This window comes from Sapajus apella, unplaced genomic scaffold (genome assembly GCF_009761245.1).
Source record: "Sapajus apella isolate SASKATOON/1434 unplaced genomic scaffold, GSC_monkey_1.0 scaffold104, whole genome shotgun sequence".
NCBI classification, from domain to species: Eukaryota; Metazoa; Chordata; class Mammalia; order Primates; family Cebidae; genus Sapajus; species Sapajus apella.
This window is the reverse complement of record NW_022437044.1, coordinates 2,909,689-3,031,037: the sequence shown is the minus strand read 5'-3', so window position 1 is coordinate 3,031,037 and position 121,349 is coordinate 2,909,689. Positions and strand designations below refer to the sequence as shown.

Here is a 121,349-nt window from a genome sequence, read left to right as displayed (position 1 = left end):
GACGGAGTTTCGCTCTCGTTACCCAGGCTGGAGTGCAATGGCGCGATCTCGGCTCACCGCAACCTCCGCCTCCTGGGTTCAGGCAATTCTCCTGCCTCAGCCTCCTGAGTAGCTGGGATTACAGGCATGCGCCACCATGCCCAGCTGATTTTTTGTATTTTTAGTAGAGACGGGGTTTCACCATGTTGACCAGGATGGTCTCGATCTCTTGACCTCGTGATCCACCTGCCTCGGCCTCCCAAAGTGCTGGGATTACAGGCTTGAGCCACCGCGCCCGGCCTCTAAATAAACTTTCTAAGTTTACTGGAACCTGTCTCAGATATTGTGGGTTCACAGGATTCTGATGCCTTACAGTTATTCTAAAAAAAATGTTTTTGGGAAACCTCACCCTTTTACTACTAAAATAATTCTATGAATCAAAGTTGTTCGGTCCTCTGATAAGCCTCTGCCATGAAGGATGGAAGGTCTGCAGGCCCTGAATCTAGTGCTAAGCAATCCTCGTTTTTATCTTTTTTTTTTTTTTTTACTGATAACTATTTGTATGACTCACCTTCTCATGCTATTTCCATTTCCTCACACGTATTCTACTTTTTGCAGAATGAGACTTCTGTTTTACTAAAATGCCATTTTTGAAAGTCAACTTTCCTTTCCTTTTTGCCTTTCAAACACTTATCGCTTTCAAAAACTTTACTCTTATTAAAGCATTCTGATTCTTTAGCTTCGCGGACACTAGAACATATTGGTTCTCATGTTTTCAGATATTCCTCTTTTGATGGCTAACACACATACATGCACATTCATTTGTATACAGACATTCATATGTACACACACAACACACATACAAACACTCACAAGCATATATGACATGTAACTTGTGTCTCCATACAATACAATTTAAATGTTGTGGTTCACCTTTGCTACTGTTTTGGGACACCAGTATTCCTGGTGGCTGAATACTGTTCTGTTCTGCACTTATATTCAGATTAGAATTTATATTCCGGTCCTTTTAGGTCATGTGTATATTTCCCTTTATATTTTAACTTCCATTATAACTTTCTGAGCACCACATACAGTTGTCTTTATTTTCTAGTGTCCAATGATTTGTTATACATTGTAAAACTTGCTGCTTATCAGGGTAAACAGATACAATGAGGTCTCTGTCCTTTAGTCTCTGTTGTCATATTTCTAAATTTTGTTATGGCTATTCTTCACATAAGAGACTATTCCGTGGTGGGAACAGGACATAAATGCCCATTCTCAAAGATCTCATTATATATAATTCCCTTGTTTCTTTTCTAACTTTTTCTTCTTCCTGCTCTTCTCTGAGGATCGTCATAGATTTGTGAAGGAGGGGGAATTGCAGCGGAGAAGTGATTCTGCTTGATTATAGATTTTATCAAGTCTTCTTGGTTAATATTTGGAAAAGAAATTGAAACTTTGACATTTTAAAGACAGAAATATAAAAATGTAATGTCTTTACAAATCTGAATCTTCTGTGGCAGCTTCCCGAAAGCAATAGATATCACTATTTCAGATTTCTGAAAGGTGAAGTCTCATGGAATGAACAAGTATATGGAAACAAATTTTATCTACATAATACTATATATTATATAGATATAAACGTATATGTAATCAGAGTGTTGGTCACATAGTATTTGTTCAATAAATACTTTAATAAAAATTTTGGTGCAGTTGCAAAGCATATTTATTTTTAGAAAAACGTTTAACCTGGCAGTATTGTTCTTGCTCTTTCTATCAGAATCGTTGGAATAATCAATGTATTTAGATTGCTTGAATATTCTATGTATAGCTTAAAACTTGCAGTAAATACTCTTTCATTTTCATTAACAAAAGCATAGTGTTTGAAAAATTATTAGCTGAACATTTAGGCATTTTCATTGATATTCTATCATTTTCTAACATAGAATTTCAAAGAAAAAAAATCAAACTCCCCTCCTGTGGAGGAATAGCTAGTACAAAAATATAAAATATTCATTATTTTATTATTATAAAAAGTTGTCTTTGAATTATTCTAATTTTATATGGCTTTCAAGCTGAACCTTGTATATGAATAGTCTGACAGAACTTTTTAATCAAGAGTAATTTCAAAAACAAAATATGATTTCTAAATTGTAAAATTGAGTGCTAGACTCAAATATAGTAATCTTATTCTAGTCTCTTAGAATATTTTTTATTGAACTAATTGATATTCATCATTCTATAGATCAAATAAATATACTTTTCATGCATTTAAAATATTTTTTGAGTTTCTAACATGTGATAAGAAGTATTGTATTGATAGTAGATGCAGTAGTGGGCAAAGTAGTTATACTCCTCATGGAGTTTTCAGTTCAGTGAGAAAGATAAAATTTAATCAAACAATACTACAAATACATATTTAAAACTATGACAAATGAGTAATATATTTATTTTTATTTTTATTTTCTGAGACGGAGTCTCGCTCTGTCACCCAGGCTAGAGTGCAATGGCGCGATCTCAACTCACTGCAACCTCTGCCCCACCCGGGTTCAAGCAATTCTCCCGCCTCAGCCTCTTGAGTAGCTGGGATTATAGCCCACCACCACGCCCGGCTAATTTACTTTTTATTTTTTATTTTTAGTAGAGATGAGGTTTTGCCATGTTGGCCAGGCTGGTCTCAAATTCCTGACCCCATGATCCGCCGCTTTGGCCTCCCAAAGTGCTGAGATTACAGGCATGAGCCACTGCATCTGGCCAACTAGAACAATTTTTAAAGTAAAAGCCCCAAGTAAGTTATTCACATTGTTTATGACTTTTAAGAACATTTAGGTGATTATGAATATATAGTCCACAATGTCTCATAAAATGCAATTGTGTCTTCCTATTTTATAGCATCATAAATCTCACTGAATCCTCTCATTTATTTCCCCTAAAAATACCTCGTCTTGTCCATACCTGTCACATTTTGCTCCAGCCTGTTGCGTTAAACGCCTCCCTTTTTTTGTTGCTGCTGCCGCAACAAATCATATTATCCCACCATGCACATTCTCTTATGAGACAGTTTCTTCACCTTGGTCTATTTTTTTAACCTTTTGGATAAAAATGTGCTTGACTTAAAAATTTATCCAAATGGGCATCATATATCAGGTGAAATATTTTGTTATTGCTGATGAAGGAAAGGATTTGGGCATTTGCAAAAGACTATAAACTTCCAGCAATTAATACAATTTTGACATCACAGTTTACCCTTTGTTCCATAAGGAGAGCTCTGTTCTTAAATGTACAACAAAATGATAAATCCTAACCCCCTCCAATGCCATTTACTTCTTATTCTCCTTGGAGTGTATAAGAATCTAATTGGTCCCTCAAGAGGTGGTGTCATGGAGAACCTGGCTAAGTACAGTATATCATAGAAAGGATTGGTTAAAGTAGGTACTAAAAGCCTCTTACATGAAGCATCACTAACCATCATTATTCCTTGGTTCATTCCATGCACAGTTAGACCTATGTAATTCTTTGGATGGATATGTATCTGATGATATTAGGCTTACTTACAGTAACATTGATAGAGGATACTTGCTGCTTGGTGGCCATTAAAAGCAGTTATAAATGTATCACATGAATGCCAATTGCTGCCTATTGTGCTGTTCACTTTTTCTAGGTTGTAGAAGTCTCCAAATAAAATTTGTATTTGTGGCTTTGGCACAAAACTCAGTTTATACCTTGTGAAATCTTACACAACTATTAGCATCTCTATGTCTCCACACATGTCCATCTTTGTATCATTTCTGTGGTGCTATCTTCGGGTTAAAATCTTTCCTCATATGGCTAGCTTCCAAAATTATTGCTCATTAGTTGCCTTTTACTGCCCAGAGTTAATTATGATTTTAGCATCTTATTTAGACCTACCTAAGTAGAGTCAACACTTTTTAGAAAAAAAGGAAGTGAGAAAGACTTGGTGCCAACCCAAAGCTGTTGTTAAGAGGCATACAGTGAATTTAGGTCTTGGCCAACAAACTGTCCACTTCTCCATCTGCTTGCAAGGCATCCTTGGAAGAATAAAAGCAAAGTACCTACTGGGCTTCAGAGGGGCAGAATTTTTAAGAACAAGTGAAATTAATTACTATTTCAATATCCCAGAAAAGCAGATCAGATAAATATATACAAAAGAGGATTCGAAGAAAAAAAAAATTCTGGTTTTAAGAATAAAACACTTATTTCAAATTTGTTAATGCTAAGCCAGGGTTGTCATGCTGTGAGATATTAAGTTCCGAATAGAAATACAACAAAGGAAACTAAAGTATTGCATTCCAGAAGGATTTATATTGGGTTGAGTATCAATGTAGAATTGACAATAAAGAGTTATTTTTTATCCAATGTGGATGAAAAATAATATCTGGAGAGGTGGAATATGAATGTAGCATAAGCATACATCATTTTTTCCCCATCATTCTCTCTTCTTCTTATAGTGATTTCTTTGCTACATGGGAAAATGCAAACTTGCTATGTGATTAATGCTGTTTTTATACGCTCTTAAGGAAGAAAAAAAGAAATAGAATCTTGTCTTTAGTTTATCAGGTTAAGAGAAAATTTCCAGGTTGAAAAAAATAGAACAAAACTAACCTATGGAAAGTAATTAAATTTTGGTCCTTTTAATTCCCAAATAAGTCTTTTATATTTATCAGTATTTGCTAAATAAACAGACTTTTAAGTCACTAATGTTCAAGAACTACTTGGCTACTATTAGAATAACATTACAAATGTTGAACCACGTCTTTAAAAATATATTTATATTGATTATATACTAAGGCTGAGTAAAATTAGTCTTATACTTTGGGTTTGCAAATTTTATTATTAGGTCCACAGAGAGTTTTACTGTTTTGGGACTCCCTCGCAGATGCATGTATGATAGAGAGACTTTGTTTCTCATTTCACATTTGTGATAAAGAATTAAAACAGTTGTGCAAGTTTACCCTCTGCATCTAGGCAAATTTTTCATGAAACTGTCAATGTTGTCTACTACTTGCTTTAATTCATGAATATACATATTTTGTGGACATATTTCAGGAAAGATGGTATGAGTCAATCATATAAAGTTTTCTTGTTACAAGCTTACATCTCAAAGTTTCAAGCATTTCTTATTGTACAGAATAAAAAGCAAAACATAACTTATTACAAAATCTGAACTTTGTGTGGGTCAATATAAAATTTAAGGCATCATCTATTCTAAGTCTAGGTGTCTCCAAGGGATAAATCAGTGTTTCTGGCTGACCCATCATTCAGAAACCCCATATAATAAACATGGTTTCCAAGTCACGACTTCATGGGAAGAAAGATCTGGAGTGTCATGTACCTGGTCTTAAACCCGTGGTTCCCAGAAGTGACACATACCATTTATACTTTCAGCCTATTGACCATAACTAGTCACCTGACCCAGACTAGCAAATGTAGATAAGGACATAGATATTTCCTGAGTACTAGGACAGTACTCTTATAATGTAGCTTGTATGCGAATTACCAAATGATTTTGTTAAAATGCAGGTGTTGTTGCAGTAGATCTGAGGTGTCAACTAAAATCCCACATTTTAACAACATCTTACGTGATACTGATGCTTTTGGTTTAATCCACAATTCGAGTGGCAAGATTCCAGGTCACATATCTAGGAATTGAATTTTTGAGTCATGAAATGTGCATGTTCAGCTTAACACACAGTGTCAAATAATTTATGGAAGTGTTGGTACCAATTTATACACTTGAGAATGATTTATAGATTTCCCATTGGTTCACATCCTCATTTAAAATGTAATAACTTTGAACAGTTTCCCTTGGTAATTTCAGACATCTTCATTTTACCAATTTAAATGATATAAAATTGAATCTAATTGTAAAGTTAACTTTTATTTCCCTGACCACTAAAGTTTCGCTTCATTTCATATGCTGGTTTGCTGCTTGTGTTCTTTATTTAAAGTGAGAGTTTGTGTTGAGCTTAGGTTGTAGCTTCCTGAAATAGCCCCTGAGTTGAAGATTCACACAGTGGTATTTTATGAGGAAATGTTTCTGTGACACAATTATCAGTATAGCTGTGGGATCCAGAAGAGAGCATTGAACATTTGTGCCACCACAATCAATCACTCTGTTAAGGGCTTCTGCTGGAACAACATAGTTTCCCAGTTAATCTCTACTTCCCATTTAGATAAACTAAACCAAACTATTCAGACTGTGTTCCTTCTATTAAAAGTCTCAGGTATTGGCTTTTGGGAATGAAGGCATACCAACAAAAGTATGCACAAAAAATGACAAAGGGCTATGAGAGGATATTGGAATAATAATGTAAATTCTCTTCTCTCATTTTCTATTCAATTGTTTATCTTGGATTCCTTCATTTTGCAGATTGTGGATGTGATTCTTTCTCTAATCTTTGTGTTTCAGTGTCTTCTCAAAGATAGTAATTTGTGTTTTCACCTTTCATAGGTATTTTGATGAATTTCTTAATTTTATTGTAGTCAAATTTATTGACATTTAAAAATGATTATTACTTATTGTGTATTATATAAGTTGCACAATATATATCAAGCAAAATACATAAAAGTAAGCTGTTCTTATGGGAAATAATAATATTTGGGACTGGCTCAGTTGTGAAATGAAGAAACTAATATTCAAGTTTGAAAATTTTAAATTATAGAGCATAATACATTTTGTAAAATTGTTGCTTACAATATATCGTAATGCACATCTTGTCCCTAGTGAGTCTGTCGCACTATGGGAAGTGACTGAGAAGAATTGCAGTGCTTTGGCTAGTATATGCATTTTGCAAAGTATTATTAGAAATAAATGAGCTCGTATAAGATTTGGCTTATTTTCAAGTATACTGAGAGGACTAATAGACAGAATTCAGAGATCAAGGTCTCTATAGAAATAGGAACGTCGATTGCTTTGAGACCCTACATAGTAAAAGATATACGAAGATTTTAAGGGACAATGGAATAGTAAGTTTACTCAATTAAAAAAATTCATCTCTGCTGCAAAGATCAAATTAAGAATGTGAACTTTCCACATATTATTTCTAATAGATTTATATTTGTTAACAATAATGTGATAGAGGTGCATGCAGGCCAAGCAAAAAAATATATTGAACATGAAATTTATTTCAATAAAAAAATTGGTGGCCAGGTGCAGTGGATCACGCCTGTAATCCCAGCACTTTGGGAGACCGAGGCAAGTGGATTGCCTGAGCTCAGGAGTTCACAACCAGCCTAGGCAACACAGTGAAACCCCGTCTCTACTAAAAAGTACAAAAAATCAGCCGGGCGCGGCAGTGTGTGCCTGTAGTCCCAGCTACTCAGGAGGCTGAGGCAAGAGAATTGCTTGAACCCAGGAGGCGAAGGTTGCAGTGAGCTGAGATCTCGCAACTGCACTCCAGCCTGGGCGACAGAGCGAGACTTTGTGTAAAATATACATATATGTGTATATATATACGTATATATGTATAAAAATATATATATACATATATTTTTTGGATGAAGTTTCTGGTACATAAGAAGAAAGTAGACATAAACCCCACTGTATTTTAGAGATAGATATATTGACAAAGACACCATTAACCTGTTCTTAAAAAAATAAAATAAAATAAAAAACTTTGGCTATTCAAGAATTCAAGACAAAAGCAACACTTAGGCTCCTAAACGTGCAACAGAAAGAAATAGTCCATGAAAGCTACTCGACACATAATTCAAATATGGACATAAAAGATATATTGAAATCCTACTAAAAGAAAAATACATTATTTTAAAAAAGCCTATTTTGACCAAAATAAAAAATAGAACCATTTGTAATAAAACATATATTGAAATTAATAATTTGACAAACGTTTAAATAAATGCATACATAAGAAACCAAACTTAAAAGCTGAATAATTTATACAGTGTTCAGTATACAAACAAAAATAAATATTTACAGTAGTTTTACCCTTATCTGTGGGGGATACAGTCCAAGACCCCCAGTAAAAGCAAAAAACCACAGATAGTACTGAACACTATATATACTATGTTTTTAAATACATGAATACCTATGATAAAGTTCAATTTACAAATTTGTCACCATAAGAGAAAAATAAGAAAAGATAAAAAATATAATGGTTATAAAAATATACTAAATAAAAATAATGTGAATGTGGTCTCTCTTTACATATAATATATGTAATAATTTATATGTAATAAATAGGTTATATGCATATATATAATTGTACTGTGCTCACCTATTTTTGAACTGTGCTTGTCTGAGGGTAACTGAAACAACTCAGAAAGCTAAATCACAAATAGGGGAGGGATGACTGTAACAAGAACAATTAAGCAATAAGCACAAAATGAAAAATTCAACAAATGATGAACCTACATTACAGCAAGAGAGGACACACAACTTTGGCAAATTAGTGAGTTTTTAAATAGATAAAGCCTGAGCAAATTCTACTACTGATTGTATAAATACACAAATCCTCAGATTAAGGGAGTCTAAATGTCCTACACTGGAATACTGTAAAGAAATCTGTACTGATATTTCTTATAGTTTAACTAAAGAACCTTAGAAGAAAAAATATTAAAAGCAAAAGCATATGACCAAAAGAGGAATTTCTGACACTCCCTGTCCGTACCCAGAGACACTGAGCAGGTGGGAGAATCAGTAGATAAATCCCAATACAAAAATCAATCACCTAAGGAAGCACACCTTTTTTTGTCCAAAGTGGAGGAGAGGCCCAGTTTTATTAACTACCTGGAAAAGGTAGCTTCTGATTAGCCTGAGGTACCCCTGCCAGAGGAGAGACCCCGATGGCCCAGCGTGAATAAACTCCTTTCACCTTATCAGGCAGCACCAGCGGGGACAAATGGAAGCTCCAGAAGCACCGCAAAAAAACAGAAGACAAAACTGACACCACATAATCTTTGAAAATTAAGCTGTTACTGGAATCAAAGTCAAAAAAAGTAGGTTATGACATGCATACAAAACATAAGTTGAGTGACAGCCTGCTAAATTAACATTGCTTAATAGAACACAGTGCCTGTTTACATCATAAAAACAGGTCCAGTATATGATAAAAAAATAAAATACTGTCATACCAAGAATCAGGATAATCACAACTTGAATGAGAAAATAAAATTAACTTATGCCACATGTTGGAATTATCTAACAAGTAATTTAGAGTAGCCATCATTAAATTGTTTCAACAACATATTATAAATTCTCTGGAAGAAAAATTTTAAAAATAGAAAATCTCACCATAGTATTAAAAGTTATAAAATAAATTAAAATGTAAAGTATAAGATTAAGAAAATACAATAGCAAATATAATAAACTTGCTGAGTAAGCTCAATTACAGTGTACGAATGACAGCAAATAAAATTTGTGAACATGAGGACAGATGAATAAAATCTACAAAAATTTATCACTATCTAATACTCAAGACAAAGACATATAAACATGAGAAAGAGAAAGGAAAGTCAATGAAAGTGAAGTTTCCATATTTTACTCAAAAGAAGTAAAATCTTTATACCATTAGTCTGTGATAGAGAACATGTATTAGCCAGTAATACATAAAGTGATACAGTTAAAACAGCCATGTGTTAGTCTGTTCTCACATTGCTATAAAGAACTACCTTAGACTGGGAAATTTATTTGAAAAAGAGATTTACTTGGCTCACGGTTCCACAGGCCATACAGGAAGTATGACTGGGAGGACTCAGGAAACTCACAATCATAGCAGAAGGCGAAGGGGATTCTTGTTTTGTCTAAAGGCTTTTTCTGAAGCAGTGGAAGGCCACATTGCCTTAGCTCATGAAAGAAGAGAAGTATTAGGGAACAAATTGCCTAGAAATAGCTACCTTTTAATTAGGACAAGCTACATAATTTGTGGGTCGCAAGGCAAAATGAAAATTGAGAATGCCTTATTAAAATTATTGAGTTTTTTTATTTATTATACTTTAAGTTCTGGGATACATGTGCAGAAGGTGCAGGTTTGTTACATAGGTATACACGTGCCGTGGTAGTTTGCTTCACCCATCACATTAGGTATTTCTCTCATAATGCTGTCCCTCTCCAATCCCCCCACCCTCTGCTATCCCTCCTCTAGCCCCGCCTCCCCCCAACAGGCCCTGGTGTGTCATGTTCCCCTCCCTGTGTCCATGTGTTCTCATTGTTCAACACCCACTTATAAGTGAGAACATGCGGTATTTGGTTTTCTGTTCTTGTGTCAGTTTGCTGAGAATGATGGTTTCCAGATTCATCCATGTTCCAGCAAAGGACATGAGCTCATCCTTTTTTATGACTGCATAGTATTCTATGGTATATGTGTGCCATATTTTCTTTATCCAGTCTATCATTGATGGGCATTTGGGTTGGTTCCAAGTCTTTGCTATTGCGAACAGTGCTGCAATAAATATACGTGTGCATGTGTCTTTATAACAGAATGATTCATAATCCTTTGGGAATATACCCAGTAATGGGATTGCTGGGTCAAATGGTATTTCTATTTCTAGATCCTTGAGGAATTGCCACACTGTCTTCCACAATGATTGAACTAATTTACACTCCCACCAACAGTGTAAAAGCATTCCTATTTCTCCACCTCTTCTCCAGTGTCTGTTGTTTCCTGATTTTTTAATGATTACCATTCTAACTGGAGTGAGATGGTATCTCAATGTGACTTTGATTTGCATTTCTCCAATGACCAGTGATGATGAGCTTTTTTTCATGTTTGTTGGCTGCATAAATGTCTTCTTTTGAAAAGTGTCTGTTCATATACTTTGCCCACTTTTTGATGGGGTTGTTTCTTTCTTGTAAATTTCTTTAAGTTCTTTGTAGGTTCTGCAAATTAGCCCTTTGTCAGATCGGTAGATGACAAAAATTTTTTCCCATTCTGTTGGTTGCCAGTTCACTCTAATGATAGTTTTGTTGTTGTTGTTGTGCAGAAGCTATTAAGTTTAATTCCATCCCATTTGTCTATTTTGGCTTTTGTTGCCATTGCTTTTGGTGTTTTAGTCATGAAGTCTTTGCCCATGCCTATGTTCTGAATGGTATTGCCTAGGTTTTCTTCTAAGGTTTTTATGGTGTTAGGCCTCATGTTTAAATCTTTAATCCATCTGGAGTTAATTTTTGTATAAGGTGTAAGGAAGGGATCCAGTTTCAGCTTTCTGCATATGGCTAGCCAGTTTCCCAACACCATTTATTAAATAGTGAATTCTTTTCCCACTGCTTGTTTTTGTCAGGTTTGTCAAAGATCAGATGGTTGTAGATGTGTGGCATTATTTCTGAGACTTCTGTTCTGTTCCATTGGTTTATATCTCTGTATCAGTACCAGTACCATGCTGTTTTGATTACTATAGCCTTGTATTATAGTTTGAAGTGAGGTAGTGTGGTGCCTCCAGCTTTGTTATTTTTGCTTAGGATTGTCTTGGCTATGCAGGCTTTTTTGATCCCATATGAAGTTCAAGGTGATTTTTCCAATTATGTGTAGAAAGTCAATGGTAGCTTGATGGAGATAGCATTGAATCTATAAATTGAATTGAATCTATAAATTCAATGATATCCCCATCAAGCCTTATTAAAATTATTAAGTGTTTCAATATGGTGATAATATAGATCATTGTATCAACCACAGAATCCTTTTGAGCAGAGGACTTTGCACAACCATATAAATTGAATGCCTAGGAAACCAGCTTGCCTTTAAACAATGACCTAAAAGAATCATTTGTAAATACCAAACTACCACACATATTTTGTTTGCATAACTATGAGTCATGTATTTCAGACTGGTTTCTGGAGTTGTCTTCACTAGATTAAGTTTTGTCTTTGTCAGTGGTAGCTGATTTGATAATGTGCTCTTTACTGGCTTCCTTTCCTTCCTTGTTTATCTTCTCCATTCTTCTGTCACCATATTCTTCTATCATCCAAATAAACTATATACACTTTAATTCTTATCTCAATGTGTGTTTAAGAGGAAACCCAAAGAGAGTTCTTCCTAGAAAAAGGTCTAGGAAGCAGATCCTCACAATGGACTTTTTAATCAACCACTCATTGGCCATATGTAAACAGGGATCCTATTACTACTAATAATAAAGGTGATGACTCATGAGTGAATTGGGTTGGATTTCAGGTTGAAAGAGATTCACTGGCTTACATAGTATGTATAGCATTGACAAATATGATAGTGCTAGTAATTACATGTACTATGGGGTGAGTTGATCATTGTTGCCAGCCACAGATGTGCTGAGTGAAGAAAATGACTAGTGGTGGCTCACGCTTGTAATCCCAGCACTTTGGGAGCTTAAGGCAGGTGAATCACAAGGTCAGGAGTTCAAGACCAGCCTGGCCAAGATGGTGAAACCCTGTATCTACTAAAAATACAAAAATTAGCTGGACCTAGTGGTGGGCGCCTGTAATCCCAGCTACTTGGGAGGCTGAGACAGAGAATTGCTTGAACCCAGGAGACAGAGGTTGCAGTGAGCCAAGATCACACCACTGTCCTCCAGCCTGGGTGACAGAGCAAGACTTCATCTCAAAAAAAAAAAAAAAATGACTGGTTCAAGCCCATCAAATATTTACATAGGGCAAAATGTGAATACCAAAAAGTCTGTATGAACCTCTCCTGTATCTTTAGGGAAGTGAGTGTTGATAATCAGGTTATGACTTAATTGTAATAGAATTGCAACTGTCATTCACAATTTTATTCATAATTATGAATTTTATTATTCATAATCGTACTCAGAATAATGATTGTCTTAATTAAAAGCTGAATTATCCTAATATGCTAAGGCCTCAGCCTTCATATAAAAGAAGTGGGCCCCTAAAATCTAGGATGGGGAACATGGGTGGAGATACTTAAGACATTGAATCTTTAGACTCTGCTAAACTCTCTGGTTGTGGAGAAGTAGAGCACTCCACATTATAAAGGAATGGTAGTCTTCTAATGCCTAGAGATCATGAAGAGGCCTTACCTAAGGTGGATATGGCACTTGTTCTGCCTGTCTCCTCTCCTTTCTTCTAGAGCAGTAACTAGGGCCAAGCCACAGGTGGGAAAGTACTGTCCCAGCTTCAAAAAGAAAAGGTTTTAGTCACCATAACGCTAAGTGATACAGCTAATGTGTGCAAGAAGCAATTGTAGAACATGTCTAGAAATAGTGCTGGACTGGCATAGCAGAATAGTGGAATACAAGGCTAAAAAAGATATAAAATGTAGCCTTTCGACATGGAAAGAATCACCATGAATATTGGCAGAGTTTAATCATTATGTTTCTTACAATTTAGTAACCAGTATAAAGATTCTGGGAGCTACTAAGTATATTCATTCAGCAGTAGCAATAAGTAATTCACCCTAAAAGCAAGGAAATTTAGGCTACTGGGCTCATACATAGCCATATTAACTCCAATAAGGTATTTTTTATTCTGCAAGCACTGGATAAGGTAAGTGCAGAGAGAGGCTGATTGACCTTCACGTGACAATTCATCCTATCCACTTGGTGGTTCAATGCCTCATTAGTGGTGAATTATCTATGCCAGGTAACATAACATATCAGCATCTGCACATTTTGTGCCCCCTTCCATAGATCCATATATATTATCTTTTCTCTGACCTCTGTGTCCTCCATGCCCTAATCTTGCTCCTTCCAGAACTCTAGCCAACCAAGTAAGGCATTTGCAGATGCACAGGGCTCTCGACACATTCTTACACAGACCACCAAGAGGATTTTTCCTCAACAGTGTTTTTCCTGGTCTCATCTAGGTGAGGATGAAGTGCAACAGTGTGTCCATTTTCATCTGGGTCCAACATATCAAACTGACCCACCTGAAAACTAGGCCTGGGTCTCTTCTCTATCAGCAGATGATGAGAAATACACATAAGGTTATAGATGTGAGGTGAATTAGAAGTGTTGGAATAATCTCTTCATATAACTGTTCATATAAGTTGTGCCCTCTTCGTTTTCTTTAGCTTGATCATCCTATGTGAACAATTTCCATCATACAATAGGGTACTCATATTGAGATTAACCATAATTTATAATTGGTAGGTTTGACAATATTCTCCTTTGATAAAAAGTTTCAGTTCCGTTGTCAGTTGATATCTTATGATTAGGCACTCATCCTCTGCTAGAGCCTAGTAGCATAAAAGGAACTGCTTTTTGAATGGTGGATAGGTATCTGTTACAATGGCATGGGTTTTCTCCTGAACTCTTACAATCTGTGCTATAACTTATCTATGTGTGATCATAAAAGGATCCACATGGAATTCTTTTATGCTATTAATACTTCTAGCACCATGGAATTTTGGGGATCATAAACCAAAAAAAAAATAAAAGTCACTTTACCTCAGTCTTGACCTACTTTAGAGTCCTCTCTCCTGGGCCTGTCTTCAAACTGATAAATTTATGTTATCCATAAAATGTGTTTGAGCAATACTGCGAAGTACGGTATATGATAGGTCCCAGTGCCAAACGTAATCCCCAAACAATTCTGAACAGCGTAATCTAAAATGTTGAAATCCTAAAAGAGCAAAATTCCTAAAGTCTATAATCCCTAAAATCTGAAATTCCTAATGTCTAAAATCCCCAAAATCACAATCCTAAAATGATTAAATCTCTAAATGCTAAAATCCTGAAAGCTGAATTCTAGGGAAAGGATTAGCGTGTTTTCAGTTGTATGCAGAATAGTAGCATAATGTTAGTTGCATCATATGTGGCAGAGCTATAACCTTGTTATCATCTTTATTTAGAAAGTAAGCATGAGTTAAGAAGATCTGTATGGGTATCAAGTTAGCAAAGAGTGGACTTGTGGACTTAATTTTAGGTATCAACTTGGCTAGATGGAGGAATACTTAGAAACCTGGTAAAGAGTTATTTAGGGTGTGATTGTGTGTGTGAGAGTATTTTCAGAGATTACTATTTGAATCTGAGTGGTCTAGGTGAGGAATATCTTCCCTCAATGTTGATGGGCATCATCAAATCAGCTAGGGGCCCTGAGAGAACAAACACAGAAGGTGAACTGGTCTCTCTCTGAGAGCTAGGACATATGTATCATCCTCTGACTAGGAAATCAAAACTCTAAACTTGCTGATCTTTGAACTTCAGAACTTAACACCAGCAAGTCATCAGGTCCTGAGACTTTCAGTCTTGGACTGAGAGTTGCACCATTGGCATCCTTGGTTCCCTGGTTCTCGATGTGAAAACGTTGAAACTTTCTCAGTACATGAAAAGATGTCCTTTCAGTACAACTGCATTTGTGAAAGATAAAATTTCTGAGGATCTTGGTTATTTGGGTGACTGCATATACGGTGTGACCTATTGCATTTTTTAATTGATCTCATCAAAAGACTTAGATTGCCCATCACAGGATTTAATATGACTAAAGTTGTATAGGTGAGTGCATGCAATTATCAATCATACTGATATGTATTTATATATTTTGTTGTTTCACTTATTTATCTTTATTTTTTTATTTCCAACTTTTAAGTTCAAGGGCACGTGTGCAGGATGTGCAGGTTTGTTATATAGTTAAACATGTGCCATGGTGAGTAGCTGCATAGATCATCCTATGGCCTCTTTCTTTATGAATACAGTTCATTTGCTCATAATTCTTGCAGCCATGCATCTGTTGTTAGCATCCTTGAGTGTGTATGCTTGCAAAAGTATGTATGTTATTATTGCCTATTATATTGTGTAAATTGGCCAATAGAGTGTTTTGTATTTTTATATGTTTCTCAAACCCCTTTCAAAATATAAATAAATATCTTTTGAAGGATTTTTAAAACCATTATTTCAAGAATTATCTTTGTTTGGGATTTTAATATGCTTTTGAATCAAGTATTTGGATTTTAGACTAGAAATTTCAATTTTATGGGATTTCAGTATTCAGAATTATGGCATTCAGATTGTGTCTTTCAAAATTATAGCCCAAACCTGCTAACTCCAATTTAGAGATTTCCACAGTAGTAATAATAAGATGTTTAACTCTTTGTTTTTAGAAATGTTTAGCATGCATTCCCTCAATATTGTGGGTTCCTGAAGCTTTGTAGGGTTTATCTCACTGTTTTGTATCCATAATCCTTTCTAGAGCATCTATATTAGTCCATTTTCATGCTGCTAATAAATGCATCCCCAAGGCTGGGAAATTTATGATAGAAAGAGGTTTAATGGACTTACAGTTCCACATAGCTGGGGAGGCCTCACAATTATGGTGGAAGGCAAGGAGGAGCAAGTCACATCTTACGTGGAAGGAGGGAGGCAAAGAAAAAAGCTTGTGCAGGAAAACTCCCGTTTTTAAAACCATCAAATCTCGTGAGACATCAACATCCAAAGTACTTCCGATGTCCTGTTCACCAGATACAATTTGCATCATGATGTCATACTATAACAGATTATCACAATGTTCTTCAGACTACTATGATGATTAAGGCCTCTGTTATTTATCTCGTGACAGAAAGCAGGAGAAATAGAATAACTTTTAGGAAAGGTGTGGAGAGTTTACGTTTTTTTTTTCTATAAGCGCACATGCTGCCTTTGGTTTTCTTGAGGGATAAGAATTGAAAAAAAAAAAAAAAAACATTATCCAGATTTATATTTCGTACCAAGTGCCATGATCTGTATAATCTGTTTCGGTGAAGATACCAAATCTGGCACAATATCTGCCACTGGCATTCACTTCATTAAAATTTATCTTGTCCACTGTTATCTGTTATAATTCACCAGAATCTTACAGGAACTGAACCAGCGATCTGAATGGGAATGTAATGGGAAACACTACCTCTGCATATTTTTATTATTTGAGTGTAGAGCTGATCTCTGGAATTACTCCCAGAATTTATATTGGTAACGATTGCCTGGGAGATGGGGATAAGTTTTAGGTGCTTCCACCTGATCATTCTTAACACTGTGACTCTTCCTTTGCATATCACAGAAACAATGTGAGAGTTCTATCAACTTCTAAGTATTTCCATTCCAATTTTTCTCTTAGAGACTGAGAAAATAACTGAAGGGTACTTCTGTGGACTCATATGATCTCCTGTAAGTCAGAGTTGGGCCAGGATTTTACTCATCACTTTGTTGTAATAGGTGTCCCTCTTAATGGTAACACATGATAGTATTTTGGGTCTTTAAGTATCAGGATCAGGTCAAATTCTAATAGCCCTCCACAATCCTGGGAAATCTTCTTTCCCCAGTGTTCAACTGCTTGATAAATGACTTCAGGTACCTTTGAGGAAGTATTTGGTGAATATTTGCCATATATACTTTTAGAGGCCTTGCATGACTCTTCTGTAGGGCATTGTGGACTCTGAATTCAGTAGGCTCTGGGGGTGATACGTGTCTGCAATCTGTATACTGAGGCAAAGAATTTCTATTTCCTATTGCAACAGCTATATCAGCTCATACACATCAGCTTTTGACATATTTTGGTTATAAATAATCAATCTATGCTATTGTTGGCTCTCCATCCATCTCAATCCTATAAATGCCATCGTCTATTATCCAGAACCCTCAATCCCTATGGTTTATGATGCCTTGTTTGTTATTTAAGTTTTATTTCCCATTATAGTAAATATGTCCATATTCTCTTTGATTATTACGTGATGTCACCTTGTCTCTGATTTTCTATAATTCTCTCACCACCATTATCACTGATGATAATAAAGAAATTAAACAGAACACCTCACCATCAACTGTGGTTTATGGAGCATTATGAGCTCCTAAATGAGGCTTACAATGGGCTTTTGGATTGTAACAATGCTAGTCCCACCCCTTCACATTAGTGCACTCATTATTGATTTAGTGAAGAGTATCCTCTGGGCCATCCTAGTAACTACTGTCAACTGATATGTAACCATGGGTATCAAGTTATAAATACATTTTGACATGCTAAACTTTTTGAACTTTCCATCAACTTTCTCAATACTCTGTTAAGATATCTGGCATTATTACCTCACTGTCTGCGTGGATTTTTCTTTTTGCCAGCTTTGGCTTTTACATGACAGATAAATATTCTATTCAGGTTAAAGCAATGTAACTAATTCATTAATATATAAATAAATACCACAAATCCTTGTATTAGGGCTGGAATTTTGCATCAACTTTAGAATCTTAGAAATGTGGCAGATTAAGCCTGACACTTCTACTAGATAGGAATTTTGTCTTCTTGGGAAAGGGTGTGAAATGTGGAATGCAGCGTTTCTTAATTACAATGTTGATATCAGATTTTAAGGAGGCATTGTTTATTTTTTCTGTAATTGTGAATTCAACAAATGTTGTAACTGAGTGATAATTTACATGGTGACATAGTTATATATTTTAGGTATTTATTAAATATTAATGTATTCCACAGGAAAATTGTAACGTACCTTATAGGTAGCATGGTTAGATAGAGTTTACAGGTCTATATAAAATACACATTACACCTTCTGGAGAATAAGATTGTGACAATTGTTTTTATATCTATCTTATTATAGCACCATGATGTACACTATACACCTTTTCCTGGGTTTCTCACATGTATATGAAATGGGGTTCATGTTTTCAGAACTAATGAACTTAGATTTTAATCATCCATCAAAACTGATATGGATGAAAAATCAATCTTTCTTTCTTTCTTTCTCTCTCCTTCCTTCCTTTCTTTCTTCTTCTTCTTTTTTTTTTTTTTTTTTTTTTTTTTTTTTTGATGGGGTCTTACTCCAGTGCCCACTGGAAAGTGCAGTGATGTGATATCTGCTCACTGCAGCCTTGACTTCAGGGACTCAGGTGATCCTCCCACCTCAGCCTCCTGAGTACCTAGAAATATAGGACTGTGAAACCATGCCAAGCTAATTTTTAAATATTTTTTAATTTTTCATAAAGACAGGTTTTTCCCATGTTGCCTAGGCGGTCTCAAACACCTGGGCTCAAGCTGTCCACCCAACTTGGCCTCCCAAAGTGCTAGGATTACAGGCATGAGCCACCACACCCAGCCATAAAATACAGATTTCTGAACTTCATAGCAATTCAAACTTTATATAATGTTATGATGCCACCACAATCAGAATTAACAACTTCATTTTCAAAATATTTCTTTCATTTTGAGATGTTATTGGGATAATAGTCTCATGCCTTATGTGTTATAGATTTGTTATCACTCACCATCCTTAATGGGCAGCCAGAGGGTCTTTGTTATTAGTTTCATGATTTTGTTTTTATATATAATTTTTGTGGCATTTGTGTTATATTAAGACAGGATTCTTTTAACTTAGAAATTATTCCCTTATCTTTTGAAATTTTGAGACACTTTTCAGTTTGTAAGTAGTAAAATGACTTATAAGTTACTCAATATTGAATATGCTTTATTTTTCCATGACAAGGAACATTTATATTAGTAATTATTTTTGAAGATGCTAAATTTTGATGAAACAAAGCCAGTACTTTAACCTAAACATCTTCTTTTTTGATTTGCCATTTTATAAACTGAATTAGTGAGTTCATCATAGTTGCTCATCTTAAAGTTAGAAACATTCTTGATCTTATTTTTATATAATCAGAAAAGATTATTTTTATAAACTGTTCATTTTTCCCTTTATTTGCCCTCTTTATTGTTTAGATTGGATAATTTCTACTGATCTATCTACAAATTTACTAATTTCTTACTCTCTTATCCCTATTTTGCGTGTGAGTTCATGAGGTACATTTTTTATTTAAGTTACTGTATTTTTATGATTTCCATTTGGTTCTTTAAATATATTTCATGTCTTTGTTGATATTTTTATAGTAATCTTTGTTTCAAGATCATTGTAATTTCTCATTCAAAAATTTGAACAATTTTTCGACAGCATTTTTTTCCAGGTAGTTCTAACATCTGTGTCATCTTTTTATTGGTGTTTTTGAATTGTTTGGCCTTATTGATAGGCTGAGTAATTTTAAATTGTTACCTGGAGATTTTGAATATTATACTCTGAGACTTTAAGTCTTGTTTGCATCCTGTACAGGATGCTAACATTTTCTTTGAACAGGCAATTGAAATATATTTGGTTCAGGCTGCTAGATCTTATCCACCTTCTATGGGTTGTGGTTCAAATGTCAATTTTGTTTTCAAAACCATTGTATTGTTTATAAGATGTGTCACACATGTTCATTGCCTAGTTGTCAGTCTCAACCTCAAAAAAGGATCTATGTGTTAGTTCTCAAAACTGTGGCAAGAAAATTCAGATTTTATCTATTAGTCTTAGGCAAATCCAGGATTTTAAAAACAGCTTTGTGAGCCTGCTTTCCCAAACTCCACCATCTCCTTTGCACCATCTCCTTCAGCTTCTCTTGCTCTCCCTATTTTGGAATTCTGACAAAAAAATACCCACTTCTGATATTCTGTTGCATTCAGGCCATGTGGCAGGATGGCAGGGAGGTATCAAAAATAATGCAATAAGGTTTGGCCTAGCCATCTTGTAGCCACTGAATCCCTTCTTCCCCGTCAGTGTTTTCTTAGTGTTTTGGCTTCTGCACACATCCTTCGTCAACTATGGTAACCTCCCAAGGAGTACATGGAAACTAAGGGATGAGAATAACACAGGGTCTATTCTTGAGAATGATTCATGTGCTGAGGAGAATAATCTGAAGCCATTGGATGAAATGTTCTGTAAGTATCCATCAGGTCCTTTTGGTGTATAGTGCAAATTCAGTGCAATGTTTCTCTGTTGATTTCCCATCTGCATAATGTGTCCAATGCTAAAAGTGGGGTGTTGAAGTCTCCAGCTATTATTGTATTGGCATCTATCTTCTTTTTTAGCTCTAATTATATTTTGTTTATATATCTGGTGTTCCCAGACCAAACTGAGGGTCAGGCTGCAATTTCTTGCCGCCAAATAACAAAATGTAAATGACCTGGGAAGAGAAAGAGTTTTTATTTTCTACAACTGGCTACAGGGAGAAGGCTTAGAAATTATCACCAGGCCAACTCAAAATTACCAAGTTCTCCAGAGCTCATATACCTTCTAAGCTGTATGTCTACATGTAAGTGTGCGTTCATCTAAAGACATAAGTGATTAACTTCTTTTAACCTATAACTAAGGGCTGAGTCTTAAGGACCTTCTTCTGGAGGCTCAGTAAATTTACTTAATCTTAATGACTCTAGGTGCTGGTGTGATTACCGTTATCTTATCTACTCTAAATCATAAAGGTTTAGGGAGTTCCTTTAGACCCCAGAGGCCTGGGGAGTTTCTTCAGACCCCCAATACAATTTGTTTAATCCTAAAAGAGTCCTGTTAAGAATTTCTTCATTATTTTGTCATGCTTCAGGGCCCAGGAGAAGCCTAGACAAAACTCTTGGTGGGTTCTTTTTTTACAGTTCAGGGTTTGTATAAGGGCACTGGCTCAATCAACTTTAAATGTTTAGCCTAGTTTGGTTACTCAGTGCCGGGACAATTGTAATGGAGGCCTGCAATAGTGAAACTTGGCCTGCCACAATGGTGCTCCGTTGTTGAGTGAATATATATTTCTAATTGTTACATCCTCTTTCCGAATAGCCTTCTTTATCATATATAATACCTACTTATACTCTTGTTACAGTTTGTGTAAAGAATTGCATTTTGTCTGACATAAGTATAGCTACTATCGCTCTTTTTTGGTTTCTGTTGGCATGGAATATTTTTTTCCGTCTCTTTATTTTTAGTCTATGTGTGCCTTTATATTAAAGTGTGTTTCTTGTAGGAAACAGATGATTTGGCTTTTTTTTTTAAATTCATTTGTCCAGTCTATGTTTTTTATTGTTTAGTCATTTACATTCAATGTTTTTATTGATAAGTGTAGACTTACTCCTACCATGTTGTTATTTGTTTTTCTGGCTGTTTTCTGGTCTTTTATTCCTTCTTTCCTTCACTTCTGTCATCCTTTATTAAAGGTAATTTTCTCCCGCCATCTGTTTAATTTCTTCCATTTTAGTTTTTGTATATCCATTATATGTTTTTTTGATTTGAAGTTACCATAAGACTTGCAAATAATATCTCATAACTTATCATTTCACACTTCCGTCATTTAACATTGATTTCATAAACAAGCAATAAGAAGACTAATAAAAACTTGATACTTTAAATTCATCTCTCACACTTTTTTGTTTCTATTCTCATATTATTATACCGTTTATGCGTTTTAAATTTGTTTTAGTTATAATTTTTGATACGTTTATCTTTTATTCTTTCAACTGAAGTATATGAATAGCTGACACACCGCAATCATAGTGTTACAATATTCTGTGTTTTTCTGTGTACTTACTATTACCAGTGACCTTCAGATGACCAGCACCTTCAGATGATTTCTTACAGCTCATTAACATCCTTTCCTTCAGATTAAATAAGTCCCTTTAACATTTCTTGTGCGACAGGTTGGTATTGATGAAATCCCTCAGCTTTTGTTTATCTGGGAAATTATTTCTCCTTCATGTTTGATGGGTAGCTTCACTGGATATACTATTCTTAGATTTTCTTTCCCTTTAGCACCTCAGTATGTCATGCCACTCTCTCCTGGCCTATAAGGTCTCCCATGAAAAGTCTGCTGATAGACATATTGGAGCATCATTTTATGTTATTTATTTCTTTTCTCTTCCTGTTTTTAGAATCCTTTCTTTGCCCTTGACATTTGGATGTTTGATTATTAAACATCTGGAAGTAGTTTTATTTGAATTAAATCTGCTTTGTGTTCTGTAACCTCCTTGTGCTTTAATATTGATATGTTTCTCTAGGTTTGGAAAGTTCTCTTTTATTACCCTTCGAATAAACTTTCTACCTCTATTTCTCTCTCTACATCCTCTTTAAGGCCAATAATTCTGACATTCGCCCTTTTGAGGCTATTTTCCAGATCCCATGAACATTCTTTCTTCTTTTTGATTCTCTTTCCTTTTTGCTCCTCTGGGCAAGTATTTTTTAATAGTCTGTCTTTTAGCTCATTAATTCTTCCTTCTGTCTGATCAGTTCTCCTGTTAAGAGACCCTGATGCATTCTTCAATGTAATTGAATTTTATAGCTTCAAAATTTCTACTTTATTCTTTTAAGTTGTTTTATCTTTGTTAAATTTGTATGATAGGATTCTGAATCTTTTTTTTTTTTTTTTTTTTTTTTTGGAGAGGGGGTTTTTTTTTTTTTTCCCAGTCTGGGGTGCAATGGCGCCATCTCGGCTCACCGCAACCTCCGCCTCCTGGGTTCAGGCAATTCTCCTGCCTCAGCCTCCTGAGTAGCTGGGATTACAGGCACGCGCCACCATGCCCAGCTAATGTTTTGTAGTTTTAGTAGAGACGGGGTTTCACCATGTTGACCAGGATGGTCTCGATCTCTTGACCTCGTGATCCACCCGCCTCGGCCTCCCACAGTGCTGGGATTACAGGCTTGTGCCACCGCGCCCGGCCAGGATTCTGAATCTCTTATCTGTGTTATCTTGAATTTCACTGAGGTTCAACAAAACAACTATTTTGTACTTGTGACAAACCAAGACTGTATCAGAAAATATAATACACTTTCCTTCTACTAAACGTAATTGGAAAGATTCTAATTATTTCAATCAGTTGGCAATATTCTACACCATAATATTAAAAGAAAAAAATAGTAATAATTTTTTGTTTTGTTTTGTTGTCAGGGAGCTTTGAGAAACAATGTGAAAAACATAGCAAATCTGTGAAATGCTAAGTAGTTCCCACTTGACAAAGCTGAAGGTCACCAAGCTTGACAAAACATAAGAAAAGGTCTAATATATAAAGAGAAACTATCGTGGCCCAGAAAATACACTCAAAGTGTACTCAAGACACAAAATATTTTTTAATGTATTTTAAGGTCAAGTATGAAGCAAAATGTCATATTTTGAAGCACACCCTATAGATACTAACAGGATAAGTGTGGTACTTTGGAGTTTTTCTGTAAAGTTCATCATATTCGCATTTTTAAAAAAGATATTTAGTTTTCTAATTAAAATTCATTGTAGATTTTGTATATGCATTGAGGAACAAAAGAATAAATTGCAGGGTTCTGGATGTCAAAACATTTCTTAGTGTTTCTCAAGAGCTAGAAATCATGCTGCATACTCACCTATAGACATAGGCAGAGAGAAAATTTGACATTGGGGTTACAGTCTAAGAAATAAATGTCATCTTCCTGGATTTATAAAAGATATTGTAACCAGATTTGCAGCTTGGGCTCCAGGCTTACGTTTTTGGCTTCCTTTGATCAAAGTATTGAGCAGAGAGCCTTACCCCCAAGGTGAGTGTTCCAGCTTCAAACAAGGGTTCACAGGCTGAGAGAGTGAACAGCAATACAGTTTATTGAGCAAGTGAAAGTGAAAGCTTCCACAGCATGGAATGGTGGACATGGGCCCGACAGGGTTGCTGTTGATGGTTAGGGCTGCCTGGGCTCATATCCCCAAGTATTTCTGAGTTGCTGAGTGTTTGCCCCCTAGTCCTGTGTAGGGAGAGGACTAGTGACTATGAGTCACCTAATCTCTCCTCTGAGTTGCCGAGTGTTCACCTCCTAGTCCTGTGTGTGGAGGAGGCTTGTGCCCATGAGTTACCTAATCTCTTCATCTGGTGGTTGTTTTCTAGTTTCTATTGAACTTGTAAGCAGTATTGGAATGTGGTTGAACAGCTGACTGACAGTTTGAACAGTCTTCTGATATGGTTACAGTTCCCGTGTTGACCTTTTCCCATGCTAGGATTTCCAAAAGGTTTCCAATTGATCCAAAAGGTTTTATTTCCTTAATATTATTAAGTGTGTAATATAAATAGTAAAACTGCATCAGTAAAGAATGAGAAAATATCTATTTTCATCCTGGACACAAAGTAAGTTATAAATAAATGTTTGTTGAATTACTACATGACTCAATAAATAAATGTAGTTATGGGAAATATTAACATGAGACTCTTTTCTTTTTTTTTAATTTTTAATTTTTGTGGGAATAAACTAGGTATATATATTTTGGGGGTACAAGGGATGTTTAATATAGGCATGAAATGCATAATAATATAATAATATCATGGTGAATGTGGTAACTGTTCTGTAAAGCATGTATCCTTCATGTTACAAAAGATCCAATTTTACTTTCTTTCAAAATGTACAATTAAGTTATTGACTATAGTTACCCTGTTGTGCTATAAGATAGTCTGTCTTATTCATTCTTTTAAACTTTTTTTACCCATTTACCCTCTCCACTTTCTCCCAGACCCCCACAAGCTTTCTCAGCCTCTGTTAAACATCCTTTTACTCTCTATGTCAATGAATTCAATTATTTTGCTTTTTAGAATCCAAAACTAAGTGAGAACATGCAATGCTTGTCTTTCTATGCTGGGCTCATTTCACTTAACACAATGACTTTCAGTTAAATCCATGTTGTTGCAAATGACTGGATCTCATTTTTTTTTTTATGGCTTATTAGTACTTCATTTTGTATAAGCATCAAATTTTCTTTATCTGTTCATCCATTGGTGGACACTTAGATTGCTTCCAAATCTTGGCTACTTTGAATACATAGTGCTGTGACAAATATATAGGAGTGCAGATATCTCCTCAATATACTGATTTCCTTTCTTTTGAATATATACCCAGCAGTGGGATTGCTGGACCATATGGTAGTTTTATGTTTAGTGTTTGAGAAACATCCAAACTCTTCTCTGTAGTAGTTATACTAATTAACATTCTCACCCACAGTGTACAAGGGTTCCCTTTTCTCCACATGTTCACCAACATTTGTTCTGGATGAAAATCATTTAAACTGGGCAAGACCATATGTCATTGTAGTTTTGATCTGCATTTGTCTGATGATCAGTATTGTTAACCACCTTTTCATCTACCTGTTTGCCATTTGTATGTCTTTTTTTTTTTTGAGAAACATCAATTGAGATCTTTTGCCTATTTTTAATTGGATTATTCAAATTTTTCCTATAAAGATGTATGAGTTTCTTAAATATTTTGGTTGTTAGTCCCTTGTCAGCTGGTTACTTTGCAAATATTTTCTCCATTCTGTGGGTTATTGTATTAGTCCATTCTTGCATTGCTATAAAGAATTACCTGAGACAGGATAATTTATAAAGAAGAGAAGTATAATTGACTCACAGTTCCACAGGCTCTACAAGAAGCATGGTTGGGGAGCCCTCAGGAACATTACAATCATGATGGAAGGTGAAAGGGAGGCAGGCACATCTTACATGACCAGAGAGGGAGAAAGAGAGAGGAGGGGGAGGTGATACATACTTTTAAACAATCAGATCTTATGAGAACTCACTTACCAACATGAGAGCAGCAAGTGGGACATCCTCTTTCACGATCCAAGCACCTCATACTAGGCCCCTCTTCCAACACTGAGAATTACATTTCAACATGAGATTTGGGTGGGAACACAAATCCAAACCATATTCTTTGTCTCTTCACTTTTTTGATATTTTTCTTTGCTGTGCAGAAGCTTTTTATCTTGATTGATCCCACTTGTTCATATTTTCTTTGCTTGCCTACATTTGTGGGGTATTACTTAATACATCTTTGGCTAATCCAATGTCCTGGAGAGTTTTCCCAAAATATTATTTTAGTGGTTTCATAGTTTCACGTCTTAGATTTAAGTCTTTAATCCATTTTGATTTGATTTTTATATATGGCAAGGAATGGGGTCTAGTTTCATGCATCTGCATATGGATATCCAGTTTTCCCAGCACCATTTCTTGAACAGACTGTCCTTTCGAATGCAAGTTCTCTGCATCTTTGTCAAAAATGAATTCACTGTAGATTTATATTTGTTTCTGGGTTCTCTATTACATTCCATTCGTTTGTGTGTCTGCTTTCAGGCCAGAACTCTGCTGTTTTGGGTACAATATCTCTATAGTATAATTTGAAGTCAGGTAAAGTGATTTTTTTCAGTTTTGATCTTTTATATATCTTTTGATCTCAGTATAGCTGTGGTTGTTTTATAATTTGTGGTTTTATTTAATTTTAGAATTTTGTTTTCTGTTTCGGTGAAGAATGTCATTGATATTTTTATAAGGATTACATTGAATCTGTAGAGTGCCTTGGGTAGTATGAACATTTTAAGCAATACTGATTCTTCTAATCTATGATCATGAAACACCTTTCTATCAGCAGAAAACAATCCAAAGAAGAAACCAAATGTAATTACATTAGCTATAAATAAAATTAAATACCTAGAAAATTATTCTAACAAGAGAAGTAAACTATCTCTACAATAAAAACTATAATAAACTGATGAAGGAAATTGAAGGGATTATTCTGCCAGTTATTTAGAACTTATGTGCCAGACCCTTTGTCAAAATGTTATACTTGCTTGGCTTTAAAAAACAAGAAAAAAACAAACTATAAAGGGCTAATGCCATCCATTAGTATGTAGCATAAATCAGACACAAATAAGACAAAAAAAAAAAAACAAAAAACTATAAAGGGCTATTGCTCTCAGTATGTAGCATAAATTAGACCCTATCATTGGTAACTCTACCAGGCTTTTATCATATACTTTAAATTGTTCAGTGGATATTTACACTCAAGTCCATATTCTTAATTTCAATCTAAAAAAATTTAAGTAGTTATCTTCCATTCAAAAACTATGTCCTCATCGGTCTCAGGCAATTTAATCTATGATAATATAATTTTGTCAAGTACAAGGCTCACAAATTAAAGATGTATTTAAATTTTTTTCTCCTTTTACCTTATCTTCCACACATGGATAATCAATCACCATGGTCTGTTGTTTCTTCTTTCAAAACATTTTTTTCTTATTTTTATGTCTACATTGCAGTACTACTACCACAACTATATTTTAAACTGTATGTTAAATCAACAGATCTCAAACGATCTCTAATATAATATCTACCTCTCCTTGATAAAAGACTTTTTGTTTGAGGTGGAATTTGTGGGAGGAAATTTGATCAGTGAGAAGAAAAATGTACTTGTATTTTAAAATTATCTTATATTTGGATATTTTAAACATTTTCTTCTAAACTGCAGGTTGTCTCCAACAAACTTGTAAAATTTTACAGCTATAAGAAACCCTAAACATTATCTACCTAATTTTACAAATGAGAAAACAATTATATAGCAGTTAAGTGACTTGTGTGGGGTCTTTCGATTTGGACAAAATTATCTAAATTGCATCTAATTGTCTTTCCTCTCCATATATGTCTCATTGTTAGATTTCATTTGCAATCCATTTGTGATGTGTGTAAGAGTGTGTGTGTGTGTGTGTGTGTGTGTGTGTGTGTGTATGTCTTAACATTTTGGTTCCTCAAATACCTCAAAACTGACCATTCATCATGGCCTCAGAAACTTTAGTTCTGGGTCAAGTTTATGCTTTAGACTACCTGGTTTATTCTGTTCATTATATATTCTTCCCTCTGAATTAAACCTTCCCAGATAAAGGCAGATTTCTATAATTTCTACTTAATATCTCAAGCCCATAATTGTATTTTAGAAAACATTTAATATACTCAAACATATCTTTTGAACATTTGAATTTTAGCTGAAGAACACATGGATTTCTAATGGTTTGAAAAATAAATTATCAAAGTTTTCTAAGCCATAAATCTTAAACATTAAAATGTAAAATTTTTAGACATTCACCTTTGCCAGTACCCCTTTTCTAATATTCATAAATTCCTTCCATGCATCTACAAGTTCTCAGAACTAGTAAGTAGTTACTCTACAATAACCTCTCTTATTTCTGGCACCCTAGGATCAAGATACGTGGTCTTATGCATTTGAATACATCAAGAATATTCAAATTACTTTTTTAGTAGTATTTTCTGTAGACTACTGTACCAGCATATTTTATAAATCAGATTAGCAGCTTCCCACGGTAGCTATAAGTTATAGGAGAAGAAATATAAAAATTCTTTAATAATTCTGTCTTTATATCTCAGCTTGCTGTGTTGCTATAGTTGCTTTATTTTTTTCAGCATATAGTCTTTCCTCTTTCATACATGACTATTAGTACTGAAAAAACTTATTATTTTATTTAAAGAAATCGTTCTACTTTTATCTACCTCTACTAAATGCAATTCATGGACATTTTACTGGTCTCATCTTAAAATTCATCCTTAGGAAGCCATAAAGCATGATTAAAAAAGAGAGAAAGAAAACATGCAGTTTCTCAGTAGTGTTTGTTGGAAGATGTAAAACTTAAGAGTGGGGTTTCTTGGGTTGAGATTTTCCTACTGAATCGAAAAAAAAAAAAAAAAAAAGAAGCAGTACAATGAATTTCTGACCATTGGTCTTTGATATTTCACATGCCATTATTTAATTCATCAAAAATGACTTAACTTTCTATTTTCTGAGGCCTTTATTATACCTTTTCCATTAAGTTGGTTAACTATTTTTAAAAAGTCCTTCATTTAGAGAAAAACCTATTTTTCTTTGGCTTTAAAGTAGTGAATTAAAAAATTGAGATCAATGTCCATATTAATTTATTATATCCTAATGTCTATCATGTCAATTTATACATTTTTGTAGTCATAAAAAATCAGGGTAAACTAACCTTCATTTATTTATACTTTAAGAATTATTATTTATTTTTTCAAATATTTTAATAAGTTTAAATATTTATTTTATCCAGTGGCCACCTATGATCCATTATTTTATTGATATGTTACATATTGATCTGGGAATATACTTCAGCTTTATTCATTGTGATTTACTTATTTATATTAAAAAGCTGATTTTTTTTTCTGATGGTTTCTGCAGTGTACATTTCTAGATTCTTAATAGAAATATATCAAACTGCTCTTACTGAGAGCATTCTGGGACCCAATACACTTGTAAAATTCATATCAAATTTGGTATTTTCAACTTACATTAATCTTTAATTTTCCATTTTAATACATAAAAATTGGTAATGTTTTTTTACTTTGAAAAAATAGCACAGAAGAAATTAAAGCCAAAATGAGCAAGAAGTTTTTCATATGTCCAATTAACACCACAGGAGGGGGATGACAAGTTAATTGCCACTATGTCTTATATTTCAATTATATCAAAGTAATGAGATGCTTTTAAAACTAATAGAAGGATCAACATGTTAAAAAATAAGTTCCTTCAAAATATTCCTTGACTTATACTCCAAGTAAAGTAAAATCCAGCTTTTATGGAGAAGAAGACAAAAAGTTACAACTAATTTTATGGAAGGTGATATTAACTAAAGCAGGAAAGGACTGCATTGTTGAGAGAATGTGCTGCATTGATATTTTCAGAGGAAAATACTGACATAAAAGGGCAAAAGCTAAAGCTGTATGCAAAAGCTAAGTCCTTGATTGTATTTTGGATTTTACTTAGTATCAAAAAGTTATGTTTTGCATAAACTTTTAAAGCATGAAAGCAACATATAGAGAGACTTACCTTGTGGAGCTTAAATTATTTTGCATTACACGGATTTTATAGCGGTATCGCAACCTTATTTTGAACATCTTAAGATTGCCTTATAATATACAGCATTTAGTCATATGGGAGAATGTGAGTAAATCCTAGGGCCCATAAATTTTCTCACACTATGCACTTCTAGTGCATTTTAATATGATCTCTCTAATTAATTACTAAATATGACACACCAAATTTTATTGTCTTCAGCAGCGTTTTTAGGATGACTGCCTACTAAATATGAACCTTAAGTGGAGACATCTGCACCTTGATACTGCATTTTCTTTGCTTCAATTAACTTTAGTGCTTACTCTATTTCTGTTTCCATTAACTGTGTAACATCTGTTAAACAAGTCTTATTAATAATACAGGGAATTTTTTCTAAAACATCAATACATATTTTTGAAATATATAGTGTTAATCCCAGCACTTTTGGAGGCCGAGGAGGTTGTATCACTTGAGGCCAGATGTTGGAGGCTAGCCTGGCCAACCTGGCAAAACCCCATCTCTACTAAAAATACAAAAAATAATAATAGCCGGATGTGGTGGTGCATGCCTGTAATCCCAGCTACTCAGGGGGCTGAGGGAGAAGAATCACTTGAAACTGGGAGGCAAAGGTTACAGTGAGCCAATATGGTGCCACTGGCCCTCCCGCTTGGGCGACAGAGTGAGCCTCCAGCTCAGGGGAAAAGCAAAAAGAATTTATCTAATTCTATAAGAGCAATGTGTTACCCTGTTTCTTAGCCTACATTATAGATATGAGTGTTCATGTGATCCAGTTCTAGAAGTCTGCCAGTTACCTTTGGAAAAACTTTGTATTTCTCAATTATTTCTTTAAAAATGTTACTCTTTTTTATTCTCCAACTCTTCTGTATTGAATGCTGATGCAATAGCTAGAACTACAGCAGCCATCTTGAGATCAATGAAGGAAACCACAGAAACACCAATAGACACATAATAAATGCCAACAGCAAGTACTTCCTGTATTACATATTTTTGTCTGTGAAAAAAGTAAACCAATGTTGACTATTTAAGGAACAGCAGTTGTTAATATTGATTTGATTATTATTTACAACAAAAGACAACTCAAATATATATTTTTTCTAAACATGATGTATTAGCCAGTCTTTGGTGCGGTAATAAATATTCTCACAAATCTCATGAATTGTAGTAAACATATTTATCAGCACTGAGTCTTCAGATTAGCTATGATTCTATTTAGTTCTCCTGATGTGGACTAGGTTTAGATTCAGGCTGAACAGAATGTTAAGGTTTGCATGATGTGGTTTTCTATCTTAGGACTGAGAATGAATTAATATCTGTTATATAAAATGTTTTACTCTGCAGGCATCTGTCAGAATCTCATGAGAAGTGCCAATAATTAGCATTTATTGGACATCTGTATATCACATTTGTTCATATGGCATTGTACAAACAAGTCACATCCCTAAGCCTAACATTAGTGGGGCCTGAAAATATATTCATTCCACAGTAAGAGGTAAAAAATGAGAGTGAAGATATTTTTAAGAGTATGCCATTTACAACAAAAAATTTAGATAATTATTATTACAATTAATAATTCCTATCCTATGTAATTATTCATTTATCTTTATTTTTGTAACTATCACATCTAATATTCCAAAAGTATCAAAGTGTAATGCTTTATAAGATATTTTACAGAAAAATTCTCAGTAAGCATGGTGCTATATCAAGAAATAATTTTAATCAACACAAGGAAATTAATGGCTGTAGTTGAAGACTAGTCAGTTAATCAACAAATATCACTATGCATATGAATAAGTATGTACAGATTTTTTGTGTATTTCCAAAAAATTGGAAGAGATTGAGGTTGCCAATTTAAATATCCAATTTGGGGGGGGAAAAGAAACTAAAGTGAGTCACCACTTCTCACCATAAAAAAATAGATATAGATTATATCAAGAAATTTTTGATACAAATTTAGAAGCTAAAGACATGCAGAGTTCTTTCATTATTGATACTCCTGCTTATTACTAAATAAGTAAGATTATTGTAAATCCCTAAACACATAGGTTTATTATCCAAAATTTAAATGTATCCAAATAGCTTTATGTATTTCTCTCTTTGTATTTCTCTCTCCTCTGCTGATATATAGAGATACACATATATAAATATAGACATTTATATTTTTACATTTACATATTTGTAATATGTTTTTATCTATATTTATACATAGGTATAACTATAGATAAATCACAGTAAATGTAAATATTCTAACTTTGAGTACTGGCTTTACTCTTTAAACTTACATTTCATACAATTTGAAAGAAGTATGAAGATTTAGCTAATCATTTTCTAAAATTATTGAAAAACCAAAGAAACATAATTATATTTAAATATTTAAAAATCATCAACGTGTAGACACTGATCAATCATAAAAGAGAAAATGGTTGGTAATATAACATAGCTGTGAACGTCAGATGTGCGTTTAACCTCATGATTATTAAAGCACCATTTTCCCTCACTTTGTTACCATACACTAGTAGAATAGATACTTTAGAAATAGGAGTGATGCAAGAACTGAAAATTTGTTCAATTTCACATTTATATCAAGTATTTAAGAAGAATAATTAGGCTAGGAACTATAAATGGATTATAACGAGTACCTTGTTTTTGTTAATTGGTGCAAAGGATATTCATAATCAGATATTAGAAAGCCTGAGTAAGGAAATTTAGTTAAGTTTTTAAAGTTTTAAAATTTTCATCTCAAGGTTTTAAAATGTTGGCAGTAAAAATAATTTGGGAAGCAGCAGAAAATTATTTTACCTTCAAAAATGTAAAGATATACATAGGAACATGCAAGTATTACAAGAAGATTATAGTTAATCATGTCATAATCTTCCTCCCGAAAAAAATTTTCCACAGGCTTGTAGAAAGTAGACTTAAGGCTCATATACAACCAAGGCTACTGTATCTGACAAAACTGTGCTTCAAAAATTAAAGAGAAATAAAGAATACCCCAGAAGTGTTTATAAACGCTGAGGAAGTACATTACTACCAGATCTGCATTACAAGAATTGCTGAAGAGAGTTTGTCAAGATGAAAGAACACAAAAGAACAAAAGCATAAGAAAGTGAAGCTCACTGGTAATAATAAATATATACACAGATGCAGAATATTATTATAACAGCACTACACAAATCACCTTTTATTCTAATATAGAAGATACAGGAGAAAAATATCAAAAATAACTATAATGCTAAGTATAGTTTAGTGGATCCACAATAGAAGAAGATGTAATTTGTGATGTTCATAACATAACTAAGAGTAGGGTTTTTGTATACAATTCAGGTTAAGTTGTTATCAGCTTAAAAAATTTTATATCTATGAGATGTTTTATGTAAGCCAAGTGGTAACTGTTATAAACTGAATGTTTGTGCCTCCCCCCAAATTCACGTTGAAGACCCAATGTGATGGTATTTGGAAGTGGTGCTTTTGGGAGGTAATGAGATCAAGAATATGTAGCCTTTGTGAATAGGATTAGTGTTCTTATGAGAGAGATGAGAGACAAAGAGAGAGGCAATTTTACTCTTACTCATGTGGATATATCAAAGAAGCCATCTATAAACCAGAATGAGGGCCCACAGCAAGAACCAACCATGGTGACACCCAATCTCAGATATTTAGCCCTAGAACTGAGATAAGTAAATATTTGTTGCTTAATCTTCCCGGTCTATGATAGTTTAATATACAGCTAAGAGAATAATATCAAAGAAAATACTAATAGAAGATGTACAAAAGAAAATGATAAAGGAATCAAAGCATGTCACTACAAAAAAAAAATGAGGAAATACAAAAGACAAAAAGAGGAAAAGACAAAATAGCTACAAGATAGACAGAAAACAACAAAATGGCCATAATAAGCCCTTCCCTGTCAGCAATTGCTTTACATGTAAATGGTTAAGATGAACCAATGAAAAGAAATTGAGGAATCAAATGAATTTTTAAAATCCAACTATACATTGTTTACAAGAGATTTACTTTAGATTTAAAGACACATGTATTGAGAACATTTGTATGTAGAATATAAAAAAAAAATAAGAACACCCATAGACTGAAAGTGAAAGCATTCAAGAAAAGTATAGTATGCAAATTGTAGTCAAAAGAAAGCAGGGTGGCCATACTTATATCAGACTAAATGGACTATAAACTTTAAGTCAAAAACTGTCACAAGAAATAAAGAAGAAATACATATATATTTACATATATGTATGTATATATACACACACGTACATATATACACATATGCAGATACACATATATATAAGGTTTATTCATCAGGAAGATAAATTATATGTGTGTGTGTGTGTGTGTGTGTGTGTGTGTGTGTGTGTATACCCTATAACAGAGCACCCAAATATATGGAATCAATATTGACATGAATGAAGGGAGAAATAGACAGTGATAAAATAATAATAGACTTTAACACTCCACTTTCAATAATGGATGGAACATTTGTATAGCCTATAAATAAACAGAGAACATGAACAATGTGTAGATCAAATGGACCTAACAGACATATACAGAACATTTAACCCAAGAGCAATAGAATACATTCTTCTTACGTGCAAATGAAACATTTTTCAAAATAGAACACATTTGATGTTGCAAAACAAGTTTTAAAATATTCAGATTTATATTATACCTATTACTTTTCTAACCATAATAGAATGAAACTAGAAGTAAATAGCAGAAGAAAAACTGGAAACTTCCCAAATATTTTGGTAATTAAACATATTGAACAAGGAGTGATTCAAAGAAGGAATCAAAAAGGAAATTAGAAAACATTTTGAAGCAAATGAAAAAAAAAAATAACTTACCAAAATATATAGAATGCAGCAAAAGCAGTAATAAAAGGGAAGTATATAGTGTTAGTTCATCTCAATTAAACAACCTAACTTTGCACCTCAAGGAACTAGTAAAAGAAAAAGGCCAGGCACGGTGGCTCACACCTGTAATCCCAGCACTTTGGGAGGCTGAGGCAGGCGGATCATGAGGTCAGGAGATTGCTAACATACTCCAACATGGCGAAACCCCGTCTTTACTAAAATACAAAACATTAGCTGAGTGTGGTGGCATGTGCCTGTAGTCCCAGCTACTCGGGAGGCTGCGGCTGGGCAATTGCTTGAGCCAGGAGGCAGAGGTTGCAGTGAGCTGAGATCGTGCCACAGCACTCAACCTTGGTGATAGGACAAGACTCCGTCTAAAAAAAAAGAAAAAATAGACAAAGAAAGATCAATAATAGCAGAAGAAAGACAATAATACCAATTAGAGTAGAAGTAAATAAATAAATAGAAAATAATAGAAAAATATAAATAAAACTAAGTGTTGTGTTTTGAAAATATCAGAGAAAATAAACTTTTAGCTAGAATTACAAAATGAAGGCACTCGGGAAAAAAAATCAGAAATGAAATAAGAGGCATTAACACTAATGCCACAGGAAGGAAAAATGATCATAAGAAACTACTATAAAACATTATACAGCAAAAAATTGGACTGCCTAGAAGAAATACATATGTCTCTAGAAATATACAAGCCACAACAACTAAACCATGAAGATATAGTCTGAACTAGAAGAAGATTGAATCATTAATCAAAACACTCCCAAGAAGAAAGAGCCTAGGAGCCAGGCACAGTGGCTTATGCCTGTAATCACAGCACTTTGGGAGGCTGAGGTGGGCAGATCACGAGGTCAAGAGATGAAGACCATCCTGGCCAACATGGTGAAACCCCATCTTTACTAAAAATACAAAAATTAGCTGGGTGTGGTGGCATGTGCCTGTAGTCCCAGCTACTAGGAAGGCTGAGGCAAAAAAAAAAAAAAAAAAATAGCTTGAACCTGGGAGGCAGAGGTTGCAGTGAGCAGAGATTGCGAAACTTTGCTCCAGCCTGGTGACCTGGTGACAGAGTGAGATTCTGCCTAAAACAAAAAAAAAAAAAAAAAAAAAAAACGAAAGAAAGAAAGAAAGAAACAGCCTAGGACAACATGGCTTCACTGGTGAATTCCACCTAATATTTAAAGAATTAACAACAATCCTCAAACTCTTCTACAAATTTGAAAAGGATGAAAATTTTCTAAATTTGGTTGATAAAGTCAGTATTACCCTGACGCCAAAGAAAAAGACACAGACACTATAAGAAAGAGGAACGACTACCCACCTTCTGAAGTCTGATTCTGTTATTTCATCACATACATGAGGCCAACAAATATATGAAAAAATGCTCATCATCACTGGTCATCAGAGAAATGCAAATCAAAACAACATTGAGATACCATCTCATGCCAGTTAGAATGGCGATCATTAAAAAATCTGGAGACAACAGATGCTGGAGAGGATGTGGAGAAATAGGAACACTTTTACACAGTTGGTGGGAGTGTAAATTAGTTCAACCATTGTGGAAGACAGTGTGGCGATTCCTCAGGGACCTAGAAATAGAAATTCCATTTGACCCAGCAATCCTATTACTGGGTATATATCCAATGGATTATAAATTGTTCTACTATAAGGACACATGCACACGAATGTTCATTGCAGCACTGTTTACAATAGCAAAGACCTGGAACCAACCCAAATGCCCATCGATTATAGGCTGGACAGGGAAAATGTGGCACATATACACCATGGAATATTATGCAGCCATCAAAAACGATGAGTTTGTGTCCTTTGTAGGGACATGGATGAACCTGGAAACCATCATTCTCAGCAAACTGACAGAAGAGCAGAAGATCAAACACTGCATGTTCTCACTCATAGGCGAGTGTTGAACAGTGAGAACACATTGACACAGGGAGGGGAGCACTACACACTGGGGTCAGTTGGGGGGAAATAGGGGAGGGAGGGTGGGGGGTGGGGAGCTGGGGAGAGATAGCAAGGGGAGAAATGCCAGATGTAGGTGATGGGGAGGAAGGCAGCAAATCACACTGCCACGTGTGTACCTATGCAACAACCTTGCATGTTCTTCACATGTACCCCAAAACCTAAAATGCAATAAAATAAAGAAATGGAAAAAAAAAGAAAAATAAATAAATAAAACAAAAATATTAAAAAAAAAAAAGAAAAAAAAGAAAGAGGAACTCTAAGCCAATATCCCTAATGAACGTGAATATAAAAATTCTAGAAAACCAAATTCCACAGCATATTAAAAGGATCCTACACCATGATCAAGCAAAAATTATCTCTGGGATATAAAATGTTTCACATATGAAAATCAAACAATGTAATACAACGTTTTAGAAGAATGAAGAATGAAGATCACATGATCATTTTAATAGATACAGAAAAAGCATTTGATAAAACACAAAAGCCATTTAAGTTAAACACTAACAAAATAGAGAAAAGAAATTTTCTCAACATAAAAAAGGCTATTTGTGAAAAATCCACAACTAATATTATACTTACTGGTGAAAGACTGAAAGTTTTTCCTTATGATAAGGAAAAAGGAATAGCAAGCAAAAGATGTCCATATTTGTCACTTCAACAGAATAATATGAAGTCTAGCTAGAGCAATTGGCAAGAAAAATAATAAAGGCATTTACATCAAAATGAAAAAAAGTAAAATTATCTCTGTTCAAAGATGGCATGATCTTATCTAGAGAAAAGTATAAAATTCTACATAAAACTTGTAAAAACTAATAAATTCAGAAACCATGCAGATTGTAAAATCAACTTATAAGAAGTAGTTACATTTATGTATACTAGGAACAAAAATAGGTAAATAAAATTAAGAAAACTATACCAACACTAACAAGAATAAAAACTTAGAAATAAATTTAACCAAGGAGGTTAAAGATGTGTACAGTAAAAACTATAAAATGTTTCTGAAGAAAACTAAGGAAGACACAAATGAATGAAAAACCATCTTATGTTCATGGGTTAGAAGAATTAATGTTGTTAAAATGCCTTGTACTACCAAAAGCAATATACAGATTCAATGCAAATTCTATTAAAATCCTAATGTTTTGCATTAGGATACATTTGTTTTTCGCAAAAATACAAAAATATATATATTAATTTATTTGGAATATAAGGGACACCAAATAACCAAAACAATTTTGAGGAAGACCATAGCTGAGGGTTTCAAACTTTCTGATATAAAATATATTATAAATCAGTAGTAATCAAGACCATATGATGTTGGCATAAAGACAGATACTTGATAACTGGAATAAAACAAAGAGCCCAAAACTAAATTCGTAGATATACTGTAAAACAATTTTCAACCAGGGTGTCAAAACTACACAATGGTGAAACAATATCTCTTAAACAAATGGCGTTGAGACACTGTATAGGCACATTTAAAAAGTTGGACCATTATTATAATCTCTGAAATAAAAACATAGAGAAAAAAATCTTTATAATACTGGCCTTGACAATGAATTTCTTGGATCTAACACAGAAAACCCAGGCAGAAAATTTTTTTTTAAATAGTGGGACTACATTAAACCAAAAAACTATATGGTATAAAAAATAAGCAACAGAGTGAAAAGGCAGCCAACAGAATGGGAGATAATATTTGCATATGATATATTTGATAAGAGATTAATATGCAAAATATGAAAACTCCTAAAAATCAATAGCAAAAAAACAAATAATCCCATTAAAAATGAGCAAAGTATGGGGAGAGAGATCCAAGATGGCTGATCACTAGCAGCTCGGGATTGTAGCTCCCACTGAAAGCGCAGAGAACGAGAGGACACCACACTTTCAGATCAATTTTTGCTGCTCATGCACCAGGTGATTCCCAGCGGAGGAGCCCCACGGGTTGTCAGTGCGGCTCTTGTGGCCAGCAAGGCGGTTTTGCTGCTGCCTTGGTGCTGCAGTTCTTGGTGCAGAGTAAAAGCACCATCAATCTTAACGCTGCTGTTTTAGCCGGCGCAGTGGGTTGCTCAGATTTTAGCGCTGGGAATCAACAAGTTGGACGTCCATTCAGAAACCCAACTATAAAGATGGTAATTATAAAGACCACAGATGGATAAATCTATAACGAAGGGAAGAAACCAGCCTAAAAAGGCTGAGAATACCCAAAATCAGAACGCCTTTCCCTCTACAGGGGATCACAGTTCCTCATCAGCAACAAAACAAAGCCTGATGGAGAAAGACAGTGTTCCATTAGCAGAAGCAGGCTTTAAAAAGTGGATGATAAGAAACTTCTGGGAATTAAAAGAACTTGTTCTAACCCAATGCAAAGAAACTAAGAACTTCGAAGAAAGACTTGATGAAATGTTAACAACAATACACAATTTAGAGTGGAATATAAGTGAATTAATGGAGCTGAAAAACACAACACGAGAACTTCGCAAACTATGCCCAAGTTTTAACAGCCGAATTGATCAAGCAGAAGAAAGGATATCAGAGGTCGAAGGCCAACTTAATGAAATAAAATGTGAAGACAAGGTTAGAGAAAAAAGGATAGAAAGAAACGAGCAAAATCTCCAAGAAATATGGGACTATGTGAAAAGACCTAATCTACGTTTGATAGGTGTACCTGAATGTGACAAAGAGAATCAATCCAAGCTGGAAAATACGCTTCAGGATATTATTCAGAAAAACTTTCCCAATCTAGCAAGGCAGGACAATATTCAACTCCAGGTAATACAGAGAACACCACAAAGCTATTCCTCAAGAAGACCAACCTCAAGGCACATAATCGCCAGATTCACCAGGGTTGAAATGAAGGAGAAAATACTGAGGGCAGCCAGAGAGAAAGGTCAGGTTACCCACAAAGGGAAGCCTATCAGACTCACAGTAGATCTCTCAGCAGAAACCCTACAAGCCAGAAGAGAGTGGGGGCCAATATTCAACATTCTTAAAGAAAAGAACTTTCAACCCAGAATTTTACATCCAGCCAAACTAAGTTTCATAAGCGAAGGAAAAATAAAATCTTTTGTGAACAAGCAAGCACTCAGAGATTTCATCACCACCAGGCCTGCTTTACAAGAGCTTCTGAAAAAACCACTACAAACAGAAAGGAACAACCAGTATCAGTCTTTCTAAAAAATACCAAAAAATAAAGAACATCAACATAATTAAGAACTTGTATCGGCCGGGCGCGGTGGCTCAAGCCTGTAATCCCAGCACTTTGGGAGGCCGAGGCGGGTGGATCACGAGGTCAAGAGATCGAGACCATCCTGGTCAACATGGTGAAACCCCGTCTCTACTAAAAATACAAAAAATTAGCTGGGCATGGTGGTGCGTGCCTGTAACCCCAGCTACTCGGGAGGCTGAGGCAGGAGAATTGCCTGAACCCAGAAGGCGGAGGTTGCGGTGAGCCAAGATTGCGCCATTGCACTCCAGCCTGGGTAACATGAGTTGTCTGTCTCAAAAAAAAAAAAAGAACTTGTATCAACTAATGGGAAAAACAGCCAGCTAACATTAAATGGCAATATCGAACTCACATATATTATTATTAATTCAACTAAATCCCCCAATCCAAAGTCACAGACAGGCAATAAAAAGCCAAGACCCATTGGTATGCTACATCCAGACCCATCTCATATGCAAGGATACACAAAGACTCAAAACAAAGGGATGGAGAAAAATTTACCAACCAAATGGAGAGCAAAAATAATAAATAAATAGGAGGAGTTGCAATTTTCACTGATAAAATAGACTTTTAGGCAACAAAGATCAAAAGAAGCAAAGAAGGATATTACATAATGATAAAAGGATCAATGTAACAAGAAGAGCTAAAGATCCTAAATATATACACACCCAATACAGGAATACCCAGATATATGAGACTTATAAAGAGACTTAGACTCCCACACAATAATAGTAGGAGACTTCAACATCAATATCAGACAGATCAGTGAGACAGAAAGTTAACATCGATATCCAGGACTTGAACTCAGATTGGGAACAAGTAGACTTAATTAACATTTATAGAACTCTCCATTTTAAATATACAAAATATACACTCTTATCAGTACCACATCACACCTCTTTACAGGTTTAAATGAAATATTGGTTGGCTGCTTGTTAGTTATTTTCTTCCCTCATTTTTTTTTTCCATGTCTCTATTACTAAGCACAATTACAGGCATACCCATTTTTAGACTGCATTCTAGCCCGGGCAATAAAGCAATACCCCAGTTCTCTCTCCCTCTCCCTTTTCCTCATTCTTCCTCTCCTTCATTTTTTCTTTCCTTCTTTTTTTATTCTTTCTCTTTCTTCCTTTCTCTCTTTCTTAAAATTAAAAAAATAAAATAAATAAAATAAATAAAAATAAAAATGAGCAAAGTACTTGGATAGTTATTTCTTCAAAAAGAACATGTAAATGACCAAGTTTATGTAAAGATGCTATATCCTACTAATTCCTAGGGTCTGAGTATTTGTGTCTCCCTAAAGTGCGTATGTTAAAATTCTCCCACCAAATTGATCTATTAGGAAGTGGGAACCTTAGGTGATTAGGTTGTGGGGGTGAAACCCTCATGAATAAGATTACTGTGCTTATAAAAATAGTCCTGAGAGAAACCACTCACCCCTTCTTCCATGTAAAGACAGAAGTCAGCAGTCTGTAACCCAAAAGATGGCCATCACCAGGACCTAACCATGGTGGCACTTGAATCTCAAATTACAGTCTCCAGAACAATGTAGAATTAATTTATAATGTTTACAAGCTATCCAGTTTGTGATATTTTGTTATACCAGTCCAAATGGACTATGATGCTAATCACCAGGGAAATGCAAATCAAAATTGTAATGACTGGCAGTGCCACCAAATGCACACGGTTGGTGCATGCCCACCCACCAAGACCTAATATCTGGCCTGCCTGGAGCTCTTCACCCCCAGAAAAGCCACACCACTGTCTCCACAAATACCCACAGTCTAAAAAATTGAGACACCTGTAGACACTACTGACATTGGTTACAGCCAAAGAAGTCACCGAGACTGCACTACTGTGCATGCCCAGAAATAAAGCCAAAACAACCTACCCAACTGACGCTACAGGACATAACTATAGGAAAATGCCTTTTCTTGTGAAAGCTACTCCATAAAATTAAAAGAGGCAAATGGTTCATCAAATGTGCAGATGTCAACGTAGTTACAAAAGGAATATAAAAAAGAAAACATCGCTAAAGAAATATAACCACTTTCCAGTAACAGACACTTCAAAACAAGGTACCTATAAAATACTTGAAACGTAATGCAAAATAATGATCTTAAGGAAACTCTGTGAGATACAAGAGAATGCAAATAAACAATTCATTGAAACTAGGTAAATAATTCATGACCTGATGAGAAGTTATGCAAAGAGATACAAATCAAAAGAAAGACCCAACAGAAATCTTAAAGCTAAATAATTCAATAGAGAAAATAAAAAATACAATAAAAAGCATGAATAAATGAGATAAAGCAGAAAAGTAATGTCTGAATTTGAAAATATTTCTTTTGAAATGTCCAAGTCAGATGAAAAATAAAGTAAAAATGAATGAAGAAAGCCTATAAGATTCATGGGAAAACATTAAGCAGACAAACCTAACTATGATCCTCAAGGAACTACAATGCAAGAATAGGCCAAACCCAACATTAATAAAAGGAAAGAAATACTGAATATGAGAGCAGAAATGAGTGAAATAGAAATTTTTAAAATACAAAATATTAGTAAAGCAAATTTTTTAAAGATAAATTTAACAAACCATTAGCTAAACTCAGTGAGAAAAAAGATAGAAAACCCAAATAATCTGGACTAAATGAACCTAATAGACATCTATAGAACTCTCCACCCCATATCAAGAGAATATACATTCTTCTCAGCACTGCATATCACTTACTCTAAAACCAACCACATAATTTGGAGTAGAACACTTCTCGGCAAATGCAAGATAACAGAAATCTTAAGTAACGGTCTCTCAGAATATACTGCAATCAAATTAGAGCTTAGGATTAAAAAACTCACTCAAAACCACACAATTACTTGGAAACTGAACAACCTGCCCCGACTGACTACTGGCTAAGTAACAAAATTAAGGCAGAAATAAATTTCTTTGAATCCAGTGAGGACAAAGACACAATGTACCAGAATATCTGGGACACAGCTAAAGCAGTGTTAAGAGGGAAATTTATAAAACTAAATGCCAATATCAGAAAATGGGAAAGATCTGAAATCAACACCCTAAGATCGCAATTAAAAGAACTAGAGAAGTAACAGCAAACAAATTCCAAAGCTAGCAGAAGACAAGAAAGAACAAAGATCAGAGCAGATCTGAAGGAAATAGAGACACAAAAATCATTTCAAAAAAACAATGAATCCAGGAGCTGGTGTTTTGAAAAGATTAAATAGTTAGACTGCTAGCCAGACTAATAAAGAAGAAAAGAGAGGAGTCAAATAGATAGAATAAAATATGATAAAGGAGATGTCACCGCTGATCCCACAGAAATACAAACTACCATCAGAAAATACTATAAACACCTCTACACAAATAAACTAGAAAATGTAGAAGAAATGGATAAATTCCTGGACACATACACCCTCCCAAGAATAAGCCAGGAGGAAGTCCCTGAATAGACCAATAACAAATTCTTAAATTGAGGCAGTAATTTATAGCCAGCAAACCATAAAAATCCCAGGAACAGATGGATTCACGGCCATATTCTACCAGAACTACAAAGAGGAGCTGGTACCATTCCTTCTGAAACTATACCAAACAATAGAAAAAGAGGGACTCCTCCTAACTCATTATATGAGGCCAGTATCATCCAGATATCAAAACCTGGCAGAGACACAACAAGAAAAGAAAATTTTGGGCCAGTAACTTTGATGAACACTGATGCTAAAATCCCCAATAAAATACTGGCAAACGGAGTCCAGCAGAACATCAAAAAGCTTATCCACCACGATCAAGGCAGCTTCATGCCTAGAATCCAAGGCTGGTTCAACAAACACAAATCAATAAACATAATTTATCACACAAACAGGACTAATGACAAAAACCACATTATTATCTCAATAGCTGCAGAGAAGGCCTTTGATAAAATTCCACATCCCTTTATCCTAAAAACTCTCAATAAACTAGGTGTTGATGGACCATATCCCAAAATAATAAGAGGCATTTATGACAAACCCATAGCCAATATCAAGCGGAATGGGCAAAAGCTGGAAGCAATCCCTTTGAAAACCAGCACCAGACAAGGATGTCCACTCTCACCACTCCTATTCGACATAGTATTGGAAGTTCTGGCCGGTGCAGTCAGGCAAGGGAAAGACATAAAGCATATTGAAATAAAAAGAGAAGCAGTCAAATTGCCTCTTTTTGCAGATGACATGATCTTATATTTAGAAAAGCCCATTGTCTCAGCCCCAAAACTACTTAAGCTGTTAAGCAACTTCGGCAAAGCCTCAGGATACAAAATTGATGTGTAGAAGTCACAAACATTCCTCTACACCAATAGCAGACAAGCAGAGAGCCAAATCACAGGTGAATTTCCATTCAAAATTGCTACAAATAAAAAAAAAATACTTAGGAATACAACTTACAAGGGAGATGAAGGGCCTCTTAAAGGGGCACTACAAACCACTGCTCAAGAAAATAAGAAAGGACACAAACAGATGAAAAAACATTCCATGCTCATGGATAGGAGGAATCAATATCATAAAAATGCCCATAGTGTCCAACATTATTTATAGATTTAATACTATTCCCATCAAGCTACCATTGACTGTCTTCACAGAATTTGTAAAAACTACTTTAAATTTCATATGGAATCAAAAAGGAGCCTGTATAGCCAAGACAATCCTAGGCAAAAAGAACAAAACTGGAGGCATCACACTGCCTGATTTCAAACTATATTACAAGACTACAGTAACCAAAACAGCATGGTACTGTTACCAAAACAGATATATAGTCCAATGGAACAGAACAGAGACCTCAGAAATAACACCTACATCCATCTGGTCTTTGATAAACCTGACAAAAACAAGCAATGGGGAAAGATTCCCTATTTAATAAATGGTGCTGGGAAAACTGGCTAGCCATATGCAGAAAACATAAGCTGGAACCCTCCCTTGTAACTTATACAAAAACTAACTCAAGATGGATTAAATGTGTAAATGTAAAACCCAAAATCATAAAAGCCCTAGAAGAAAACTTAGGCAGTACCATTCATGACATAGGCATGGGCAAAGACTTCATAACTAAAACACCAAGCAATGGCAACAAAAGCCAAAATTGACAAATCCGATCTAATTAAACTTAAGAGCTTCTGAACAGGAAAAGTAACCATCATCAGAGTGTACAGGCAACTTAAAGATTGGGAGAAAATATTTGCAATCTATCCATCTGACCTAAAGATCTAATATCCAGAATCTAGAAGGAACTTAAACAAATATATAAGAAAAACAAACAACCGCATCAAAAAGTGAGCAAAGGAAATGAACAGACACTTCTCAAAAGAAGACATTTTTGTGGTCAACAAAAATATGAAAAAAAGCTCATCATCTCTGGTCATTAGAGAAATGCAAATCTAAACCACGGTGAGATACCGTCTCACACCAGTTACAATGGCAATTATTAAAAAGTGAGGAGACAAAAGATGCTGGCAAATCTGAGGAGAAATAGGGAAGATTTTACACTGTGGTGGGAGTGTAAATTAGTTCAACTATTATTGAAGACAGAGTGGTAATTCCTATAGGATCTAGAACCAGAAATACCATTTGTTGCAGCAATTCCATTACTGGGCATATACCCAAAGGATTATAAATCATTCTACTATAAAGACACATGCACACATATGTTTACTGCAGCACTATTTAAAATAGCAAAGACTTGGAACCAACCCAAATGCCCATCAATGATAGACTGGATAAAGAAAATATGGCAGGTACATACCATGGAATACTATGCAGCCATAAAGAAGAACGAGTTCATGTCCTTTGCAGGGACATGGATGAAGCTGGAAACCATCATTCTCAGCAAATTAACACAGGAACAGAAAATCAAACACTGTGTGTTCTCACTCATAAGTGAGAGTTGAACAATGAGAACACATGGACACAGGGAGGGGAACATCACACACACGGGCCAATTGAGGGTTGGGAAGTAAGGAGAGAGAGAGCATTAGGACAAATACTTAATGCATGTGGGGCTTAAAACCTAGATGACGGGTTGATAGGTGCAGCAAACAACCATGGCACATATCTACCTATGTAACAAACCTTCACGCTCTGCACATGTATCCCAGAACTATAAGTAAAATTAAAAAAAAAAAAAAAAAAGTTCTGAATAGGGAAAAAAACCCAAATAAATAAAATCGGGAACAAAAAGGAGATATTATTTCTAATATCTTTGCATAGAAATGCAAAGAATAAGGAGGGATTATTAGTAACAACTATACATCAACAAATTGGAAAATCTAAATTTCTAGACAGAAATTAAAAGCCTGAACAGACCTAAACAAGTAATGAAGTTGAATGAGTAATAAAATTTCTACTGACGAAGAAAAGTCCAGGACTGATGGCTTTGATGGTAAATTCTACCAAATACTTAAAGTACTTACATCAATTATTCTTAAATTATTCCAAAAAAATGAAGAGGATAAAATTATTTCACACTCATTCTATGAGGCCAGCCTTAACTTGATACCCAAACCAGATAAGGACACAACAACAACAAAACTACGGGCCAATATCTATGGTAAAAATAGATGTGAAAATCCTCAACAAAATACAAGTAAACCAAATCCAGCAGCACATGAAAAAGATTATACACTATGATCAAGTGAGATTTACCTCATAGATGCAAAGATGGCTTAACATATGCAAATCAATAGACATAGTATATCACATCAACAGAATGAAGAAAAAAAATTATAATTATCTCAATAGACACAGAATAAGCAATTAATATATGTCAACGTTTTTCCATGTTAAAAAACTCAACAAATTAGATTTGCAAGGAATGTTCCCCAATTCAATTAACACCACATATGAGAAATTCACAACTAATTTTATAACGAAAAGGAAATAGTTGAAAGCTTCTTCTATATGAACTGAAACAAACGACCAGGTGCGGTGGCTCATGTCTGTAATCCTAGCACTTTGGGAGGCCGAAGTGGGTGGATCACGAGGTCAGGAGTTCGAGACCAGCCTGGCCAGCATAGTGAAACCCTGTCTCTACTAAAAATACAAAAATTAGCCAGGCATGGTGGCATGTACCTGTACTCACAGCTACTTGGGAGACTGAGGCAGGAGAATCTCTTGAACCCGGGAAGTGGAGGTTGCAGTGAGCCGAGATCATGCCATTGAACTCCGGCCTGGGTGACAGAGCCAGACTCCATCTCAAATAATAATAATAATAAAACAGAACTTAAACAAACAAGAATACCGACTTTCACCATTCTTATTCAACATAGCACTAGAAGTCTTAGCCAGTGCAATTAGCCAAGAGAAAAATACAGAGCCTCTAAATTGGATTAACAGGGAGTCAAATTTTTAGTCTTTTGTTTGATGCATAGTTAGTAAGTACTTTCTCCCAATCTGTGGGTTGCTCTTCCTCTGCTGATTATTTCTTTTTCTGTGCAGAAGCTTTTTAGTTTATTTAGGTCTCATCTATTGATCTTTGTTTTTGCTGCATTTGCTTTTGGGTTCTTGGTCATGAACTCTTTGCCTAAGCCAATATCTAGAAGAGGTTTTCCAAGGTTATTTTCTAAAATTTTTGTGGTTTCAGGTCTTAGATTTAATTATTTGATCTATTTTGAGTTCATTTTTTTTATAATTGGAAAGACGAGGATCCAGTTTCATTTTTCTACATGTAGCTTGCCAATAAACTAAGCACCATATGTTGAACAGGGTGGCCTTTCCCCACTTTCTGTTTTTGTTTGCTTTATTGAAGATCGGTTTGCTGTAAGTATTTGGATAAATAAAAGGTGATATATCCTCACAGAGGGATACTATTTAGCAATAAAAATGAATGAAATACTAATAAATCCTACAATGGCAATAAAACTTGAAAACATGTGAAAGAAAACAGGAACAAAAGGCTACATATTGTATGATTCCCCATGCATGAAATGTTCAAAACAGACAGGTTGTATAGAGACAGAAAGCAGATTAGTGGATACCTAGGGCTAGGAGGGTTGGAGGAAGATAAGGAAAGATTTCTAAGGGCTTTTAGTTTGTTTAGGTGATGAGAAGATTCTGTAATTAGATATTGGTAATTGTTGTACAACTTTGTGAATATGTTTAAAAATGTTTGAATTCTACATTTTATTGATTGATTGATTGATTGATTGAGACAGAGTCTCATTCTGTCACCCAGGCTGGAGTGCAGTGGCACAACCTCAGCTCACCACAACCTCTGCTTCCCTCTGCCTCATGGGTTCAAGTGACTCTTGTGCCTCAGCCTCCTGAGTAGCTGGGATTACAGGCGTTCTTCACCCCACCCAGCTGATTGTTGTATTTTTTTAATAGGGACGGGGTTTTGTCATGTTGGCTAGGCTGGTCTCAAACTCCAGACCTCAGGTGATCTGCCTTCCTTGGCCTCCCAAAATGCTGGGATTAGAGGCATGAGCCATCATGCCTGGCCTAATTGTATATTTTTAATTGTTGGATTATATGACATGTGAATTTTAAAAACTGGTAAAATAGCAAAAAAAAAAGGGGGGGGGGTAAGTTTTAGGGCTCTATACCACTGCAGAGTCACTACAGTTAACAATTATTGTATATTTTCTAATAGCTGGAAAATAGGATTTTGAATGATCCTACCATGAAGAAATGATGTTTGTGATTATTGATATGCTAGTCACTGATTTGATCACTACACATTATATATGTAACCAAATATTACACTGTATTCCATAAATATGTATAACAAGTGTCAATTAAAATACTATTTCAGAAAAATACTATTTCAGGAAACAGAAAATAACATGTGTTGGAAGAATAGTGGAAAAATGGAAACACTTGTGCATTGCTCGTGGGAAAATACAATGATACAACCTTTCTTTTCTTTGTTTTTTTGAGACAGAGTCTGTCTCTGTCATACAGACTGGAGTGCAGAGGCACAATCTCAGCTCACTGCAACTTCCTCCTCCAAGGTTCAAGTAATTCTCCTGCCTCAGCCTCCAGTGTAGCTGGGACTATAGGCATGCACCAATTGTACAATCTTTATGGAAAACTTTATAACAACTCCTCAACAACTTACACATAGAATTAACCTTATGTTTAATTATATTAAATATGAAATTACCATATGTTTCATTCTATTAAACATAGAAATACCACAAGCATACATACAAGAATTACCATACGCATATATACAATATATTCCATCCATTCAACTGTAATTATGACAGCTCCTCAGCAATCTAAACATAGAATTATCATATTTTTCATTACATTAAATATGAAATTACATGTTTCATTCTATTGAACAGAATTACCATAAGCATACATACAATATATTCCATCTATTCAACTGTAATTTTGTCCGGATTTTTACTTTTGTGTCTATGCCAAAAGAAAAAAAAAAAGCAGAGATTCAAAAAGATCGTGTTTTTTCTTCAATGTTCATAGCAGCTTTATTGCCAATAGCCAAAGTGTGGAAGCATCACAAATACCCACGGAGAGACGAATGGATGAAGAAAATGTGGTATATACATACATTGGAGTATTACTTAGCCTTAAAAAAGGAAGAAAATTATGACACATGCTACAACATGGAAGAACACTAATGATGTTACGGTAACTTAAATAAGCCAGTCAGAAACAGACAAATACTGTACAATTTTATTTATATTTGGTTCCTAGCATAGTCTAATTTGTGATGACAGAAAGTAGAATGGTTGTTGCAAGAACAAGGGTAAAAGGATAATGGGCAATGTTTATGGGAATGAAGATGTGGTTTGTGAAGATGAAAAAAGTTCTGGACATGAATGATTGTGATCGTTGCAGAATATTATAAATGTATTTGATTCTACTGAATTGAACAATTAAAAATTGTTAAAATGTTAAAATTTATGTTATGTATATTCACCAATATAAAAATATAAACAAAATCCTCCAAAGTTGCAATGAAATATATTACCTTAAACCTGTTAGGATGGCCATTTTCACAAAAACAGAAAATTACAACTATTGATGAGGATGTAGAGAAATTTGGACACTTGTGCACTGTTGATGAAAATGTAAAGTGGAATATTCAGTTTGGGAATTACTATGTAGTTTCCTCTAAAGATTAGAAACAGAACTACCATATAATCCAAGAATGCTAATTCTGGGTATTTACCTAAAATAATTAAAAGCTGAATCTCAGTGATATTTACACTTTACATTCATTACAGCCTTATTCAAAATACTCAAGAGGTGGAAAGAACCTAAATTTTTATACACAGATATATGTATAAGAAATATATATATATATATATATACACACACACACACACACAATAAGATATTATTGAACCATATAAAAGGAAATTCTGTCATATGCTATAATATGGATGAACCTGGAGGGAGATTATCCTAGGTGAAATAAGCTAGTCACAGACAAATATTATATAATTCTACTTATTTGAGTGATCTTAAATATTCAAACTCATAGAAGCAGAAAGTAGAATGATGGTTTCCAGGGGCTGAGGGAAGTGGGAAATGGGTAGTTTCTGTTTAGTGAGTATAGAGTTTCAGTCATCCAACATGAAAATATTCTTGACATTGGTTGCAAAACAATGTGCACATAGTTAATAATATTGTACGGTAGGTTTAAAAATGTGTTAAGTGGGTAGATTTCATATGAGGTGTCTTTTATCACAATAAAAATAATTTTTAAAAAAAGAAACCTTATATATCAAGCAATGGGATTGCATGAACATCAACAATCCAAAGATACCTCATTGTGAGTCATCTCAAGATATCTGACTTTTAATCTTTATTTTAATTTTTCTCAGTGTTTGAGCTGAGCTCCATTTATGTAGAAATTGTCAAGAGAGGGGCTTGTTTAGCATCCAGGTCCCTGGGCCCAACTCCACTCCTAATAATTGAGCCTTTTGTACTCGGAACTAAACAACCTGAATTCTGCTTTTTAAACAAGTCCCCAGTGTTCATAGCAGCTTTATTCATAATAGACAAAATGTGGAAGCAAGGCAAATATTCATGAAAAGATGAATGGATAAAGAAAATATGATATATACATAAATTGGAATATAATTCCAATGAATTCATATGTACAGTAAATTTGAGACCACTGGATGTATGCAGTAACAATTCACTTAACTTTATGTAAGATAACAAAATAATCATAATTCCAGTTTAGAAAATATTACTCAAATATCAGTGTGGAGAATAGATTAGAGGAGAGCAAAACTGGAGTCTTGGACACCAATATGAAAAACTTTGTAATGCCTTAGGCATGAGGTAATGAAGGACCATGGTTAAGGAAAGAAGTAAGTAATGAATTATTTAGGAAATGCTAAGGAACTAAACTACAGAGAGTCTGATGCTTAATTACATATTGACAATAAAGAAAATTCAGGCCAAGTGCGGTGGCTCATACCTGTAAGCCCAGTACTTTGGGAAGCCGAGGCAGGCCAATCACCTGAGGTTGGGAGTTCAAGACCAGCCTGACCAGCATGGAGAATCCCTGTCTCTACTAAAAATACAAAATTAGACAGGTGTGGTGGCACATGCCTGTAATTCCAGGTACCCAGGAGGGTGAGGCAAGGAAATCACTTGAACCAGAGAGGCAGAGGTTGCTGTGATCCGAGATCACACAATTGCACTCCAGCCTGGGCAATAAGAGCAAAACTCCGTCTCAAAAAGAAAATGAAAAAGAAGGAGAAAGCCAATTTCTGACTTGGGTTGTCTAAACTGATAATTGTAACACTTATCAATATACAAAATATAAAAGGAGCAACACATTTGATTTAGAGATCACTAATTCAATATAATATTTGTTAAAGCTAAAATATGAAGTACTCAATAAGAGCTATCAATAAGCAGGCGGATATATTAGGAAAGACATGATAGCTGGAGACACAGTTCTTAGAGGTCCCAGCATATTAGGTGGCATTTGAAACTATGGTGGCCCATGGCACCAAGCACAGAATGTGTACAGAATAAGGAAACACTGTATGTCATAATAGGCCTTAAAGGGCCATCAATATTTTATGTGAAGGTAAAGAAACAGCAGTCTATGGAGAAGAAAGATATAGAATCTCACAGATGTTAGGCAGAGTAAGGAAGTAATAATGCCCATGAAACCAAGGGAGAAAATAATGTAAATGAGGAATATCAACAACATAAAATGACATGATAGACTAAGTAAGGAAAAGAACAGGACGTATTACTAGAACATCAGCAATAATTTGAGATAACTCAAAAATAAAAGAATATTTGAGATACAATCATTTCACCACTATTTTCATTTTATGTTATTCTTCAGTAAATAGTGGGATTTGTATAATGTAATTTGTCTTAAACTGAATTTCATGGGTTCTTATTTATAATTGTACCAAAATTCCCTTATAACAATTATAATCTTGCCTAACATAGTTACAATACTACCTGGTTATGAATAACTAGTTTCAATTTTACATTTGGCTAAAAATGCATGAAGGCAGTTTACATTTTATATGGCCAAGGTTTATATAGTATAACACAAATACCAACATTATACAGGCTCACATTTTTTACTCTACAAATAAAATTTCTTTCTGGCCTTAAATGTAATACTCTATATTATATTGGAATTTTTGTTTTATTCTTTTTGAAAGTCTCAGAATAAATTCTCAACTAATTCAAATGCAATCCATTTCATTTACAGGATGATTGGATGACTTGATTTAGCATTATATGAGATGAAAATATAAGAGAAGGTCACTTGGGTTTCAAGTAATTAATAATTAGAATTTTTTATATTTTACAGCAGTTCCTTTATATTACTGGACGGCTGATCTAAGAAAATTATATATTTTACAAATCTCTTACATTATGATTTATTTTTATATTTTTTAATAATTGAAATCTAATAGGAAAAATCATAAATATGTGTACTCAAATCACAATCTTGAAACTTGAATTTTTTTTGACATTTTTCCCACATTTCCTAATATTTCACAATTAGAGAAAGTGCTAAATACCTTCATGCTGTATGAAATATGAGCAGAATATAACAAGATGAAATCTAATATAAGATAATATATATAGGTTATAATTATCTAATTAAGGATGTTGGTGATGCATTGTTCATTACAGCACATATGACATTTTCTCTGATTTCATTTGACAATATACTCAACAGAAGTAAAAATACAGTGATGTCGTTAACAAAAAATGCAACCTTGAGCTATATATCATGAGTATGTAGACTGGGACAAATGTCACTGTGCTTTATTTTGTGCTGTTAAAACGATACCTTGAGAATGATATTTACTTTTTGATACAGTAATATTGGGGTTTAGGGGTTTAGGGTGCCCTTAGCTTTCCTGAGAGGATGTTTCTCCAGGTTCTTGGTTTTCTGCTCTCTCAAGAATGAGAGAGGGGACCACGGTACAGAGCACAGTAAATGATGGACTTAAAAGTGTTGGTAGAAAGTGATTTATTTTGAGAGAGAGAGAGAGAGAGAAACAGGAGAAGGAGAGATAAAGAAACAGCTAACCCTTATACTGAGAGAATCCAGAAAGATGGAATTCAGGAGAGGAAAGCAGCTTCCATATTGAGTGGAAGAGAATAGGGAGAAAGATGAGTTTAGGAGGGAAAGACAGGCTTCCACGAGAGTGTGGAAGTGGACTCCAGAGGGAAAATCCAGGAGAGAGAAAAACAGCTTCCACGAAGGGAGTGTTTGTGGAAGGGGATTTAAACATGGAGTCTGAAGGGGTGTGGAAGAAGGGGAATTTTAATCCGGGAGGAACCCCCACCTTCTTTAAGACTCCAGGCCAATGAAAGGAGTCCCTTAGAACTTTCACTGGAGTGATTGACTTTGTTTCTTCCCACATCCATGAAATTCAAATATAAACCGTTAAATATCCTGGATGGAGAGGGATAGGAGGGGGGCATGGTGCTGGGAAGTTCATGCCCTTAAAACTGTGCCCCCTTGTGGACCTGGAAAGAGAATACATTCCCTCATTCCCCCCCTCTGAACAGGAAAGTTCAACTTTTGTTGGAATTACGGACATTGATTTTTTTTTTAACTACTTTTTGCTGAAGTGGGGCGTAGAAGGGGCCCTGCGGTTGAGGTTTCCTTTAAAAGGGAGCCTTTTAGGGGTGCAGGTTGATTTAGAGGTTTACGATAGAGCTTATGAGCCAAGGACATTTGGGGTTTCAGTGGCAGGATTATTTTTGACCTTACAGTTTACTAGAAACGAATGTGACAAGGTGGTTAAAGATCAGAGGCCAAGAGGCCTACAAATATAGAATGGTTATAAACGAGCCTAGAAGAGAATCGAGCCAGGTTTTTGAAGGTTTTCAGCCCTGTGTTTGATTGATTCCTGAGTTTTATGTTTAAAACCACACTTAACTGGTTTATAAAATAGCAGCATTTTTCCTAGAGACAGGTTTTCTTCCCAATATGAAAAGGATAATTGGAGGTTGAGAGATAGCACATTTGGGGGTTATAGTCCTATTAATGCAAGGATATAAATTAGACTTATGAGTGGTTACTTCCCTGGGGATTTTGTTGGAAAAGCAGATGTAGATTTTTTAATGGCTCGCAGGTAGATGAAGAGTTATTTTCTGGAACTTTAGGCTGCGGAGTGGGGACTTTATGACTTTTCTTAGGTGGTATTAAAGGCTTTAGCAGAGTGTGATGAATTTATGAGTTAATTTCCACTATCTTAATTGCCCTTAGGGTAGACAGAATGACCAAAAATGGTCCCTTCCAGGATGGGCCTAGAGAGGGAGAGTTTGAGGGGATAGAATTAAAAGCCCCAAGTTTCCAGGGCAGGAGAGAAATACTGAGAAGGCCATGCAGTGTTTAGGAGAAGATTAACTTCCTGGACGTTTATGGTTAACTTTACCTGGGGCTTTGTGAGGGTGATGACTTGTGCTGGCACTTGCCCCAGGCACCCTTGGTTTTGCCATTGGGTTATTTTGTTAGACGCCTCAGGCCCTGGGAATCTTTATTCCCTGGGACAGTGTGCTTTCCAATGATTACCTTGGTACAGAGGGCAAGGATGAGATTGATTCATTTTTGGTGGACAATTTTTTATAAAATGTCCCTTTAGAGCTCACCGGTAACAAGTTTTGCCAGACTAGTGGCTAACCTGAGCCTTTTCCTTAATTGAGCCCCTAGGGTCTGCATGCCTGAACGCCATGACTAAGGCTGATTTTTTGTTTCTTTTAGCCTTTTTTTTTTTGGTTTTTATTATAAAATACTGAGGTTGCTTGGTTTAGTAATGATTCTAGACTTTGCTCTGGTCCCAACGCCAGTTTTTGGAATTTTTGCCTGATATTTGCTGCTGACTGAGTAATAAACTTGTTCTTTGGTATTAGCTGACCCTTATTGGAGTCTGGTTGACAGAGGGGTTTACTTTTTTAAAGCCTTTTGCAATTGCTTAATGAAAGCCGTTGAGTTTTTTTTCCCTTTCCTTTAGGGGCTAGATTTTTTACTTGGCAGAGGGTAATTTGGCCAGAGAAATATAAGCCACTTTTTCCTTAAAGACTGTGTGCTAAATTCATTTTAATTTTCCAGTATACATTTTAATGGGGAGTTGAGCTTGGGAATAGAAGTACCCATTTGAAATTGAACACAAGGGATGCCCACATCCCCGGTTAAAGAAATTATAGCCGCTTTGACCTGAGGCGTTCCCCAGGTAAAATGGGTACTGAAATGAAGTGTTTTTCAGTTAGTACCCCGACATTTTGTGTGCTCGAGATTCGTGATTTATTTTACTAGAGGACTTTCCATGTACTGGATTTGAATTACTACCTACCAGCGTTATGGAACCCCCTTGCTGTTTGCTTGACTTTTAATGACCACCATAGAGGCATGAAGGGGCTGTTGGGTTGAATAGTTTATACCAATGAGTTTTTTAACCAGGTCAGTGAGGCTTAGGAGATGGGTACTAATATTTTTTAGCAAAGGTTCAATTTACACAGGCCAATTTATAAAACTGCCCCAGAAGGGTGAACTTTTAGGGAGGGGCTATTAGAGCACACAGTTTAAAGAAGGTAGGCTGGACATGGCTGAGGCCAGAACAATATTTTTAGGACCTGGGCCTTCTTTCCCCTGACCCATTTTTCATTGTAGGAAACTACCTTTAGGGATGCGAGAGCTGCCGTGAACTATTTGAGCCCTGGAACCAGTTTAACTATGATTTTTTAGATGAAAAAGTTTTGCCACAGAGAGAGCCAATTTTAAGCAAATCAAATTATACACTAAACACAAAGTTCCATAGCCTTTAGCTTTTAAATTTTCCCAAACTAAGACTGACTTTACCATGGATTTGACAAGCAACCTTGCAGTTTCAGACCCTACACCTTAACCAACTGTGCACACAGGCCACCTGCATTTGGGTGAGGCAAAAAGCTTTTTTAAGCTGTATTTTGAATGAGAATGCTGCACCCTGAGGCATTGTGGTCTGCCTAAAAGCTAGGCGGGGCTGACAGCAGCTGCTTTTTTTTTTTTTTAGCCTGCGCACCCAGAAAAAAAAAAAAAAAAAAACCGCTTGTTGCTTTGAGTTTAAAAGCCGAGTTTGCAGCCACTGCTGGGCCGGCCATGAGTTTCCCTGCCTTCGTGGCTTTTGGTTGCCATGTTGACCCCACCAGAACCAGGTGCATGCCTAGGTCACTCCCCGAGCTGCTGCCCACCCAGGGACCCATGGCCAGAGGGCGAACACCCTGGGGGAAGTTTCCTTGTGTAGTTCCTGACTGCGGTTTTTAACAGCCGGGTTTTTTGCGGTTTTATGCTGCCACCCCCTTTTGCCACTAAGCTTTTTTAAGCACTGCCACTCTGCTTAGAGCCTCCAAACCTGGCCGAGCCTGGCCGGAACACACCTTGCCTTACCCTGCAGCTTTTTTCCCTGCCCGGCTGTGACTTGCTGCCGGGCTGGATTGTGGGTGGTTCCGGTTCCTGTTCCCGTCTGGCCAGGAGCAAAAGGGAAGGGTGCTTACCCTTTCCACCCCACAGGTTTCTGCAGGTTTTGGTTCCAGAAATAATTTCGGAGGGCTAGAGAAGGAAAGAGAAAGCAGAGCAAGAGCTTGGAGGTAAGAAAAAAACTGCGCTTTTAATTTTGGGGCTGTGCCGCTTAAAACGGGCTGGGTTGTGCCTCTGAGGTGCCTCTGCTCAGGTTTCCCCACAGCCCTGCCTGGCTGTGGCCACTTCAGGTGTTCTTAAAGAGACAGGACAGAATGGGGCTGGTTTTACAATTTTGAAGTCTTCTTCTCCGGCTGTACCCCTTTCCTGTTTGTACCCCTTTCTTGGCTGTACTACCCATCTCTTTGCTGTACCCCTCTCCCGACTGGCTCACCAAAATGTAATATTGGGGTTTAGGATGCCCCTAGCTTCCCTGAGAAGATGTTTCTCCAGGTTCTTGGTTTTCTGCCCTCTCAATAATGAGGGGACCACGGTGCAGAGCACAGTAAATGCCAGACTTAAAAGGGTTGGTAGAAAGTGATTTGTTGAGAGAGAGAGAGAGAAACAGGAGAAGGAGAGAGAAAGAAACAGCTAACTCATACTGAGGGAATCCAGAAAGATGGAATACAGGAGAGGAAAGCAGCTTCCACACTGAGTGGAAGGGAATAGAGAAAGAGATGGAGTTTAGGAGGGGAAGACAGGCTTCCACGAGAGAGTGTGGAAGGGGACTCCAGAGGGAAAATTCAGGATCCAAAAAAACAGCTTCCACAAGAGTGTGTGTGGAAGGGGATTTAAACAGGGATTCCAAAAGTGTGTGGAAAAGGGAACTTTTAACCTGGGAGGAAACCCCACCTTCTTTAAGACCCCAGGCCAATGAAAGGAGTTTCTTAGAACTTTCACTGGAGTGATTGACTTTTTGTTTCTTCCCGTGTCCGCAAAATTTAAACATAAACTGTTAAATTTCCTGGATGGAGAGAGATGGGATGGGGGCTTGGTGCTGGGAAGTTCTTGCCCTTAAAACTACACCCTCTTGTAAACCAGGGAAAAAATACATTCTTTCAATACTAGGAGTTTAAGAGCATATGCTAGAACATTTGTATATAACACACTTATGATGGATAACTTTAAATATCATATAATGCATGCTCTAATTTCATTTGATAGAGATAGCATAGTAAATATAGCAAAATAAAATCTTAAAGTAGCCAAAGGGTCTAATAGTAGTGGGCAATAGTACTCTATGTAACTTTGTGCAACCACATTAAATCCCAGGGTTAAAATACCTCAGGCTGAAAATTAATTTTCTTAATGAATGTAGCCTCCCTATTTACTCTTTGCTGTGGTCCCTGTAGTTTGATCTCACACTGACCCTCCTCATTATTAAATGCAGATGCATCCATAGAGGAAAATAGGCAACAAAATTTCTCCAAGAGGGCATAACCAGTGCCCACGAATTTCCATGGAAGAGGATTCTTTCAGAAAACCCAGGAAAAGACTCAATTCTTATGGCAGTTAGTCTTTATTATCCCTGTTCAAGAAAATGTGTGCCATGAATCAGTGATTACCTTATGTTTCCCTTTCTCTACTGTCCAGATGGAGGGCTTTTGTAGTAGTTAGTCTCTAAGTTCTTGACAGCTGTACGTACTTGGCTCTTAAGGGAACATCACTTGTCTTTCGAGTGTGGTTCAGCATGTCTTGAACTCCTGACCTCAGGTGATCTGCCCACCTCGGCCTTCCAAAGTGCTGGGATTACAGGTGTGAGCCACCAGGCCCAGCCCCGTTCAGCATGTCAAAAAAAAAAAAAAAAAAAAATCTGCACCTGGCTCTGTTTTAAAGACTTTAATATAATCTAAAGATTCTGAACATTGAGCTTAATGCAGTAATCCACTCCAAGTTTGGAGTTAGTGAAGTGGTTGAGTAAATAGAGAAATGTATGCTAGCATTTGTAGAAGTGTATGTGTAATACAAGCACTCAGATTAAATATTGGATATCAACGAGCAGAATGAAGCAGAAACTGTTATTACCTACCAAATGTTTATTCCTTTCATCATCCTTAACAGTATCCTAATTTGTTTGTCAATTGGCATTGGTCCATTTCAAAATAAAAGATGTGATTGTTTTAAGACAAAACTACATGATAATTTAGTAAAGGATAAATGTAGTGAATAAGAAGGTAAATTGGTCAAAAATTGTGCTATGGCAATTGAAAGAAGGGATTAAGTTTTGCTCGTTAAAGAATAATGAACATTGTATGCACTTTTTAGATTAACTGCTACATTCAAGTCTCAGGTTTTCTACTGGCAAGTTTTATATTCGTAGGTCCTCTTGGGGCTTTCATTTATTAATTTTTAAAAGTTAAAAATAATATTATGTATTACCTGTGTTGCCATAAAATTAAATGAAATGGTAGACATAAAAATCCAACACAGTATTGCTTAATATAACTATATTAGATTTTTTTCCTTTCTCAATTATCCATTCGTCTCATGATATGTCATGTCACTTGTTATCATTCTTATAAAAGACACTCATAAGTGCTTGTTCACTGAATGAATAAATGAGTGCATGAATGAAGTTAGTATGAGAACAGGTTTCCTCTGAAGTTAAAGAAGAACAGAAAATATATGAGGAATGCATGAACTTAGAGAGGAGAACTGATTATTTTCCAGGTGTAGAAAAGATAATGGCATCCTCCATTCTCACAGGAATCTAGTACTACAAATTCCTAAATACTTTTTATTATTTTATTCAAGAAATATTTATTGAGCGCTTACTGTGTTCCACAAACTACTGAGTACAGTGGAAACAAAGCAGTGACAAGAGCAGACAAATGTATCTACCTGCACAAAGCTTGCATTTTAATTGGTGAATACAAATGTTAAACAACTTTTAAAATTTCAGATACAGTGTTATATATGGTAGTAGGTGCCATGAAAAAAAAATAAAGCTTAGAAGGAGGCAAAAAGTGGGACAAAGATTGCCATTTTATGTAGCAAAACCAGGGGAGGCTTTACTGGAAAGATGACATTGGAAAAGGTATCTTTTTTTTTTTTTTTTTCCCAGGCTGGGGTACAATGGCACAATCTTGGCTCACTGTAACCTCTGCCTCCCATGTTCAAGTGATTCTCCTGCCTCAACCTCCTGAGTAGCTGGGGTTACAGGCTCATGACCCCATGCCCGTCTATTTTTGTATTTTTGGTATAGATGGGGTTTCATCATGTTGGCTACACCCCTCTTGACCTCCTGATGTCAAGTGATCCGCCCACCTTGGCCTTCCACAGTGCTGGGATTATAGGCATGAACCACCAGTCCTGGCCAGAAAAGGTATCTTAAGTGAGAAATGATATACACGACTATTTTGGGGAAAGTATCCAAAATAGAGAAAAGCACTAGTAAAAAAAGGACTGAGCTAAGAGTATAACTGGTGTGTGTTTGAGGCACATATGAAAGCTAATATGGATAGAGTGACTGAGCAAGGAGAATACATGTTAGTAAAGAGATATGGGGGGAAATAAAGGTGATAATAAGATCTTGTTGCCATTTGTAGTCCATGTTTTAAATATTGACTTTTATTTAAAGTTTTAAATATAGTAGCGACTTGATCTTAGAAGTACTTTTGAAGAATTACTCCCAGTGCTCTATTGAGAACTGATTAAAGTGAAGCAAGGGTAGAGCAAAGGATGAGAACTGAAACCTACATAATTTCTTATTTGTGTGTTTAATAATTCTGAGAGAAAGAATAAGTTATTTTGGCCTGTGTGTTAAACAATATTGAGGTTAGGCAAATTATCTTAGCTTTTTGTTCCAGGAAATACCTGTTGTTGTAAATAAGTCTGTGAACTAAGAGTATAGCTTACCTAACTACTTAATCATCTGTACTCACTACAATACTCCTGCCTTGCTGTGTCCACCAACATAAAGCTTGTAAATTCTAAACTTTATCCAATATCAACTAGTTTACCACTTAGAAAGGTCTGTCCTAATATTACAAAGCTAAGGCCTTTAGGCTAAGTTAATATCATCTGATACTTCCCCCTTTTGAAACATATTACTAAGCCTGTCAATGTGATATTCTCTCTTATTGCAATAAATCTAATAAACCTATTTTACTTGATCAATAGGCTTTTTTGGTAGTCTTTTGTGGAGTTGTTGACCAACAGGAAACTAGCTAAGAAGCTGTTGCATTAATATAGGTAAGAGGTAAAGCAATGATTTATAGGCTGGGTGCAGTGGCTCACACCTGTAATCCTAGCAGTGTGGGAGGCCAAGGCAGGTGGCTCACCTGAGGTCCGGAGTTTGAGACCAGCCTGACCAACATGGAGAAACCCCATCTCTACTAAAATTACAAAACTAGCCAGGAGTAGTGGTGCATGCCTGTAATCCCAGCTACTCAGGAGGCTGAGGCAGGAGAATCACTTGAATCTGGGAGGCAGAGGTTGCGGTGAGCCAAGATCATGCCATTGCACTCCAGCCTGGGCAACAAGAGTCAAATTGTCTCAAAACAAACAAACAATGATTTATGTGTGAGTATAATAGCGAAGATTCTGAAAAGTGTTTGGATTCTGAAAATATTTTGAAATAATAACTAATAATTTTCAGGCAGATTGGATGAAGAATGAGAGAGAAGTCCCCCAAAATTGAAGTTGTTAGCCTAAACAGCAGGAAGTTATTGTTACCATCCATTTCAAAATGAGGCACTATTTAAAGTCATGGGGCTAGATGACATCACCAAAGAAGAGAATGTAAATATAACAGAGAAATGTCCAAGAATAAACTCCAAGATACAACATTGCTTTCAGGTCAAGAAAATGAAGAAAAATCAGAAGAGGGGACTGAGAAGGAGTAGCAATGAGAAGAGAAAAACCAGGAGAATTAGGTGTCCTGCAAGTCAAATATGTGTACTCCAATGTAAATGTCATTGCTTCTTGGTCTTTCTAATTGCCGTATCAAGATTCAGCTTTCTGAGGGATGCTAAAGCAGTTCCTACACATACATTCACCTTCTGGCTTCCAGCGTAACTCTCTGCTTTTCTTTTCATTATTGTGAATTTGTGTTTAAAAACCTGAATTTATAGTCCCTTTATGACTTTTTTTGTTTCTTTGCCTTCTGTATAAACATGCTAACCTACATACAAACATGCATACTATATTATTAGTATGGCTACATGCATACTACATTATTAGTATGTCTCTAAACGTTCTCTCCTAAGCTACCTCACTGCTTCCTCTTTGACATCATCATCTTTTACCTAGTTGGTATAGCAGTTTTCTAGTTTCTCTCTTTTTCCTCCATTCACCCTGTTACTAATGAAATGTCCTCATAGTTGCCAGTGTGATCTTTCTTTTTCTTTTTTCTTTTTTTTCTGTCGCATCCAAGAGTGGGTCCGGGGTGCTGCCACTCACCCCCTGGTGGCGGCCATGGGCACAGGGTTCGTCGCATTGACACCGGCCCCCTAGTCAGAGGATTGGTCTCATCCAAGGGCGGGGGCCGAAGGGCTCCCACCGGCCACATAGCCAGAGGGTCCGTCGCATTCAAGGACGGGTGCCGAGGGATTGCCACTCGACCTGCGGCAGGGGCCGTGGGCACAGCCCCTTCACCAAAGGGTCTGCTGCATCCAAAGGCGGGGGCCAGGGTGCTGCCACCAGCACCCTGTCGCGGGCCAGAGGCACAGCCGCCTCTCCAGAGGGTCGGCTGCATCCAAGGGCGGAGGCCGGGGTGCTGCCACTGCCACCCTCCCCCCCTCCCCGTGGGGGCCATGAGCGCCACCCCCTCGTCAGAGGGTCCGTTGCTTCCAACAGCAGAGGCTGTTTGTCTCCCCAAAACAAAACAAAACAAAACAAATGTAAACAGGAAAATAACTCTGCCTATAATTGCACAGCTTCTTAAATCATGTTAGAAGGGTCTCACATTCAATGATCAAGAAATTTTAAAATAGCAGTAATTATTTTCATTTTAAGAAAAAGTTCCCTTTCTCCCCTCCCACCCCAAGTATTTAACATGAAAGAATGAGCTTCCTTACACATTAATTTTGTACTTATTTTTGAAGCAGCAACAATTAACCATCAATAATTTGGCATTTCTGTTTACAGTTGCTACAAAAATTTTTTAAATTTCACAAAGCCAATATCCAGTGTTGCTATGAAACAGAGACTGTAAATTCTAGGTAGCTAAGATTCTGCTCAAACACAATCTTGTTAATGAAAGTGAGCGGTTGCTTATAAATACCACATGCTTCCTCACACACCATGAAAACAAAAGTTCTCCCTCCACACAGTTACCCCACCAAGCCCTGTAACAGCCACAGCCCTTGCTGGTTCCCTTGGCTTTCGGGTCCAAAGCTCCAGAAAAATGTTGTTTTTATGTAAAGCAGCCTGGCCTCATATATAATGCCATCAATAAATTAAGAGACAGAGCCCAAAAGCGCACTAATCAGGCAAATGGTTATTCTGGACCTGGCTGGACTGGCTGGACGCTGTCTAACTGGAGGTCACGGCTCCTTCCAATCCTTACTCCATTAATACCCATCTTTGTTCTTCTCCTATTTGGACCATGTATCTTCCGCTTAGTCTCCCAATTCATACAAAACCGCATCCAGGCTATCACAAATTGGCAGATGCTGCTCTGGACGACCCACAGTACCGTGCAGTGCCTCTAAGTCCCGCAGCAGCTTAAGCATTTGTAAGGCAGAACGTATTGTCCAGACCTTCCTTATTTGCACACCTGTCCTGTTCCCATTTCTACCCTGTCTCCTCTTCTCAAAAAAGAATATTTTTAGGTGGCCCTGCAGTCCCCTGTTAGGCATGAAGTATCCTTAAGAAATTTTGCCCTCACCCCCAGAAACCTGTGCTCACCCCCTCTTCTCTAAAAAAAAAAATCACAGGGGGTGCCAGTGTGATCTTTCTTAAAAGAAAATTTGTTCACAACAATCTTGTACTTTAAAATTTTCAATGATCTTACACAGGATTTGGAATAAAGTCCACCCTCCATTTTATGTGGAAGTCCACTCACAAAATGAACATTGTTTTCTTTCCCAAGCTTTAGATATTCTTGAAATCAAATATCTTTCAATGTACAGGTATTGATCGACTTACGACCTATGCAACTTACGACCATTCGACTTTACGACCACAATCACTAGCCACGACTGCTCCGCTGTAGATTTTTGGAAACACTACAACATTTTGATGTGTATCAAGAATATCGCTACCGCCTGGGAGGCTGTGACGACAAAGTGCATGAATTGGCATCTGGAAAAATTGTGTTAAGCGCTATGTTAATGATTTTGACGGATTTGACAGTGAACATGAACTTGAAACGATTCGGGAAAAAAAATAGTAAAACTCGCTAAAGACCTTTCTTTGGAGTGTGAAATGGAAGATGTCGAAGAGTTGCTAGACAAAGAATCCAGAGAACTTACAAATGAAGAGCTAATCGAACTGGAAGAAGAAAGAGTGGCGGAAGAAGAAAGAAGAGAAGCAGAGAAAGAAGAGGAGGAGCCAGAAAGAAAGTTCAGCACTAAGGGATTATCAGATGGTTTATCTTTACTGAATAAACTTCTTATACATTTCGAAGCAATGGACCCAACCATCGAAAGATTTGCAAGGATTGAACGGATGGCGCACGATGTGTTTTGTCCGTATCGTGAGATTTATGAAGAAAAAAAGAAATATACAATTCAGACAAAGCTCACCATGTTTATGAAAAAACCAACTCTGGTAACCCCAACTGCTGCCTCAGATGAAGACATCAATGATCCGCAGCCAAGCACCAGCGGGCAATAAAATGTTTCGTACATGTTTATATATTTTGATATGTTTTGCAATTGGGAAAATGTTTCCTATGGTATTTTTTACACCTGTATTTTGTATTTTTGTATGCACCTGTATTTTGCAATTTTGTATGTTTTGCAAATATTAAACCAGTTGTACTGGTAATGCAGTGTTTTACTTAAATCTGATTAATGTAAAAATAAGAAACAAAACGATGTAGAGATGATACAAATGGCATAAAATGAACAAAGAAAATTATGATATATAACAATAATGAAAGAAAATTATGATAAAATATGACTTAAAGATTTTTATAACATCATTTCACAGTACTGTACATATAGCCTACTCAACTTATGACCAAATCGTGTTATGACCGATCTGTCGGAACCAATCGTGGTCGTAAGTCAAGCACTAGCTGTACTTAGCTACTTATAATTCCTGGAAATAGATATGATGACTGTCACTTCAGGCTCTTTGCACATGCTTCTCCTTATTCCTAGATTACAGCCTTTTCTTTTTCTATATGATATAGTTTGTATACTTGTCCCTACCCAAATCTCATGTTAAATTGTAATGTCTATCGTTGGAGGTGTGGCCTGGTGGGAGGAGTTTGTATTATTGACTCTGATTCCTCATGAATGGCTTGGGCATCCTCTTGGTGATAAGCAAGCTCTCCCTCTGAGTTCACACAAGATCTGGTCATTTAAATGTATGTGGCAACTATCTCCCCATTGTCTCTTTCTCTCTTGATCCCACTCTGGCCATGTGACATGCCTGCTCACCCTTTGCCTTCCACCATGATAAGCTTCCTGAAACAATCTCTAGAAGCCAAGCAGTTATCAGCATGATGCTTCCTGTAATGCCCGAGAACTGAACCAATTTAAATTCTTTTCTTTATAAATTACTCAGGCGTAGGTATTTTTCTATGAGAATGCAAGGATACAGTTAAATTTCATTACCTAAACAGCTGGGAAATCCCAAGCAAGAGAAAAAAACACATACACAAAGAATGCTAGGCTCTTCACCTCTTCTCGACGTTTTTATGTAGATATTTGGTTGACAGGAATTTCTGAAGGAGTGAAATAAAGTTTACATTATGTGTAGAAAGGCAGACATGTTTTGGGAGTTAGGAAATAATTCGATTAATGTTATGCCTATGAGCTGCTAGGGCTTTTGAACATCTACTAGTGGAGTTAACCACTCTTACATATTCTGGCCATTTTACAGCTGAATTACCAACATTGGATGACAGAAAAAGTTGTGAAAGCCTGCAGATAGCTTCCAGAATATATTTCCCTTCAATGCACTCTGAAGCATGTTATTTTTTTTCTGATTAACTCTTTCGTCCATGCATTTGTAATGTGTGAGAAAATAAATGCTTGATTCTGGTTACTACATACTCAGATATCTAGTAGGAACAGACATTAGGCTATACACTTTCAAATCAAACAAAAGGGTTTGCATATGAAAAAAATGAGCCAGGAAAGTGAATGGGTAGGAAAAAGACAGTAAAGATTGTGTGTATATTTTGGTGTGTTTCCCTTTTTATGGTAAAATATCCCACATGACTCCCGCCTTAGTGTAACCGGGGGAGGGAGCGGGGTGTCCCGAAGATGCTCCTAGTTCCCCCATTGTAGGTCCTTGGCCTCTCTTACCTGGAAGAATGGGGAAAGGGATCCTGGAGGCACAGTGAGCTTACCGTTCGAATAAATATCTTGGACCAAAAGAGTTTTGCAGAAAAGCAATTTGTTAAGCAGAGAGAGAGAGAAAGAGAGAGAGCGTTCCCATGCTATTGTGGGAGGGGAATCCGGAGAAGGATATCCATATAGGTAAGGAGCAGCAGAGTTTTAACCCTGGAGTTATTCCCTCCTCATTCATATTCTCATGCAATGAGAGGAGTTATTTCAAACTTCCTCTGGAGTGATTGATCTTTGACTCTGATACCGGATTGGCTGCTTGGTCCACAACAGAGCCCCCTCCTCCTAGAGCTTTCCCAGGGCTTTTCAGATGAAGAAGCCCACCTAGACTCCTCTAGGTAGCCTCCATGTGGGAAAACCCAGACAAAGAAGGCTGCATTCCTGGATTGGGGTGTGGATGGAGGCATGGCGCTGGGAAACTTCTGCCTTTGAAACCACACCCCTCGTGGACCAGGAAAGATGAGTTATTTTTACTTAACACAGTCCCTCAGTAGTCTGTATGGAAGACTAGAATTACCTGTCAGAAACCAGAAGGAAATGTTGATTATAAGGCAAAGTGGTAGCATTTTGCTAGCAAGTCATGAGGGTACTAAGTAATGAACTCAAATTTTGAAACAACTGCTTCAGAATTGTTTGGGGGACTGGTACAAAGGGAAAGAAAAGTCTTTCAAATATTATTATATGTTCCTCTGACACTTCTTTCCTGGGATGAGGATGATTATGTGTCATCTTAAACTGCTTAGTGCCCTACGCTAAAAGTGGCACCTGTGTATTGAACTAAATAGAAGTGTTTCACAAGTAGAATAAAAATTATAGTAATAATAGTAGTAGGTGTATATTAAGTTGATTTTACTGTAGTGGTCTTAGGGACAAATTGGTATTTTTAATGATAACTGATAATAGTTTTGATTTGTGTGTTCCAGACTCTGAGAAAATAAGTTAAGGTTTCAATCCCCCCAAAAGTCTTACAGAGTTAAAAATCACCAAGTGTGGAATTCAGTGGATTTACTTGGGAAACACAGACCCTTATACTAGTCCACATGTATTAAATTCTTACTTTGTACTAGATGCTATGTTAAAGCTATTTGCTTATTTGATTTCAATTAATTTTTACTAAAGCACAATCTTTATACATTTGTTAACTGAAGATACTATGGATTACTGAGGAAATAAATCACTTAGAAGTGTTCACCCAAATAAAAAGTAGATGTGCTATATTTAAACCTTAGTTACTTTGTTGTGTAAGAATGTTTCATGCTGATGATTGTGGCCTATGGAAAAATATGTCAAATGTAGATTATAAAAATTCAATTGTAGGGGATTAATTAAAAGACCATGTAGTCAAGCAATTAGACTCTTCATCTAGCTCATTCTTTAATCTTTTTAATTTTGGGTGGTTTCGTTTATGGAGACAATGGGTAAGGAGCATACTCGAAACTCTTGGTGTTATCCTCCCAATAGAAATTACAATAGTATCCCTGATGTGCTGTATTCTCTCAAAAATTTTTAATGTTTTGCATGCAGCCATCTCTGGAATGTCAAATGGTCGCTTTTCAACTGGAATGACAAAAGCTGGAAGAAATGTGAGACCGTGAGAACACTATAACCTATGAATGACATTCTGAGATTGGAAACTTAAAATGATGGTAAATGAGTGTGGTACTAAGGCCTTAAGTTTTGGCCACACTCTCATCAAAGTGGGAACCTGGCCCAAAAAGGGGAATTTTTTTAAAAACAAAATTATGTTTTTTTTTGAGGCCATTATTTTGGACTGAGCTAAAGTACTAGGCCCCAACAAACCAAATCAAACTAAAATGCATGCTAAATGTGACATAATCAAGCTAAGGCTCTAAGAAAACACATAGATTCTAGAGGAGACCAGATTTTGTTCTTCTCTTGTAAACAGGATGTTCCCGCATAAGGTGGTGCCCTCTACTCAGTCCTTATTCCCTCCTTGCAAAACACACTGTTCTACTGTTTCCCACTGCATCTCAAAACTATGTAAGTTTATAATAGTGATAGTAATGTTAATGACTAAGGTTTTGGTCAATCTCTTAAAATTGAGGAAATCACCAAAAGGGGAGACTTGTTAAAGCAAACTAAATATGTCCTGAGGAGAAGTACCTACTTCTATATTTGAGTCCTTGTGGATGAACTATAACCTAGCTTAATATTTGGACAAAGCTGAAAACCTAACTTAGTAGTATATGCACCTATAGCAATAGCTGAGTATTGGCCAATTCCAGCCGCCATACTTAACCACTCAGACTGCTGAGTGTACAAACTGTGTTCTAATAAGGCAAACACTGAGCTGTAACTAGTCTCACTATTTTTGTACCTCTATTCCAATTCCTGTATGTCACTTTACCTTTTTTCACTATAAATTTGTTTTGGCCATGAGGCTTCCCTGGAGTCTCTGTGAATCTGCTGTGATTCTTAGGGCTCCCCAGCTCATGAATTGTTCATTGCTAAATTAAACTCCTTTAAATTTAATTCAGCTGAAGTTTTTCTTCTATTAGTATATAAAGCAAACCTATATCTCATGAGCACTGGTCTAGGGTCTCCTCATTTGTCTCTTATTTAATTTTTGCTATCATCTCTTGAGACAGGTATTATTATTATTTTTCAGGTGTGTTTTACTTTAAATATGAGCTCTTTATAACTCAGAATAATTTCAGCAAGATGTGGCCTAGGAAGTTCCAGGCCCTCATACCCCAATAGAATCATTAAAAATATAATTAGATCCTGAATAAAATAACTTTAATATAGCTCGGGAAAAATGATGAAATGTCTCCTGCAATCAAGCAAATGCCAAATCAAGAAAAAAGCCACATTTGAAGTGGTACAAATTCATAGCATTATTACTTATAAGTTGTCAATTTATATCTGTATAAATTTATGGAATATAAAGTGATGTGATGATTTATGAATATAGTGTGAAATAATTAAATCAAACTAGTTTACATGTCCATCACCTCAAATACTTACCATTTTTTGTGGTGAGAACATTGGAAATTTACCCTTATTAAAAAAACTAAAAATTTTTGAAATGTACAATATTCTATTAACTATATTCATCATGCTGTGCAATATAACTCAAAAAATGTATTCTAACAGATTTTGTACATTTTGAATATGATCTTACCATTTTCCCCACCCTCCAGTCTCTGTAATTACCATTCTATTCCCTATTTCTATGAGTTCAATTGTTTTATAATCTTGTGAACCCTGAAAATTTGAGACAGGTCTCCATTAATTTAGAAAGGTTATTTTGCCAAAGTTGATTATGCCCCTGTGACACAGCCTCAGAAACTCCTGATTCCATATGCCCAAGGTGGTTGGGATACAGTTTAGTGTTAGACATTTTAGGGAGGCATGAGACGTCAATCAATACTTGTAAGAAATACATTCGTTCTTTCCAGAAAAGCAGCCACAACTCAAACCAAGTCCCCACCACTGGGGGTTTCCAGGTCACAGGTAGGTGAGAGACAGATGGTTGCGTTCTTTTGAGTTTTTAATAAGTGTTTCCCAAGGAGCTAATTAAAATATGTATCTATCTCTGTGAGCAGAGAGATGACTTTGAATAGAAGGTGAGGCAGATTTGCCCTGCTTGAAGAGCTCCAAGATAGTCTCCTTTCACATGCCCCACCCCCATCAGCCTTCTTACCTTTTCAAAATCTTTTGGAGAAAGCATTTTGCAAGAAAATGAGTCTCTGGTCTCAGTTTTCATCTGTCTCTCATGGCTAGGATGGTTTATTCCTAGATGGGTAGGTCCTGAAAGCTCATTTTTAGGAGGTTGTGAAGTCTCATATCTTGTGGAGAGAAAACAGTGGGGAAAAAGGGAGAAATAACAACAACAAACAAAAGAACAATCCTGGAAAAATCGATATAGGCCACATTATTCTGAAGTCCATACATTAGTAGGCAGGTATGAAAGTGGCTTATGTATGTAAACAGGTTACTGTTATTTTCTTCTGAAGTTTGTCTTGCTTCAGTTTGCAGGGTTTTAAGAGAACACAGCTTAGGTTTCACTGACTCCAAATTAAGATAAATTAGAAAAAAGGAAAAAAATGAAAACATTATTTTGAATACTCATAGACAAGAAAAATTAGAATTGGTATCAATCTATGGAAAATAACAAAAATTGGGGGAAAAAAATAAAAACCATGAGGCAAGACTAGAATCTAACAACAGGTGTACAATTGTTTTGAAACATAATTTTATTCTCTCTCCAGTTTTCCATTTTACTGAAAACAATACATGGTAAAACTGATTTGCTTATTATACTAATTATTAGTATATATTGTAGAAAGAATAATTATTTTTTCTATAGTCTGTAAAATTGACTTTGATGGAACTTTGTTCCATAAGAGGAATCTCAGATAATATGTTTTTAAAGCCAAGCCAGCCATGGATTTGTGTCATAAAATATCTATGATTTCGGTGAATTTCGCGTCCTCTTGAAGTTCCAGGATAAGTGTGGTGCTTCTGTGCCTGTCAGAAAGTGACATTTTTTACTTACCACAGGTCAGAAACCCTGTGTACACAAAATATGAGGCAAGTTTTCCCAATGGCTTTATTGGCTCCATAAGTCAAGTTTGATTTCTTGAAGGAATGCACACCATTCCAGTCAAAACCTTGGTACAATAACCAGTTTCTCTCCAATTGTGACCTGTTACAAATGAAAACAGATTCTTATACTGCACTTATACAAATAACTGTATTGCCACAAGTTAAGAATAGTCACAGATAGTGTCAAAATTCTGGAAAAGCAGGTAGCAAGAAACAAATATGCTCCAAATTTTGTTCATAGGAGTACACTAAATTGTTAAAAGTTGTCAATAGCAAAAAAAAAAAAAAAAAAAAAAAGAAAAAGTTTTAAGACTCTGAAAAACTAAACAAAGGATCAGCAAACACTTTAAACAAAAAGTCAAAATGACTGGTTCAGTCCATGCAGTTAATTCTCGTTCTGCTTGATACTGGGATCATTTTTGCTCTTCATGACCCTGAAAGATTTTCCTCTATTCTGATGTCACAATCTCCAAAGTTATCAGAAACCTCCTTTTAAGAACAGGTGGATGACTTTGAATAGAATGGGAGGCAGATTTGCCCTGAACAGTTCCCTGGTTGAAGGGGCCCAAGGTATTTTCCTTTCACAATCTACATATAAATAAGAATAGGTAGTAATTTTCTCTCTGAGCCTCATTTACATGGTGGTCTTTAATCCTAACCATGTTGTCACATGTATCAGAATTTCCTTTTTGTTAAAATAGAATAGTGCTTCATTGTGTATGTGCACCACGTATTCTATATTCATCTGTTGATGGTTGCTTAGTTCGAATTTATAACTTGCCTACGGTGACTAGTGCCTCAATGAATATGGAATACCACACATCTTTTTGATAAACTAAATTCAAATCTTTTGATTAAATACCGAGTAGTAGGATTACTGGATTATATGGTAATTCTAATTTTTATTTTGTGAGCAACCTTGTTTTCCATACTGGCTGTATTAGTTTACATTCTGCTATGGTTTGAATGTTTGTTCCCTCAAAATCTTTTGTTGAAATTGAATCTCTAATATTGGAGGTAGCCTAACGGCTGGTGTTTGGCTCATGGAGATGGATTCTTTACGAACAGATTAATGGCCTCTTTTGTGGGTAACTGAGTTCTCATTCAGTTAATTACTACCAGAACTGGTTGTTAAGAAGACCCTGACACCTCCTTACTTTCTCTCGTTTCCTCTCATCATGTCATCTCTGTACAAGCCAAATCCCCTTCACTTTTTTCCATGTGTGGAAGAAACTTGAGGTTCTTACCAGATACAGATGCTCAATCTTGAACCTTTTCAATCATCAGAATTGCAAGCCAAACATACCTTTTTTAAATGTATTTCACGGTCTCATGTATTTCTTTATAGCAACACAAAATGGACTAAGACACATCCACACCAAGTGTACAGGTGTTTCCTTTTATCTACATGCTTGCCAACTCTTATCTCTTTTTGATCATAGCAATTTGGACAGGGGTGAGATGATACCTCATTTTGGTTTTAATTTATATTCTCAAGCTATTAGCAATGTTGAGCATTTTTATATACCTATTCACCATATAAAAATTTCTGTCATTTGCAGCAATATGGATGGAACTGGAGGTCGTTATGCTAAGTGAAATAAGCCAAGCCCAAGAAAGCAAATATTTTATGTCCTCATCCATATGTGTGTGCTAAAAATGTGAATCTCATGAAGATAGAGAGTAGATTGGTGATTACCAGAGGCCAGGCAGGGTGGGGAGGTAGATAAATAGAAGCTGACTAATGAGTATAAATATACGGTTTGATATAAAAAAATAAGACCTAGTGTTTCATAAATCAGTAGGGTAATATATACTTTATAATAATCTAGTGTATAGTTCAAAATAATTAGAAGATGAGAATTTAAATATTTCTAACATAAAGACAAATATTTAAAGTGATGAATATCCCAACAACACTTATTTGATATTTATAAATTATATAAATATAATAAATTAATACATATGCCTTGGAGCTATGTACATCTATTATGTATCAATAAAAAATAAGAAAAGAGAAATTTCTATTTAGAAGCACTGCCCATTTTTAAAAATGGGTTATTTGAATTTTTTGCTATTGAGTTGTTTTAATTCTTTATGTATTTTGGATATTATGACCCTTACAGATGTATGGCTTGTAAATATTTTCTTCCAATCTATTTACACTGCTAATTGTTTTCTTTGTAGTCCAGAAGATTTTTGGTTTGTTATAATCATACTTATATATTCTTGCTTTTGTTACCTGAACTGTTGAGGTAATATCCAAAAAATCATTACACAAACCAATGATGTATAGTTTTTCCCCTGGTTTCTTCTAGGAGTTTTATAGCTTCTAATTTTGTGTTTAAGTCTTTAATCTATTTTGAGTTGAATTCTTGTATATGATGTGAGAAAGGGGTCAAATTTTACTATTCTGCATGTAGATATCCAGTTTCCTCAATACCATATATTAAAGGACTATCCTTTTTCCATTGTGAATTCTTAGCCCCTTTGTGGAAAATTAATTGACTATATATGCATGGGTTCATTTCTCAGCTCTCTATTCTAGTCCATAGGTTGGTTGATGTATCTAGTTTTCTCCAGTACCATGCTCTTTTGGTTACTGTAGCTTTGTAGTATAGTTTGAAATCAGGTAGATTGTTATCTCCAGTTTTGTACTTTTTGACCCATATTGCCTTGGTTACTCAGGATTTTTGTGGTTCCTTATAAATTTTAGAATTTTTTTCTATCCTTGAAATTTAACATTGGAATTTTAATAGAGATTGTGTCAAATTTGTAGATTGCTCTGTGTAGTAGGGACACTAACAATACTAATTCTTCCGATCCATGAAGTTCTAATATCTTTCCAGTTATTTTCATCTTCTTCAATATCTTCCATGAACATTTTATCGTTTTCATCACACAGGTCTTTTACATCCTTGGTTAAATTTATTTCTAAGTATTTTATTATTTTTATAGCTATTGTAAATGAAATTTTTCTTTTTTTTTTAATAGTTCATTGTTAGTGCATAGAAATGCTACTAATTTCTGTGTGCTGATTTTTTCGTCTTACGGATATACTGTATTTATTTATGAGTTCTAATTGTTTTTTATGGAATCTGTAGGCTTTCTGTATATAAGATCAAGTTGTCATCAAACAGGACAATTTCTCTTATCTCTTTCCCGTTTAGATGCCTTTTATTTTTTTCTCTTGCTTAAATTGCTCTGGCAAGGATTTCCAATACAATGTTGAATAAAAATGCTGAGAGTGGGCATCTTTGCCTTTTTTCCAGATCTTAGAGAAAAAGCTTTCAATTTTTCACCATTGAATATAATATTAGCTTTGGGATTCTCATATATAGCCATTGTTGTGTTGATGTACATTCTTTCTATTCTTAATTTGGTTAGAGTTATTATCATGAAAAAAAGTTAAATTGTGTAAAATTATGCACAAAAATAATTTGAAAAAATTCAACAATGTTTTATAATTGAAAAAGCACTTAAACTAGGAACAGAAGGCAATTACTTCATATAATGAAGATCACTTATGAAAAACCTACAACCAACATTTTATTCAGTGATAAAAGACCAAATGTTTTCCTCTGAGATCAAAGAAAATATAAGGTTACCTGCTTTTACCACATGTATCCAACATAGCATTGGCATTTTTAGTCAGAGCAATTAGTCAATAAAATGAAGTAAATTGCATTCAAGTTGAAATAGAAGGAAAATGAGGTATGATGAGGAGTTTTAGCATTAGTGATCACTGTACACAACAGCAACAGTAATACATAATGCTTATTTGGTGTTTTTTTCTTTCTCTCTTTTTTGTGAGATGGAGTCTCCCTCTGTTGCCTGGATTGGAGTGCAATGGCATGACCACGGCTCTCTGAAACCTCTGCCTCCTGGGTTCAGGTGGTTCTCCTGACTCAGCTTCCCTAGTAGCTGGGACTACAGGCATGTGCCACCACACCCGGCTAATTTTTTATATTTTTAGTAGAGAAGGAGTTTCACCATATTAGCCAGGCCTGTCTTGATCTTCTGACCTTGTGATCCGCCCACTTTGGCCTCCCAAAGTGCTGGGATTACAGGTTTGAGCCACCATGCAGCACCAAAACTTCAAGTACAAGCATCCCTCTTTTGCATTGCTTTTATATGCATGAGTTTTAGTTACCATGTGCATTAGTCTGCTAGGGCTATCATACAAAATACCACAGACTGGGCACACAGCCCGTTTCTGGAAGCCACAGGGAAGAATCTCCTTCCAAAGTTATTGAGATTATTGCAAGGATTCAGCTCCGTGCTGTTGTAGGACTAACATTTCCTTGTTGGCTACTGGCTGAAAGTCGATCTCAGCTTCCAAAGGACTCACACGGTCTTTGGTTTGTGGCCCTTTTCAAACCTCTGTCTCCAAAATCATCAGTAATTGATGAAGTGCTTGTCATGCTTAGCTTTTCTCTCCTGGCCTCATTATATCACATGCCTCAGCTGCTTACAGTGATTAATTTTTTGTTTCTTGTTTTTTTGTTTGTGTTTTTTTTTTTTTTTTTTTTTTGGGTGTGTTTATTTTTGGTTAAAGGGTCTATGTGGCTAGATTGGGTCCATTGGATAATCCAGGGTAATCTCTTCATTCCAAGGATTTTAATCTTAATCACATCTGCCAACTTCCTTTTTTCATATAAGATAACATATTCATAGGTTTCAGTGATTAGGATATAGACATCTTGGGTGCCAATTTCTACCTATCACATGCATCATCATCAGTAGCCAATCACATAATTTTCTTCAGAGTTTGTGGGTGGTTGGTCACTGCTTGTTTATTATTTATTGTATAGACAATAACATTTGTAGTCACATTTTCTTCTTGTCTTCAAGTAATAAATGCACATAATGTTTTACACAAATGGATAAGTGAAGGAGGGAAATGGTCATCAGAAACAAGTATAGTAAAACAAAAGGTGATAATGTTTTTGTATGTAGACCTTGTGACCTTTCACTTTGCTAAATTCACTAATTAGTTCCAAGAGCTAGGTTTGTATATTCTTTCAGGATGTCTATAATATTGTTTTCTGTGAACATAGATAGTTGCATTTTTTCTTAATATGTGTCTTTCATTATTTTTCTTGGCTTATTGAGATACTGAGTGCTTCCAGTATAATGATTCATAGGAGTGGTGAGAGAGAACATTCTTCCCTTTTTCTTAATCTTAAGGAGAAAGCATTAAAGATTCCACCATTGTGTATAATGTTAATTAAGTATATTTTAGATGCTCTCTGGTAAGTTAAATAATTTATCTTCTGATCTCAGTTTGTTAAGACTTATTTTTAAATTCATAAATGGATGGTCACTTTTAGCAAAGGTTTTTTTTTTTTGTGATGGAGTTCCATTCTTGTTGCCCAGGCTGGAGTGCAATGGTGTAAACTTGGCTTACTGTAACCTCTGCTTCCCAGGTTTAAGTGATTCTCCTGCCTCAGCCTCCCTAGTAGCTGGGATTACAGGCATGCACCACCACACCTGGCTAATTCTGTGTTTTTAGTAGAGATGGGGTTTCTCCATGTTGGTCATGCTGGTCTTGCAGTCCCAACCTCAGGTGATCCACCTGCCTCGGCCTTTCAAAGTGCTAGGGTTGCAGACATGAGCCACCACCCCCAGCCAGCTAAGGTGTTTTTAAAACATTTATTGAATTTATCATTTTTCCTTAGTTGATCTATAACTATGGTACATTGCATTGATTGGTTTTTGATTGTCACAATACTGGAACAAAGTAAATATAGACTCATTGTTTTATATATATATATATATATATATATATAGAGAGAGAGAGATATATAGATAGAGAGAGAGAGAGAGAGAGAGAGAGAGAGAGAGAGAGAGAGAGCACGCCAGACTTGATTGGTTAATATTTTGGTGACTGTGTTTGCTTCTTTGCTCATGAGGGATATTCATCCACATTATCCTTCTTTTGTAATACCGTTGTCTCCCTTTGAGTTTAAGGCTGGTATTAGAAAACACCTTAGGAAGTGTTCTGTCCTCCTCTAATTTCTGGTAGAGGTGCGATAGTGTTTGTGTTATTTAATATATACATTCATTTATTGTATCCTTAATTTTACAAGACATTGGATGTTTCTTTATCCTGTATTTCTTCTGTCATGTTAACTATTTTTTCCTCTGGGTTTCCAATTATGCATATGTTAGAACATTTGACGTTATTCTATGGCTCTGCATCTTCTGTTCCTTCTTTCTTTCCCAACTCTTTTTTCTCCTTGTGTTTCTTTTCAGACAATTTCTACTGAACTGTACTAAGGAACACTGATTTTCTCATATGTGTTGATTCCACTTGGGCATTTCAATGATTCAATGGCATTCTTCATTTTTTTTTTTTTTTTTTAAGATGAGGTCTCACTCTGTCTCCCAGGCTAGACTGCAGTGGCCTGATATTGGCTCACTGCAACCTCTGCCTCCCGGGTTCACGTGATTCTTCTGCCTCAGCCTCCTGAGTAGCAGTGATTACAGGCGCCTGCCACCATGCCTGGCTAATTTTTGTATTCTTAGTAGAGATGGGGTTTCACCATGCTGGCCAGGCTGATCTCAAACTCCTGACCTTGTAATCTGCCTGCCTCTGCCTCCCAAAGTTCCGGGAGATGAGCCACCACACCCAGCTCTTCATCTTTATTATTATTGTTTTTTTCCATTTCTAGCATTTCCATTATATTATTTCTAGTATTTTTTTGTCTATCTACTAAAAGTACTGATCATCTCTCATTATCCACTGTTTCTGTGAGAGCTTTTATCACACTAATTATAATAATTACAATTTCCTTACCGAATATTTCTAATATCTTTGTCCCATTTGAGTAAATAGTGTCTGAAAATGAGCATGCCCTTATTTTTATGGTTTATATGTGAGTATAACATCTTTTGTTTTTTGGTTGTTTAGCCTTAGATATAATTGTGCCCTTGACTTTCAAGAGTGGTTGTAAGTAGGTCAGTAATGGCCCCAACAATAGCATGTCCTAATCGCAGGGAGATGGTATGTGGAAAAGGACCTTTGTAGATGTCATTAGTTAAGACCCTAAGATGGAGAAATTATTTTTAATAATCTTTATGGCCTTTAATGCAATCATAGCATTCTGATAAGACAGAGGCAGAGGAAAATTTGACACAGACAAGAGAAAGCAAAGTGACTGTGGCAGGCCAGGTCTCACTATAGCAGGCCTCCGTAACAATTGATTCAGTACTGACTGAGTGGTCAAGTTAAATATTAAAAGCCTGGGATGTAACAATAGCCCACCAAGAGTTTTGCCTAGGCCTTTCCTGGGCCATGAAAGCATGACAAAACAACAAATAGATATTATTTTAAGTCACAGTGTTATATAGGGGTTCAGGGGTGTCCTCCGTTCCCCTGAGAGGACATTTCTCCAGGTTCTTGGCCTATTGCCCTCTCAAGAATGAGAGAGGAGACCACGGCACAGCGTGCAGTAAATGCCGGACTCAAGAAGTGTTGTAGAAGGTGATTTATTTAAAGCAGAGAGAGAAAAAGGAGGAGGAGAGAGAAACAGCTAACTCACACTGAGTGAGAGAAAGAAAAGCCGCTCTCACACTGAGTGCGAAGGGTTCCCAGAGTGGGAAAACCAGAGAAGGGAAGCTCCTCTCACACTGAGTGAGAGAATCCAGAAAGATGGAATCCAGGAGAGGAAAGACAGCTTCCACACTGAGTGGTAGGGAACTGAGAGAGAGAGATGGAGTTTAGGAGAGGAAAAGCAGCTTCCACACTGGGTGGAAGGGGACCCCAGAGGGGAAATCCAGGAGGGGAAAGAGAGCTCCCTCTATGTGGGAGGGGATTCCAGAGAGCTGGAAATCCACGAGAGAGAAAGACAGCTTCCACAAAGGGAGTGTTCATGGAAGGGGACCCAAACATGGATTCCAAAGGGGTGTGGAAGATGGGGACTTTTAACCTGGGAGGAACCCCCACCTTCTCTAAGACCCCTGGCCAATGAAAGGAATTCCTTAGAACCTCCACTGGAATGATTGACTTTTAGTTTCTTCCCGCGCCTGCAAAATTTAAACATTAATCCTTATATTTCCCGGATGAAGACAGATGAGAGAGGGAGAAAATATGGCACTGAGAAATTCTTGCCCTTAAAACTACGCCCCCTTGTGGACCCTGGAAAAAGAACACATTCCCTCAACAGTATATTCTTTTAAGTCACAAAGTTCGGGGTGATTTGTTGCAGTATCCATGGAGAACTAATATAGTAACGTTTTTGGTTTCCCTGCTCCTCTATGATTGCAGTTGTGACCTTGGAACCTTGCAGTGTAATTCTTTCTTTTCCCAATAACTAGGATCTTCCCAATGCCCTACCATATTTCCTTCTAGTGGCAATGAATGTTTTCAAACATACGAAGAGCAGCAGTGTTGCCCTGTTCCCCACAGAGTAAGAATTTATTTTTCCATACTATTGATAAAGAGGAAGGAACCTTCCAGAGTTTCCTGGTTTCCTTTCTGTTGTTTCACAGATCTCCACAACAATGGATATTTCCTAGGACTGTTTCTAATGGTTTCTGTGGACACTTGGTAGATTACTTAAAAGGAAAAGGGCATTGAAAGTGGTGCATGCTCCCCAAAGTGAACATGAACACCGGTATCACACAGTGTTCTCCAGAGAAACAGAAACAATAGGGTGTGTACGTGAATTACAGACATTCATTTTAAGAAAATGTCTCATGCAGTTGTGGAGTCTGGCAAGCCCAAAATCGACAGTATAAGCCAGCAATCTGGAGACCCAGGAAGGAGTTGACATTTAAGTTAAAATCTGAAAATGATCTTCAGACAGAATTTTCTCTTGCTTAGAAGAATCAGGTTTTTTTCGTAAGGCCTTCAAGTGATAGGATGTGGCTCACTTACACTGCAAAAGGTGATCTTTAAAAGTTTGCTGATTTAAATGTTAATTTTTTTCTAAGAAATACCTTCACAGCAACATGCAGACCAGTGTTTGACTAAATATCTTGGTACTATGGTCTAACCATGTTGATATAAAATTAGCTGTCATACCTCCAGAATTTTCACACTGTCCCACCAGCAAGCACTAGCTAACCTTTCACCAGTTTATCAACTGTACTAGTTTCCTAGGCCTGCCACAAGGTGGTACAGTGCTGGAGGTAGGCCAGAAGTAAAAAATCTAGTGTTCGTACTGCCATGCTCCTTACAAAGGCTTTAAGGGAGAATCCTCCCTTATTTCTTAAAGAATCTGGTAAGTCCAGGTATTTCTTTGTTTGCGACTATGTTACTCCAGTCTATGCTTTATTTCTTCATACAACTTTTTCCTCTGTCTCCCTGATTTCTCTGGGTCCTTAACTCAATTACATTTGCAAGGAATTTTTCCCAAATAAAGTCACATTTACAGGTTCATATGGTTGAGATATGGACATATCGTATTGGATTCACAATTCAACCTACCAGAATCTGCTCTCTAGCCTCTAAATTTTATGTCCCTCCCACACGCAAAATACATTCATCACATTCCAAATTCTCTAACATCTTAACCTATCAGGACATCAACTTTAAATCTAACATCTTGTCTAAATAATACCAGTTTAAAAGTACCAAATTTTATCATGTAAATCATCTAAATAAGGTATGGATGAAGCTCTGCATATGATCCATTCTGGGGCAAATTTTTTCTCCATTTTTGACAGTAAAATACAAGTTATATCTTTCCCATAAACAATGGTGAGACAGGCAGAGAATACGCATTCACATTCCAAAAGGAAGAAATTTGAAAAAACAAAGAGGCCACTTGTCCAAATCAAATTTGATATTCAGCAAATTTGATTAGGTTTCAAGGCCTGAGAATAATCTTTTGTGAGTGGCTGCTCTGTCATTTCAGTTCACATTGAAATCAATGGCTCCACATCTCTGCACGGTATGCTGTGGTTCTTTTGGCTTCTGCTGTTTTTTAAATCTACTCCCATACCAATTCTATCAGCCTCTGCCTCTGCATCCACAGTGGCACAATGTACTTCTGCCTTTATGTCCATGCCTCCAGCTTTCTCTCATTTTGCCCTATCTCTGTCCCTTTAAGTTCAAGTTTACAGTGTTTCTACTGATATAACATTCTTAAAAACCTGTGCATCTTCTGATTTATGTCATGAGATTCCTTGCCATTAGACTAGAGGGTTTTCCACCCAGCTTTCCTGGATAGCTCCATCTCTATTATTAGATTCTTCTAAGACGGTTGAATGAATCTATGATTAACAAATCTAATCTACTCAGTGATAGTTTTGGTTTTCTCTCCAGAGCATGCTTTCCCAAAAGTGAATTTTATAATTTTAGCATCATTTGCAATTCTGATAAGCCAATAATCTTGTAAATTATCAAGTTTATGTTCCTTGCAGCTTAACAGTTTTTTTTTTTTCCAATTTATTTTTTTCTTTCCACATTTTGCTAGAAGCACCAAGGAGAAAGCATGCTGCATCTTTAAGACTGTGCCTGAAATCTCCTCAGCTAAATATCCATGGTCATTGTTTACAAGTACTGTGTTCCATTCAATAAAGGAACACAATTCAGATAATTTTTCTCCTTCTTAATAATAAAAAGTGACTTTCCTACAATTTCTAATAACATCTTCCTCATTTCCTTATAAACTCTCACTAGAAGCATCTTTAGCATTCCTATTTCTACTAACATTTTGTTTATGATTATGTGTGTATTCTCTATGAACTTTCTCTACCATGCTTCTCATTTTCTCATGGACCTTCCCCAGCAGTGCCTTTCAAGTTCTTATTTCTTCAATAGTCTCATTAACTCAATCCAGGAATTTTTTATACCTCTCAAAATTCTTCCACTCTCTACAAATTACCCAATTTTCAAGCCACTATAACAGTATTAGATATGTAATAGCAGCATCTGACTTTAAGTGCCAAAATATGTATTAGTTTTCTGAGCCTGCTGTAATAAATTATCACAAACTAGGTGACTAAAAATATCAGGTTTGTTCTCTTACAGTTTTGGAGTCTAATATGAAGTTATTGACAGGCTATGCTCCCTGCAAAGCCTGTAGGGAAAATTCTTTATTTCCTCTTTCAGCTTCTGATGGCTCTAGGCATTCCTTGGCTTGTAAGCATGTAACTCCAATCTCTGCTTCCTTCTTCATGTGTCCTTCTGCTTTTTTCTGTGTTTGTCTAGGTGTCTCTTATAATGACACTGTCATTGGATTAAGAACCCACCATGATAATGCAAGTTGACATCATCTCATGATATTTAAATACATCTGCAAAGACTCTTTCTCCAAGTAAATTCATATTCATACGTTCTAGAAGTTAGCATGTAGGCATATTTGCGGGGAGAGTCTACCATTCCTTTCATTACACCAGCTGTTCTATCTGAAGTCTTCTTATATATGTGTCCTGTTGCATCTATGAAAGTTTATATTTGTTCAACATTTCTCCTTCTCAACAGGCACTCTCTTTCATTAGAAATAGGGGTCAGTTGTTTACTCTGCAACCCTAGCTTTCCAATGTATTTGAAAAATTAGTATTTCATTTGAAATTATTCTACTTTTTATTTTAAATGATTATGTCATGCTCCTTCTAGCCTCTATATTGCCACCCCAGAAGCCAGAAACCTGATAAGGCATTTTAATAGTAACATGTATCTGCATGGAGTTTTATTAATCAGTGAGATACTACTGTTCATTGGTTTCTCAAGAATGGAATCACCTTATGCAGAAAATAATGTGAGATACTTAGACAGGATTTGTGTAACAGTTTGACAGTAGCTTTGATCATGCTAAGACCCCATATAACGCATTTGCACAGTTGCATGTACTCTTAATTATCCTAGTGCAATTCCATCTGGAAATTATTCTATTGATAAAATGACCTTTGACTCTGTGTTATGAGCAAAGCATTCCCTTAATTGTTACTCTGCTGGGTACTCATACTGATTTGAATTTTTCTCAGTTTAAAATTAGAGTTACTTATATATAGCAGTTATGATAATTGGGGATGTTTATCATTCATTGCAATTCACAGATGTTTCTATAACTTGATTTCATAATAAGAATTTGGGAGTCTAGATAAATATATGAATATATGTAGTCAGAATGTAGCTTAATTATGATTTAAGTTTCTGTAAACTAAATGGAAAAGTGATTTTAATCTCAATGTAATCACTATTCTTACTAGAGTTTTGAGGGGCAGAATTTTCTTTTTATCTCCCTATTAACTTCCACGTGAAGCTTTGTGAAGGCCTTTCTCACACATAAGTGCATGAAAGGAAACAATGGTCAACTAAAAATTAGCATATATTTATTCCCAATATAGCCTGTAGTCAAACATAAATTACTTGACCTGCTTCTTCTTCAGATTCAGCAAGTGTTATTATATGTCAGTGAGTTTTATTAGGTTACTTCATCAACTCTTGAGAAACTCTTGGATTTTACTTTTCTAGTCTGAATGTTTAGTTTTAAAATACTTAGTCCTCATATACAAAGCTTATACAGGACATCTTCATATTACAAATGCATTACATTTTGTTATAGCATATAAACAACAATTCCTGGACCAATCTTGTATTTTATTTCCTATTGATATTGCCTAAAGAGTTTGAATGCATCGCAAAAATGCAATATAGTTCACCCTGCATAAAAAAAAAAACAACACTAAAAAGTCTTTTTTAAGCTAAAGCACTAAACCTTTAATCTACTTAGTCCATAAAGTTTTTATGAAATATACAGTTAATGAAGTTATCAACAACTTGAATACAGTGTAGATAGTACTTCTTTGTAGAATTCTTAACTTTTCTTATTCCTTTTAGATCAAACTTATTTTCTTTCAGGAATTTGATTCCTTCCTATAAAATATATATAGAAATAAGCCATCCCCTTATATATTTTATACATATGTATATGAAGGAATCTACATATATGGGAGTTATATTTTAAATATATGACATGCTTTCTGTGCATCTAAAATGAAACACTTTCTTTCATATTAATTGTATTCTTCTAGTAAACAGGTGGCCAGCTCATGAGCTTTATAGCAAAGGAAGATAATAACAGACATATCATACATTTTTTTCTTTTAGTACTCAAAGGGATCAGCAGCAAAGTTAATGAACTGTGTTTTTAAGTAGCTCCCTATTAATCTAGGGGAAGTTGTTCCACAATATGTGCATCACTGGTTTTCATTTTAATTAGTTTTGATCAAAATTGTCAAACTTATCCAGTGGTCCAGCCAATAAATTTATGATTATCAATTTTGCGTTCAAACATCTTATTTCATATAGAATAAAATAAAATCTGGCAGGGCATAAACCTCTGCTTACTCTGAACCCTTGAGAGCCAAAAATTATTTTATTATTGAGTGATGTTTTTCTCAGTCCCATAAATGATGAATACTTTTTATAATTTATTTAATAGTCACATGTGTCAGGAGCAATTGGCAGTTAGAACAAGATCTAATCTTAGTAGCATGTAAGTAAAAGCTGCCTTTTCAAATACATCTTAGTTTTTCTCATGTTCTGTTTGCAAGAAAACATTAAATTTCTTAATGTTTACATATTGTATACTCTATTTTAAGTTTATTTTAAAAAGTAAAAGCTTCTATCAAGTTTAGTATTTGAAATATGTTTTATTTTCGTCTTGAAAACTTCAGGCCAGGAGCAGTGGTGACTCATGCCTGTAATCTTAGCACTTTGGGAGTTCGAGGCGGGCGGATCACCTAAGGTCAGGAGTTTGAGACCAGCCTAGGCAACGTGGTGAACCCTCATCTCTACTGACAATACAAAAATTATCCAGGTGTGGTGGGGCACTCCTGTAGTCCCTGCTACTCAGGAGGCTGACGCAGGAGAGTAGCTTGAACTTAGGAGGCGGAGGTTGCAGTAAGCCAAGATTGCGCCACTGCACTCCAGCCTGAGTGACAGACTGAGACTTTGTCTCAAAAAAGAGAAAACTTCAAATTCTAAATCTCATTACTTTGTTACTCAATAGTACCTAAATATATTAGAATGGATATAATATTTAATTATATGAGAATTTCTAAAAAAAAAGTTTCATAAACACAATACACATCAAATTTCATTTGTCATATTAATTCTCAGAGATAAAGGGATTTCAAGTTCCTCATAGTAAAAGCTGAGTTAGAGTTGTTTTGCTAATTTACAATTTCAGATAGAGCCATATGAAAGGATAATTTGTGGGAAAATGCAATAAATTATGTAAAATACATTTTGAAATATAATTCCTTACATATTTCATAACTCAGGCATTTATAATCATGATAAAATATTGTGATAATTATGTACTTCACAGTTTGTATAGGCTTTTGACTTTTTAAAAATTTAATATGTGGCCAGGGGTGTGGCTGACATCTGTAATCCCAGCACTTTGGGAGGCCAAAGGAGGCAGATCACCTGTACAAAATAAAACACTTATTTTTAATTGAGTAACTAATTTTTGTGTTTATATAGATATTTAAGCTTGACTTAAATTTGGACAATGTAAACAATTTTATAGAGATAATTTGTGACCCATTTAACATACAATTTCATTAAATATCCTCACCTTTTACTGATATCTGTGCAAATGTCTAGTTCAAAGATTATGATAAATACCCTGTGGAAAATCAATAAAAATTAATTATATTTGAATATTTTTCCAACATACCTTTAGAAACAGTTAAATATTTAAAGTATAATTCAAAAAATTACACCATTATTCTGTAAATATAGTTGCAAATACTTATACATTCATATATCAATGTTGTATCTATGCACTTAGCTTATATGCCCCAACAGGGTGATTTATGCTAGATAATGTCAATATTAAGCACTGAGTAATATCTCTGAAGCATGACCCCACTCTTATCTCACTTGTAACATTCCCAGATACTTAATGCTTTCTCCACTGGTAATCCCTCAACAAATTTCTCTGCCATAGCCCCTAATCCTCAACATCAAATCCCATTCCTGATAAATCATGTATTTTTTACGTCAGTGTTGCATAACCTTACTAGAGGAAATTTTATCTCTGTACAAATTTGGACCACTAAAATTAATGTTCTAACTTAGAATTCCTACTATGTTTTTCTCATTGATTTGATTTGTTACCTTTAATTTGTTACCTTTTCCAAGCCATCTTCTATCATGTCTAGTTATATATTTAAAAAAAAAACTCTTCTTTAATTACACACACCATACATATATACAAATATATATATGCACACATAATTCATAATATGTAATATAAAAACTTTGTGACGTTCTTGAAGAGAAGCACTTCTTCTCTTCATGATATGCCTATCTCTATACTTATCCTTTAATTCCTCTATATTGAGAAAAAGGAATGCTATTTCTCTCAAATTGTATTTTTAGTTGACAAATAATAATTGTATATATTTATGTGATATGTAATGGTTTGATATATGTTTATATTGCAGAGTGATTATATCAAACTGATTAACAAATCCATTATCTAACATACTTATCATATTTTTGTGATTAAAACATTTAAAATGTACTTTCTTAGAAATTTTGAAATGTATAAAGCCTCATTACTTATTATAACCATCATTCTGTACCATAGATCACTAGCACTTCTTCTTTATGGCTGACCACAATGTGTACCCTTTAATTAATATCTCCCCATTCCCTAACCATGCACCTCCCCAAGCTCCTGGTAACCACTATTTTCCTCTACTTTATGAGTTTATCTCTTTTATATTTCAAATAGAAGTGAGATCATGCCGTATTTCTTTCTGTGCCAACTTATTTCACTTAGCATAATGTTCACCAAGGTGTGCTTCTAAAATGGTTCTTTCTAACACATCTATGTAAATCTCCTCTGAGTCTTGATCATGTATGCCTTCTATTCCTTCTAGCTTTCCTTCTGTACTGAATTGTGAAAAATTCCCAGGGACTTGGGAAGGTAGAATAATGCCTCCCTGCCCCACCAAGTTGTTCATTTTCTAATTTCCAGAATTTGTGCACATGGTACCTTCAAAGGCAAAAGCGTATTTGCAGGTGTGAATAAAGTTAAAGATATTGAGATGCAAAGATTATCTTACATTGTCTGGTGGGCCAAACATAATCACAGGGTCCTTATAAGTGAAATGTAGTGGCAGGAGAGTGAGTGTTAGAGTAATGTAGCAGGAGAAAGAATCAACCATCCATAGTAACTTTCTGATGTTAGAAATGATGGTAATCCTTATTCAGAATATATTTTGAAGGTAGAACGTTATGACTTGGAAGGTTTAAAAAAAAAAGAATCATGAAGTACATATTGAACTTTAACTCAAACAATTGGTTTGAGTTGTCATTTACTCATGTAACAAGTACTATATAAGGACTATGCTTGGGACAAGATACTAAGAGTTTTGTCTTTGACCTGCTTAATTTGAGATGTTGTAGACATACAAAACAAGTAATTAGCTCATTAGGGGTAAGGCTGGTAATATAATTTGGAAATCATTAGCATACTAATGGTGTTTGAATTAATCAAATTAAATAAGGTCTCCTAGGAAATAGAAAAAAAAAGGAAGAAGAACCAGTTTTGAACTATAGGATACTCCAACATTTAGACATCAAACAGAAAGGAAGGATCTAGAATCAAAAGACTGAGATAGGCTGGCTATTGAAGTAGGAAGACAATGAGAACAATGTCATGTCACAGAAATCATGGAAATAACATATTTTCAGAGACCATTTAAACATTGAGTAAGGTGAGAAAAGAGAACTGATCTTTGTGTTTGGCAACTTGACACTCATTCAGTGGTTAAAAGCAAAAACCAAAATGTGGCTGAATAAAAAATGTAATGGAAATGAGGAAGTGGAGACAATATTTTTGAAAACCTTTAAAAATATTTTGCTGTGATAGAGAAAACAGACAAGATATAGAAGCTGGAAAACAGGATGAAATCAACACCAGGCTTTTAAATATGGAAAAATGTTAATGACAATTTTTGTAAGCTACTGAGAATTGCCTAGACAGTAGCAAGAAATTGATAGCTATAGAAGTAAAGATCTTTTGTAAGTTGGAAAAGACAGTGTTAACATATAATTTTGTCATCAAGACTGGGAAACTATTAAGAGATAAATGAACAGGGTAAACTTTTAATATTTAAGCAGTTAAAAGAGGGGTACATTTTTCCTAGGAATATCAGTAACCATAGATGACCCTAGTCAAATGATATAAAATGCAGAATTGAAGAAGAGTGCCCTTAGATAGGAGTCAGGATATATATTTCATTATAACAAGAGTGAAGGCTGAGTAACTGTAAAGAGATGCAATGCATTGGTGAGTATGGTAGGGAGATATGGCAGTGCTCATCTGATTGCTTCAATAAATAATTGAAGCAATTATTATAGTTTTCCATAAATTATTAGATTAAATCATAAAATAAAGATTCAGGGCCTGGCACAGTGGCTCATGCCTGTAATCTCAAAACTTTGGGAGGATGAGGAGGTTGGATTGCTTGAGGTCAGGAGTTTGAGACCAGTCTGGACAACATGGCAAAAACCCCGTCTGTATTAAAAATACACAAATTAGGCTGGCATGGTGGCATGTGCCTGTAGTTCCAGCTACTCAGGAGGCTGAGACATGAGAATTGCTTGAAACCTGGAGGTGAATGTTGCAGTAAGCCGAGGTTGTGCCACTGCACTCCAGCCTAGGAGAAAAAGAGAGACGCTGTCTCCCTGAGTAGCAAGAACAACAGACAAATAAGATTCCAATAGAAGAGAAGAAAATGAGAAGTCATTATCTTGCAGAGTGAGTTTTAGGAGCCTATTTGAAACTTTTATTCATGAATGTAAAGTGAAACTAGTCACCATGCTAGTGTGACTATTATACAGCAAAAGTCAGTTATTCACCTGTATCCATGAATTGTGCAAATAATTAAGTTTAATGAGAGTTAAGGTTAAATCGGATGAATATGATCAAGAAAAGAGTAGGAAGGGAGATTCTTCAAACAAGTGGTAACAACACTGGAACACAATCCAACCTACAAAGGGAAGAAAGTAAGGATGGTTCACAGATACATGAATATTAAAACTGTGTTAGAATCAATGAATTGGTAACACCAATAGAGTCAAAGAACTGTAGGTATGGGGTATACTAGAGTAAGTAATCTAATATGATTAAAAAAAAAAGGAACTAAATACTTGTCTAAGATGTTTTTGAAATGGTGCAATTTTTGGTGTTAAGAAGGGTAGGCTGTGCATTTGTGAGTGGCTAGAGTGTGGGTAGAGAAAATAATCCTTGGAATTTAGGAAGCCAAGAACACTGAGAAACCAGAGTATTGGCTGAATCATCTGCACAAAAGTTGAAATCACTATGAATAGTGATTGGAATAAGAGTAAGAAGGAAGACTATTATCCAGTTGATTTGAAGAAAAGTGTCTAGGAATTCAGGATGTAAGGAAAAGGAGTTTGCAACTAGTATTGGGCAGCAAGGAGTTCACTGAATCCACCTCTAGGCTCTGAGGTATGTGGAATAAGAAAGGAAAATAGCCCTTACATAAGGAGCCTGTGGTGAGAGTTGGGTGTTTCTTCTGGTAACAGTTTTAATTAGCTTAGACAAAGGAGGAAAACAACGAGGAAACTGTAGCTTAATATTGGGGATGTTGATCAAATCGTGTTCCAAAGTCACAGTAGAAAGGCGTAGAAGGTTAAGGTTTGGGTTAATTTAGGGGATATACAGATAGAAGCATGTGGGGATAGTTTGAGAGCAGTTTGGAAAACTTGTACTTTTGGTTGTGTGACTGAGGTAAAGAATATGCAAAAGGATAATTTATTCCTTGTGTATTTTAGGGAAGGTAGGTAATCAGTTTGAATTATAGCCTGCATATTTTTTTCAACGGAAAGAATGGGACCAGTGCGAAGCTATTCCTGTCATTGTTTCAAGCTGCATATCAGCCTGGGATTTGATACAAGGAGTCAACAAGGGATGGGTAGCTTTAGAAGCTGGATAAACTATGACAAGCTGGATAAGGGATTATCATTGAACAAGCAGAAAGCAAGAAGACTTCTGGGGCTTCTGGACCCTCAGGATTATGAGTTACTTCTGAAGTCCTGTAAGTCAGCTTGTTTCTTCTATGCAGAAATCACTATCTCACTGAAATATTGTCTTTATGAATGTACTGTTTTATATTAGGGACTTATTTTTAAAATTAAAATGAAATTTAGTGGGGCAGGTTTTTTTTGGCCATACCTTAAAACAATTATCCACACCATACAAGAGTTTTTTTTTTTTTTTTTCCTTTTATAACCAGAATGGAGGTTATCAGAGAGTGGGAGGGTTTTTTATTACTTTATTTTTCAAATTAATATATAGTAAATTTGATTATTTATTTCTGTTGATGTATACTCCTATGGATTTTAATAAATGGGTAGATTTGTGTACCACCAACATAATCAGAATAGACAGGTCAGTCATCCCTCAATTTATCTCACCCTGTCTCTTTATAGTGATACCCTCCTCCTTACCCCTAATCTCTGGAAAACAGTGATCTGCTCTCTGTCCCAATAGTTTTGGTTTTTTGAGAATGCCATATAAGTAGAGTCCTATAGTTTGTAACATTCTGATACTGACTTCTTTCACTCTGCATAATGTCTTTGAAGTTCATCTAAGTTGTTTCATGTATCAGTTGTTCATTACTTTATATTGCTGTATAACATTTCATTGTACACGTGTACTAGTTTACCCATTCACCCACTGAAAGACATTTGTTGTTTACAGGTTTTGGCATTAGTAATTAGAGCTGCTATAAGCATTCATAGATAGGTAGTTTCATAAACATTAGTTTTCATTTCACTCCAGTATAATACAAATGATGGGATTGCTGAGTCACACAGCAAATGCATGTTTAACTACGTAAGAAATTGCCAAACTGTTTCCAGAGTGGCTATTTCATTTTCCATTCCAACCAACAATGAGTGAGAATTCTTGTTCTCCATCCTCAACAGCTTATGGTTTGATCATTTTGAGGGGAGGTACCAATAGGTATGTAAAGGTAGCTCATCATAGCTATGCATTTCCCCAATAGCTAATGGAGTTTAATATCAATTTATGTGATTCTCAGTGGAAATTTGGTGGAATAATTTTCAAGTATAAAAGGAAGATATGGGTGATATATAACAATAATGAAAATCTTTATATGAACAGCATAAGAATAATCATTCGCTAGGGTTTAAAATAATGAAGACCTAGGAGCCTGATTAGAAGTCAGAGAGGAAAGGGTAAAGGACACCTCAATATAATTAGTGAATGTCACTTTTAAAATATAAATTTAATCTTTCTTGACTTTTCTCAGCCTTCATTTAGTCGAGTTATATGTTAATTTTTATATATTTCTTGCTTACTTTCCAAGAAATTAAACAGTAAATTTGTGAATGTCCTTTCTTACATTTTCTACTTTATTCCCTAAAAGTATTATTTCTACTATTGGTAAATCTCATACTGTTCAGTGGCAGAAATAATATGATAATCTAATTAATATTTTAGTACCAATAATAGAAATTATGTTTTCTTTTTAAAATCCCTGACTTCTGGGATAAAAATAGAGATATTCTGAGAAAAATTGAGAGCAACTTCAGAATGAAGAGTTAGTCATAGAACCAGTGCAACTTTTTGCTGCAAACATTGTCAAATGTTTCTGAAAGAATAGGCAATTCTCTCATTATTAACTGTATATTTGACCTTGTGGAAGAAATAAACTTCAGTGCTAGGAATCATATGCATAGAATGAATAAAATGTTTTTCAGAATCTTAGAATTATCGTAGAATTCTAGTAATCAATAATTTGCTGAAGTACTTTCCTTTTCATACAAAAACAAGTAAGACATTTTACCGGGTCAGTTTAAATTATTTCTGGAAGCAGAATTGGATTTTCATGGATTTATCCATTATTTATATTGTATACGTCTGGAGTGCCATGCAATTATCAGTAGCCATCGGCAACGCACCTTATTGAAGTATGAAGAGACGTATGTAGCTGGTAAATGATGCACATCTAACTGGATCATATAGAAATTTAACCAAATCAAAGCATTTTAAGACCTAGTCCTAAGAAAGCACTTACTATGGGAAATGTTCTATGCAGAATAAGTTTAATACATTTAATCTTTGCAAAAACTCTATCTTACTGTTTTTTTTTTTTACCACCCCTATTTCACAGATGAAAAAAAGCAAAGAATAAAGAAAAGGATGATAACAAGCTCTAATTAGCATGTCTATCAATATTTTAAATTAGGTTAATTGGAAAAAATGTAAAGTGTTAATAAATGTTGGCTAATGTCATATTTTATTAAGAAATGTGTAGAATTAAGAAAGTATAAATGAGAAATAAGCAGCACATGAGAACACAGGTAAAACTAAAGTAGAAAATTGTGTAAGCATTTTTATTTCTGAATATGTAGTAATAATAAACCTATAAACTTTTCTATTTCCTTTTTGTTCCTTGCATAAAAGCAAATAAGCACTTTGGGAAACATTACACTAACACTTTAGGAAAATAATTTACAAATGGTATTTTACTTCAAAATGGACTGTGTGCTTAGGTTTTCCTTATTGCCAGGTTGGAAAAACTGCTGTGTTGGGTGGGAACACAGGTTGGAAGTTTGGAACTAGTTGGGTAAATTCTCATTTGCTTTTAAGTTTCTAAGTCAATATTACTCCTCATTTATACATTGAATCAAGAAATGACCAGATGTCAGCTTTATATTTTATCCTCTGATGTGTGAATGTGAAAAGAGTCACTGAAGATTGCAAAGAAGTTTATCCTATGTTCAAGCATGGGTTACAGAACCACAGCAATAAAAATGATGACAAAAGGCTCCTATTTGTTCTTTCTGACAGTGAATTTACTGCTTGATTTCTTGTTCAGGTCTGATAGTTATAAATATCCATTAAAACAAATATGCACTCTCTCAATACTTCAAATTATATGCCAATGTCAGATTGAAACTGGAGACTTGGCCAGGCTCAGGGTCTCACCCCTGTAATCCCAGCACTTTGGGAGGCTGAGGTGGGATCCTGAGGTCAGGAGTTCAAGACCAGCCTAACCAATATGGTGAAACCCCATCTCTACTAAAAATACACACACACACAAAAAATTAGGCATGGTGGCGGGCACCTGTAGTCCTAGTGACTCAGGAGGCTGTGACAGCAGAACTCCTTGAACCCAGGAGAGAGGCGGAGATTGCAGAGAGCCAACATCATACCACTGCACTCCAGCCTGGGCTACAGTGCGAGACCCCATCTCAAAACAAAAAAAAAAAAGAAAAGAAAAGAAAAATAAAACAAAAGACCCAACAGCAAAAATGGGAGACTGGAGAGTTTCTTACATAATATTTCTACCTGCTTGTGGTTAAAGAAATCTTATCTTTAAAATCTAATTAGAGGTATCAATATCAAGTATAATCACTAAAAAAGTATTTATGATATTGAGATAATTAAGACCTAGAGCTTTTGAAATATCTCACTCTTGTTTTTCAGGTACAATAGTGTAAATGTGGGAGCTTGTGTGAGATATCTCCAAACAGGGACTTGTAATTTTTTTTTTTTTTTTAGACAGAGTTTTACTCTTATTGCCCAGGCTAGAGTGCAATGGCATGATCTTGGCTCACTGCAACCTCCACCTCCCAGGTTTAGCCTCCCTTGTAGCTGGGATTACGGGCGCGCACCACCATGTCCAGCTAATTTTTGTATTTTTAGTAGAGATGGGTTTTTACCATGTTGGCCAGGCTGGTCTCAAACTCCTAACCTCAGGTGATCTGCACACTTTGGCCACCCAAAGTGCTGGGATTACAGGTATGAGCCACCTTGCCCAGCCCAGGACTTGCAATTTTATAGAGTCAGTTTTAATGTAGAAACAAAGTTCTAGTGTGTTAGATGAAAATATTATTTTAATGACTGTATCTAATAGAGAGGTATTTTCCAATCTTTATCTTTCTAAATAAAATATGTTTACTAAAATCTTCATTCAAGTAAACCAGCAATTCCAGAAGAAAATTTAATCTGCAGCTTGGAAATTATAAATGATTTGGAAGAAATATGTAATATAGCTATATGCTTCCATGAAACAGTAGAGAATATGTGTTTCTATGGAACAAAATAAAGCAAAAACTTCCTCTTTCTACATAATAAAATATTCACAAGCAGCAAAAAAATATTTCTCACGTAAAGGTAGTAGAGTTTGAATTTCTTTTTCCCTATTTTTGTCTAGTGAAGTCACCCTTTGGCAGATGTTGTATTAAAGAAGCTTTCATGCGTGCTTTCCCGCTCCCTTCTTCTCTTTAGAGTGTTCATGTCCCATCTCAAAACCCTCAGATCCTGGCATGCTAGGACTCCTTGTTGGTCACTTCCAAAAGCTGGACATTATTTTGTGCTCTGTTATTTCCACCAAATATTAAAGTAAGCAGCTCTTTATGATATTATCAGCAAATCATTTTCTGCAAGATCACATTGCTAGCTAATGTATCTTGTTTTACTGTGGAGTCTCACTTAGGATATGAAAAGAAGCACTTTTACACATTTCTAAGTCACTACTTGAAACCAAGCACCAATAAATTTCCCGTTACAATTTTGGTGATACCTTTAGCAAATTTCATAATTTTACCAAATAATAATTGGTGGCTGTCTCTGTGGAAATAAATAAAGTCTACCCAAATGAGGACAAGCAAAGGCTGTATCTTAATGAATTAGCGCTGCTATAACAAAATGACATAAACTGGGTGGCATATCAACAACAGAGATTATTTCTTCCAGATCTGGTGACTGGATGCTCACAATGATGGTGCCAACATGATCACATTCTGGTGACAGCCCTCTTCTAGGTTGAAGATTACTGACTTCTCATTGTATCTTCCCATAACAGAAAAGGCACAAGCTAGCTCTCTGGCCTTTTCTAATATGGGCACTAATCCCATTCATGAGAGTTTCACCCTCATGGCCTGATTATTTCTCAAAAGCCCCACCTCCAATTTCTATCATATTGGGGATTAGGTTTTGACATAAGAATTTGAGGGGGAAGAGTCACAAACATTTTATGTATAATGCGTTTAATATACAGAACTTGCTACAGCAATATAGACAGCTACCATCACTTCTTTTGTTTGATAGAGACTCAAAGACAGGTAGAAAAGTGATAAAACCCAATAGTGGAAACAAAATTATGGCTATAGTTATGCCCTGATTGGAGACTGTAGGAGAGATATCTAGAAGAGGGGCCATGATATGTGACTGGTTAGTGGAATACATTTGGCTTTCTTTGTCTGGTTCTAAGTTGGAAATAGGGCAAAAATTGGGAAAGCTGTCAGTTGTTGATCAAGTCCTAGTCATTTGGGGCTGATTGCTACAAGAGTTGCTGTTGGCTTGTAGGACTGGTTGCTGCAGATAGTGCTTTGACTTTTTGAATTGGCTGCTGAAGGTAGTGCAGTGGTTTACCAGACTGGCTGTTGTAGATTTCAAGTGAGAGTTTTCTTTTGGTATATAAACTGGCCATTGTCCATTTATGTGTTCAGGCTTTTACCTTTTACATACAGGGCATTGTAAAAGGAGCTGGAGGAAAACAGAAATGATTAATCCTGAACTCAATTACAACTTAGAAGTGTGAGGAAAACTTCATAAGGGAAGTTACATTTGAACAAAATCTTCAAATTCGAAAGAGATAACAACGTGAGCAAAACAGGACAGACAGACAATGACCTGTGTGTATTATAGGAAGCGGAGATAGAAGTGAAAATTGAAAGCATAGGAATGCAGATGGGATTCACAGTAAAGAAAACAGAAACATATAAAATGGTAGAGAATAAAATATGTCTTAGTCTGAGTTTTCACCCAAAAAGACATGGGCTAAGACAAAGCCTTGCATATAGGCAATTTATTTTGGAAGACAAATTTTAGAAAAATGCAGGACACCAGTTAGAATGTAGCAGAGAAAAGGAGGAAGCTAATTCAAGGGCATATTTTTCAGAATGATCAACCCTCTGCAAAACTGAGGCTCATGTCTGTCAGTCTTTTCTGTGGAGCCATGTGGAATTATTCCTCTAAAGGACATGCCATGAACAATTGTCCTCTCAAATGCCAGAAGATGAGAAAATTTATCCACCAACTTCTGTTAGTCAAAGTATGCCCATGAAGGTATTAACTCCCCTTCACTTCCAAGTTACCCATGTGTACACACATTTTGCTGGTTAGGTTTCTCTAGGTCTCCTTTTTTAGATGTGTCAGGGAAGTGTGGGAACAAAAAGCAACAGGTGTTTGGTTCAGCTGAAGCAAAATGCTGTTAGGTTACAATTAGGTTACAACTGCTAAACAAATTGCCAAAGCAATAGCTACAGTAGAAGGTGTGCTAAGATACTTTATGTGATTACAATTGTCTTAAATTTATTAAGGCTTGTTTTCTGGCATTTAATATGGTCTATCTTAGAGAATGTTCCATATGCTGATGAAAATAATGTGTAATCTTCAGTTGATGGGTAGAATGTTCTGCAAATATCTGTTAAGTCCATTTGTTCTAGGGTATAGTTTATAGGCATTTTGTTGTTGTTGACTTATTGTCTTGATGACCTTTCTAGTGGTGTCATTAGAAGTCCACCACTATTCTTGTGTTGCTGCCTATCTCATTTCTTATATCTAGTAGTAATTGTTTTATAGATTTGGGAGCGTTAGGTGAATGTATATTTAAGAGAGTGATATTTTCCTGTTGGACTAAACCTTTCATCATTATATAATGTCCTTCTTTGACTTTTTTTGTTTTTGGAGACCGAGTTTCGCTCTTGTTACCCAGGCTGGAGTGCAATGGTACAATCTCGGCTCACCACAACCTCCGCCTCCTGGGTTCAAGCAATTCTCCTGTCTCAGCCTCCCAAGCAGCTGGGACTACAGGCGTGCGCCACCATGCCCAGCTAATTTTTGCATTTTTAGTAGAGACGGGGTTTCATCATGTTGACCAGGATGGTCTCGATCTCTGGACCTCGTGATCCACCTGCCTCGGCCTCTCAAAGTACTGGGATTATAGGTGTGAGCCACTGCACCCGGCCTTTTTGACATTTTTTACCGGCTGTTGCTTTCAAGCCTGTATTATCTTACATAAGAATAACTACTCCTGCTTGCTTTTCCTTTCCATTTGCATGGAATATCTTTTACTACCCCTTTACCTTAAGTTTATGTGAGTATTTATGTGTTTTGCAAGTCTGTTGAACACAGCAGATACTGTGATGGTGGATCTTTATTCATTCCGCCATTTTGTACCTATTAAGTACAGCATTTAGGCTATTTACATTCAACGTTAGTATTGAGATATGAGGTACTGTTCTATTCATCATCTTAGTTGTTGCCTAAATATCTTGTTGTTTTTTTTTTAATTGTGTTATTTTTTATATGCCCTTTGAAATTTATGCTTTAAAGATGTTTCTATTTTGATGTGTTTTGAAGTTTTGTTTCAAGATTCAGAACTGTTTTAGGCATTTCTTGAATTTAGTAGTTGCAAATTCTCTCAGCATTTGTTCGAAAAAGACTTTATCATTTATGAAGCTTAGTTTTGATGGTCACAAAATTCTTGGATAAAAATTATTCTGTTTAAGGAGGCTAAGATAGGACCCTAATCCCTTCTGTTTTGTAAGGTTTCTGCTGAGAAATCTGTTGCTAATCTGATATGTTTTTCTTTACAAGCTTCCAGATGCTTTTTTCTCGCCACTCTTAAGATTCTTTCCTTTGTCTTGACTTTAGATAACCTGATGACAATTTGCCCAGGTGAAGATCTTTTTGTGACAAATATCCCAGGAATTTTTTGAGTTTCTTGTATTTAGACGTCTAAATCTCTGGGAAGGCCAGTGATTTTTCCCTCAATTATTTCTTTATTATACCACAATGTAATAAAACCAAAAAAAAACTTCACAAGGAACCCTCAAAACTACATAAATACATGAAAATTAAATAATCTGCTCTTGAATGATCTTGGGGTTAACAATAAAATCAAGATGAAAATTAAAACTTCTTTGAACTGAATAATAATAGTTACACAACTTATCAAAACCTCTGGCAAATAGCAAAAGTGCTGCTAAAAGGAAAGTTCATAGCATTAAATGCGTACATCAAAAAGTGTGAAGGAGCATAAATAGACAACCTAATTTCACATATCAAGGAACTAAAGAAACAAGAACAAACCAAATACAAACCCAGTGTAATAAAAGAAAGAGCAGAATTAAATAAATATGAATCAAAAATGCCAAAAATAAGTGAAACAGAAAGCTGGTTCTTTGAAAAGATAAACAAATGTGATATACCATTTGCAAGATTGACTATGAAAAAAAGAGAGAAGACCCAAATAAGCTTAATAATTAATAGAAACAAAATAGAAGATATTACAACTGATACCACAGAAATACAAAAGATCAGTCAAGGCTACCATAAACACCTTTATGCACACAAAGTAGAAATCTGGAGGAGAAAAATAAATTCCTAAAAATATATAACTCTCCTAGATTAAATCAGGAAGAAACTCTGAAAAGACCAATAACAAGTAGCAAGATTGAAACAGTAATTTAAAAATTGCCAGCCCGGCATGGTGGCTCATGCCTATAATCCCAGAATTTTGGGAGGCTGGGACAAGTGGATCATCTGAAGTCAGGAGTTCAAGACCAGTCTGGCCAACATGGTGAAACCCTGTCTCTACTAAGAATACAAAAATTAGCTGGACATGATGGTGGGTGCCTGTAATCCCAGCTACTCAGGAGACTGAGGCAAGAGAATTGCTTGCACCCAGGAAGTGGATGTTGCAGTGAGCTGAGATCGTGCCACTGCACTCCAGCCTGAGCAATAAGAGTGAAACTCCATCTCAAAAAAATAAAATAAAAAATCTTTGCCAACAAAAAAAATTCAGGAACAGATGGATTGACAGCTTAATTATATCAGGCATTTAAAGAAAAATTGGTAGCAATCCTACTTAAACAATTCTTAAAGATAGGGAAAGAGGAAATCCTCCCTAAATCATTATATGAAGCCAGTATCACCTAAATACCAAAATTAGGAAAGGACATAACAAAAAACAAAACAAAACAAAAAAACTACAGACTAATATCTCTGATGAACATAGATGCAAAAATCTTCAACAAAATTCTAGGTAACAAAATCCTACGGCATATCAAAAAGATAATACATCATGATCAAGTAGGTTTCATACAAAGAATTCAGGGACGATTTAACATATTGATGTCAATAAATATGATACATCACATAAAAAGAATTAAAAACAAAAGTTACGTTATTATCTCAATAGATGCAGAAAAAGCATTTGACAAAATCCAATATTCCTATATGATAAAAACCCTCAGTAAAACTGGCATTAAAGGGACATATGTCAAAGTAAGAAAAGCCATCAATAACAAGCCCACAGCCAATATCATACTGAATGGGGAAAAGTTGAAAGCATTCCCTCTGAGAACTGGAAAAAGACCAGAATACCGACTTTTATGACTTCTATCCAATATAGTACTGGTAGTCCTAGCCAGAGCAACCAGACAAGAGAAAGAAAGAAAAAAGAAGGCATCCAAATCAGAAAATAGGAAGTCAAACTGTCACTGTTCACCCATGATATGACTGCCTACCTAGAAAACCCAAAAGACTCATCCAAAAAGTTCCTAGGTCTGATAAATGAATTCAGTAAAGTTTTAGTAAAATTAATGTGTGCAAATCAGAAGCACTGCCATACACCACTAAGAACCAAGGTGAGAAACAAATCAAGAATTCAATCCCTTTTACAACAGCTTCAAAGATAAAACTAATGAGAAGAAAATACTTTGAAATATACTTATCAGAGGAGGTGAAAAATCCTTACAAGGAAAACTACAAAACCCTGTTGAAAGAAATCATAGATGACACAAAAAAAAACAAATTGAACTATATCCCTGCTCATGAATGGGTAGAATGAGTATTGTGAAAATAATGAAAATGCCAAAAGAAATCTACAGATTCAATGCAATTCCCATCAAAATACCATTGTCATTCTTCACAGAACTACAAAAAAATTCTAAAATTCACATGGAACAAAAAAAGAGCCACAAAGCCAAAGTAATATTAAGCAAGAAGAACAAACCTGTAGGCATCACATTACCTGACTTCAAACTATAATCAAGGCTATAGTTACTAAAATAGCATAGTACTTGCATAAAAATAGTCATATAGACCAACGGAGCAGAATAGAGAACCCAGAAATAATGCCAAATACTTAGAGACAACTGATCTTTGAAAAACCATACAAATGAATAAATTGGGAAAGGACCCCCTATTCAATAAATGATGCTGGGATAACTGACAAGTCACACATAGAAGAATGAAACTGGATTCTCTTCTCTCACCTTCCACAAAAATCAACTCAAGAAGGATAACTACTTTAAGACCTGAAATCATAACAATTCTAGAAGATAACATAGGAAAAATATTCTTCTAGATATTGGGTTAGGCAAAGAATTCATCACCAAATGAGAAACCAAAACCTAATGCAATGAAAGCAGGAATAAATAAATGAGACATAATTCAACTAAAAAGCTTCTTCACAGGAAAGGAATAATCAGCAGAGTAAACAAGCAATCCACATAGTGGGAGAAAATACTTGCAAAGTATACATTTGACAAAGGACTAATATCCAGATTCTACAAGGAACTCAAACAACTTACCAAGAAAAATACAAGTAATCTCATCAAAAAGTGGGCAAAGTAGTACTTGAATAGCCAGTTCTCAAAAGAAGTTATACAAATAGCTAACACATATGAAAAATTGCTCAATATCATTAATTATCAGGAAAATACAAATTAAAACCATAATGAGATACCACCTTGCTTCTGCAGGAATGGCCATAGTCTTAAAAATCATAAAATAATAGATGTTGGTATAGATGTGGTGAAAAGGGAACACTTTTACACTGCTGATGGGAATGTAAACTCGTACAACCACTATAGAAAACAGTATGGAGATTCCTTAAAGAACTAAAACGAGAACTGCCATTTGACCCAGCAATCCCATTACTAGGTATCTACCCAAAGGAAAATAAAGCATTATATGCAAAAGACATTTGCACATGCATGTTTACAGCAGCACAATTTGCAGTTGCAAAAATCTGGAATTAACCTAAATGCCCATTAACCAACAAGTGGTTAAAGAAAATGTGGAATATATACATCATGGAATACTACTCAGCCATGAAAAATGAAATAATGGCACTTGCAACAACTTGGATGGTGTCAGACCATTATTTTAAGTGAATTACCTCAGGAATGGTAAACCAAATATTATATATTCTCACTTATAAGTAAGAGCTAAGCTATGAGGATGGAAAGATATAAGAATGATATAATGGACTTTGGGGACTTGCAGGGGAAGAGTGGGAGTGGGATGAGGGATAAAAGACTACGTATTGGCTACAGTGTACACTGCTTGTGTGATGGGTGCGTGAAAATCTCAGAAATCACCACTAAAGAATTTATCCATATAATAAAAAACCACCTGTTCCAAAAAAAATTAAAGTGAAACAAAATAAAATAAAGGTGAGTGGAGAGGATGGCAGAGGCACAATAGATAGCCAGTAAAAAGAATTAGGGAAGAGAAGGTGAAGAAGTCTTTGGGTAATTTAAGAAATAAAGGGGCCAGGCACAGTGGCTCATGCCTGTAATCCCAGCATTTGGGTAGAGTGAGTTGGGCAGATCATGAGGTCAAGAGTTTGAGACCAGCCTGGCCAACATGGTGTAACCCCGTCTCTACTAAAAATACAAAAATTAACTGGGCGTGCAGTGGCAGGTGCCTGTGATTCCAGCTACTTGGGAGGCTGAGGCAGGAGAATTGCTTAAATCTGGGAGGCAGAGATTTCAGAGAGCCGAGATCATGTCACTGCACTCCAGCCTGTGTGACACCGCAAGACTTTGTCTTGGAAAAAAAAAGAAATAAACTAGGATACTGCAAGTACCTAAACCAAGAGTAAGTTCCATTAGAAGGGATTATAATTAACATATCAAATGCCATAGAGTGATTAAATAAGACATAAGCAAATACTATGGATATATAATTAGAAAATCAATTATTACCTTGACAGACAGGTTTTAGAAATAGGGAGTAAAGTCAGAGTGCAATAACTTGAGAAGTATAGTGAATTCCTATAAGTTTATATTTCCTCAATATCCATTTTAAATATAGGTCTAACTTTCTTATACCAGAAATATGGCTTAGTCATCCTTGACACAGTTTCCAGTTCTCTGCCTTCTCCTGGTTCTTCAGTGTACATAGTCTAGATGGCTGCCTCACACAACTACCTCCTGGTGACCAATTCCCAATAGGGCAGCAAGATACAACCTAATTTTATTTGCCCTATTGACCACTACAATCTGCATGAACTGCACAGATATGCCACAGTGACCACTTCTCAGCCATAACATGCCTCCATGGAATTCGTGCCTCCTTACTCTAAAGCCACCAATTGGACTGCCTCACCAAAACGAAACCAACAACAACAACAACAACAACAACAACAACAACAACAACAACAATCCCTGCTTGAGTAACACACCTTGTATCCCAGTAAAAACTTCTGCCCTCAGGTCCCTTCTTCTCTTGCATTTCCCACATGTCTCCCCCATTCCCATTGGCCCTGCAAGGCATACTGCCCTCTTCTTTCTGGGATTTTTGAGTATTATTTTGCTTTTGTTATTTTACGTGTTTTGTTGAATTGCCTCTTCTAAGTCTCACCTGCCCAACACTCTTGAACGTAACTTTATTCATAGTCAGGGCTCTTTTAGGGAGTGGCTATCTTGATAAGAATAAATTGAACACAGGTAACACAAAAGCCGTAAAGACATTCACCAGAATAAACAAGTGGTCTGTGAGAGGGACACCTAGTCATGAGTTGAACACATAGGCATTAGGCTGTTCACCACGATTAAGAAGTAACCTGTAGAGGACACACTCTGAACATTCACATCCAAATTCCTCAGAGCCCCATCAGGGCAGGGCTAGAGTTTATGGAGAATGTCATGAAAGAGACCTCAAGAACAAATTAAAAAACAATATGACAAAGAGTGAATGGAGGGAGAAAATTTAGAACAAAACAGGGAAGTTGAAATTTTTATCTGACCCTTATTTATACTAGGTTGAGTAAAGATTAACCCTTGTGCAGTTAATTTGCAGTATTTAACATAGAGAATTCCTAGTTGATATAATGGTTGATATAATGTGTGACGACATCAGAATAAAATGATATATAAATTGGATTACATTCAGTGCATATAACAGAAAATCTAGAATAAAAATTAATGTTTATTCTCCCACACACAAAAAATCTGGATATAGATAGTTGAAGGCTGTCTTTCAGTCTTAAAACGTTTTCAGGGAGGCAGACTCTTTTAATCTTTCTTCTCCACCATTCTCAGAGTATGACTTTTATCGATGTCCTTACCTCATCTTCTAAGATGGTTTCTCAAGCTTCAGCCTACCAGCAAATAAGAAGAAGAATGTGGCAAACACAAAAGGGTCTTCCTCCTGGCAGAAGCAGCTTCATTTAGCCTTCCCAGATGTCACACAAAGAGAGGTATATGGCCATGCTAGTGTAGACTAGACCAGAAATATGTTCTTCTGTTTGGGCACATTGCCTCTCTGTATGGTATTAAGGTTTTGTTTCTAAGAAAAAGCGGACAATTAAATACAAATGGCAAATAGCAATCACCATACACAAGCAACAACATACAATACATGTGACCATCCAAAACTAGGCAAATAGTAGCTATGCTTCTTGAAGGGGGAAGGACATGAGTGGTAAAAAGTGAAGAAGTACAAAATCTCAGCAAATATAGAGTAATCATATGGAGACTGAGCAGTTTCTCCAAGCTTCTCTATCTAAGAATATATTTGTTTACAAGGAGAGATTTTAGCAGCCTTCAATGCCAATCTCTTCATCTTCCTTATCAGTACTATAGACATATTTCTGAACTAAATTTCTCATAATTAAAGTTTAACCCCACATCCTTTGTGTGGGCACAGGGCGGGGGGGAGGGGTGGAGTTCATTTATTATATACCTGTTGGCCATTTGTATACTTCCTTTGGGAAATGTCTACTCTGGTCATTTGTCCATATTTTAATCGAGTGATTTATTTTTGCTATTGAGTTGTTTGAGTTCCTTATATATTTTGGGTATTATCCCATTATAAGATGTATAGTTTGCAAATATTTTCTCACATTTCGTGGGTTGTCTCTTTACTTTGTTGGTTATTTCCTTTGCTGTGAAGAAGCATATAAGTATGATGTAATCCTATTTGTCTGTTTTTTTTGTTTTGTTTTGTTTTTTTTTAACCTGTTGCCTGTGCTTTTGGGGTCATATTCTAAAACATTAATTTTCAGACCAGTGTCATGGATCTTCTCCTCTGGAGGACATATAAAAGACCAACAGATGTATGAGAAAATGATCAATATCACTAATCATCAGAGAAAAGCAAATTAAAACCACAATGAGATATCACCTCACACCAGTTGGATTGGCTATTATCAAAAAGACCTAAAGATAAGTGTTGGACAGAATATGGAGAAAAGGAAAGCTTTGCGCCATATTAGTATAAATGTAAATTAGTATAGCTATTATGGAAAACAACATAAAGGCTTTTTAAAAAAATAAAAAATAGGATCATTGTATGATCCAGCAGTCCTAAAGGAAATAAAATCAGTATGTTGAAGAGATAGAAAAATGGCTGCATTTCCATGTTTATTTGCAGTATTATTTATAATACCCAAGGTATGGGATCCACCTAAGTGTCCATCAATAAATGAATGGATAAAGAAAATGTGGTATATAAGCATAATGAAATATTATTTAGCCATAAAAATGAAGAAAATGCTGTCACTTTTGACAGCATGGATGGATCTAGAGGACGTTATATTAAATGAAATAAACCAGGCACAGAAAGACAAGCATTACATTTCCGTTAGATAGAGGGAGTAAGTTCAAGAGATTTATCTTACAACATGGCAACTATAGTTAATGGTATTTTGCATCCGTGAAAAATGTAGAGAGTAAAGTGTTCTCACCAAAGAAATGATACTATATGATAAAATGTGTATGTTAGTTACTAGATTTAGTCATTCCACAATGCATGTATACTTCGAAACAATGTGTTGTACATAGTAAACAAATAAAATTTTATCGATCAATTTCAATATAATTTTTAAAAAAATGTTTAAAAATATGATTTTATTACATATTGGTCCCTTGTTCTTCATGCAGGATTGGTTCTAGGATCCCCCACATGGCTACTAAAATCTACGAGTATAGTATAATATTTGCGTATAATCTACATATGTTGTCCCATATAATTTAAATCCTCTCTAGATTACATACAACACCTAATACAATGCCTATAGATTACTTCTTTTATGTAGACTCAGCGTAATACTTGGTGTACAGAAAACTCATATTTTGTTTTTTGGAACTTTGTGGAATTTTTTCTGTTTATTTTCAATCTGTAGTTGTTGATTCCAAGAATCATGGATACAGAGAACTGATTGAATATATATATTTTTAATGATCTGCTATCAGTTTTAAATTTCAACTTTGCTTTAAGCAAATAAAAGATTATACTTCACATTATGTAATTCAAATGGTAAATCAAGTGTGTGTGTGTGTGTGTGTGTGTGTGTGTATTAGCATTTCAACATGTAGAACATAACAGAACATATATTAGTCCTATGTTTTACTGAAGCAAACTGAAATCTAAAGTGAATCATGTTCATAACATTATAATTAATGCTAACCACCTAGTTTAATTATTTAATATAATCCTTCATATTTTATATGGAGAATGTACAAAAGTGAAATAAGTACTTTTTGACAGTTTGAATAAAAATTTGAATAAAGCGTGATGGCAATTTGAATAAAGCATGATGTTTACTTCACAAGGCAGTGTTTCCGAGTTTAGTATCCTCAGAGTCCCACAGTTCTGAGTTTGTCTGATGGCCTGCTGGTTTGAGTGGGAGGACAAGGCTCTGGGATTCCTAACCCAGCGTCAGATGGGTAAGCTGCCTATCTCAGATATTTTTAAATGTCTTCAATCAATTGTCACAAATATGAATATATCTGCCAAATTCAGTTACCTCTACTGAAGACAATCAATGAATCAGGTAATATATCTCACTATCAATACATACGTAATATGACCATATCCAGAATATAGTATATTTTTTCCCAACTATGTAGTACAGTAGTTCTAGTCTCAACAATGTATGTCAGAAGAATATCACACATGTGTGGGACAAATGGTTAGCGTTAGTGTTAATGTTTGATTGCAGAGTAAGAGAAAGTTGAGCAATACAAAGATAATAAAGGACCATTTTCAAATTGCTAGTTTTATATACTAAACTACAATGTTTCATATTTGCCTGCTCATAAGAACCACTTGGTAAGCTTATTAAACATATTGATGTCCAGGTGGCTCCCCTATAGATGCTGATGTAGTAGATCTGTGAAAGCTTCCAGTTCTCGTGAACATGCAAGTTTGGGAAATGCAAGTCTAACCAACATAGCTAATAGTAACTTTGACATCAGACTGTGTCCGTATACTTTGATCTATGGGAAATGTGAACAGGTTGGAAAATTATGTAGTAAGTCTCCATATTTCATTTGGCTGCTCATAGAACCTTTTGTTTCTTCTACTTGTGACCTAAGAATTATAGGATGGTGGCAGTGATACTGGTTATTTTGATAAGGGCCATTTACATGTCTGCAGGTTAAAGCATCAAACCACATTTATAGACAGAATTTAATTGTAAAATCATTAAAAGAATCAAAGAAAGCTAAAAAACAAATCTACATCAGGCAGAGAATATGCTGTGAAAACATAGAGAATGCTTTTTACATATCTTTGGACTACAGAGCCCCTAATAAGAATTAAATAAACCAAACTTCTATAAGAGCACTTATTTTGCTGATGGTTCTCATTAAAACAAAACAAGATAATAACAAAGCAAAAACAACATAAAACAAAAAGAAAAAAAGAATTTTGCTATTTTCACATGTTAAACATTACTGTAGATATATTAAAGGTGACTTTTAATTTTTATTGCAGATTCAAATCAGCAATGGAAAATGCATGATGAGAAAACAGCACATGTTTTTGTAAGACTTACTTTTTGCATCAGCCCAAACAATACCTGGAGATAAACAAGGGTCTATATATGCACTACAAGATGAGAAACTCTGCTTTCTAGTACTTAGATGATAGAGACATCCATTGCCTCAGGTTGCTGTTGGTTTGGTAGCTAATCCACCCACAAATACATTTTTGAGTTTCTAGTAAATGCATAGCATATATTAATTGGTAGACTATTAAAAGATACAAGAGTTAGGTGCTTTCAATAACATCTTTTTCATTATTAACCATACGCATTTCTTTTTTCTTTCAGGAAATTTGAAATGTGAGTGTGCTATTCCTTCCAATTATTATAAAATTTTGTGTTTCTTTTTATTTCTTTCCCCTTCTGTTGTTTTGTGTCCTTATTTTGTCATTTGTAATAGAATGCCTAGATTTTAATATTTGATTAAACAACCTGAGATCAGTGTCATGAATGCAGTAATTGAATCTGTACTTCATCATGAATACCTCGTTATATCAGGATTTTTACAGATAAGTAAGGAAAAGCAACATTGCTTTTGAGTTTGATGATATATAAGCCATGCACAGAAGACTTTTCCCCCCACAGAATAATTTATAAATTTATTGTTAGCTCTAAGCCTTTAGCATCAATACCCTAAAACCTATATATATAAAGAGAAACAATTATATGTGGTAAAAGAAGAAGGTATAGTTATTAGCCTGACTTTTATAGAAGCTGTAGCATCAAAGAGAATAGTGATGGAATCAATGAATAATAACCTCATTGTCTCTCCAGCCATGATAATGTTCATTAAGAAAGATATAAAACATTTATAATTCCTTGAATATATGCTTTGACATTTCGCATGCAAACAGAAATTCACCTCTTTTAAACTGATGTTGAAGTCTTCATATATGCTGGGATTATAACATATTAGATGACACTAGTGTAGAATTTGTTTCTCGACAATCTTGAGAAGAAGAAAAACATAACGATTAATGGCTTAGATGCTGCATGTAGGCACATTTAGCTTATATTCCAGATTTGTCACAGTCTTAATCCATTTTGTGCTATTATAAAAGAACACTGCAGACTGAGTATAATGAACAGAAATTTATTTGGCTCACAATTCTGGCTGCTGAGAAGTCCAAGATCAAGGGACTGCATCTTGTGAGGGCCTTTGCTGCATTATAACATGGAAGAAGGCTTCATATGGCAAGAAGGCATGCACAACACAATGCAAAAGAGAGGGCAAGATGGGGCCAGACTCAAGTTTAGAACAAACTCACTCTTGTGATAATGACATTGATCCATTCATGAGGGCTCTGCCCTTGTGACCTAATCACCTTTTAAATGACCCCTCTCTCAACACTGTTGTGTTGGGGAACAAATTCTCAGCACATGAAATTGTGGAGACACATTCAGAACATAGCATTGCAACCCTAGCCCCTAAAATTCAAGTCCTCCTTCCACGCAAAATGCATCCATTTCTGTCCAATCGCCTCAGAAGTCGTAACTCATTTTAGCATCAACTCTAAAGTCCAGGGTCTTATCAAAATCAGATATCAGTGAGACTCAAGACATAATGCATCCTGAAGCAAATGCCCCTCTAATTGTGAGCCTATGAAATCAAAAGAAGTTACTTGCTTACAAAATACCATGTTGAGACAGGCATAGGATAGATATCCTCATTCCAAAAGGGATAAATTGGCAGGAAGAAAGGGATAACAGGCCCCAAGAAAGTCCAAAACTCAACAGGGTAGACAACATTAAATCTTAAGACTCCAGAATAATCTCTCATTCCATGTGCCACCTTGTACACACATTGGGAGAGGGGCTGGGTCATCAAGTCCTCAGGCTGCATTGACCATATAACCTTCCTGGGAGCAGTCCATGCAGCAACTCTCACAAGTTGGAGTCTTTTTCCTACAGCTCTGCCAGACTTGTGTTGCATACTGGTCACTTTGTAGTTCTAAGGTTGTGGGGGTGGCTCCAGTTTCACGGCTCCACTAGGCATTGCCCCAGTGGAGACTCTCTGCAGTGGCTTTGGTCCCATGGCTTTTCTCTAGAGGCATTCTGTACAGTAGCTCCAGCCATGCAGAGCAGTGGCATGAGATACACATGGACCCGCTTGAGCCATGGCTACAGCTGCTGAGGGGCACTGGGCTGGACCTTTGGGAGCACTCTCTAGCCACTTCTCTTTCCTCCTGAGTACAAAGCTAGACTCCACTCCACCCTCCATTGCAGTTAGATGTGGCCTAGTGATTGAGTTCTGGCCTGAAGAACATAAACGGAAGTTATATAAGCCACTTTCAACTTCCAAGCATAGTCCACAAATCTGTAATTTCTCCATTCCCTTATCTGACAGCTGGATTTTGATGCTCTTGTTGATCTTGAAAGTTAAGGATTGAAGATGGCAGGGCCTGGATCTCTGAATGTCTGCATGAAGCAGAGTGCTGACCTCTAATTCCCATATCCCTTTTGCTTTCTACTCTTAATCTGTTTGACTTTGGGCAAATAATCCTTTAAGATTTAGTTTTCTCATTTGCAAGATGGAGAATATGGACATATATAGGCAGTAGACTTTTTTGTGCAATGTAATTGAAATAGCAGATGCAAAACACAGCACTTCTCACATAGTAGGCATTTAAATGAATGAATGACAGAAGTATTAAGCAGAGGGCTATGCTGATAGTAGTAATCAATGTTAACATTCTATTTTTCTATAAAATACATGATGGAATTTCACCTCCAATTAAAGTTAAAGAAAGGATTTAAGACAGGAAAGTGCAAAATTACTGCTTTGTAGAGTATGCTGAGGAATCAATAAATGATGAACCATATATATAATCAATCAGCATAAAACAATTATTCTGGCCAGTTCTCTAATTATTCCTCCAAATTACACTGTGGAGTTGACTGGTGATACAGAGCTGAAGGTTGGAACACAGTTAAAGTTGAAAACTTCTAAGGGGTTGAAGAAATAGGAAATTAAAATCAAAGTTACCTTTTAAGCCAGCATCTTTCTTCTTTCCCAGCCTACGGAAAAGTATGTTTACTGCCTATTAGGTGAAAAGCTAATTTTAGTTGCTGAGAATACTTTCTAATTGCTCCTTCTAGTTCTTTAATCCAGCAACTTTGATTTCCAAAAGGTTTTACTTTTTGAAAATCAAAATGGAAACTTCATATAGTCCAAAATCAAAAGAGAAACATACTTGTGTTTATTGTAGGAATTATTATAAAAGGAGAATCTCTTTCCTTGTGTTATATTTTATTTGTAAATAGAACTAGATGTATGTGCTTTTTCATTGCATGGATATGATACAACATTTTGTTTTCAAACTTAAATTTCCCAATTATTTGTCTCAAACCACTATTATGATTAGAAGTCAGTTTTTATGTTAGCATATTTATGGCAAACACTTAGAAGAAAACATACAATAAATAGTATTCTAAATTATAGATAAGTAAACTTTTTAAGGTGAATTTTAATCATCCTCTTATGAAACAAGAATGTAGTTAAAATATTAAACATTTTTTTAGTCTGCTTTCCTAGTTGAAAAAATTAAGTGTATGTTGCAGAATGGTCCATCTGCTGACAGTTTGCAATGCCCTGAATTCATCTTGAATTAAACATTTTATATTTGCCCTTTTCAAATGGCTTAAATGGGAGATAAATTGAACTGGATTCTGAAATATTTGACGTGTGTAATTTTAAATAAGTTGTAGATAACTGCTTTTGTAACTGGAGTCCATGCCTTCTGGGTTATGTTTTTTATGTCCATTTTATAGGAGAAAATGCTATTAGAGTCAAACTTTAAAATGAAATATAGCTGATGTTTGATATCTGACACATAGATAAAATGCATTTCAAAGAAAGCATTTGATACGTTTGCACTATGGAACATTTGAAGACAGGGAAAACCTTATTTAGGAAGGCAATGAATTCCCTGAAATGTGGGTCTTGAGGGTGACAATTACAGTGTTGGTGGGTTCCTGGAACCACTGATTTTAGTTGTCAATTTTCAGCCTCAAAACACTAAATACTAAACCAGCAAGCTCCTAATCCAAATGAGTTGGGAGCAGGATGTTTGAAATAACCATAAATAACAAAGAAAAGGGTGAGACCTGGTGGAAGAAGCCAAAAGAGCTTAAGGACAATGAGCCTTAAAGAAATAAAAGGATTTCTTCAACCCCAAATTTCCACAAAACCTGGCTCAAATTTCAAATAAGGGTAGGAAAGTGGCTACTTCTTTACTTCCTTTTTCTTCTAAGTGATGCTGATCACCTTTAGAAGATATAGAGAGAATCTCAGCCACATCAGTACTGTGCAAATGATTTTACACAGTGGTTTTATACCTCTCCTGAGGGGCTTGTCAGTGTTTTGTGGAAAAATAGGCAACCGCTTATCTGTGATGTTTGATTGATAGCCATTAGTTTTTGTTTGCTTGTTTCTGATAAAACTTTAGGACTCAATTTTCTCCCATTGTACCTCAGGACTATTATTGTCAAGATGCAAAATAATGGCTCAGGATGGTAGGAAGATGATGTATGACTGTGACTGGCATTGGAGTAGGCTAAGAGGAAAGCTTTTCGTCCTTGTATTGTAGAATAACAAAGGAAGAGGGGGCCTATCAAAATGCTCTGCGAACTCTGGAAAGATTTTGCCACCTTAGAAAGTTGACATCTTGGTATCTCCTCATAGTCTTCTCAGTTTCCTCTGAATATCTGAGTACTCTTGGTATAAATTGTTTCTATTGTCTGTCCATCTCTGGCCAACCCCTGCCAAAACCCCCGCTGATCAGGCCCCCTGCCCCTGCCAGTGTGTGTATGTGTCCATGGCTTTCCAGGGGAATGTGTGCATGTTTCTGAAGCAGGATCCACTGCAAGAAACAGACCTCTCGGACACCGAACTAGGAAGGAAGAGGTGTTTAGTTACGGCCCGGGAGAGAGGAGACATGTTTTGTCTAACTGCCAAGCTCACCTAACAAAGATAAGCTCTGCCTTTATATAGGCTTATACTCTAGATATTACACCTGAAAGGATCTTAGGTTTACAGCCTTAGAAATTACAAGTGAAAGGGTCTTGGGCTTATAGATTTAGAATTTACATCTGAAAGGGTCTTGGCTGATGGAGGAGTGGAGTGGGGGTTTGATCTTGTTTAAATAAAAACAATGTCTTCCAGAGAGATTCCCCCATACCATACCTGCTATTTACAGGAAGGTGATTTAGGAGGTGCCAGTCGGCCAGCCTTTTCTTCTATTGAAATGCAGTGTGTGGAACCAACCCAAATGCCCATCGATGATAGACTGGACAGGGAAAATGTGCCACATATACACCATGGAATATTATGCAGCCATCAAAAATGATGAATCCTTTGTAGGGATATGGATGAACCTGGAAACCATCATTCTCAGCAAACTGACACAAGAACAAAAAATCAAACACCACATGTTCTCACTCATAGGTGGGTGTTGAACAATGAGAACACATGAACACAGGGAGGGGAGCATCACACACAGGGGTCTGTTGGGGGGAAATAGGGGAGGGACAGTGGGGGGTGGGGAGTTGTGGAGAGATAGCATGGGGAGAAATGTCAGATATAGGTGATGGGGAGGAAGGCAGCAAATCACAGTGCCATGTGTGTACCTACCCAACAATCTTGCATGTTCTTCATATGTACCCCCAAACCTAAAATGCAATTAAAAAAAGAAAAAAATTTCATTTTGGAATAATGAAAAGAAAGAAAAACAAATTGATTAATAAATAAAGGAGTCTTTCCATGAAAAAAAATAAGTAAATAAATGCAGTGTGGAAGTCAAGGTGGAGGTGATCCTAGGTACCTGGGTCTCCTTCCTCATTTCCATGCTAAGAACTGGGTTGTAAACCACAGTTTTTTAGATAGGAATGATTATGAAAGGACAATTCTTACCATCCCCCCAAAAAAATTTCAAAAAGAAAGACAAGGAGAGGAAGAAGAAAGTATAAGACTACTGAACAATGAAGAGAGGAGGGATGACAGTTTTCTGCATTTTGGTTCAGACCCACACTAGAGTAGGCTAAATGCAAAGGGAAGGACTAGGCTGGAGAATTCCATCCCCACCCCACACCCCACCATGCTTCCCTTCGTCACCTACAGACCACTAGCTCCCAGCAGCTTCCTTGCTCTGGTCAAGTCTCCTGTCTCCTTGTTTGTGGGAAAAACTCAGATGAAAGAATGAGAGAAGGAATCCATGCATTTTATTTATTTTTTTTTTAAGAAAGAAATTTAGGACACTTCTCCCTTTTAACTTATCCTTTGTTTTTATGTCTTAAAGCTATGGTACAAACCTGACTTTAGTGTGAAAGGTGATTTTCATTCCCTCTTTTTCTTAACAATTCAGTGAGCTATGAAGTTTTAACCCTGGAGAGACCTAAACCTTTATATTCTCAATCTTATATAAGATATGAATATTAGGGATTTGTATTATTAACAATGAGAATTTGTCCTGCTGTGGACCTTCTGGGTTTTTAAGTTGTTTTATTTTATTTTTCATTATGACAGGATAATTGTGTTTTGTGAGGCTATGGAAATACAGGACATATGCAAATTTTCCTTCTGTAAAATTTGTGTGTATATGTAATAGCCAACCCTATTCCCCCAAACAAATGCCAAATCTTAGGATATAGACTTGATGAATTAAAGCATTAGACTGATCTCTTTATGGAGAAGACACTATCATTTTCTGAGGTTTTATATTACTGCTATAACTATGATGATGAGAAATATGTCTTGAGACTTTTAGGATGTGGGGTTTATTTTTTGCTGTCATAGACATAGTAAATACTGCTTGACTATTTTCATGGAAAATCAGAGTTTCATTAAGTAAAATAATAAACATCAATTGCTTGAAAATTTGTAAAGAAAAAATAGCCACAAATCAGAATGAAATAAGAACATGGCTTACTAAAATGTTAGTAGGTATGTTGAAATAAATAGCATTTTAGTGGCCACAATAAAAATAAAAATCAATAAAAAATTTACAATTTTTAAAATAGACATATTATGGCTGGGTGTGGTGGCCTATGCCTATAATTCCAGCACTTTAGGAGGCTGAGGTAGGCAGATCAATTGAGCCCAAGAGTTCAAGAATAACCTGGGCAACATAAAGAAAGCCCATCTCTATAAAATCTAAAAATAAATAAATAAAATAAAAAGAAATATCTTGCATTTACATTGAATTAACATAGAAAAAGCAGGCAGTTATCTCATTACAAATACAACAAATTTAAAATGATTTAATAATACTTCTAACAATGGCCATTTCTTTATAGACATTTCAGTACTGAAAGCACGTTTCCAGTTCTACTAAAGTATGCATGCATATACACAGGTAAATAAAAATATTTTTAAAGAGAAATATGGCATGCCATTTACATTGATCTTTTTTCTCTGTTTTCCAAGGATTTATTGTTATTTAAAATATTCCATTGACCCACGTTAAATATTCCTTTTCTAAAAATACTTTTGAAAGTTGCATTATATTTTCACTAAAGTTTATTGCATTGTTTAAAAATGTATGTTTAATAACACAGAAAGAAAGTCTTCTCCACAACCCATTTCTTATCTTTATTTATACATCCAGATATTTCCTATGCATAATCAAGTATACACACAAAAACAAATACATACACACTATACCTACATATATATAAATCCATCTCCTTGGCCATCCTGTGGGAGAATAGCAGTATGACAAATCTCTAGTAGAATTATTAGAGCTCATGGTATGTCCACTAGTAATGATTATTGCCATGCAATGGCCCTCCCCAAAATAGATATACTCCCACTAACAGTGTTTAAGACTATTTTTTTTCTCACATCTTACCAAAACTGGGCATTATAACATCAAACACCTTAATCTTTATTAATCTCAGAGATGACCATAGCATCATGATTACTACATATCACTCTAACTCCCTTTTTTTTCCAAAAAACGCTGTGAGAACATGTCTTACGTAAATATTCTCTAATTTTAATAAAGTTTAGTTAATTTGATAGGCTTCAACACTAAGTAGCTGTAACAAAACTGAGGTCCAGCCGCTCACCACTTGGAGAGTCCAGTAATGAGAGTGAGGTATGGGAGAAAGTATGTGACTTTATCAGCCAAAACTAGCAATGGGGAAGTAGCCAGATTCCCATCCAAAGTAGCCACTTCAAATTTCTAGGGAGAAAGCAAGATTTTAAAAAGTGGGGACTTGATATAAGAGGCATGCAGGAGTTGTGTTGGGTACAAGGGTTTGTATTTCTTGTTTCAGTGGCTATCTTAGGTTTCAGTCCATCTTGAGTGCAGGCTCGCATCACCTCTACACTGGTCAAGATGTTGACTATCCGCCTTGAGGTTATATCTGGAATTTTGCATCTGGGTCTCCAGGCTTGGTCTGTCTGTCTCAAAATTAGCCCCCAAAAGTTCCAAGTAAACACATAATTAGATACTAGCATACAGTTAGATAAATGTGAAGGGAATATACATGAGAAAGTGAGATACATGGAGTCTGTTTCAATGTTAAAGAGAAAAGGCTTCTGCAGTTTGCTTCAAGGTTATGTCTTGAGACTAGGGAAAAAAGAGGAAAAAAATGTTTAAAAATGCATTTTGAAGTCAAGCTGCTCAGTTACATAGCCATTTGCCCAAAACTAATTATGATGGACTGATAGGCAATAGAATCTTACTGTTTCTTTTGTATCTCATGTGCAAAATAACAATAGTAGTAATAGTAATTATAATAAAATATTAAAACAATAATTAAAATCCCAGCATAATTATTCTAGGTGTTAATATTCATTTCAGAATTATATCACTCAGTAGATATCTGTTTTAAAATAATACAAAATCAAATAGAAGTTGAGCACCATAGAAACAGCAAAGCACTAGCTGTTTCTCAAAGAAATATGTGGTAATTGAATGTTTTAATAACACGTCTTAATGACATATTCTCAATGTGTGCTTATAAATATGTTTTTCTGTCAGACTTCCATTTACTGAAAGGAAACGGTTTATCATACATTTTAATAAGAAGTATGCTTACAAAAACACACTCTAGTTTTATTTTTAATATCAAAATATTTTTCAAATTTTAAGGTTAATTTTAGCAAGCTAGCATGCAGAAAATTTTATTCCTCACTGGAACATCAGTAAAATAGTCAAAAGTGTTCAAAAGATCAGTCATATTTTCTGATGATGTTATTTTTAGATAAATAACTTTCAATAAAGTTCATAAAACCCAGCTGTCCTCAGAAAGTTAGAACTTACTATTTCACCATGCATATCTAGTACCAAAATAGAAGACATTTTAGAAAAAGACAGTTGCAATTAGAATTTGATCAGGAAGATGCTTAGAGTGACGAGCTACATCGAATTGGAGAGAGTGCATGATTCCTTTTTCTCTCATTGGCATAAGTTGGAAATTAGGACAATTTTCTAGGAGTTTCTTAATGAAATTACCATCAGGAAGTTGAATTGTCATTGATCAATTGATAAATGGACACAATTCCAATCGATTCTTAGATGATCTCAGGAGTACCCATTAATTAACTTTTGATTTAATGTTTGTTCAATGATTTTTTTCAGTGTTAGATACTCTGCTAATCAACGAAAATAAAATGGTTATTATAATAGGCGTAGTCCATAGTCCTAATTTATAGGGAGATTACAGTCTCATCAAGTAAAATAAGCAAATTTATGTAAAGGAAATTACAAACTGCTCCTTAAAACTGAAATGGATTTTAAGATTTAGAAAAGTTACATAAAGCAATGTTGTATGGACTGATGGTGGCCCATCTGGAGCTGCCATTGCCATGATTCCGGCTGCAGTGGTGGAGGTGTGACCAGAGCTGCATGCTCCATGGAGCCAGTGAGAGCCGGGAACAAGCAGGAGCCCTGCCCCATTCTGAGTCAGAGGGGTGGGTGCCCCAACCTCCTGGGCACAGCTGCAGCTGCACAGCCACAGCTGCAAACCTAGGGATCCCTGCCCTCTCAGCAGGGGGCCTAGGAAGCACACCCCCTCCCACCCCTAGAGGCTCAGGAGTGCCTGCTCCCACTGCCTGGCCTCTCCCCACTCCTAGTGCCCACTCCAATTTCAGAGCAAAGTTGTGGTCAAGTCTTGGTGCTGTCACAACCTGGCTGAGTGTGAGCACTCTTATAGTGGCATTGACAAACCAGCTGCCTGCTGCCTCAGCCCCTCCAGACTTTGGGCCCTAAAGAGCACAGGAGGGAGACTGAGAGGGGCCTGAGGGCAGCTTGTCACAGGCCTGCAGATGCCTCTTGGAACAAACAACCTAGGCCCTGTGGGTGCCATGGACAGGAGGTTGAAGGAGGCAGGAGGCACATAGGCTCCTCTATGGAATAGAGTGGGTCTTTGGTGAAACCCCTGCTAAAAGCCAAGAATGGCCTGAAGCCTGGGGGCCAGGATGCCAGTTCCATGGACCAGAGCGAGAACTTATGGTGCTTTTTCTGGGCCCACCCATGGCCACCCATTGACGAATCAACATGCACTTCCTCCCCTCTGAAACCCATTAAAACCCCAGACTCAGGCAAATGACAGGATGACCTGCCAGCAGATAGGAGCTATCCATTCTGGGTTTCTTTTTCAGTGAGGCTGCAAAGACACAGGGATGACCTGCCTGCAGATAGGAGCTGCCAACTCTAGGTCTCCTTTCTGCTGAGAGCTGCACTTATTGGGACAACCTGCCTATGGAAAGGAGCTATCCGTTTAGGATCTGAGAGCTGTACTGTTGCTCAATAAAACAGCTCTTCACCTTGCTCTGCCTCCATTTGTCTGCATACCTCATTCTTCCTGGAAGTAGGACAACAACTTGGCACCTGCCTAATGGTGGGACTGAAAGAGCTGTAACAGAAACAGTATTGAAACACCCCCCATCGCTTGTCACGTTGTGGGTGATGAGAAAGACAAAAGGAGAGAAGAGCTGCAGCCCTTCGGGAAGCCCAGACTTAAGAGCTCCCTGAGTCAAGGCTGTGACACTCTCTTTGGGGCTCTGTGGTTCTTAGCATCTCCAATCTCCCAGGTGCCACCGTGTTCCCTAAGTCCAGCAGTGGAAGCTGCTTTACAGCAGCGCCCCACTCTACTGATACTAATTTACTGTGTTAGTTCATTTTCATGCTGTTGATGAAGACATATCTGAGACTGGGAAGAAAAATAGGTTTAATGGACTCACAGTTCCATGTGGTGGGGAAGGTGGAAGGTGAAATGCATTTCTTACGTGGTGCTGGCAAGAAAGAACGAGAGAGAAGCAAAAGCGGAAACCCCCTATAAAACTGTCAGATCTTGTGAGACTTATTCACTACCATGAAAACCGTATGGGGGAAACTGCCCCCATGATTCAATTATCTTCCACTGGGTCCCTCCCACAAAATGTGGGAATTATGGGAGCTGCAATTGAAGATGAGATTTGGGTGGGGACACAGAGCCAAACAATATCAGATATCAGGGTATTTAACTCCAACAGCTATTGTCCTTTACTATTATTTATTACTGAATTGTTTTATTATGTCCTATATTCACCCTTTCTGATTACTTTATCATTTTAAAGTTTCCTATTAAATTGCACAAACAATGAAATTTTCAAGTTCGATATGTGTACTTTGATTTATTTGTAAACAACTTCAGTTACCCATGAGAAATTTAAGGCAAAATATATACCAGGAAACTAACAGGTTTATGTATCTAAAATTATGTGCAGTGATTAAAAATAAAACATGTTAAGAATATTGATAGCCAAGCTAAACAAATATAAGGAGTTATGCATCATTATCTTTTATTTTGAAGATTATTCCTTTGGTTCTGGGCATATGGAACTAAATTAAATAATTTGCTCTGGGGACTCCTCACAACAGTTGTGTGTATAATGTATGTAGTCTCAGGTTTGTATCTGAGACAGAAATCTACATAATCTGATATCTTAGTGCTATTTCATATTTTCCCTTCAGCCTCACTTATTGATGGTGCATGCTAATATAGTTTATCCATTTCAAAAAATAGGGCTACAATATCCTTGTTGTAAAATAATGCATCATTAAAAAATGAAAAACATTGGTTTGATCCTAAGGGAAATAAACCTATTCATTTTGGGATGCTGACATTATAATTAAAGGTATCAATATTAAATGCAGGAAAGATTGATCATAGACTCAAACTGCTTTAACTTTTTGTCAACTTTGGATGTTTATTAATAATGATTAAATTTGGACTGTATTATAGGAAGCTCTAAAGAGTCTCAGTGAAAATTACTTTGTTTTCCTGTTGTAAGTTTTTATAGAATTTCAACTCATAAAACGCTTATATTTTGTCTGGAATCCATAATAAAATTGGACTGTCTTTGGCAAATTATTACTGAATAAAAGAAATCACAATTCAACCATATATTAAATTGAAAACATCTATTTATGTATATTTTTTAAATACTCAAAAATTGAGCAATGGTAAAGGAAAGGTTTTATCAAATGAAACTTTTTTTTCAGAATTTTTTCTTTCTTTCTTTTTTCTTTCGAGATGAAGTCTGGCTCTGTTGCCCAGGCTGGTGTGCAGTGCTGCAAACTCTGCCTCCTGGGTTCAAGGAGTTCTCTGCTTCAGCCTCCCGAATAGCTGGAATTACAGGCACCTGCCACCACGCCCAGCTAATTTTTGTATTTTTGGTATACATGGGGTTTCACCATCTTGGCCAGGCTGTTCTTGAACTCCTGACCTCCTGCATCACCCTCCTTGGCCTCCCAAAGTGCTGGGATTAGAGGCATGAGCCACTGTGCCTGGCCCAGAATATTGTTTTAAATCACATAAAATGTATATTGCTTACAATTCAAACACAAGAAACAAGTAAATGAAAGCTGGAAATGTAATCAGTACTTCAGGAAATTTTTCAAAATACAGATTTTGATATTGAATAAATATAATTGTTTTTGTTATTTTAATTATCTTACAACATTAGGTTGTTTTATGTTGAGATAATCATTTTAACATAAGAATATAATATCTAAGAAACAGAACTGAACAAATAAAACATATTTTTAATTTCATACAGGTCAAAATAAAAAGGGAAAATGTCACGTAATCTTCTCAATCAACGCCTTAAAGTATCAGCTCAACTGAGGTGAAGGAAGGCAAGAGCTCTAAATAAGCATGTCTTTGCCTCTTTTAAGGAAAAATTCTCTGAGATTAATGTATTATTATTAATCTATCAATAGTGTTTGCTTTCTTTTTAGAGAAATTAAACAAGATAATACATCCAAATGTGAAGCTTGAGAAATTCAGTTTGTATGGTACAAACCTTTTGAAAATTCTATAAAGCAGCATAAGAGATTTTTCTATTCAATTTCCAGCTGTTGATCCCACCAAAAGCTTCTTTGGAGATTGTCTTCATAGCTTTATTTGAACACAAGAAATACCCTTGTCTTTAAAGAGAAGGTGTTGGGGGATTTCATTTACATGGGCCACATCTCATGTATACAGATTCCTCATGCTAAGGACAATACGGACACTCTGTCTTTCAAATATATATTGAACATGTCAAACCCCTGGTATGTTTATGTGCATATCCATACATAGAAAACAAGATGGTTGGCCAGGCGCGGTGGCTCACGCCTGTAATCCCAGAACTTTGGAAGGCCGAGGTGGGCGAATCACGAGGTCAAGAGATCGAGACCAGCCTGGACAACATGGTGAAACCCCGTCTCTACTAAAAATGCAAAAATTAGCTGGGCATATTGGTGCACGCCTATAGTCTCAGCTACTTGGGAGGCTGAGGCAGGAGAATTGCTTGAACCTGGGAGGCGGAGG

At 35.8% G+C, this 121,349-nt stretch overlaps 1 long non-coding RNA gene across 1 annotated transcript; it reads left to right on the top strand.

The window, feature by feature from the left end:
- Positions 1–57,239: 57,239 nt before the first annotated feature.
- On the top strand, positions 57,240–118,882 carry LOC116536858. The gene is made up of 3 exons (XR_004262830.1): positions 57,240–57,515; positions 114,837–114,895; positions 118,153–118,882. It is a non-coding gene; the product is annotated as an uncharacterized LOC116536858 (long non-coding RNA).
- Positions 118,883–121,349: the final 2,467 nt, after the last annotated feature.